The sequence below is a fragment of the Monodelphis domestica genome, chromosome 1, assembly GCF_027887165.1.
Source record: "Monodelphis domestica isolate mMonDom1 chromosome 1, mMonDom1.pri, whole genome shotgun sequence".
Lineage (NCBI taxonomy): Eukaryota > Metazoa > Chordata > Mammalia > Didelphimorphia > Didelphidae > Monodelphis > Monodelphis domestica.
In genome coordinates, this window is record NC_077227.1 from 388,735,445 (window position 1) to 388,874,641 (window position 139,197).

Here is a 139,197-nt window from a genome sequence, read left to right on the forward strand (position 1 = left end):
TACTGTGTACAGTGTTTTCCTGGTTCTGTTTATATCACTCTACATCAGTACATATAGGTCTTTTCAGCTCTTTCTGAAATCATCCTGTTCATCATTCCTTATAGCGCAATAATATTCCATCACCATCATATACCACAATTTGTCCAGGCATTCCCCAGTTGAGGGTATGATATCCCTTTAGATTCTAGTTCTCTGACACCACAAAAAGAGCTGCTTTAAATATTTTGTACAAGCAGATCTTTTCCCATCTGACTTTATTTTTTTTTAACCCTTACCTTCTGCCTTGGAATCAATACTTCGTATTGATTCCAAGGCAGAAGAGGGCAATGGGGTTAAGTGATTTTTCCAGGGTCCCACAGCTAAGGAATGTCTCCAGGGCTGGCTCTCTATCCATTGAACCACCTAGCTACCCTCTGACTCTGTTTTTCACTGTACTAATTGCTTTTCTGAATAGTCTGGACCTGGGTGTCTCCTCACTCTCATTCTGAGACTTGGAAATAGGGATGAAAAAGATGAAAAGAACCGTTTAAGGCCACCCAGATGGGGAAGATGAGAGGTAATTGGTTAGAACAGTCACTCTTATGTTGATCTGGGTAATTGCCTGTTGTTGGCTCCAAAGGTCTGGGTGTGGCAAATTGTTCACAGGGCTGGGACCTCTTGAAGACTGGAATATGAGTCCAGAAGGTCAGACATTAGAAAAAGATGGGAGATCAAGAACTATGGCATTCAACCTTTGCCATTCTTATCTCTGTTAGAGTGGAAAGGGGTTTCTTTACTTTGGAGCAGGTATTGATGGCGAGTAGGTTGAGAAAAACTTCCTGGAAAAGATGGCATTTGAAATGAACATTAAAGAAGAAAAGGGGATTCTAAGAGGAGGGTATTACATGAGCAAAGGCTTGGAGGGGGGACAGCTGGGTAGCTCAGTGGATTGAGAGCCAGGCCTAGAGATGGGAGGTCCTGGGTTCAAATCTGGCTTCAGACACTTCCCAGCTGTGTGACCCTGGGCACCCCATTGCCTAGCCCTTACCACTCTTCTGCCTTGGAGACAATACACAGTATTGGTTCCAAGACAGAAGGTAAGGGTTTAAAAAAAAGAAAAGGTTTGGAGGCAGGAAAATGTAGAGTATCTAGGGGAGAACAACAGTCTGTTTCATTTGTCTAGATTTATGATGGTAAACCTAAGGCACATGTGCTGGAGGGGGCTTCTTCCTTCCCTCTTTCCACCATACCTGAGGACATTTTTCCTATCGCCTACCCCTTGCCCAACAGCCCAATGGGAGTGCTTTCTCCCTCCCCTGTCTGGAATAAGGGGGTGACACATGCAATATGAGGGTTGAAGTTTGGGCATTGGTCTCTAAAAGGTTTGCCATCACTGGTATAGTCTGTAGGAAGGGAAGTATTGGGAAGTACAGTTGTAAGAAGTAGAGTGGGTTCAAATTATGGAGAGTGGACCAGTGGTAACCCAAGTCCCTTCCATACAAATGTATATTCGTATGACTCTATCAAGATGAGACAGAAGAGAGGAGATATATGTTCAGCCTTGCCTGCCTCCTCTTGTTTTCATTTGGAGTTTTCTTGGCAAAGATACTGGAGTGGTTTGCTATTTCCTTCTCCAGCTCATTTTACAGATGAGGAAACTGAGGGAAATAGGGTTAAGTGTCTTGCCCAGGACCACATTGCTAGTACGTATCTGAGACTAATTTTTAAATCTGGAAGATGAGTCTTTCTGATTCTAGACCTGGCACTCTATCCACTCTATCACCTAGCTGCCCCAATATGTTTGCTAGCTATCCCTTATTGGTCTTTGTTTAACAAGCGTTTGGTGGGAAAGTGCTAAACTGACTATCAGCTTGCAAATATTTAATGTATAGAAGATAAATATAATTCAAGAGGTAACTAGGGGTACAGTGGGTTGAGTGCCAGGTCTGGAGACAGGAAGACTCATCTCCCTTAATACAAATCTGGCCTCGGGTACCTGGAGTCAAGAAAACTTGAGTTCATGTCTGGCCTTAGATATTTACTTTCTCTGTGACCCTGGGCAAATCTCCTGACCCCTTAACCAACTTAATCTACTGGAGAAGGAAATGGCTGCCCACTCTAGTAACTTTGCCAAGAAAACTTCATGGACAGTATTGGTGTGTTTTGGTCTATAGCAGTGATGGTGAACCTTTTAGAGATGGAGTGCTAGGTCCTGCCCCCCTATCTCCAGTCTGTGTGCTGGGTATGCCCCCCCCCACTCCACCCAGCACCTTACCCCATAGAGGGGAGGGAGGAAGCTCTTCCATTGGGCAGAGGGTGGGTGAAGTGAGGAATGTTCTCAGCAAGTGTAGAGAGGGAGAGGGGAACAGCTCTGCCCTGAGTCCCTCTGGTTTTCTAGTATCGAACTCTGGAGGGCAATTGCAGACATGCCCACAGAGAGGGCTCTATGTGCCCTTTTGGGCACATGTTCCATAGGTTTGCCATCATTGGTCTATAGGGCCATGAAGAATAGGGCACAAATGAAAACACAGCAATGTGCCAAGAACTGAGATAAGCATTTCACAAATATTATCTCAATTGATGTTTACCACAACCATTTGAGGTAGGGGCTATAACCACCCAATTTTACAAATGAGGAAACTGAGGTAGCCATAGCCATAGCTCAGGGTCACCCAATTAGGAAGCATTTCTGACCATATTTGAACTTGGGTTTTTTTGACTGTAGGCACAATGCTCTGATCTAACTGCCTCTAAGGGCTGAAAGGGATGTCACTGATTTTCTATAGGTTTGGATACAAGTTTTTCTTGTACCCATTGTGTGTGTGTGTGTGTGTGTGTCTAGACCTATGATTTTGTTGATACAGAGAATTCCCAGTGTGTGAGCTTCTTCTCTTGGTGCAGATTGGCAACACAATCTGTGACATCAAGATGTGACATCACAAGATGTGACATCAAGCCTTAGAGAGTTTCTTGAAGCACTGAGATGTTAAGCCACTATGATCATATAACTAATATATGTCAGATGTAAAACATGAACTGAGATCTTCCTGTCCACAAGGCCAATCCTCTATTTGCCATGTTTTTTCTCTTTCCTTACAGTGTCTTTTATTAAGATCAGGATTTTACATTTTGAAGTCTTATAGTCCCGAGGACAGCTAGGCGGTTGTAGTAGATACAGTGCTGGGACTGGAGTAAGGAAGACATGAATTCAAATCTAGTATCAGTCACCTACCAGGGTCACACAGCTAGGAAGTATCTGAGGCTAGATTTGAACTCAGGACTTCCTGTCCCTAAGACTTGGTTTTCAATCCACTGTCATCTAGCTATATCCCTCCTAAGCCCCTTTAACTCTAATGCCTTTCTTCTGTTGCTTATTTCTTATTAATCCTGTATATTACTGGTTTGTACTTAGTTGTCTGCTTGTTCTCACCCCATTAGACTGTGACCTCTTAAAAGCAGGAACTATTCTTTACTTTTCTTTGTAATCCCAATATTTAGCACAATGCCTGGTACAATATAGCTGCTTGATAGTCTTTTTTTTTTTAACCTCTTACCTTCGGTCTTGGATTAATACTGTGTGTTGGTTCCAAGGCAGAAGAGTGGTAAGGGCTAGGCAATGGGGATTAAGTGACTTGCCCAGGGTCACACAGCTGGGAAGTGTCAAATGCCACATTTGAACCCAGGACTTCCAGTCTCTAGGCCTGGCTCTCAATCCACTGAGCTACCCAGCTGCCCCCTTGATAGTCTTTTAAATCTCTCCTGATACCAAGCCAGTCAGTCAAGAGCCTCTGATCCAAGGCTTATATATCAAAAGATTATTCATTCCCAGGAGCCTCAGAAGTTCCTGCCAAAGCCCCTGGGTCTATTGTTAATTCTTTTTCTGCCTAAGTTTATGCCATCTTTTTTTTTTTAAGCCACTCCAAGACCTCATTTTCCAAATGAGGGTCGCATTGTCTACTTTGCCCATGTCATCTGGGAGACCGTCAAATGAGATATTTGGAGTATTAGTGCTTCTTCCTCCTCTATAATCTCCCTTTCCTCCTCCTCCTCCTCTCTTTCTATCTCTCCTGTTCCTCTTCTCCCCTGTTTCCCAGTGTGATGCAATGGATAGAGTGCTGACCCTGGAGTCAGGAATACCTATCTGCCTGAGTTCAAATCTGACGTCAGACACTCACATATTAACTGTGTGGCCATGGGCAAGTCATTTAACCTTGTTTGTTCCTCATCTATAAAATGAGATGGAGAAGGAAATAGCAACCTCACCAGTAATTATTCCAAGAAAACCCAAATGGAGTCATAAAGAGGCAGACATGACTGAAATGACTCAATAACAACAAGAGGGCTTCCGTCCTGCCCTACACTCTTAGGGTTACTCAGGTTCCTCTCTGCTGACCAGTAGCATACAGGATTGGCCAGAAAGTGAAAGGTAATTTGGAGTGGCCATCACAGCTCCCAGCTCTGATCCTCCAGCTTCCTAGGGCCTCCCAGAGCCAGCCCTGAATGTCAGGGGTCAGAGGCAGAGATGTGTCCCCAGTGGACCTGGAGATTAGGGGATGTGGAAAGAGTCCTTGTCCAGACACTGGATTTTACTCCAGTTTGTGCCATTTACAAGTGATGCAGCCTTGGCCAGGCCACTTCTTCTGTTTGATCTCTAGTTTCTTCTTCTGTAAAATGGGAACTTGTGGCTCATCTCCCACCTCAGAATCTTTACTAACAACGTGTCCCTGGTACCCTCCTTCTTCCCTACAACCTTTAGAAATATTCTCCCCCTGGAGAGGCTACAGATTGGACAGAAAGGGCCTGGATTTGAAGTCAGAGGACCTGGGTTTGAATCAATTGTGTGATTTTGGACAGTTCATTTAACCTATCTGGGCCTCAGTTTTTTCATCTGTAAAATGACCTTAGATGAGCACTGTATCTATGAGTCTATGTTGTAGAGTTCTTAGACCACAGGACATTTTCAAGGGCCTTCATCAGGGGAAGACTTTTTGCCTCATCCCCAAAGGCAGTTTAAATTAGCATATAATTTGCATATAATTTGCACATGCCCTTGGAGGGACTGCCATATGTATCCCATTACATTCTCTCTGCCCTGCAATGAAGGGGTGGAAAGAGTCCAGGGCTGGGGGTCAGGAAATTTGAATTCTTGTCTCATCTCTCTAAGTTGTGAGATGACCTTGGGCAAGTGACTTTCCCAGTTCCTCATCTGTGAACTGAGGATGATAACAATAACATTGTTCTACCTTTAGATACATACAACTATAGAATATTAACGATGGAAGGGACCTGCAAAGGCATCTAGTCCAACTTCTTCATCTTATTTTTTCAATCCAATTGCATTTATTAAGTTCCTGCTATGTGTCAGATTTTGTGTAAACCAAAAAAGGAAGAAAAAAGAAAGAAAGAAAGAAAAAAGGGATAAAAAGAAAGGAAGAAATGAAGGAAGAAAGAAAAAGATAAATGAAATTGACCTTGAACAGTTTACAAGTATTTCTCTTTTTGTTCCCCAAAGCTAACTCATTTCTCAGCAATTCCCTCATTTTTCAGAGGAGGAAGTTGAATCTGAGGGAGGTTCAAAGTGACTTGCTAAAAGTTACACAGGAAGTAAACAGAATTCGAACCCAAATCCTTTGACTCAAAAGCTAGGGCTCTTCTCTTAATAGTTGTTTGGGCTGAATTAGACTAGTCTTAATTTCACAGACAGGGAAACTGAAGACAGAGAGGGAGAAGTCTTTAGTCCAAAGTAATGGAAAATTGGTGGTAGATGAAGAACTGGAACACTTTTTCCCTTCATATGTTGCCTCCCCACCCCTCCTTGCTGCTGACCCTCCCTCCAAGGACAGAGGAGTGAAATGCCCAGGCCAGAGCCTGGGGCCCATGCACCCTTCTCTGGCCCTCAGCCTCCTCTCAGACCCTCAGCCTGCCTGCTTCCGCCTGGGTGCCCTCTGCACAATGTCCAGTTTGTCTACAATTGGCTCAGAAGGGCTGGGCCCCACACTCACATTTCTAAGCGTTGGAGGACTCTGCCAGGATGGGGCCTAGGCAGGGGGAAGAGACTGGATCCTCTATTTACCCCCCCATAGTTGACCACAGAAACAACTAAGGTAAGCCCCCTTTTCGGTTCTCCCACACCCCACCTTGATCCTCTTTTTCTTTCTTAATTCCTTATTCTATTTCCTGGGAAAAAATGTACCCCAAACAAGTATTTATGCATTGCAGATGCTGAAAAAAAAAAGATTGTTGAATGAAAGAATTGAAAGGAGGACCTGGGGTCCCAATGACCTTTTATTGTTTTGTTGTTGTTCGGCCCTGTCTGACTCTTCATGACCCCAGGAACCATAGCCATTCCTGGGGTTTTCTTGGTAAGGATATTCGCGTTTTGCCATTTCCTTCTCCAGGGGATTCTTTTGTCAATCAATCAGAGGTCAAGTGACTTGCCCAAAGTCACACAGCTAGGAAGTGTATGAGACTGGTTTTGATTCCAGGCCTGGTGCTCTAGCTACTGGGCCAGAGCTGCCCCTCTTGATGACCTAGCTGCCTTGAATCTGCAGAACCAGAGCTGGAAGGGAACTCGGGATACAGAGTCTACATGAACTGGACTGGAACACATTTTAGAGATCCAGGGAACCCTACCTTTTTTTTGTGCATTGGACCCCTTTGGCAGTCTGGTGATGTCTAACACGATTATGGTTTGTTGCCCACATTCATCATTGAACAGAATGTTACATTTCATTTAAAGGTTAATGAAAATAAAGAGGTCATTTTTTCCTCAACCAAGTTTATGGACCTTCAATTAAAAACCCTTGATTTAGTCCAAGCTCTTCATTTTATTTTATTTTATTTATTTTACTTAAAAAACCAAACAAACAAAACCCTACCTTCCATCTTGGAGTGAATACTGTATATTGGCTCCAAGGCAGAAGAGTGGTAAGGGCTAGGCAATGGGGGTCAAGTGACTTGCCCAGGGTCACACAGCTGGGAAGTGTCTGAGACCAGATTTGAACCCAGGACCTTTCATCTCTAGGCCTGGCTCTCAATCCACTCCAACCAGCTGCTCCCCAAGCTCTTCATTTTAAACAGGAGGAAAGCTGAGGCCCAGAAAGGATAACAGGATCACAGATTAAGAACTGCAAGAGATCTCAGAGAACATTTAGCCCAGCCCCTTTCTTGAACAGATGAAGAAATGGGTTTAGAGAGGTTAAATGACTTGTTAGGGATCACACAGCTGGAAAGATCAAAGGCAGGACTTGAACTCAAGTCTTCCTGGTTCTAGGCCTATACCTTGCTTCCTCACCAGAAATAGCCTGCCCAAAGGCCATACAGGTAACATCAATGCCAGGCCTGGAGCCTAGGTCTTTTGATTCTAAGTCCAGAGTTTTCCCTATCTCTTACTCCCCGTCAGGTCATTAAGAGGGAGAAACCACGTCATTCTGGCTTCATTAGTCATTCTCCTTCCTCCTTTCTCCTTCTTGGCTTTAGCAATGGATCTGTTGGCCCACTGGGACCCTGCCTATGGTCAGTCAGAGACAGGCCTGTGGTCTGGGATTTGGGGGGGGGGGTTAAGTTCTGGCTTTTCAGCTGAGAGTATGGGATAAGGGCAGGTTTGGAGGCAGCCACTCTTCTAGATGCTCCCCCTTCTGGAGGTACTCGAACCCAGGGCAGGGAGAAAAGCATGGGTAGGGCTAGCTCTGGGAGCCCTGGGCGGCAAGGCCCCCCATAGTCTTGGGGCCTTTTTCTGAGGTCTTTACCCTTCCATTGGAGGCCATTTCTTGTTGGGCCTCTCCTCTCAACTTTAGCAAATAATCCTTCCCTTTCCCAGAGACCCTTTTCTCTAGGGCCAGCCGTCCGTCCCCTGGTGGTCTGAGAAAAGGCCCTGAGCCTCTCCTGGAAAGCCTTCCTCGCTTCTGAGAACACGGGCAGAAGGCTGAGGAGGGCCAGGCAGGAGGAAGGGCCACTGGCACCGTTAATGATTACCAAGCAGAGGACTAGAGACAAGAAGCCAAAGTCTGTCTGTACAGCTCAGAGTGCCGCGGTTCAAGTCAGGACCAACATCCACCAGAGCAGGGCCTGTGCTGCAGGTATGGGTGTGGACACACAGGGGGGCTGACGTCCAGCTTCTCGCCTGGCCAACGGGGCCGCAGGCCAGTACCCAGAAACTGGCTCCCGGAGGCCCGGGCTTTTAGGGAGCATCTGGGCAGAGATGGGAGGAGTGTGCTGGCTGGGGCAGGAGGAGCTGTGGGCGATATCTGGATAGAGACGGATTCTGGCTTTAGACCCGCAGGCGAGGCATAGGGCCATGGGAAAAACGGGTTCCCAGTTATTCTTGGGTTTAGGAGGCAGGACCCTTCATGGTGAACTTTGCTCATCCCTCCGGTGCCCTGTGCTTCTGCTCTTCCTCTGTGATTCCTTCTCATTACCTTCCTTCATCATGGGGAAACTCTGGGGAGCATGAAAACCAAGATGGAGCGATGGCAATGATCATGGATATGAAGTTAGTGAACTGGGCCATCACTGGTACCTGGGTGACTGAGCAAATTGCTTTATTTTCCTTTCAGCTATTTTCCGATCATGTTCACATCTTCCTGACCCTATTTAGGTTTTTTATTTTTTTGACAAAAATACTGGAGTGGTTTGCCATTTCTTTCTCTAGCTCATTTTATACACGAGGAAATTGAGGTAAACAGGGTTAAGGGACTTGCCTAAGATCACACAGTCTGAAGCTATATTGGAACTCAAGTTCTCTGACTCCAAGAGTACACTCTATCCACTGTGCCACGTAGACCTCAGTTTACTTATCTGTAAAATGAAATTATTAGTGACCCTGGTTAAGTCCGTTGATTACTGCTCTTCTACCTTAGAACCAATACATAGTATTGATTCTAAGATGGAAGGTTAGGTTTTGTTTTGTTTTTTAATGAAGGAACTAGATCAGTGGTTCTCAAAATGTGGTCTGGGGATTCCTGGGAGTTCCTGAGTCCCTTTCAGGGGGTCTACTGAGTTAAAATTTTTCATTGAATGATATTAAAACATTTTAATTTCAAATATGGTAAAAAATGTAAAAACCTTTACCTTCCATCTTAGAATTAATATTATAATAAATATAATAAATGCTAGTTGACTGACTGATTAACAGACAGCTGGGCAGGTATGGTCTTCTTGAGCTGATGGTAATCTAGAACTGTGTGGGCTAGGTCTCCCTGGGCCCCTCATTTTTCCAGGGGGTTTCTGGACTTTAGTGGTGGAGGGTTTGGGCAGTTTAAATGGTCAGAAGCACCTGGGGGAGGGCAGAGGAGGGGCAGCCTCTGGCAGCTTTTATTTCCTTTTGCAGCTGCTGTCAGTTTATTGCACCGAGGGCCATAAATTACTGACACCACCCTAATCAAAGAAGAAAAACAGTATGATTCAGGGTGACTTGACAGTGATGAATCTGGGTTATGAACTAGAAGAATGGTGGCATTTCTAATTTATCTTGTATGTGGTTTGTCCGCCCGTCATTCTTGTGCTTTGTGTCCCCCCTGGACCGAGAATGGCTTGATAGCAGGGACTGGCTTCTGCTTCTCTTTGAGTCCTCAGAGATGAACATAGTGCCCAGCAAAGAAGAGGTACTTAATAAACGTTCATTGACTGCCTGCCTGCCTGCCACTCATGTTAAGGAGGCTAGGAGGTAAATAATGATCTCCCAAAGGAGCCTGAGGAGAAATAGATAGGCATGATGAGAACCAGGAGATAAGTGATATAGAAACCTAGGAAGAAAAGGCATCCAGGAGGAGGAAGGTCCTGGTTAATAATGTCCCAAACTGCAGAGCAATTAAGTAAAAGGAAAACTGGGAAGGGGACAGTACGGGTTAAGAAGAGCAAAAGATCATAGATCTGGAGCTGGAAGGGACTTCTTCATTTTACAGAGGAGGAAAATGATGCCCTTAGAGAGTAAGTATCTTGCCCAAAGGAAGAGAGTGAAGGTAGCAAACATTTATTGAGTACTTATTGTGTATCAGGCACTGTGCTTTGGAAATATTATTTCATTTGATCCTCTGGACAACCGTGAGAATTAGGCACTCTAATGACCCTCATTTTACAGTTGAGGAAACTGAAGCATGTAAAGGTTAAGTGACTTGCCCAGAGTCATGTAGCTACTAAGTATCTAAGGTTAGATTTGAACTCAGGTCTTCACAATTACACACCCAGCGCCATATCCATTGCATCACTTATCAAAGTCCCACAGGTTTTAGAGACAAGACTTGAACGTAGGTCCAGAGTCAGTACTCTTTCAACTGTGCCATGATGGTTGATAATGTTGGAGAGAATGATTTTAGTAAAGTGGTGGTATTAGAAGTTAAATTGCAATATCATTTTTTTCCAAGACCATAACTATTATCACCATCATCGCCATCCCCACTATCACTACCAAGAACACCATCAGCTTCAGCAGCACCAGCACTAGCACCGTCCTATCCATATTATCCTCATTCCCACCACCATCAGTACCATCACCATTATCACCACCATTACTAAAGCCATCATTATCATTAGCATCTCCAGCTCTGTTAGCAACACCACCATCCCCACAGCCACCAACACTACAGATGATGCTTTTAAGAAGCTTACATTGTGAGGGGGAAACAATATGTAAACAATTTGGTAGATACAAGATATATGCAGACCAGATTCACCTGTGAGAGAAAGAAGACATTGGGGGAGTGGGAATAAATGGCCTTTGGGAGGAAGTAGAATTTGAATTCAAGTCTTGAAGGAAGTGTGGGAAGCTAAGAGGTAGAAGCGAGGTAACAGAGCTTTCTAGTTGCGGGGGACAGCTGGTTCAAAGATGAAGAAAAGGGAGACAAAGTATCCTGTTTGAGGAAACATAAGTAGGTCAGTGTTTCTGAGACACTAGAAGAGAGTAAATAAAGTATAAGAAGCCTGGAAAGGGTTAAAGAGACTGGAAATGGTAAATATGGGACTTTATATATGATTCTGGAGGTGATAGGGAGCCACTGGAGCTCAATGAGTGTGTGTGTGTGTGTGTGTGTGTGTGTGTGTGTGTGTGTGTGAGAGAGAGAGAGAGAGAGAGAGAGAGAGAGAGAGAGAGAGAGAGAGAGAGAGAGAGAGAGAGAGAGAGAGAGGCAGGGAGGGGGGAGGGAGAGAGAAAGAAGACCTAGACTTTTGAAAAATTACTTTGGCACCTGAGTGTAACATGGATTGGAGTGGAGAGAGATTTAAGGCAAGGAGGATAATTTGAAGGCTATCTCAATAGTCTAGATGAGAAGTGATAAAAGTAGGGTTATGGCTGTGTGAGTGGAGATAAGAGGAAATAAAAAGAGGTGTTTTGAAGGTAGAAATAGCAAAATTTAGTGATGGATTGGATATGCAAGGTGAATGAGAGTTAGAAGTGAAGGATAATATCGAGGTGGCAAGCCCGAGTGACTGGAAAAGTGACACTTGACAGAAATAGGAAAGTTGGGAAGAGGAGATGAGTTTCAGGGGAAAGGGAATGAGTTCTATTTTGGACATGTTGAATTTGAGATGTCTATGCGATATGTAATTTGAGATGTCCAAAAGGCAGCTGGTAATGTGGAACTAGAATTCAAGAGAGACAATAAAGCTGAATATACAGATTTCTATAACGATGATAATTGAACCCATGGGAGATGATGAGGTCAACAATTGACACAGTATCGTGAAATAAAAGGACAGGCTCTGAGATAGTTGTGGAGGACACCCATAGCTACTTGGAGAGACCTGAATGAAGAATCATCGAAGGAGACTGAGAAGGATTAGTTTACAGGCTGGGGCAGAACCAAGATAGACAAATGGCATGCATGTGTTCGCACATGCACACACACACACACACACACACACACACACACACACCCCAATGAAGAGAAGGAAGGAAAAGATGAGCAACAGGGTAAAATGTGCTGCAGGAGGACCAAGAAGAATGAAGAGAGAAATTATTGATTTAGCAATCAAGGGATCTTTGGAAAGAGAAACAAAAGATCTAGAATATCAAAGGAAATAATAAAAAAGATAAGAATGAAGAGCCAACAGCACTTTCAAACTTCAAATTAGAGAGCAGTAGTCATTAAAATCATCTCTATTATTTTTTAAAGTAGAGCAATAGATCAATATAAGAGACAAAGGAGAATCAGAATCAATGGAAGTCAATAAACTCATTTTATGAATCAGAAAACATAAATTACTTAGGAAAAAATTGTTATTTGATAAAAACTACTGAGAAAATTGGAACAGAATCTAGCAGAAATTAGGCTTAGATCAAGATCTTACTTATACTATATTGCACAACACATTCTAACTGGATGTGACTTTACTATTAAAGATCACACTGCCTGTTAAAGGTGTGGATAGGAGATGTATCCTTAACCAAACAATGGATGAAGGAATATACAAAAGATAGAAAAGAGAACTTTGATTACTTTAAATAAATAACATTTGATTCTGCAAAAAAAGCAAAATTAACGTACCTAGGATGAAGGGAAGCAGTCAAATGGGAGAAAAACGCAACAGCTTTGTATCAAATTTCCAAGTCAAGGGTTTGGCAACTAAGATGTGTGTGTGCATGCATGCATGCTTTTTGGTTTTATATACATATATGTTCATATATAACCAATTATATTTGTCTTTCTGTGTAACCTCAGCACTTAGCATATTGCCTGATAAAAAGTAAGTGTTTGTTGACTTGATTTGACACGATATTCGAGAAATAAACTTCCACACAACTCTTTGGTTTATAAACGAAGGGTGTCCTGAAAATCTTAGGTACTCCGTATGTAGAACAAAAACCCCCAACTATTTTTGAATAAATAGGTGGCCCAAAGGATATGGACAAATAGTTTTCAAAAGAACAAAGGAATTGCAAAATATTGAAAACCATATTAAAAAATGTTCCAAGTCACTAAGAATAAGAGAATTACAAATCAAAAAAGCCCAGAGATTTCATTGCATACCCTGAAAATGGGCAAAGATGACAAGGGAAGTGAATAACCAATGTAGGAGAGGTTATGGGGAGACAGGCGCACTAATTCATTTTGGTAGAGCTGTGAATCAATACAGTTATTGTAAAAATAGCTTAGAAAAATGCAAATAAAATGACTAAAATGTCTATGCCTTTTCAGAGAACACAATAGGTTCATGCTTCAAGTTGGTAACTGATAAGGGGAAAAACCCAATATGTACCAAAATACTTACAGCAGCATTTTTGTGATCACAAAAAATAGGAAACAAAATAGATGCCCACTGATTGGGAAATAGCTAAAAAATTGTGATATAGGAATGAAATGGAATATTACTGTGCTGTAAAAAATTATGAATATAACGAATACAGAGAAGCATGGATTTATAAGATCTAATGCAGAGTGAAGTGAGCAGGGTCAAGAAAACAATACACAGAATTACAACAATATAAATGTAAAGAATAATTATAAAACAAATAAAAGTGAAAGTTGGAAAATTACAAAAAATAAGTGTGACTCCAAAGAAGAGACAGGAGAAAACAATTCCCCCATGCCTTTTCTCTTCTTACTTTTTTTCCCCTCTAAAAACATTATGCATATTATAAGATGGTTCTGGGAGGGGAAAGGGAAGAAATACTGGGAGAAATTTTGGTGGTATAAAAAACCTCCAAAAGATATCAGTAAAATTTCTTGAAAACAAACAGAGATCTTTCGTAACTTTGGGAAGGGAAGGTTCAGTGAATGAGAGGGTTAGAGGCCACATTACAGAAGGTTTCGAAGTCAAGGAGTTTAGCTATGAAGGGGAGGAGTGATAGATTACAGATAGCTAGGATGGTAGGAACAAGTGATTTTTTTTTTTAAAGAATGGAGACATATAGGAGTACTTAAAGGCACCGGGGGGAAAAGCCAGTACTTACGGGGGAAACTGAAGATAAAAGAGAGTGCTGTGATAGTGGAGGTGATTTTCTGGAGAAGTTGGGATGGGATGGATCAAGGGTGTTTTTAAAGGTGTTGACGTTAACCAGGAGAAGGCTTACCTTGTCTGTCATCTGAGGCTACAGTCAAGTACAAAATGTTGTGTGAAAATGTCTGAATGATGTGAGACAAAGAAGAACAGAGAAGAGGGAGCTCTCAGAGAATTACCTTGGTTTTTCCAGTGAAGTTTTAAGCAAGGTTCTGGGCTAAGTGGTTGGGAAGAATGAATGCCAAAGGAGGCTTGAGGAGAGATGAGAAGGTATAGAAAAGCTGCTGTGGTGAATGGGAAAACTGAGTTGTTTTTATCTTCTCATTCTTTCAGTATATACAATGAACAAAATACATTTTATTTTTTAAATTCTTACCTTCCATCTTAGAATTAATACTGTGTATTGGTTCTAAGGCAGAAAAGCAGTCAGGGCTAGGCAACTGGGGTGGTGGTGGTAAGTGACTTGCCCAGGGTCACACAGCTAGGAAGAGTCTGAAGTCAAATTTGAACTCAGGACCTCCCATCGAGCCCTGACTCTTAATCCCCTGAGCCATCTAGCTGTTGCCACACACACAAAAATATTTTGAAGTGCACATAATCTTTTTGTTAAAATGCTTATCCTGCTATATGGTGAGGACCTAGCATGTAAATTTGCAGTGGATGCAGTCAGCAAGTTTTGCAATTTTATTCAGCTTTATTCAGTAAACACTTACATAGGAGCAAATGAGGTAGATGGTATGAATAATCATGAGGCAGGTTGGGCAAAATGTGATCAGCAAGAGAATAAAAGGATAAGGCCTTTAAGAGTGCAGGACAGTATCATCGAGCTGGTTCATTAAGGGGCTGAGAGAGAGAGAAAGGAAAGAGAATATAGGCTATGCAGGAATGAAGGACTGGAAAAGAACAGAGAAGCAGAGGGAATGGAGGCCAAAATGAGGACAAAGAATAGGTTAGAAAAGATATAATGATACAAGATTATGTTTGAAGGACAGTAGATAGAACCCTAGGTCTGGAATACGGAGGGCCTAGGTTCAAATCTGACCTCACCATGTCCAGCTGTGTGACCCTGGGCAAGTCACCTAACCCTGTTGGCATAGCCCCTTGCCCTTCTGTTTTAAAGTTGTTACTAAGACAGAAAGTAAGGATTAAAAAAACAGGATTATGATATAAAGGAATTTCAGAGCTCATGAATAAGGGAGTAGAACACTTCATGAGTGATGACAAGATCAAGGACAAGAATATAACTATTTCTGGGTATAGCTGAGATGGAGTGGAGAGGGAAGAAAGGAGCATTGAGGGGATTAAGTATTTGAAGGAGTATCCAGTATGTATTTTGAAGTCCCCTTACTGTTAGAGATTTAGACCATTTAAAAAATATAGTTGTGAATAGTTTGCTTTTTGTCTGATAAATAGTCATTCGTACCATTTGGTCATTTAGCTATCGAGGAATAACTTTTGTTTTTATATATTGTAATCCATTCCCTGTATATCTGGAATATTGACTTTTCTCAGTGAAACTTATTGCAAAGGTTTTGTTCCTTCTAATTAATTCCCCTATATTTTAAAATTACACTGATTTTGTTTACAAAAAGGCTTTTCAATTTTATATATAATCAGAATTGTTCATTTTGTCTTCTGAAATCCTCTGAATTCATTGTCTGGCTAAGAAGTCTTCTCTTATCTGTAATTGTGAAAGGTATTGCAAATTGTCTATCCATATGGAACTTGTTGTAGAATACAGTATTAAAGATTAGTCTTGTGCTACTTTGTCTTGTACTCATAGTTATATGAAAGTAGACTGCTTTCCAGTTTTCCCTTAAGTTTTTCACTTAGTGTTTGGGGTCTTTGAGTTTTTCAAACACAACAATACTCTGCTTTATTATCCCTGGGTCCTGTGTTGCTAGTCTGTCCCATTGACTAGCTTTTCTATTTATTTAAACATGCTTGAAATAGTTGTGATGATTTTCACACTGTAGTGTGTCAAGTCAAATCAACGAGCTTTTATTAAGTACCTACTATGTTCTAGGAGCTATTCTAAGTGTCTGGTATACAAATAAAGGCAAAACCAGGCCAACAACTTAATGGGGAAGACGACATATAACTATGTACTTCCAAGATACATACAGCATAAATGGGAGATAATCTTAGAGGGGGCAAATACTAGTATTAAGGAGAATTAGGAAAGGACTCTTGTAGAAGTAAGGATTTGAGCTGAGACTTGAAGGAAAGCAGGAAAACCAGGAAGCAAAGGCAAGAAGACAGAGCGTTACAGGCATAATTATTAGCTGGGACTCTAGTTCCTGGAACAGCAAAGAGGTCAATGTCATTGAATCATAAAGTATAAGCAAGGGAGAAAGGTGTAAGAAGACTGGAAAACTAGAAAGCAGACAGGTTATGAAGGGACTTAAAAGCCAAATAGAATATTTCATATCTGATTCCAGAGAACCACTGAAATTTACTGAATCGGTGTGTATGTGTGAGAGAGAGACAGAGACAGAGAGACATGTCTAAAAAGTTCACTTTGATAGTTGAGTGGAGGATGGATTGGAGTAAGGAGAGACTTGAGCCATGGAGACCAACTAGAAAGTTATTTCAGAAGTCCAGCTGTCAGCTCATGAGTGATTGAGCTGGTTGGGGTCAGGGATAAAGGAAAGGAGACATATATGAGAAATCATTTCCATAGCATATAATGTTGGTGCTTGGTTTTAGATAGACACTACTAATCATATTAAAGAAAAGTCTAGATATTCTTAGGCTTTTTAATGTTTTATTAAGATAGAAATATATTCTGTCAAAAGCTTTTTCTACATCTATTGATATGATTATGTTACTCCTTTTGCTAATAATATGGAATATTCTTATTATAGTTTTCTTTATTTTAAGTATTTCTTTCTTTATAGTTTCTTTATATTATTCTTTATTTCTTTTATTTTCTTTATTTATAGTTATTCTTTATTTTATCTATATTTCTTTATATTATAGTATTTCTTTATTTTCTTTATTTATATTTTTGATATAAGTGCAATTTGGTAATAATGTATAATTAAAATATATTGTTGTAGCCTCTTTGTTAATATTTCATTCACTATTTTAGTGTTAATATTCATTAGGGATATTGAACTATAATTTTCTTTGTCTGCTTAGCCCTTCCCTGGTTTGGTAAATATCAAGACCATATTTGTATCAGAGAAGGAATTTGGTAGGGCTGATTCTTTTTCTCTTTTAAAAAGAATTTATATGGGGGCAGCTGGGTGCCTCAGTGGATTGAGAGCCAGACCTAGAGATGGGAGGACCTAGGTTCAAATCTGGCCTCAGCCACTGTGATCACTTGACCCCCATTGCCTAGCCCTTACCACTCTTCTGCCTTGGAACCAATACTCAGTATTGTTCCAAGACAGAAGGTAAGGGTTTTAAAAAATAATAATAATTTATGTGATATTATACTTGTTTAATTATAATGGTCTAACAACATTCATTTAAACTTGATCTGGTTCATTTTGTTTTTTGAGAGTTCACTTGTTCCTCATTCAATTTCTTTTTCTGTGATTAAGTTACTTAAGTTATTTTCCTTGATCTGTTATTCTGGGAATTTTATATTTTTCAAATATTCACTAATTTCATTTAAGTCCTAATTTTTGTTGACATATGGTTGGCCAAAATAGTTTCTAATAATGGTCTTTTTCTTAATATGTTGTGAATTCTCTTTCATTTTTGATATTGTTAATATGATTCCCCCCTTTAAAAAAAAATTTTTTTTAAATAAAACCCTTACCTTCCATCTTGGAGTCAATACTATGTATTGGCTCCAAGGCAGAAGAGTGGTAAGGGCTAGGCAATGGTGGTCGTGACTTGCCCAGGGTCACACAGCTGTGAAGTGTCTGAGGCCAGATTTGAACCTAGGACCTCCCATCTCTAGGACTGACTCTCAATCCACTGAGCTACCCAGCTGCTCCCCTCCCCCCATTCCCCTTTTTTAATTAGGTAATCAAATGGTGTTTCCATTTTATCAGTTTGAAAAGAAACCCTAACTCCTATTTTTTACTTACCAGTTCATTTTTTTACTTTCAGTTTTGTTAATTTTTTTATTTTCAGAATTTCTGTTTTTATGTCTCATTCAGATGGCAGAAAAAAGGCAAAGAATTACTCCCAAATTCCCCTCCAAACAACATTAAAATAATGCCTCAAAATGAATTCTGGAGTATCAGAAGCAAAAAAAAGCATTGGTTAGAAAAATTTTCTATTCCAAGACAACTTAGAAAGTTAGCAAGAAAGGTCTGTCTCACTGGAGTGAGAATGGAAGCATAGTCCAGCATGGGCTGAACCCCAGAAAACGAGTTTGGCAGCAAACTGGTTTTGGCAGAGGCTGAATTGCAGCTCTCAGCCCAAAGATTTCATAGGGGTTTAAAAACTTGTCCAAGTTTACAAACAACTTAGTCACTTTTGTCATAAAAAGGGATTAAAGCCAAACATCCAAATAAATAAAATTGCAGATTGTTTTCCAGAATGATTAAATCAATACATAGTCCCATCTATATATACTGTTTTAATTTTCCTGTCTCCCTATAATTCTTCTAATATCAATCCCACCTTTTGTTATCTTTACCAGTTTGCAGGGTGTGAGTTAAAACTTCAGAGTTAATATAATTTGCTTTTTTCTTATTGTTAATTTGGATCATATTTTAGAATGACCATGATAGTTTAGAATTCTTCTTCTGGAATTTTTTTTTTTACATCTCTCTTGACTATTTATCTGTTAAGAACGACTTTGTTCTACATTGTTCCAAAATCTATATATTTTGAACATCAGACATTTGATGTGAAGATTTTTCCCAATTGTCCATTTCTCTTATTAAAAACCAAAACAAAATCCCTTACCTTCCATCTTAAAATCAATATTGGTTCCAAGGCAGAAGAGCAGTAAGGGCTAGGCAATGGGGGTTAAGTGACTTGCTCCAAGTTATACAGCTCTGAAGTATCTGAGGTTAGATTTGAACCTAGGACCTCCCCTCTCTGGACCTAGATTTCTATCCACTGAGCCCCTTTGAAATGTTTTTTTTTTTTAAGTGCAAAAATCTCTTTCATTTTATATAATTCAAATTGTCCTTTTTAAGAATTATTTCCATCCATTGTTAAAAATTCTCTTCTTACTGACTATTGTGAAAGGTACTTCCATTTTTCTTTAATTTTTTTTAAATTATGAGACCTTTTATATTTAAGTTGAGCATGTATATTTGGAATTTATTGTGGCATATCATTTAAGATGCTTATTTATACTTTTTTTCCCCAAACTGCTTTTTAGTTTTTCCTCCATTTCTTGCCAACTTTCCACCTCCAAATATATTATCTTCTTGGGTTTATCAAATGTGTAAACTATTGAGTATGATTCTCTCTGATTATGGTTTATCTAGTCTGTTCCATAGATCTATTTTTTCCTTTTCTAAGCAGTACTAAAATATTTTAATAATTACAGTTTTAAATATAGTTTGAAGTCTAGAAGTGCTATTCCATTTTCATTCCTACATATACATACATACATATATATATATATATATTTAGTTTCTCTAGAAATATTAAGAAACAATATTTTTTCCTATATCCTAAAATCCTTAGAAAAGCCCCTTGAAAAGGAGCTCCAGATAGAACAGAAAATATTTTCTTAGGAAAATGGATTATATATCCAAATTGAGCTATTGCCTTGGTCTTATTTACATTTTAACTTCCTTATTCCTGAAGTAATTTGGTAATTGACCCATCTAAGGGTAATTTCCTTTTTCCCACTCACCGGAAGTGACTGATGGATTTTCTCTTCTCTACTGAGAAAGGATTAAGGTAGGATTAGAAGATTTTGTTTAACTCCAAGAAGTGAGGAGAGATGTCTAGAAGGAATGGGATTGTGATTTCATTGTTCAATTGTTGTTGAGTTGTGTCTGTTCTTCATGACTCCATTTGGGGTTTTCTTGGCAAAGATAGTCGAGTTGTTTGCCATTTCCTTCTCCAGCTCATTTTACAGATGGGGAAATTGAGGTAAATAGGGTCAAATGACTTGCATATAATTAGTGAAATGTCTGAGGATGTATTTGAATTCAGGAAGATGAGCCTTTCTGATTCCAAGCCCTAAATTGGATTCCAAGCTCTAAATCATCTAGCTACCTCTTTGCTCATTTGTGGGATATTAAACTTGAATGCATGTTAGGATAGCTTTTCTTTGTTCAAAATTCCTAAAAATATTATTTGAAATTGTCTTGTGTAAGAGATATAGATTAATGGAAAATTAAGTAAAACAGTTTCTTGCAAATTGGTTTTGATATAACTTCCCCACCATGATTTCTCTTGAGATTCTAGATCTTTTGTTATTCCAAATAAGCTTTGTTATTTTGCTAATTCTATGAAGTAATATCTTGGTAGTTTGAATAGTAAATACACTAAATCTTTATATTAATTTTGATGGTGACCCCACTTGGAGTTTTCTTGGCAAAAATACCAGAGTGGTTTGCCATTTCCTTCTCCAGTTCATTTTGCAGATAAGGAAAATGAGGCAAATAGGATTAAATGACCTACCCAGGGCCACACAGTTAAGAAGTGACTGAAATCAAATTTGAACTCAGATCTTCCCAACTCTATCCACTGAGTCACCTACCTGCTTCTTCTTTTTTTTTTAAACCCTTACCTTCCGTCTTGGAGTCAATACTGTGTATTGGCTCCAAGGCAGAAGAGTGGTAAGGGCTAGGCAATGGGGGTCAAGTGACTTACCCAGGGTCACACAGCTGGGAAGTGTCTGAGGCCAGATTTGAACCTAGGACCTCCCATCTCTAGGCCTGACTCTCAATCCACTGAGCCACCCAGCTGCCCCCCCTGCTTATTTCTATAAAGGTTTTCAATCTCAACTCAGCCCTCCTTGCTGCTTGGCAATCCTATTATACCCCCCTTATCAATTCACTATTCCATTCTCCTCAGTGGCTTTTCCAAACATTTTCATCTCTCCTCAAACCTCTTGTGGCTCCCCATCCCCCCATTCTCTCAGCTGAGAATATTGTCTCATATTTTATGAAAAAGATGAAGGCCAGTTACTGAGAATTCCTTCTTCTCCCTTCTTAATAATAATGATGAGCTGATATTATATAGTACTATGTACCAGGCACTGTGCTAAGGGTTTACAAATAGTCTCTCATTTGATTCTCATGATAACACTGGGAGAGAGATGAATTATTATTATCTCCATTTTGCAGACAAGAAAACTAAGGCAAAAAGAAGTGAAACATTCTACCCAGGGTCACAGAGGTAGAAGTATGAGGCCAAATTTGAATTCAACTCTTTCTGACTCCAGGTCTGGCTTTCTATTCACTATACCATCTAGAGCATTTCACTTCCACCTCATCTCTTATCACACAGATGCCTTGCCACTGTTTTCTCTTTTATACCTATTTCATATGATAAAATGGCCTTATTTTTACCAAAACTAATTTCTCTACTTGTTCAAGTGATTCCATTCCAATCCATTTCCTCCAACAGATTGCCTCCTCCTCTGTCATTCCCACTCTCCCAGAGTCTCTGTCTCTCTGTCTTTCTGTCTCTGTCTGTCTGTCTGTCTGTCCTCATTTCCTACTGCCTACATCTTTCCTATTCTGAAAAAAGCCTCATTTGATCCTCCTATTACCACTAATAAACACCTACCCTTTGTAACTAAACTCTAAAAGGTCAACAACAAATGCCTCCACTTTCTCTCCTCCCACTCTTTTAAAATCTTATTATTCCATTGAAATTCTCTCTACAAAGTTACTAAGTGACCTCTTAGTTACCAAATCCAATAACCTTTTCTCCATCCTCATTCTCCTTGACCTCTCTGCAGCCTTTGACACTGCTGATCACTCTTTCCTCTAGGTTTTCAGGCGGCCACTTTCCTGGTTCTCCTCCTACCTCTCTGATTTCTCTTTCTTTATCTTCTTTGCTGGAGCCTCCCCCAGATCAAGCCCTCTAACAGTACCTTCAGGGTTCTCTCCTGAGCCTTCTATTCTTCTTCTATCCCACTTTACTTGGTGATCTCATCAGCTGCCATGGATATAATTTACATCTCTCTGCTAATGATTCTTATCCTCCTCCAAACACTGTGTTGACCTCCAGTTTTTCATCCCTGACGGCCTTTCAGAAATTTCAAACTAAATGTCCCAGTAGACATCTTAAATTCAGCATGTCCCAAACCAAACTCATTATCTCTCCCACTAAACCCCCTCCTACTTTATTTATTTCTCTGATTTCTATCACTAACATTTCTAAAATAAATCATGGTGAAGAGAGGCATCTTTGCTTTCCTATTTAACTCTTCAGGATTTTAGCAATGAAGGGAAAGGGGAGCGCCTAGGAAAAATTTTTGTGGGGAGGATTAGGGAGATCTGACCATATCTATAAGCAGAAGGAAAGAAAAGGAACCTATAGAGAAGGAGAAATTAAAGATGTAATAGGGAGATGGATGGTGAATGAATTGAGATTCAGATAAAAATAAGAGGGTAGAGAATCTAAGAACATAATTGGAAGGATTAGCTTCAGTTCAAGGGAGAAGAGAGTTCTCTTATCATTTGACACTGAAAAAAAGGGCTAGTGATACCTTTTATAAAAGAGAGAGAAAGTCTGGAAGACATTAGGGTTTTGGAATGAATTGTGTTTTATAATTTTAGACACCTGAGAATGTATTAACTTCATGACTTAATTCATCTTTCTTGTTTGTCTGTGGTAATCCTTTTGCTCAAGTGATCTCTTTTTATTCTCTTTTGTTGGATCACCATTTGTCTCCTGCCTCTTTATCAAGAGTCTCCCATGCTCTAGCCTGGTCCTTTCCCCCTATCTATATATATTCTCTTTCTCAGGGGGAGAGGCATTGTGATGTTATAAATTTGGTGTTGGCTTTGGAGTGTGGAAGACCTGAGTTCAAATTCCATCTGATATTTTCTCCTCTGAATCTTTGTTCATCAGTAAAGTGGATATAATAATACCTGTAGTATTTATTATTTCATTACTATCTCATTGGATTTTTACTAGGATTAAATAAGATAAGACAAGTCTTTTGAAAACTTGAGAGCACCATAAAAACTTCAGTCTCTGATGGACTTTTTTGGGGGGTTTGCCTTTGCATCCATAGTGCCTAAAAGAGTACACAATAGGTACTTCATAGTAAGCATTTATTAAATGCCCACTATGATGAGCTCTGTGCTAAATCCCTGGAATATAAAGAGAATTAAAAGACAAACCCTGTTCTCAAAGAGGTGGCAATATAATGGGAGAGATGAGAAGCAAACAAATATGTATAACCAAGCAGGATGAATAGGAATTAATTATCAGAGAGAAGGAACTAGAATTAAGAAGGTTTAGGAAAGGCTTCCTGTTGAGGGTGAGATTTTATTTGCAACTTGAAGGAAGCCAGGGAAACTAGGCATTAGAGATGAGGAGGGAGAGCATTCCAGGCATGGGGGACAGCCTGAGAAATGTCTGTAGCTGAGGGCTGGAGTAGCTTACCTGTGGAGAAGCCAAGAGGCCAGTGTCTCTAGATCTAAAAGTGCATAGAGGAGTGTTAGGGGGTAAGAAGACTGGGAAAGTGTGTGTATTGGGAGAGATAGGTTGTGAAGGGCTTTGAATAGTAAACAGATAGTTTTGTATTTGATTCTAGAGGTGATAGGGAGCCACTGGGGTTTATTGAGCATAAGAGTGATGTGTTTGGACATGCATTTTAGGAAAATCACTTTGAAGACTGAATTAGAGAATGAACTAGAGTGGGAAGGGACTTGTGGCCCGCATGCCAACTAGTAGATTATGCAATAGACCAGGTGTGAAATGATGAGGTCATGTACTAGGGTAGTGGCAACTTCAGAGGAGAAAAAAGGATATAATCAAGAAATGTTGCAAAGGTCAAATGAACAGGCCTTGGCAAAAGATTAGATGTGAGGGAGGAGAGACAGTGAGTTGGCGGGGAGCTAGGGGATTAGAGGGATGGTGGTGTCCTTGACAGTAACAGTGATTTCAAGGGAGGAGGATTTAGGGGAAAAGATAATAAGTTTTGATTGGGATACATAGAGGTTAATATGTCTTCTGAATATACAATTTGAGATCTCTGAAAGACAGTTGGAGATGTAAGATTAGAGGTCAGCAAGGAGGTTAATAAGTGCTTGTTGAATGAATGAATGAATGAATGAATTTGCTTCCATGAGCAATTATCTGTCATGGATTCTAATCTCTCTTCTGAGTTTCACTTTTGAATCTTGCTCTTTTGGACATCTCCACTTTGATGTTTTATCTCAGCATGTCCATAATGTAACCCATTATCTTCCCCTTTAAATTTGTCTTTCCCAAACTTCCCTACTTCTATCCCGAGTGCCATTGTCCTTTTAGTCATTATGGGCCTAACCTCAACGTCTCCTTTGATTCTTCTCTCTCCCTTATTCAATTGTTTTTAATGTCCTGTAGATTTGTTCTCCATAATAACATCTTGAATATCTTCTTTCCACTCACAGAATATTATCTTAGTTCAAAGCCTCATTACCTATCACTGGGTCTTATGGGCCAGGCCCAATTCAAATTTGTCGAGTAACCCAAGTTTGGTATTAGAACAAAATGAAACACCGTTAGGCTGTAAATAGTAAACAAAGCATTTTTTTGTATTATGAACTAGTAAAGTATCCGTGAACATCCATACTTCCATATACAAAGGCCAGAACACTAGAATACTTTCAAATCGTGACTCTATAACATATAGATTTTATTTAAAATATAATTAAATATATTTAATAATGTACATTACATTTAATATATATTAAAGGTAGCATGGAATAATGAGTGGATAGAGAGCTGGCCTATGAACCAAGAAGACCTGGGTTCAAATCATCTCTGACACACAGTGGCTCTGTGATCCAAGGCCAAGCATTTAAACCTCTCCATTCTATAGAACTCTTTTTTTTTTTAAACCCTTACCTTTCATCTTGGAATCAATACTGTGTATTGGTTCCAAGGCAGAAGAGTGGTAAGGGCTAGGCAATGGGGGTTAAGTGACTTGCCCAGGGTCACACAGCTGGGAAGTGTCTGAGGCCAAATTTGAACCCAGGATCTCCCAACTCTAGGCCTGGCTCTCAATCCACTGAGCAACCCATCTGCCTCCTCTCTAGAACTCTTGAAGACAATAAGCTACAAAAAAGGTGCTACCCTGAATTGGTAGAGGGAGTTTCTTCAGCTGAGAGTTCCCTCTACCAATGAAATCTCACGTTCAGATCCCATCCCTAACACTTTGTTAAATTTAATATGATGGTGTCAATATTGTCCTCCTTGCCTACCTCCTAGTATTCTTTTTGTTCTGGGTATATGAAAAATTATTCTTCCTCTTCCTCCTCTTACTGTTTTTCCTCCTCTCTCCCCAGCAAAAGACCTTCCTTATAACAAAAGCATAGTCAAGTAAAACACATTTATATTGCACTGGCCACACCACACAGCCCAGCCCCTTTCCACCAAGAGGTGCAGCATCAGTCTTCTGGAGTAAGGATTTGTTCTTGCACTGATGCGAGTTCTTAGTCTTCCACAGATTTCCTTTATAATGTTATGGGCGTGACATGCATTGTTCTAGTTCGGCTTCCTTCACTTTGCATCATTTCCTCTAAGCAGTCCCAGGTTTCTCTGAATGGATCTCTCGTACCATTTCGGAAATCCTAATCATGCAGTAGAACTTGTTTGCCCATTCCCTAACTGAGGAAAACCCACTCTGTTTTCAGTTCTTGCTTCAACAGAAAGTGCTGCTAGACGTGTTTCGCGTGCCTCTAGCTCCATCCTGTCTTGCTTTGAGTTCTTTGACTGTATACGCCCAACAATAATACTAGCTAGCATTTCTACAGCACTTGCAAGTTTACCTAGCAATATCCGAAGAAAGGATGTTTGGCAAGGATACGCTCTCCTTTCAGTTGCTTCCAGATCCCCTCCCTCTATAAGGAAGTCGTGAGGGTGTGCGGACTCACAGGGCAGTGTCCAGTGTCCAGCAAGGCTAAATGAGCTGGGTTTTTAATAGTTCAGACGGCTAGATAGCCACATCCATGGTTTAAGCCTTACTTTCCTAAAGCAATTAAATCTTCATGATGATTGCATTGCCTTTTAGGGGAAAAAACTATTCTAACTATGTGATAAGGACCTTAGTCAATGTTGTGAAATGAACAGAGCCTGTATTGAGTATACTGTTTCCACCACATTGGGACTATTACAATAGCTTCAGAACTGGTTTCTTTGTCGCTATTCTTTTCCCTTCTTTAGTCTATCCTCTTACACTGTTGCCAAAATACTCTTTCCTCAGCCTCAAATTTGATTGTGCAACTCCTCTGCTTGTTCCTGCATTAGCAGGATAAAATACCAACTTCTTAGCTTGGCATTCAAGGTCCTCCCCGACTTGTTCCCTATCTCCTCTCTAAGACTTATTTCACATTGCTCATTCTAGTAGACCAAACGGGTCTAGGGATTGTTTCCCAGGATCTACCTCTTGACTCCATGGGCTCAAACATATTGTTGCTCATCCCTGGAATGCTCAAGGTTTAGATTCCTAAAGAAATCTCTTCAAGGCTCAGCTCTAGCACCAGTTCTCTCTGTTGCATTGTATTATATGTATCCGTCTACATATTTCACCCATACATGAAAATATGTAGGTGTGGACTAGAACAAGATGAGATATCCTTGGATCATATAATTTTGAAATAATTTTTGAACTTTAAAATAATAAATAATATATGCACATATATTTCTATGTATATATTATATGCATATGCAACACACTTGGCACACACATATACCTATACATACCTACATATATATTTATTTAAAGGAAAATAAAAAAGCATTTTTAAGCACCTATTATGTTGGTGATGAAGTGGCTAGAGTACTGGGCCTGGAGTCAGGAAGACCTGAGTTCAAAATTGACCTTAAACACTTACTGGCTGTGTGATCCTGGGCAAGTCACTAAACCATGTTTGCTTCAGTTTCCTCAGAAAATGGCAAACCACTCCAATCTCTTTGTCAAGAAAACCGGAAATAGAGTTATAAAGAGTTGGATGCAATTGAAATGACTGAACAACAACATGTTCTAGGAACTTTGCTAAATGCTTTATAACTATTAGCTCATTTAATTCTCACAACTACAAGAGGTAGGTGCTATTTTGATCTCCAGTTCACAGTTAGAGAAATGGAGGCAAACAGAGGTTAAGTGACCTGCCCAGGGTCACACAGCTAGTGAGATTTTGAAACTAGATTCTAAATTTGAATTCATCTTCCTGATTCTAGGTTCAGTATTCTAACCACTATGCCACCAAACTCCTCCTGGAGGACAGAGATCATTTTCATTTTTCATGTTTCATTTTTTTGTCTTTGTATTCCTAGTCCTGGCAGGGTACTTGGCAATAAGAGATACTAGTTAAAATTTTTTTTTTTCATTTACAAACTATCTCCCTCCACCCACACCCTACTATACCCATTGAGATGGTAAGAAATATGATGTTCATTCTACCTATGAAGTTACACAAAACCTATTTCTGTATCCTCTAGGTTCCAAAAATGAACAAGTAAATCAAATGAGAAAAATCAAGAAAAAAATTGGTTGCAATCTGCATTCTAAGTTCTCTGTCTGGTGGTGGATAGCATTTTTCATCATGAATCTTTGGAGTTCTGGTGGTTCATTATAATGATCAGAGTTATTAAGGGTTTCACAACTGTTTATCTTTGCAATATTGCCATTATTATGTAGATTGTTCTTCTAGTTCTGCTCACTTCACTTTGTATCAGTTCACATGTCATCGTTTCTTACAGCACAAGAGTATACCACCACATTCACACATTATACCATATTCAGCCATTTCCCAGTTGATGGGCATCCCCTCAATTTCCAATTCTTTGCCATCACAAAAAGAGTTGCTATGCATATTTTTATATGTATGGATTCTTTTTCTTTTTCTTTGATCTCCTTGGGGTATGCATTAAGTGGCAGTATTGCTGGGTCAAAGTTATGCAGTTTTATGGTCCTTTGGGTATAGTTCCAAATTATTCTCCAGAATGGTTGGATTATTTCACAGCGCCACCAACAGGGCAGTAGTAGTGTGCCTATTTTTCTACATCCCCCTCCATTACTCAACATTTTCCTTTTCTGTTATCTTAATAAATCTGATGAGTATGAGAATACTCCAGAGTTGTTGTAATTTGCATTTCTCTAATTATTAGTGATCTAGAACATTTCTTTTATAGGTCTATTGATAGCTTTAATTTCTTCCTTTGAAAACTTTCTATTCATATCCTTTGGTCATTTATCAATTGGGGAATATCTCTTATTTTTATAAATTTGTCTCATTTCTCTCTATATGAGAAAAATGGAATCTTTATCAGAGAAATGCTGTAAAATTCTCCCTCTTCCCTCCTCCTGTTTCCTATTTTTAATTTTTACTGCATTGGTTTTGTTTGTGCAGTTTTTTAAGCCTCCCATAAACCTTTCTGATGAATTCTGCCCTTATTTATGGATCTGCTTGCTCTTTAAAATTCTAAATATGTAGATACTATGCTTGCTAGTATTTTTTTAAAACAGGAATGGGTATTGAATTTTGAAAAAAGCATTTTTATGCATCTATTGATATGATCACATGATTTTTGTTGTTTTTGTTACTGATATGGTCAATTTTGCTTATAGTTTTCCTAATATTGAAGCAGACCTGTATTCCTGGTACAAATTCTACCTTGTTATATCTTTGTGATTGTTGCTATAATCTCCTTGTTTGTATTTTTTGTGAAATGTTTGCATCAATATTCATTAGGAAAGTTTTTTTGGTTCTCCCTTATTTAGGTATTGAAACTATATTTGTGCTAAAGAAGGAATTTGACAGGACTCCCTTCTTAACTATTTTCTCACAATTTATATAGGGTTGGAATGAATTCATCTTTAAATGTTTGGTAGAATTCTCTTGTAAATCCATTTTGTCTTGGATTTTCTTTTTTAAATTTAGGAAGCTCATTTATGGCTTGTTCAGTTTCTTTTTTTTAAGATGGAGTTATTTATGTGTTCCATTTTCTGTTTTTTAATCTGTGCAATTTATATTTTATAAATATTCATCTGTTTAATATAGATTCTCAGTTTTATTAGAATGTAGTTGGTCAAAATAGTTCCTAACAATTAGTTTAGTTTTTTTTTCATTGGTGGTACAGTCATCTTTTTTCATTTTTTATAGTGATATTTTGGTTTTCTATTTTTTAAGTTTAATTTCTTTCTTTCTCATAAAACTAGCTTCTACTTTTATATATTTGTTCAATTTTCTTAAACTTTTTATTAATATCTCCTTTGGTGTTCAAAATTTATATTTTGGTATTTAATTGAGTAACTTTAAATGTGTTTTAATTTTTTAAATTGCATTTCTTTCTGATCTTTCTATCTTTTGTTAGTATAAGCATTTAGAGATATAATTTATCTCCAAGTATTGCTTTGGCTGCATCTCACAAATTTGACATCTTGTCTTATTGATTATTTCTGTGATTTGTTCTTTGGCCCACTCATTCTTTAAGATTAAGCTATTTAGTTTATAATTAACTTTTAATTTATGTTTCAAAGACTCTTTGATATATGTCATTTTGATTGTAATATGTTCCAAAAAGAATACATTTTTGCCTTTTCACTTTTGTTTGTGAGGTTTTGATGCCCTGATACATGGTTGGTTTTTGTGAAGAGGCCATGCTCAGCTTAGAAATAGGCATGTTCTTTTTTATTCCCATTTAATATTCTTCAGAGATCTATGATAACTAACATTTCTAAAGTTCTATTCCTCTCTTAAATTTCTTTCTTGTTTATTTTATGGTTAGATTTATCTAGGGCAGAAAAGAATTAATTGAGGTCTACCACTAATATAGTTTTAGTCTATTCTTGTAAGTCATTTAAGATTTCCTTCAAGAATTTGCGTGTTATGCCATTTCGGGTATATATGTGCGGTATCAATATTAATTTATTATTATGGTACCTTTTAGCAAAATATAGTTTCTCTGACTATCTCTTTTAATTAGAGCTATTTTGCTTTTACTTTGTCTGAGGTTATGATTGTTATCCCTGTCTTTTTCACTTCAGCTGAAGCATAATAGATTTAGCTCTAGCCCCCTTATTATAACTCTGAGTGTCTTTCTGTTCCAAATGTGTCTCTTGTAAACAACATATTGTTTGATTCTGGTTTCTAATTCATTCTACTATCTTCTTTTGTTTTATGGGTGAGTTCGTCTCATTCATATTCATAGTTATGGTTGCTAACTGTATATTTCTTACCATCTTATTCTTTTATTTAGCTTTCTCTTTTTTCACCCTGTTACTTTCTCAAAATTCTATTGTGTTTTTAGTTACTAACCTTCCTTAATCTATCCCCTTTGCCTTACATCCCTCTTCCTTTCTCTTGGGCTTTTCTCCTCTTACTTTCCCTTTTGGTAATATGAATTTCTATACCTTACTCTGTTGATCCATGTGTGAATACTATATATGTACATGTATATACATATATATTTATATACACACATACTTCCTTCCTTGAACCAGTTCAGATATCAGATGAGAGTGAGGTTCAAGCACTGTCTGCTTTCCCCTTTCTCCTCTATTATAAAAATTCTTCCTTATGTACCTTTTATGCAAGATTATTTCCCCCCTTTTCCTCTTCTTTCCTCTTTTCCCAGTGCATTTCTCTTTCTCTTCCTTATATTCTTTTTTTGAGGAAAACATAATAGACCATTCTATCCCAGTATATTAGACTTATTACCCACACCCTCTGTCTAAATAGGCTCCTTCTAACTCTTCTAATGACAATGTTCTTAGTAGTTACATGTATCATTTTCCAATAGAGGAATGTATACAGTTTAACCTTACTAAGTCTTTTATGATTTCTTTACCCTCCCCCCAGCATAGCATCTTTTATTAATATGGGCACTTGATAAAATAAAGGATAAGTCAATCATGAGTGGCTCTGTATGGAAATAACTCTTTATGACTTATTACTCATATTTATCTCTTTATGCTTCTCTTGAGTTATATTTTCTATTCAGTTCTGGTCTTTTCATGAGGAATACATGAAAGTCATCTTATGTTTCATTAAATAGCCATTCCCTGCACCATATAGGCTTATGCTTAGTTTTGCTGGGTAGGTTATTAGTGATAAGTGCTAAATCATATGTGATCCTGAGTGTGGTTCCATGGCATTTAAATTGTATTTCTGACTAGTTGTAGTATATTCTCTTTGCCCTGAGAGCTCTGAATTTTAGCCATGATATTCTTGGGAATTTTCATTTTGAGATTTCTTTCAGGAGGTGACTGGTGGAGTCTTTCAATTTCTACTTTGCCCTATGGTTCTAAGCTATATGTATGGATAGTTTTCTTTCATAATTCCTTGAAATATGATGTCTAGGTTTTTTGTTGATCATGGTTTTTTTGGTAGTACAATAATTCTTAAATTAGCTCTTCCTGATCTATTTTCTAGGCCAGTTGTTTTTCTGATGAGATAATTCACATTTTCTTCTATTTTTTTGCTCCTTTGATTTTGCTTTATTGTTTCTTATTGTCTCATGGAGTCATTAGCTTCCACTTGACTTATTCTAATTTTTAAGAAGTTATTTTCTTCAATATTTTTGTGCCTCTTTTACCAATCCATTATTTTTTTGTGATTTTCTTGTACAGCTAATTTCTTTCCCCAATTTTCTTCTACCATTTTATTTGATTTTAAAAATCCTTTTATTCTCTTTTAAAAATCTCTAATTTGATGTTTAATTGAATGGAAGGGATAAACAAGGACTTCCTCTGGAATTTTCGGTGGAATTTATTTAACAAAAGAAACTTACTTAAAAATATCTTGGAGAAGATACAGCAAATATACAGTGTTATTTCAATAAGGCACAGATTTGCATAAGTATACAAAATTCACAATATAACTGTAGTCAAAATTGAATGAATGTGTCTTTGAGGGATGGGATGAGTATACCAGGCTTAGGACATCTTGCTCTCAGTGGCACAGTTGGGATCAGGAGAAGGAATTATGCACGGGTGACTTTATGGAAGACTTTTCTTTTCAACAGGTTCCCCCAGGACAGGATGGCCTGGAGCCTGTTGGTCCTTCTGTCCTGTCTCATGGTCTCTGGTAGGAATTTCCCTCTGGTTCCCTTTTTCTACATCATCCTCTTGGGCTGGTGACATAGTGATGCCTGGAGAACCTTTCTCATATTGGTCTTCCCCTCTGTAGTCCAGTGGAATCCCTGAAAATCAATGGCCAGACTAGGAAAGTTTACCCGAGAAGTCCATAATTACTAAACCATCTAAGGGCTTTCTGGGAGTGGCACTGTCATTAGTCTTGAGATTCCCCATTGACCTTGGGTTTTGTCCTAGATCCTCCACTGTCAAATAGTTGCTATAGGTCTAGTCTTGTGCTTAGACTGAAGAGTATATAGGAGAGGGTGGTGTTCATGCTCACGGGAAGGGAGTGTGCCAAAGCTGGGGCTGAGAGAATTGTGATTAGGATCTGGGACTTGGGCAGTTGTGGGCTAGGGGAAGATAGAATTCAAGTGGGGGTTAGGATGAGCTGGAGATAGGATTTGTGCTGTCAGGAGCAAAAGAACCTGGGATTCAGGGAGCAAGGCTAGTGAGAGGGTCAGGATTAGGATCAGGACTGAAAGATGGGATTTGTGGAGGCTGGGGATGGCCATAGCCTAGAGTTTATCAGGATAAGGGACAGGGTAGGGGACTGGGACATGGGCATTCGGAAGCTTAGGTTAGAGCTCAGTACTCAGGATTGAAGGGTGGAATTTGGGGAGAGAGAGGCTCAGTGCTAAAGACTCAGTGCTGAAGATTTGATGAAGGTTAAGCTGGGCTTAGAGTCTGATGCTTTGGGATAAGTACTCTGGGTTGGAGACTGGGTCTTGGGGAACAGTCTCAGGTCACAGGTCTCAGGGCTCAATGCTCAGAACTCAATACTCAGTGCTTAGGACTCAGTATTGCTTTTGCAGTGCATGGGAACTCAGCTCCAAGTTTCACCAATAACATGACCGTAGTTACACTGCCTGAGGACATGCCTGAGGGTAAGTACCTGTTGTGTCAAGGTGGGTGGCCCTGGGCACAGACCTATAGCAAGGGATTGAAATTATCCTGGAAGAGAAGGGATAGTGGTTCAGGCCTATTTCAATTTGTGCTTGAGCTATTGACTCAAAATCATCCCTTCTCTTTAAATACTAAACAGTAGACTTTTATGTCTGAAGAGACCTTAAAATTATCTGTCCAGCTCAACTCTCAATTTACAGATTAGGAGACTGAGGCCCAGAGAAGGAAAGGACTTGACCAAGATCCTGGATTTGAGGATGTGTCCTCTGACCACCCAAGTCTTCAACTGCTTGTTGTACTGCCATGCATTTATTTTGTTATTTTTTATTTGAGGATTTCTAAAGATCATTTCTAAATTTGTCCCTCCAGGTACCTGTCTCAGAAACCTCTTCATGAGGGGATTCTCATGAAAGGTCACAATTAGGGGCTTGAGTGAATTGAGAGTTTTACTGTTGACCTCTGCTCTGATCCTCTTTTTGCCCAAAAGGGAGGCAGGATTGGGGAGTGGAAAGAGCAACAGAATAAAGAGCAAATGACTCATGTTCAAGTCTTTCTATATACCATTGTCCCAAAGTATCACCTGGAGCAAGTTGCCTTCCTTCTCTGGGCCTCCCTTATATAATTAGGAGTTAGATTCAAATCTAGGGCACTAGATGATGCCTAAAGCATTTTCCACCTCTGATATTCTGTATTCCAGAGTCCCTTCTGTCTCTACCAGCCCATTATTTATTCTAATAACACATCAAACCATCAAACAATACACACTTAGTAAGTGCCTATTCTCAAGCTGTACTTAGCTTTGACATCCTAGAATATGTTGACTTCCAAGGTCCTTTCTAACCCTAATAATCCTTGAATGTATGTCTGCAAATCCCAGACATTCCCAGAAGCTCTTCTAGGACCATGCTCTGCCTCTCACTCAGGCCAGGTGTCAACTCTGAGGGAAGCTCTGTGTGTGTGTGCCTGTGTCTCTGTGTGTTCTTCCTCCGTATGCAGGTACTGTGGCTTTTTGGATTACAGCCACCGACCCAGATAACGACTCTCTGACCTACGACATGAGTGGCCGTTATTCCTATTTCTTTGTTGTCAATAAGGACACGGGGGCAGTGACCCTGAACACTCCTTTGGACTATGAGGTAAAAGTATGGGAACAAGATGGGAAGAGGTTATCACTGGCTGAAACTGGATGGAGGAGGAAAGGGAATCTTCTAGAAAGAGCGTACAGGACATTAAGGTCTAGGGACTATGTTGACTCAGAGCAAGGCACTATATCATAAGTTGTAGCATTACTCGGAGTCAGGAAGACCTAAATTTAAACATCATCCTAGATACTTTAAAAATTATTATTTATCTTTTTAAAAATTGTGTTCTGAATTCTCTCCTCCCTCTCCCTTATCCATTGAGAAAGTAAGAAATCTGATATAAGTTATACATATGAAATCATGCAAAACATATTTCCATATTAGCCATGTTGCAAAAACAAAAAAGCAAGAAAAATAGAGAAAAAAGTGCTTCAATCTAGTTTCAGATTCCATCAGTTCTTTCTCTGGAGTTAGATTTTTTTTTTTATCATAAGTCCTTCAGAACTGTCTTAGATCACTGTATTGCTGAGAATGGCTGTCATTCTCAGATGAACATTGTATAATATTGCTGTTACTCTGTATAATGTTCTCCTAGTGTGCTCATTTCACTTTGCTTCAGTTTATATGTCTCCCCAGGTTTTTTTGAAACAATTCTGCTCCTCATTTCTTATATCACACTAGTATTCCATCATAACCTTCTACCACAATTTGTTTGTCCATTCCCCAATTGATGGACATCCTCTCAATTTCTAATTCTTTGCCACAAAAAGAGCTGCTATAAATATTTTTGTATAAGTAGGTCCTATTTGTTTTATTTGTGCTCTTTGGGATATGAACCCAGCAGTAGTATTTCTAGGTCAAAATTTAAGAATGATTTTATAGCCCTTTGAGCATAGTTCCAAAGTGTTCTCCAGAATGGTTAGATCAGTTCACAACTCCATTGATTGTGCTCTAGTATCCCAAATTTTTCACATCCCTTCCAATATTTGTAATTTTCCTTTTCTGTCCTACTAGTCAATTTGATATATGTAAGGTGTTACCTCAGAACTGTTTAAATTTGCATTTTCTAATTAATAATGAATTAGAGCATTTTTCCACATGACCATAGAAAACTTTGATTTCTTCTTCTGAAAATTGCCTGTTTATATCTTTTGACCATTTATCAACTGGGGAACAACTCATGTCCTTATACATTTGACTTTATATATTGGAGTTCTCTCTATATTGGAGAAATTAGGCCTTTATCTGAGAAACTTGCCATTAAAACACTCCAGACAATTGTTAGATGTATAACCCTGGTCAAGTTATTTAATTTAATTGAGATCTCTACACTTTAATTTCCTCACTTTTAAGATGATGGATGAAACTGGACTAGATGATCTCTAGGATCTCTTCTAGCTATAAATCTATAGTCCTAAAACAAGAAAAGTCTACACTGAAAACCAGTGTGGCAGGTAGAAAGATGACAAATTCAGACACATAGTTCAACTATAAATCTGGGTAGAGGATGATTTGAGCAGAGGATATAGGTTCTTGGGACATGACATAGACCGGGAGAGATGAGTGAGAGGGCACAGAATGGGGATTAAGGGAGAAATCATAGGAGTAGGAATAGATCTGGGAAGGAATGGGCCACATTTGGGAACTTGAGGAGTTCAGGTTAGAGCAAGGAACTTAGGATCCAACATGGTTAGGAGTGCGGGCACTGGATAGGCAATCCTTCACAGGCCCACCTTCTGAAATCTGGTTCATGCTCAAGGGATCCACACTGGGTCAGCTTTGCATCATCCTTCCTTTCCTTCTTTTCCACAGACATTGCTAATTTTTTCTGTCACCATTTCTGTTTGGGACCATACGAATCCAGAGGTATGTCAGAGAATACCTATCGTTTAGAAAGTTGGGATGGAGGTTAGGAGCTCCAGAGGGCTAATTTAGGAATAGGCAACTCCTGGGTCCATAGTATCCTATTTTCCCATAGGTGTGATCAACAGGTTAGGCAAACCTCAGGATGAAGAAAGGAGAATCTCCAACTGGGGCAGAAAAGGCTCATATTTGGGAGGTGAGCAAGAATAAAACAAGAGCCAGACTGGGTTGGTACCAGGATGTCTGAGGATCACTGAAATACACCTGGGATCTGAGATAGGAGGAAATATGAGTTACTTAATATGAGACTAAGGACGGGAAGTCATTTAACATCCATATAGATTGCCAAAGTCAAACTGTAAGGATTGTCAGATCATTTGTCTTGCTTGACCTGTTTCCTAAAGCTTCAGGCTTTTTATGACAGTAATTGGCATTTTCTGCTTCTCTTCTTACCGCCCAGATCCAGGATGGTAAGGAATGGGCTCACCAATGTGCTTTCCTTACTCAGCTAGACCTATCAGACTGTGTACTCGTGCATAGGAAGCCTGGCTGTTCGGAACCTCAGGAAGATTCTATGCCATGGTTAGGCAGCTCTGAGAATTAAACAAATTCAATTCAGTCAATATTTATTAAGAATTTGCTATATCCAAGGCCTCATATTCACTGTTGGGGATACAGATATGAAAATAAAATATATATTTTTTTACCTCTACAAATCATACAGTCTAACTCGGGCTTCTTCTCTCATAAAGGTGCAGAGGGAGATACAAATCGTCGTGCTTGACATAAATGACAATCATCCAGTTTTCCAGGATACACCCTATTCTACTAGTATCAATGAGGTAGCATGTGTTATGAACTCAGGCATCTTGGATGGGCGGCAGTGGGATTAAAAATACCAAACAAATCCTTTTCTTCTGTTTTAGAATCAATACTAAATAACAGTTCCAATGTAGAAGAGCAGTAAGGTCTGGGCAATTGGAGTTAAGTGACTTTTCCTGGGTCACATAGCTAGGAAATGCCTGTAGTCAGATTTGAACCCAGGAGCTCCCATCTTCAGACCTGACGCAGTGGGATATTTGTAGTGTGAAGGTCAAGACCAAGGAGGTTGGGATTTGAAGTTAGAACCAAGCAGAGAGAACTAGGATTTCGACCACATAGGTCAGTGATGGCTAAACTTTTAAAGACACCTTCCCAGTGAGTGCCTGGCAGTCCTTAACGCCCCTCATCCCTTACCTCACACAGGGAAGGAAGCGCTCCCATTGGGTTGCTAGGTGGAGGGGCAGGTGAAGTGAGGAATGTCCTCAGTGAGTGTAGAGAGGGGGGAGGGAATAGCCTGAGCACTCTGCTCCCCTCAAATTCTGCCCTTGTGAGTCGCCCACCTTACCCCTTGTGCACTCCCATTGGCTGCTGGGCAGAAGGGCAGAGGTATGTGAAAAAAATGTTGCTCAAATCCCTCTGCCTTTCTAGTAACTAATTGGGGCCAAGGGAAGGGTGTCCATGTGCCCACAGAGGATGCCCTGCATGCCATCTTTGGCACCAGTGCCACAGGTTCACTATCACTGACATAGGTCCTAAATCTGGATCAGGCAGAGTGAGAGCCAGGATCTGAAATCAGGACTAAGGTGAGCAAAGGACCACATTGGGTCTTTGCAATTTGCAGACTTAATGTTGAGACAGAGAAGAATGAGAAATTATTCTTGCCATCCTGGAGTTTATATTCAGTTCCTTCTTTGGGGTATCATATGTAGGATAATAACTTAAAATTGGCAAAGTTCCTTGTGAGAGATCGATAAGTATTATTATTTCCATTTTCCAGATGAGAAAAACAAGTTAGAAAGATGAAGTGACTTGCCCATAGTCATATGATTTATCAGTGGCAGAGTCTAGACTCCAAGTTAGGTCTCTTGATATCACATTTAGCAAAAGACTAAAAGGAGAATTACCAGCCAGGAGACTATTGCAGTAGCCTAGGTGAACAGTGATAAGAACATGAATTAAGCTCATGAGGTGGGCATTACAGGAGAAAGGAAAGTTTACCCGACCAAAATTTGGGTGTAGGTTTTAGTCCCTGCCACTAATTCATTATAACCTTGGACAAGCCAATTTGTGGGCCTCAGTTTTTCCATCTGTAAAATATGACGATTGGATTCATTGTCCTCGGATGTTCCTAATTCTACTATTGTTATACAGTCATTTTCAGTCCAACTCTATGATCTCATTTGGGGCTTTCTTGGCAAAGATGCTGGAGTGCTTTGCCATTTCCTTCTCCAGCTCATTTGACAGATGAGGAAACTGAGGTAAACAGGGTTAAGTGACTTGCTCAGTGTCACACAGCTAAGAAGTATCTCAGACCAGATTTGAACTCAGGAGGATGAGTCCTTGTGACACCGGGTCCAGTACTCTGTGCATCATAGCTCCACCTAGCTGCCCTCCAGCTATACTAGTATGAGACAATGAGCCTGAAGGGAAGATGGGATGAAGGAAAGTTACTGCAGTTAGAGCCTACAAAACTCAGAGACCTATTAGATATATGGAATAAAGGGAAGAAAAAGACCGTTCCTTCCCACTGATGAGGATGGTGGAAACAGAAATAAGGAAGTCAGGAAGGAGGGCAGATTTTGAGGGGATGATGATGTGGTCAGTTTTGAACATACTGACATCCAAGCTCAGATATTGAGCAGGCAGTTGGAGATAGAAGACTGATCTTCAGACAAATGTCAGGGTTAGAGAGATTGTGTGCTTAGTTATCAACACATAAGTGAACATTGAAGTTATGAACATAGATGAAATGATCAAGAAATGAAGTAAGATGAGAATTTGATTAAACACTGGCACTTTGGAACAGCCTGTTCTAAGGATGTAGGAGGAGGAAGTGTTAGTTTCAGAGGCAGAGGTGGAACCATAGGAGAGGTAGGAGGAGAACCAGGGGAAAGCAATATTATAAAAGACAAGGGAAGAGAGCATCCAGGAGGGGGTGGTTGGGAATCAGATGCTTTGAAGAGGAGGATGTGGACTAAGAGGACATATCTCTGGCCTCTAAGAGGATTGGATTTGATGACCAAGGGGTCCTTGGTCACATTGGAGAGAAAAATTTTAGTTACCTGGTAAGAACAAAGGAGGAGCAAGCTAGATGACTCAGTGGATAGAGAGCCAGGCCTGGAGTTGGGAGGACCTGGGTTCAAATTTGACCTTAAACACTTCCTGTGGGACCCTAAGCAAGCCATTTAGCCCCATTTGCCTAGCCCTTACCACTCTTCTGCCCTGGAACTGATATTTGTGTCAATTCTAAGACAGAAGGTAAAAGTTTTTTAAAAAAAGGATAAAAGCTAGATTCAGATGGTGGGTAGAGAGTGAGACAGGGTGCAAAGACCATACTTTCTAAGAAACTACCAATGATAGGGAGGAGAGAGGTGGTTCAGTAGCTTAAGAAGGTTGTAGGGTACCGAAGTTTTTCTTTTTTTTAGGATTAAAGTTGCTGGGATTTGTCTGTGGACTGAAGGGAAGGAGCCAGATGAGGAGAGTTTGAAGAAGCAGGAGAAAGAGGGCATGATTGACAGATTAAGGTTCTGGAGGAAGTAGGAGGGAATGTAATTAAGGGCACAGGAAGAGAGGTTAGTGAAGAGGGGTGACACCTTTGAGACTTGAAGGAAGGAGAGGATCAGTGAACTTGTTTGTAGATGGAGGAGATGGAGATCTAATTGTAATGAATTTACTTTTAGTGAAGTAAGAAGTGAGATCTACTAGGAGTAAAGGAATGAGAAGGAAAAGTGAGGGAGGCTTGAGAGCTTGAGGAAGAGAGAAGGAGGTTTGAAATAACTCATGTGGAGTAGAAAAGAAGGATTTCTGAGTAGCAATGAAGAAATATTTTTCCAATCCTTTCATGAATTTGGTCCCCAAAGACCTATTGGTACTAGGCCAGCCCTAGAGACCTGGATGGAGGATCTCAGGCCTGAAATTTCTGGATTTGGTCACTGAGCATCAGGATGCTTTACTGAGAAGTCTTCCAGGTCTTGGAAACTAAGGAAGCCTGAGCCCTTATCCTTTCCTGTCCCCATGCCTGGAAGGTGACCCAGGTTCCCAGGAGTGGGGCTTTGAGCTGATAGAGGAGTGGGGAGTAGAGTGTCCAGCCCCTAAAGTTCCTGATCCTTCTCTTCTCTATGTTATAGACCCTGCCTGTGGGCTCCCAGGTTTACACAGTAAGAGCAGAAGACCCCGACACGGGGTTTGGTGGTGTGGTGAACTACACCATTCTTGAGGTAAGTGAGGCAGGGAGCAAAGTCACTTTGGTGTTCTGAGATCCCCTAGGATGGAGAGTCATTGGTGGGCTATGGATCCCTGGGACAACAGCAATCTTCCGACCCCCTCCATGATCCAGACGTTAGGATCTGTCCTAGGAACCTGGAAGCGGAATTGCTCCTTATATGGCCACGAGAGGGCAGTGTCTCCCCACACAACTAGGTGGGACCAATCCTGGGGTGTGGAAGGGGAAGAGGCACTGGGAAATGTCCCTTCTCTCTTCATTGGACAGCTTCGGGGCTATGAGTGAGCTGGGAAGAAGGAGAGGTATCTGGTGGGAGAAACAGAACAGCTCAGGAGAAATGGAGTCGGGCTCTCACACCCCCTCTGCCACTCACTCCCAGGGATGAATCAAGCTGACTCCTGAGCTTCCCTTTCTCCATCTGTATAATGAAGGAGTTGGATTAAATGGTCTCTAAGGCCCATCCCCAGCCTGACATTTTAAATGTTATGTTCTATGGATGCTTACACAATCTCCTATGCTAATTCTATCTTTACTCTCTGACTCTGAGGAGATCTCTCAAAAAGTCACAAACGCAGGACCTTGGAGAAGTAGCTAATCTAATTAAGTGACTTGTCCAAACTTGAACACAGGGCAGAGGATTTAGAGCTAAAAAGGACCGTAGAGACCCTTGGACCTCTTTATTCTATAGATAAAGAAATTGAGGCACAGGGAGGGGAAGGGGCTGGCCAGTCACATGGCAAGTCATTGGCAGAACTTGGCCTCTTGCTCAAACCTGCCCAGGGTCAGAGGAGAGGGACTAAAGTGGGTACAAGGACCAGAGCCATAGGAATCATTATGTGTGGATTAAATGCAGCAGTAGAGAATGGGGGGCTGGGGCTGGGGCAGAGGACAATTCAACTTCAGATTCATTCATGCCAGGAGGTAGATATCATGTCTCCTTGCTCTTACCATGCTTATGGAGATAGGTTCCAGGAAAGTGGTCTTACTGAAACTGGACTGGGACAGTTGCACTCCAAGGCAGTTTAGACAAACAGAGGTGCCAAGGTGAAATTTGGGGAAAGGATAAATGCTGGGGGAAAATCCCCCACTGTTGTTCCCCAGGTCCAAGAACCAGTTAGGTTAGTTGGTTAGATATGATTGTAATCAGGATGGTGAGTTCTTATCTTTGTTCTAGCTGGAGAGTGTGTGGGACATTTCCAATTGGGTCTCTAATAGCTTGGGTTCAGTGGGGGTAGTGAGAGTGGTTAACAGTTGGAGGAGGAGGAATTGACTCTGGTTCCCTGCTTAGCTTCAGAGATTCCTAAGACCTGATAGAAGAGATGGAGGGGAATGTGTTGAGCGGGAGTAGAACCAGAGATGATGAGTTTCTGGAGGAAGAAGGAAAGAAAGGCCAGGATCTTTGAGAAGTCTCAGAGCTGATTCCACTGGATCCAGGCCATCTGTCTTTTAGGACCCAGAACAATGGTCTGTCCTTGCCCTGTGGTGATTGGGCTCCCCTCCCTTGCTCTATCTCTATCCCCACCCTGTGTCAGGTTATTCCCAACACTCCAGAAAATCAGAAGCTCTTCTCCATCCAGTCCAATGGCACCATCTTCCTTGGAGGTCCACTCAGCTACAACAACAAAAGCATGTTCTATCAACTGAAACTGCAGTCTTGTGTGAGAGCAGACTCTGGTCTGGAGAAAGGGAAACTTCTTGGGGGTGGAGTGAGGACTTAATGGGGGTGAGGGGGGAAGGGCCTTTCTAGGAAGAGGGGGGATTTCCTGTTGGGGAAGGAGAACGGGCCTTCCCAGGGCTTGATTAGAAAGTTCTGGTTGGGGAGCTAGGGAGAGAGAAGGAAGGGGAGAGGATGGAATTAAGGAAATCTGTCTCACACACAAAAACCTGCGGTGCCATTTTCTGTAGGACCAAGACAAGAACAACCCACTGTGTTCTCAAACAGTCTTCCTGACTATTACAGTGATTGACCTTCCAGATCTGGACCCACAGTTTCTCCAGGAGCCTTATACAGCTTCAATAGGGGAAGATGCCCCCATGGTGAGGCAGGGGGTGGGAGGTGGGGAGAGGGGACCTGGGAGGGGTTAAGGTATGTATGGTGGTCTAGGTCTTCCTCTGATCAGGCTGGTGTCCTCTCCTTCTAGGGCACCTCAGTGTTGACCTTAAAGACTATGGATGGAGACAAAGGCATCAACGATCTGGTCAAATTCTCTATCTCTAGTGAGAAGGCGGTGGGCCTGCTGGGTCTTCCTTTTCTTTCCTCTTCTTACCTTTATATCTACTCCTTTGTCTGTTTCTTCCTCCTCTCCTACCTTCTCCTCATCCTTTCTTCCTCCATGGGCTAGAGCTGGAGGGGGTGTGATGTAAAAGGGGGAGCACTGAAGACTTCTGAGGGTCATAGAGTTAAGACCATTGAGATTTAGAGAAGAGAAATGACTAACCTGAAGTCACAGAACTAGTTAACAGCAGAGTATCTTCCCAATATCCCCAGAATCCTAAACTTGGCTTCAGGAGCCATGCCTTTGGTCCCTCTCTCTTGGGGAGTTTCCTTGGTTTGGGGATAGAGGTACAGCCTTCAGCCTGCCAATCTCCCCAGCCCCTCATCTCGATTTTCTTACTCAGACTCTACAAGACCTTGGTTTGACATCAATGAGCAGACTGGGGTCATCACTGTGAGCCATTCTTTGGATCGAGAACTACTGCTAGATGAGGATGAAGAGGTGCACTTGGAAGTCACGGTGAGCTCATAGATGAAGAAGGGATACAGATCTCACCCAGTTCTAACTGGAGTTCTGGCTCCTGGAAACCTTTTCTCTTTTCTTCTCTTCCTTTCCCTCCTTTTCCTTCTCCCTCCACATCTCTCTGTATCTGTGAAGAAGTGGGCACTATCTATGGGTATGTATGATTATAGATGGAAGCACCTAGCTGATGAAGTGAGTAATCAAGTGCCCACACTGGAGGCAGAAAGACTCATCTTTCTGAGTTCAAATGAGGTCTCAAACATTTACTAGTTGTGTGATCTTGGGCAAATCACTTCCCCTTGTTTGCCTCTATTTCCTCATCTGTTAAATGAACTGGAGAAGGACATGACAAATCACTCCAGTATCTTTGCAAAGAAATCCTCAAATGGGGTCATGAAGAACCAGACCTGGAGATGGGAAGTCTTGGGTTCAAATTTGACCTCATACACTTCCTAACTGTGTGACCTTGGGCAAGTCACTTAACCCCAATTGCCTAGCCCTTACAGCTCTTGGAACCAACACTTAGTATCAATCCTAAGACAGAAGATAAAGGTTTAATAAAATAAAAATAAATGCTCTATGTATTTGCCTCCTTATCTACAACTGAAAAAAAGACTCAACAACAACGTAAGGACTCTATGGCTAGGCAATTGGGGTTAAGTGACTTGCCCAGGGTCACACAGCCAGGAAGTGTCTGAGGTCAGATTTGAACTCAGGACCTCCCATCTCCAGGTCTGACTATCTACGGTGCTAACTAGTTACTTGAGAATATTTCTCTGGGGGTGGGATTTGAACTATGCATTTCTTAGGTAGTGACAGACTTGCAAACATGGAAGACTGGCCCACAGCACACAGGTTGGGGCAGTGCCCTTCTACCCTGTTTCCTTCTTTGGAGGGGAAGAAGAACCTTCGAGCTGGGAGTGGTGATGCTAAAGGGCAATGCTACACAGTCAGGCCAGGCTCAGCACAGGTTGGATGAAGACAGGTGTCTTCAACCCAAGAATGTAGGCTGGTCAAATTGAGGAATCCTGGGATAAAGTCCCAGGGCTGTGTGATTCAACACTTCTATGGTCTCTAGAGTTTCTGTGGTATGAGCCCCATTTGCAAAGTCCACCCTTTGAATCTGGGTGACTAAGCAGAATGAACTACTAGAAAAATGGATTCCTGGCAAGCTGGAAACAGATACTTCCATTCATTCATTCAACATTTATTAAGAGTATATTTCCTTCATGATGAAAATGCTATCCACAACCATAGAAGGAGATGTTGGAATCTGAATGCAGACTGAAGCATGCCATTTTTCATTTTATTTCCTTCATGAATATTTCTTGGTATGTGCAATATATGTCTTCTTTCACAACACAGGGAACATGGAAATATGTACTGCCTGACAACACGGGTACAATCTATATCAGATTATTTACTATTTCATGGAGGAGGAAGGGGAAGGAGAGAGGGAGAGAGTTTAGATCACAAAATATCAGAAAACAATTGTGGGAAATTTTTTCTACCTGTAATTGGAAAAAAAAGGGAAAGACCTATCTTTTAAAAAGCGTGTGTCCTCAGAAGGATAGTTTAAAAAATCTCAACAACATTCTCCCCAGACATACAACAATTCAAATAAGTAAACATTCATTAAGTGATTACTTTGTGTGGATCCCTATGTTGGGGACTGAGAATGATTTAGATGAGATGTGGTCCCAGTTCTTTTTTTAAATTATTTTTTTCCCAATGAGCAAAAGTCTACTTTCTCTCTCTCCCATCTTCTCCTCTTCCTCTTGGAAAAAGAGAAGAGGGGAAAAAAGTCCTTGTGCAAATATTCATAGTTAAGCAAAACAAATTGCCACATCAGCCATGTCCAGAAAAAATATATATATTTCAGTCTGCACTCTGAGTTCATCATCTTTCTGTCAGGAAGAGCATAGCAAGTTTCATCACTGGTCCTCTGGAATGGTGATTGGTCATCATTCTGAATTAAGTCTTTCCAAGTTGTTCATATTTACAATGTGGTTATTGTCTGAACTGTTCTCCTGGTTCTGATCTCTTCATTCTATATCAATTATACAAGTCTTTTCAGATTTCACAGGAATCAGCCCTTTTATCATTTAAATAATATTTCATTATGTTTATTTACCATAATTTGTTCATCTATTTTTCAATTGATGTTCATCCAATTCCCCTTAGTTTCCAGTTCATTGCCACTATGAAAAGAGGGACTATGATATTTTTGTGTATTTAGATCCTTTACCTTTTTCTTTGTTCTCTTTGGGGTATAGGCCTAGTAGTAGCAATGTGGGTCAAAGGCTATGCATGGTTTACTAACTTTCTGGGCAAATTACTTTCCAGAATGACTGGATTAATTTACTACTCTACCAAAAGTGCATTGAAGCAAGCATCTGTTTCTTTGAAGCCCTTATTCCATTTGTCATTTTCCTTTTTTTTGGTCAACTTTGCCAGACTTATAGAGGAGGTGGAAACTCCTATCTGTTTTAATTTGTATTTAAGAAATTATTAGTGACATGGAACATTTTTTACATAAATAGCTTGAATTTCTTCCTTAGAAAACTGCCTTTGACCATTTATCAACTGAGAAATAACCCTTCTTATAAATTTGAATCAGTTTATTATACATCTTGGAAATGAGACTATTATTGGAGGAATCTGCTACAAAGATCCTGGCCAGTTACTTGTTTACCTTCTAATTTTGGTTGTAATTGTTTTGTGTGTGCAAAACATTTTCAATTTTACATAATCAAACTAGTCTATTTTATCTTCTTTAACCCTTTCCATCTATGTTTGGGGTCCCTGTCCTCTTGAAGCAGGGAGAAAGAACATAAATAGATAACTGTAATATAGAATATCACATGTTAAATGCATTAGAATTCAATAGCTGAAGAAGGAAGGCAGAGGAATCCCAGGCACAGAGAATAGCATGAAAAAAGTATGCAGTTGGGAAGAAACAATGGATGCTTATAAATTTAGAGCTGGGAGCAATATTGAATGCCACCTAGTCCAAAATTTTCATTTTTATGGTTGAAGAAAACAAGCCTTAAAGAGGATGCATGAGTTAGTTGTCCAGTGTTAGACAAATAAATGGCAGAGCTTCCTTTAAATCTGGGTCCTTTGACAACAGATCCAGAGCTCTTTTCACATTGAATCATAAAAGTTTTAGAACACACAGTGTAACCTAAAGGCAGAGAGTTGTTTAGTTTACTGAAGAAACCCATTGGCCTTCTTGTTCTACCTTGAACAAGATCTCCATCTCCAGACTTTGAGCATTTTCACTGGTTGTCCTCATATGCCTGGAATTCTCTCTGTCCTTATTTCCATCTCCTGGAAACTCTGTTTTCTTTCCAGTCTTAGCTATACTCTTCCCTTCTTCATGAAGCCTTTCTTGATGCCTATTAATGCAAGTACCATCCTCCTCCATGCCTTTGTTGATGAACTTTCATTGTAACTGTCATTGTTCAGTTGTTTGCCTTGGCTGCCATCAAGTTGCTCTTATCTTCCATTAATTTTGTCAATATCTTGTTTGCACGTAGTTGTTTGCATGCTGTCTACCCCATTTGATTTGGAGCTCCTTGAGAGTAGGGACTATTCTTTCTGCCTCTGTTTGTACCCCCAGGGCTTAGCAGAGTGCTTGACACACCATAGGCACTTAATAAAAATGCATTAACTTACTGACTGTAGGATATAGTTCATGGTGGGGAGTAATAAGAGATAAAGCTACAGGTAGGATGGTATAGTTTGTGGAATACCTTTAATGCCAGGCTGAGGAATTAGAACTTTATCCCCAAAGAATTTGGGGGTCAATGATAATTTTAGAAGAAATGAGTGTTGGGATGAGATTAGCAGTGCAGAAGAATACCAAAGAAAACAGGAGAAAGCCTAGGCAGGCTTCCATCTCTGAATTTACGATCCATGATTCCACTAGTATGGGAACTTTATTGCATTGACACAAATGAGTTACCTGTCCACAATCATTCATTACTTGGCCACTTTGTGGTCAACTTTCACTACCTCCTGTTTTCTGCCTTCCCTAAGCCTCTCCATTTTTTTTGTCTGCAGGCCACAGAAATCCATCTCAACATTTATGGGCAAGAGGCTAAGGCCAGCACGTGGGTGACCATACGGGTGACAGATGTTAATGATCACTCCCCCAAATTCTACAACTGCATCTTGCCTGACTGTGATTTCTCCGACGATAAGGTGGTAACCACTTTTAGTGGCTATGTGGCTGAGCACGCCTCCACCAGGGTACCAGTTAGCAACCTGTCCATCGTGGCTTATGATCCAGACAAGGTACGCACTGTCTCGTGCTGCCAGCCCAACTGTGCACATGCTCCCTTCTCTTTCCACCTTGAGTCCTTCTTCTGCCTGCTAACCACTCCCTTCATGTGAAGCCAGGCAGCAAGTTAGGGGAGGGGTGAGATCCTTGGGAACCAGCTGAAGACTCCTTGTTGAGGTAGATAGTGGCGGTTGGAAACAGATGGAAGTTTTATGGAGGTACATGAGAATGGATAAACATTGATAAGAGTAAATGGTGTTGGGTGGGAGTTGGATGGGATGGATGTAGACATGGGTAAATGGTAGTGGTTTGGATATTGGGGTGAATGGCAATTGGGGTGAATGGCTGCTTAATTGAATTATAGTCAGATGCATTACTCTCATCATTAAATAAGGAAAAACTGGCTTCTGGAAGGGAGCCGTAGCTAACAGAGCCTATATCTTTCTTGTTTCTAGGGCCTCAATGGCACTTTCTTGCTCTCCCTGGCTGGCCCTGACCGCATGGCTTTTGTTGTATCCCCTGAAAAGGTGGTGAACACAGGAGAGGTACAAGTGTTGGTCTGGCAGTCCAACCTTGTGGACTTTGAGAAAAAGCAAACAATGGAGGTAGAGGTGAGAGATGGTGGGATTACTTAGTGGGCAGAGGGCAGCTAGCACTATAGACTCATGGATTTTGGAACTGAAACAGACCTTAGAGACTATTTGATACTCCCCTACCCTCATTCTACAAAAAGGGGACCGTCAATGCCAAGAAAGGGGGAGTGAGCCTCCCAAGGTCACACTGCTAAGTAAGTAGCAGAGTTGGTTTTAGAATTTGGGTCTTGCTGTCTACAAGTGTGGTGCCCTTTCCAAATCCTTCACTGCGCTGCCTCCTTAATACTTGTCTCTTCTGAAATAGGTCATAGCCAGTGACTCTGTAAGCTACATGGGCTCCACTGCCACCGTAACCATCCATGTGGAGGATATTAATGACCATGCGCCCGAGTTCAATAAGACCCAGTACACGCTATATGTATATGAGCACTGCCCGAATGGCACGGTGGTTACCAAGGACATCCAGGTGAGGGATGGGAAAGAAGAACAGGGGCTCCCTGGGGTGGGGGAGAGATGGGGGAAAGGACTTTCTCAATTCCTGGGGCTGACCTGGGCTAGTATTTTGAGTTATGGGGGAAAAAAATCAGTGTTTCTGAGTGTCTATGTATGAGAAGCATGGAGCACTGTATGGGAGAGAGAAAGCAAAAGCCAGGAGAAAGAATGTGCAGGTGTAGGTGTGTATGTCTGTCTATCTGTCTTTGCATGTCTGAGTGAATGAGAGTGACAGATGGAAAGGAAGCAGGGAGACACAGAGAGAAAAAGATAGATGAATAGACGAATAGACTCAGAAAGGAACACAGGTAGAATCCGATTCAGAATTGCTGAGTATCAGATCTGAAGGGGCCCCAGAGGATGTGTAGACGAAGTCCTCCCTGAGCAGAAATCCCCTCTATGATATCTCTAATAAGTGGTCGTCCAGTCATCACTTGAAAGCCTCCAGTGATAGGTAAATCGCTCCCTCTTGAAGCAGTTGATTCTACTTTGGGACAGCTCTACTTGTTAGGAAATATTGTTTCTCAGAAAGAGAAATCTAGCTCTGGTCTCTGGTGCCAAGCAAAATGAGAGTAGACTTTCAGATATTTTTTTACCCTTACCTTCTGCCTTAGACTCAATACTAAGTATTGGTTCTAAGGCAAAAGAGTGGTAAGGGCTAGGCAATGGGGGTCAAGTGACTTGCCCAGGGTCACACAGCTGGGCAGTGTCTGAGTCCAGATTTGAACCCAGGACCTCCCGTCTCTAGGCCTGATTCTCAATCCACTGAACTACCCAGCTGCCCCCTGACTTTCAGATATTTGAAGAGTACAAACAGGTCCTTCTTGCTTCAAGTCTACTTCTTAGTTCCATCAGTTGACCAACATAGGACATGATTTCCAATTTTTCAGTATCCTGATCACCCTTTTCTGGGCATATTCTAGGTCCCCAGGAATAGAAGTTGAGAATCATTGGGCAATAAGGCGAGGGAGTTTTGGCTAATCGATAATAGTCTGGGATATGTTCGTCTAGGCCACAGACCCTGACACTGACTTCCGAGGACACATCACGTACCATCTCCTCTCAGGGAACAGGTATGTACATGCCCATCCCCACAGTTAGCAGGCTCAGGGCTCTAGGGTGGAGGCTGGCCCCTCAAGCCAATAGCAGTCTCATGGGATGAGCACGGGTAGGTCTACCTTGTTCCCAGGAGTCTTTCTCTTTCCCCTCTAACCTGGCCGCCATAGTGCGGATATCTTTCAGGTGGACCCCAACACTGGAGAGGTGACAGTGAAGGATGGTAACCAGCTAGACCGGGAGCTGCAATCTGTCTACCACCTCACGCTGCAGGCTACAGATGGAGGTAACCTGACTGGCTCCACCATCCTGCAGATCATCCTGCTGGACATCAATGACAATGCCCCTGTGGTTAGTGGTTCCTATAACGTCTTTGTCAAGGAGGTGGAGGACAACGTCACAGTGAACATCCAGGTGAGGGCTGGGAGTAGAGAACTGGGTTGGGATCAGCAGTGGATACTGGGACAGAAAAAGATCTGCTGTTGCTAAAAGAAGGAATTGAGCCCCAGAGACTGGGCTTTAAACACACTGAGAAGAATTTAGATTCGATATTTGAAGGAGTCATGGAATTCTGAGAATCTCTCAAGTTCCTTACAGAAGGATAAATTGAGGCTATGCAGCTTGGTGGTCCAGTAGATAGAGCATTAGATCTTGAATTGGAAGACCTGAATTCAAAACTATCCTCTAACACTTTCTGGCTATGTGACCCTAGGCAAGTCACTTAACTGCCTGCCTCAGTTTCCTCATCTATAACATGAAGGTAATAATACCTCACAGGGTTGTTGTGAGGATCAAATAAGATAATATTTATAAAGCACTATGTAGACTTTTAAGTGCCATAAGTATAAAGTATTAAATTGAGCCATGGTGAGTCCAGAAAACTTGTCCATTACCACTTGACTGCTAAGCTAGGACTCTAACCACTGCCCAAGGTTTGCACTATTGCTGGACCAGGTAGGGAACACAGAAATGATTATGGCTGGTGACCTTTCCTTTCTTCCTTTCTTCTTTCCACACCCTGAAGGCCTATGACAACGATGAACCCAATACTAACAACAGTGAGATCCGTTTTGAACTCCTGCCTGGGCCATATAGTAACAACTTCACCTTGGACCCAGTCACTGGGTTACTGAAGAACCAGGGACCCCTGGACCGGGAGGCCATCGATCCACTCCTGTTAGGAAAGATCGTGCTGACAGTGCTAGTGTATGACCTGGGAGAGCCCTCTCTCAACACCACAGTCAATGTCACCATCAACGTAGAGGTAATGGCGCCAGGGAAGAATCAGCACTTCTCCCACCAACTTTAAGCTGCCTCTCTCTTCTTTAGGCTCAGCACCTTTTATTCTCTACCCATAATATAGACATTCCTGGGAGGGAGTGGGAAAGAGATCTTATTGCTTTGGCCTTACAATGTCCTAGAGGTAGAAGGTCTTGTTTTTAGAGGCTGTGAGTTCTGGGTCAGGAGATGACGTCTTGGGTCAGCTCAGCTCTTGCCCATTCTCAGTTTCTTCTGAAACCCGAGTCCCTGAACCCATCGAGCTCCTGCCAACTCTGCCACAACCTTCACGAAGGGTATTCATGTCTGCCAATGAGGAAAGAATCTCATACCAATGGACTTTGGGACTGGGGTTATACTTCCATTTAATTAAACAACAAATCAGTAAATTCAGCCCATTTATTAACTTTATTTATTAATTGCTTATCATATTACAATATCCTGTGCTAGACAGTAGGGCTGCAGCAACCACGACCTAGCCATACCTTGTTCTCAAGGGGCTTGCATTTGCAAAATACACGCTGATAACTGTACATGGTGAAACAAGGTAATTTTACAAGCAAGAAAACACTGACAGCTGGGTGAGTGGGAAGGCGTCAGGGAAGGCTTTGCAGAAAAAGTGGCACCTCAGCTGAGCCTCTAAGGAAGGTCTAAGATTCTGAAGGGCAGAGATAAGATGCTGACATGGAGTGAACATTAGAGCCTGTAGGAATGTATGTAGATAGGAGGTCTGAGGTCAGGTTTGGGGAACAATTAGCATTTCAATTTGGACAGAACATGCATAGAGGGGAGTAATGTGCAATAAGGCTAGAAAGGAGGCTCTATCCAGATTGTAGATGCCTTTAAATGCCCGGCAAAGGGGTTTTTATTGTATTCTGGAGGGAAATAGGGAGTCACTTGAAGACTTTTGAGCAAGGAAGTGGCAGGGTCAGAATGGCCCTTTAGGAAGATTATTTTGGCTATTAGATAGAGACACTGGAGGCTGGGGAACAGGAGGCTAATATAACAGGCAGTATAATGAAGGCCTGAAAGAATTTTGGTGTCCATGTGAGAGAGAAGGGGATATAAGATGGATCAAAGAAGCAACTAGGAGGTGCAGTGAGTGAGAGCTTTGGACTTGGAGCAAGGAAGACCTGAATTCAAATTCCAATTCAGACAGTTATTAGTTGTGTGAGAAGGGGTAAGTTATTTTTGTTTTTTTAAACCCGTACCTTCCATCTTGGAGTCAATACTGTGTATTGGCTCCAAGGCAGAAGAGTGGTAAGGGCTAGGCAATGGGGGTCAAGTGACTTGCCCAGGGTCACACAGCTGGGACGTGTCTGAGGCCAGATTGGAACCTAGGACCTCCCATCTCTAGGCCTGACTCTCAACCCACTGAGCTACCCAGCTGCCCCCTATTTAATTCATCTCTCAGCCTCTGTTTCCTCTTCTATAAAACAGAGGTAATAGCACCTTCCTCACAGAGTTGTTAATGAAAATCCAACAAGATAACATTTGTACAGTAATTTACAGACCAGGAAGTGCTTTATAAAAGGTAGTTGTTATTATATTTGGATTAATGGGAAGATAATTGATATTCTCTATAGAAACTGGGAAGTTAGGAAGAGAGATGGGTTTTGAGAGAAGACAACCAATTCCATTTTGGACTTATCAAGTCTGAGATATTTATGAGATATCCAAGAAAAGATATCTAGCAGACAGTTGATGATGTGACATGGGTGTTTAAGAGGGATTATGGTTGAAGATATAGATTTGGAAATCATCTGAAGAAATGAGTAGTGAACACATGGGAACAGATGAGATCATCGAAGAAAATAGAGAATGAGAAGAGGACCCACAGTAGAGCCTTGGGGGACATCCATACTTGGGAGGCAGAAGGTGGATGTTGTAACAGCCAAAGAAACTGAAAAGGATGATTATGTAGGTAGGAGGAGAGCCAGGAGGGAGCAGTATCTCAGAAGAATGTTCCAAAGGAGGAACCCCAGGACTGATGAGACCAGTAAATATTTCAGTGCCCGTTGTGTGCAGATAATACCTAGTCCCTGCCCTCACAGAGCACATGGGATAGATTTGGGGTAAGATACAAACACAATCAACTATAACATACTTATATACATAAGCATATATATAATATATATATATATATATATATATTTAACATGCTTATAGACAAGACATTCAACTTTTCTAGACCTATAAAATGAAGGCTTGGACTGGATTTTAAAGGTCTCTTCTAGCCCTGCCTCTCTATTTTCTAACTTACTCTACTAAGAGCTATAATAAATGCATTACAGACATCTGAGGGGGAAGGTTGGGGAATAAAAAAGTGGCCACTGAGTTCCGAGTTTCATTCTTGTGTGTGTGTGTGTGTGTGTGTGTGTGTGTGTGTGTGTGTGTGTATGTTTTTGCTAAAAGAATTTTTTGGTTGTTTTGAATTCTGAGCTGTCTCCCTCCTTTCCTCCCAACCCTGTACTCAAGAAGGCTAATACTTAGCACAGCTATATCTATATCTACATCTAGATATTTGTGGAGTCATACTATCTGTGCTTCTGTATGTCAGTGTTTTCTGTGGAGGTCTTTAGTACCTTCCTTCCTAGGCTGTTTATAGTTGATTTGAATGTTCATATTACTCAGAAGAGCTTAGTCATTCACAGTTATTCTACGAACAATATTGCTGTTACTGTATACAGCATTCTTTTGGTTCTGCTCATTTCCCTTTTCTTTATTTCATGCAAGACTTTTCATGTTTTTCTAAAATCCTCCTGCTGGTCATTTCTTATAGAACAATAGTATTCCATCATAATCATATACCACAATTTATTCAGCCATTCCCCAACTGATGGGCATCCTCCAGTTTCCAGTTCTTTGCCACCACAAAGAGAGCTGCCATAAATATTTTAGAACATCCAAGTTCTTTTCCTTTTCCCCTGGTCACCCTAGGAAAAAAAAACCCAATAGGAGTATTTCTGGGTCAAAAGACACAATTTTATAACACTTTGGGCCCAAGTCCAGATTGTTCTCCATCTGAAATCCATTCTAATCTTCCTACCTCTGTTCCTGATTCCTTTATGGTTTTCCTAGAAGAGCAGAATCTATGCAGTTGGTGGGGATTTTAGCCCATTGGCTGACAGCCAAGGGGAAAGGGCTTGTTGGAAATGGGGGAGGTTGTCAATGTCATCTCGCATTCAGTACACACCCCACATTTGGTCTACAACCTCTTATATGCTTATACTTTGCCAAACTTAACTTTACTCTATCTGCAGGACATCAATGACAACAAACCTGTGTTCGGTCGTGCCACTTATGAATTCCATGTAAAGGAAAGACTGATGGGTGAGTATTACCCGTTCCCCCTAACTGGAATGAAGGGCATGTAGGTGTGTGGGTAGGGGAGGGAGTGTCCTTGAACTTTGGATCCAGAGGATTTGCCCAAAGTCTCAGAGGCAGGCCTGGGTTCGAGCACCACTTCTGCTATTTATTAGCTGTACGATCTTCAGGAAATTACTCTTCTTTGGACCTAGGTTTTCTTATCTGTGTAAAGATTGCATGATCTGTCTTGGTCTTCATAAACCATAAATGCCTCCAGACATGAGAGACATAATAACATGCATTAATATGTATTACTAAAAAATTAATTACAAAATAAAATATATTATTAATATATAATGATTAACAGTAATATTGTTAACTAATATTATATTTATACTATATTACATATAATACATAATAATTATATGTCATATAATAATAGAGACTGTGGGTTCATGGCTAAGGAACAAGTCTAGAAGTCAGGGAGCTCTGGATTCAAGTCCTGCCTCTGATACATTCTGCTTTTTTTTTTTTTAAACCTTTATCTTCCATCTTAGAATTAATAGTGTGTATTGGTTCCAAGGCAGAAGAGTGGTAAGGACTAGGCAATGAGGGTTAAGTGACTTGCCCAGGGTCACACAGCTGGGAAGTATCTGAGGTCAAATTTGAACCCAGAACCTCCCTTCTCTGGGCCTGGCTTTCAATCCACTGAGCCATCCAGCTTCCTCATCTGATACATTATGACTGATCTGGGACAAATCACTTAATCTTTCTGTGCTCTAGGTAACTGTTGCAGTAGAGGGACTGAAGCTTCCTTTCCTTATACCATTGAAGTCACAGGTCCAGCCCCCGCCGCTTTCCAACCATAATAAATAAGAACACTAAGTCCCAGGTTTCTAGGTCACTGGGAACTCACCTCCAGGTTCAGCACATCAGATTCCAGGATGGGGGGAAGGAGGACCCAGTTCTAGGTCAGGGTTCATCTTCCAATGCCTTTGACTCAGGCCCAAGGAGTACCTCTGAGCAGCTCCCAGTGAAATGTATCCTAAGGCACCAGATTCTGAATCAAGGGGTGTATCTTGAAGACTAGCCTGGGCAGTTGAAGGTCTTGGATCTTTTTATTTTTATTTTTTTAAAGCCTTACTTTCTGACTTAGAATCATACTGTGTATTGAGCGGTAAAGGCTAGGCCATGGGGGTTAAGTGATTTGCCCAGGGTCACACAGTTAATAAATGTCTAAGGTCAGATTCGAACCCAGGACCTCCAGTCTCTAGGTAGCTGACGGTCTTGGGAGAAAGACAGAGACTCTGTTTCCTTTTTGGGCCTGTAGGTGCATACTTGGGCTTCGTGGAGGCCTGGGATGCTGACCAGACGGATGTCAACAACCGCGTCACCTTCAGCTTAACTGGGGATGGAGCCAGTAACTTTCAGATCCGCTCCACGTTCCTGGGCTCAGGGAAGAATCGGGGGAACATGTCCCTGGTTTCAGATGTGAGCCTAGACTATGAGAGGCCTCCCAGCAACTTCACATTGACGGTGCTGGCACAGAACGCCGCTGAGTCTAATGAGATAGGATCTGCCACAGTGCTAGTGATCACAGAAGACGTGAATGATGAAGCCCCGAGCATTCTGGCATCCTCTTTGAAGGACATCAGAGTGTTTGAGCACCAAGGCTATGAGGATGAACTCGTGGCCCAGGTGGAGGCCCAGGACCCCGACACGAATGCCTCATTGGAAATCCGGCTTCAGGAAATAGGCTGCTTCAAGAGCGGGACTAACGTGGGTCTCGTGTGCCAGGACTGGTTCCAGCTGGTCCCCAACGGTAGTGTCTACATCAATGATAGCTTGGCCATAGACTATGAGATCTGTGACCTCGTCAGTCTGCTCCTCCAGGCCTGGGATCTCCACACCGCTGAGGGTTTCCCGGCCAACAGTCCTAATGGTGAGGGCTCTGCTCAGGCGGGAACAGGGAGAATAGTGAATGGGGGAAACTGAGGGTGAAATAATGCCAGGGTGGAGAGAGAGGAGAAAATAGGGGGCCTTGGAGACATCAGTTTTAGCCTCTTTCTAGAGGACTGAGTTCCTCTCTTCTGCTTTTGCAGAGACTCTACCCATCACCATCTTGGATGTGAATGACCATCCACCTGAATTCCTGCCTTTGAATGAGACATTTGGTGAGGAATAACCCCTTTCCTTTCTCTGTTCCTCGGACCTCTCTATATCTGGATCTCTTCTATTTCGAGGAGTGACCTCAACTGCATTAGTCCAAGACCAGAGAACTCAGATGAGGAGCCAAATTTGAAATCCTTCCCTATCCCCCTGCCTGTGCCCCCCCCCCCAATCTTGTAAGTCAGGAAGATCTGTGTGCAAGTTCTTCCTCCAACATATACTCCAACAACTATGTGACTCTGGAGAAGACACTTAAGAAGACACATTTTTTCCCCAAGTTCTATGAGATTTTAAAGGGCAGAGTAGGTATGGACCTACATTGATAGAGGGAATCTCCTCTGTATTAATGAAATCACAAGTCTGGTTCCTAGCCATACCACTATCTTCCCATCCCCATTCCTTTGCTCTCCTAATGCCGCTTGCATCTTGTTCTTGAGATCTGGCATCTGCTGATTTTACTCATCCTGTCTCTTCCCTCTAGTGATTGTACCAGAAGCCCTTTCTCCAAATCAGCAGGTGGCTTTGTTTAAGGTAAGAGGCCTCCTCTTAGGACCTGTGAGTTCAACCATTAGACATGTTATCTAGAAGGTTAAATGATGAGTTAGAAAGAATTTCCACCTAGGAGTCAAAAGACCTGAGTTCCAGTTCCCCTCTTCCATTGATTTCCTATATAATTTCAGTAAGTCATTTCCCTTTTTCATATTAAAAATTAATAATTTAATGACCTTTAGATTCTCTTTCAGGTCTGGGGGAATCATGAAACTGATTATCTGGCCACTGTCCTCCCCATACTCACCAGAATTTCTAGGGCTTGGACTAACAAGCCCCATTCTAGGCTACTATCTCAGACTCCTTTTCACAGGCCACAGATAAGGATGATGGGGTCAATGCAGTCCTTTCCTTTTCCATTGATGGGATAGAATTCATCAACAATGATAACTCCAGAGTCCCTCTTGACGGCCTGTTCCGGATCAAGGATTCACATGAGGGCAACATATACACAGGCATCATAGAGTAACCTGGGGCAGAGGGTCTCGAAGTTGGGAATCGAAGAGAAGCTGAGTGGCCTTGTTTTAGGGCAGGAATAATCAGCTTTCCAACTGTGGAATGGTGGGGTGGTTATTGGTCATGGAGGACTGGAGGTCTTCCAGTGAAGGCTGAATGGTCACTTTCAGGGGAATATTTTAGAGATATGAGTTGGCCTAGATGATTTCTATGGTCTCTTCCAAATCTGACCTGTGGTTTGGGGTTACTTTGGTAGGTAGTGAGGGTCCTGCAAATATCCAAGCAGAAGCTAGGGTATCTATTGAGGAGGCCATAAAATTTTCCTTCATTGGGTAGGGTACCAGACCCAGTCACTTCTGAGGTCCTTTCTAGCTTTAAAAGTCTATGATTCTTGGGGGAAAAAGGACAGAGCAGGAAGGGAAGATGTGAAGGGGGGGTTTTCTGAGTATGATGGAGGGGAGTCTTTAGCCCTAATCCTGACTTTCTCTAGGGTCGTGACTTCCCTTGACAGTTCCCGCCAGGGAACCTACCAGCTAAGAATCAGAGCCCAAGATAACCCTAGTAAGGACCCTCCTCTGTCAGCCAACACCTCCCTGAATGTGAGTATATGAGCCCTCAGGCCCTTTTGCCTTCTTCTCATTTGACCTGCTAGCTTTCTAATACCTCCCCAGCTGCCATCTTTTCAAGTGCTCAGCCTCCACTACTCTTCAGGGTCACAATCTTCTCTTTCCTAATCTTTTATAGATCTTCACTGTGGACCAGAGATATCGCCTACGGCTTCAGTTTTCATCAGAAGCGGCAGAAGTGGGAAAAAATGTTGATAGTATCAGAATGTATGATCTGGGGCCAGTCTTCAATCTCAGGGATTCTTGGGAGAAGGCCCCAAGGAGGGAAACAGGGTCCTGCCTCTGTGTGCCCAACCATGAGTAGCCCTTGATATACCCATGTCTCAAAGCCAGTCCCTGTCCTTATCCTTGCCCTTACTTCTGTGGCTCTCTCCCAACCCCTATCTCTGTTCTTAACCCTGCTTCAGACATGCCCTTGTTTCCGTGTCCATCCCTAGTTTTGGCCCTTTTTGGCTCTGTGCCTACCCCTGAGCCTGGTACTGCTAGAATTGGGAAGTGGTTCAGACCACTCAGGGTCTAGTGACTAGACTCTAGTCAAAGTGGCTCTCAGCCTGTGAGCTGGGACCAGGGCTAGACCTGGAGAGATAAAGGGGATATTGGCCCCTTTTATCTCTCCTGGTCTCTGCTTGATTTGTAGTGCCCTGATGGAAGCAACAAGGACTACAGTCTACATTGTGAGCATCAAGGACATTGATGACTCAACCTCCAGGTGAGGGCTTAGAACATAGAATAGGGGATGGTGTATAGGAAGGACAGGTGGTGGAAGGGGAACGGAGATGGGATTGGGGGAGATGGTGATCCTCATCCTAAGACTAGGATATTCATTAAACATCAATCACTGCTTCTTTCAGGCCTCTACCCATGGAAAAGTTTGGCCCTTCCCACCTTAAAATCATTCATTTTGGGGCAGGATTCATTCCTTATAAGTTGGGTTCCAGTTTGCTTCCAAGGTGGCCATTGTAGTCCAAACTAGTCTCTTCAGCATTAACTTCAGGAACTTTTCTGAGAGCCCTTTTCTCTAGACATAGGGAATGCATCATCACAGAATATCAGAGGTAGAGGAACTTCAGAAGTGCCAGAAGCATACACAGTCTATCTAACCTGGACTTAAGCAAGACTTCTCCCCAACATCCCAGAAAAGTGATCAGTAATCCTTTGCTTAAAGACATCCAGGGATGGGAATTCACCATTTTCTTCTTCTAATCCTCCTCCTCCTCCTCCTCCTCTTCCTCCTCCTCCTCCTCTTCTTTCTTATTGCTTGTTCTTCTTGTTGTTCTTTTTCCTCTTTCTCCTCCTTTTTCTCCTCTTCCTCCTTCTCCTCCTGCTTCTCTTCTTTTGCCTTACCTTCCATCTCAGAACACAATATTTATGTATTATTTGGAAAGCAGAAGAGCAATAAAGGCTAGGCAATGGGGGTTAAGTGACTTGCCCAGAGTCACACAGGAAATGTCCACAGTCACATTTGAACCCAGGATCTCCCATCTCTAGGATTGGCTCTCAATCCACTAAGCCACTTAGCTGCTCCCAGAACTCACTACCTCCTGAAGGCACCCATTCCACTTTGGGATAGTTTTGATTGCTTGAAAGTTCTTTTGTAAATTGAACCCTAAATATCTCTCTTTATAATTTCCATCATGTAAGAACATGTAAGTTCTGGAGTCAAACTATCTAAATACAAATCATAGCTCTACTACATAATACTTGTGTGTTCCTTGGTTAAATTACTTTATCTCACTCAGTCTCCATTTTTTACCTATAAAATGAGAGAACTGGACTGGAATTGTGGGATCATAGATTTGAAGCTAGTCTTCAAGCTCCCTTCTAACTCTAAATCCTATGAATAACTATAATAACAAGAACTAACACTTATATAGCACTTACTAGGTGCCAGGACCTGTGCTAAGAACTTTACAATCACAAAAATAATTCTTTTCTCATTTGACCCCCACAAAAACTCTGTAAGGTGGGTGCTATTATTATCCATATTTTACAATCGAGGAAACTGAGGCAAACGGAGATTAAGTGTTTTGCCCAGGATCACACAGCCAGTGAGTATGAGAGGTCAGTTTTGAACACAGGTCTTCTTGACTCTATGTCAGGTATGTGATCCATTGTGGGACTAGTAGTCCTGTGGCCTTTATTTTATCTTTCTTTAAAATTTTTAAAATTTTTTTAAAATTTGGTCAATTTTGAACATTATTCCCTGGTTACAAAAATCATTTTCTATTCCACCCTCTCCTCTCCCCTCCCCTCCCATAGCCGATGCACAATTCCACTGGGTATTACATGTGTCTTTGATCAGAATCCATTTCCATATTGTTGGTATTTGTATTAGGATGTTCATTTAGAGTCTATAACCCCAATTGTATTCCCCTCAACCCATGCAATCAAGCAGTTGTTTTTTCTTTGGTGTTTTTACTTCCACAGTTCTTCCTCTGAATGTGGATAGTGTTCTTTCTCCTGTATCCCTCTGGGTTGTTCATGATCACTGAATTGCCACTAACGGAGAAGTCCATTACATTCGATTGTACCACAGTGTATCAGTCTCTGTGTATAATGTTCTTCTAATGTTCTCATGCTGTGGCCTTTATTTTAAAGTGTCATAGAACCTTAGAACTATGAGTCTATTTAGTCCAACCCATGCCTTGAAAGAAATCCTCTTTGCATTATTAACTGGAAATCTTCTTTTTGAAGATCTCCATGGAAGGGAAATGGTTAATTCCAGAGCTCATCTGTTCTTGTCTGAGACTGTTCTAATTACATAGGCAGCATAGTGGATAGAGTACCAGGCCTGGAGTTGAGAAGTCCTGGGTTCAAATATGATCAGATGTTTCCTAGCTGTGTGATTTTGGGCAAGTCACTTAACCCCAATTGCCTAGCCCTTATTGCTCTTCTGTCTTAGAATTAATTCTTCATATCTATTCTAAGGCAGAAAGAAAAGGGTTTTTAAAAAAGTATCCTAAAATTCATTCATTCAGCACATATTTGTTGAACAAACCACTAACTGAATGAGCTCCAGAGACTGACATTCCACTAGACAGGATAGATCATGGTCAAAAATGAATACACTAGGGGGCAGCTGGGTAGCTCAGTGGATTGAGAGCCAGGCTTAGAGACAGGAGGTCTTAGGTTCAAATCTGGCCTCAGATGCTCAAGTCACTTGACCCCCATTGCCTAGCCTTTACCACTCTTCTGCCTTGGAGCCAATACACAGTGAATACACTAGAAGGCAAGGTGTGGTAGTGAAGAAACCAAGGAAGGAAACAAGCATTTGTTAAGCAAATACTATGTGCTAGGCACTGTGCTAAGTACTTTATAAATATTCTGTCATTTGCTCCTCACAACAATCCTGAGAAGCACTTTTTTTGATTCCCATTTTGCAGATGGCTAAAAAGAGGCAGACAGAGATTAAGTGACTAGTCCAGTGTCAAACAGCTAGTAAGTGTCAGAAGTTTGATTTGACTAAGGTCTGTCCTTTCTCCATATGCAGTGCTCTCTTTTTTGCACCACCTACCTGCTTTTAGAAGGCAAAGGTGAGATCCAGACACAATCCTCTAGGGAAACTTTAATGGAGGGTTTCTTGGCTACCACTGAACTTAGAATCCACTAAAATCCTGAATTTCTCTTCCCATGAACCATGGACTAGCCAAATCTCTCCTTGCAGCATCAGCTTCACTGGCTTACCCAAAAGCCATGGATGTTATAAAACTCTGCTTCAAGGGTTTCCCAAAGATGTCTCCAATGAATAATGTTTGGAAATGACCAAATAAAATAATGTTAAAAAAAGTTTCCCACAAGAGACAAGATGCCTTTGAAAGCCCAATTCCTTCACTTGAAGGAAAGAGGCCTCTAACCTTACATGTTGCCTCCTGGAGTCTCTCTTAGTTGTGAGTCCTTGAGATATTCTATTACCTACAAGGCACTTAATTTACTGGCCTGCTCCCTGAAGACCCTCAGGGGTCTTTAGATGCCTCCATAGTTCCTAATCTAGCTCTGGGGACAAGAGTCTCTTCCTTAGAGGAATGTTTGCCAATATTGTCAAATAGTCCTTGCCCTCAGGATGCTCATAGTCCCACCATGGACATAAAGCATCAGCATCAATAACCAATATAAGGCAGAATAAAGAAGCATGGTTTGGTAACCATCTATATGAAAAAAGCCTGGTTGGGAGGAGAATCTTCTTTGATGGATTTCAAGGTCCCAGTATAGTGTGACATGTGAAAGGGAAAACAAATAAATTCCATCTTCAGATAGATTAATAGAGGCAACCTGACCAGAAAGAGAGAGGCTATTGTCCTGATGTCTTCTGCCCTGGCTAGAACCCATCTGGATTGTCTTCAATTCTGGGATTTATATTTTAGGAAAGACCTTGACAAATTGGAACATGTATAGAAGAGGGCAATCAGAATGGTGAGAGGAATAGAGACCATTCAAGCATTAGTTGAAGGAACTGGGGAAGTTAAACTTGAAGATGACTGGCATGAAGGATTGGGGTATGAGAGCTGTCACAATGTGTTTGAAGGGCCTCAGTGAGGTAAAGGGATTCAATCTGGCCCCTTAGGCCAGAGCTAGGAACCATGGGTAAAAGAGAGGTAGCTTAAAACTAGAAAGAAGGAAGATTTCCTAACAAATAAGACAGGCATTGGCTGGCTGCCTTGGAAGGTAGTGAGCTTTCCTACACCAGACTTTTTCTAGCAGAGCCCTTCCCATATTTAGGTTCTAGAATCCTTTGACTCCTTCCTCATATTCTCACCTTCTGTCTACAGATCTCTCAGAGCTAAGGGCTTGTCTTATATGGATGCTTACTTTGTGTTCAGCAATGGAACAGCCCTGACCCTCAGTGATCTCAACATGTGAGTGGCACGGGTGACTGAGTGGAATGGGTGGCTGTGTATTTGTGGAGAAGAGGGGAAACAGGTTTTTCTGGCCTCTAGGATGGGATGCCCAAGGGACTAGGGGATTCTCCAGTCCTGAGCAGGAGTCTAACAGGTCTTCTCTTGGCTAGATGTATCCAGAGTGACCAGGAGGTGTTAGCCACATTGCTACGGCTTGGATTGGTGGTGATTGTGAGTACTTTTAGACAGGGAGAGAGAAGAGGGGTGTGGGTGGAAGCTATAAAGGGGCAGAAAAGGGGAGATAAGAGCTGGGGGAGAGCAAAGGAGTAGGTGATGGGAACTGAGGAGTAGAGGAGGGTTGTGGGGGATTGGAATTAGTGGGAGAGGAGAAGATATAGTGGATAGGATGAGAGTGGGAGGAAGATGGGGAATGGGGAATGGGCATGAATGGCAAGGTGCTTCTAATCTTCCAGGGCTCTGGGGAGGAGACAAAGCAAGACAAGGAGAAGGAGCTGCTCAGCATCATTGTGGGCCTAGGGATTGCCTTAATCATTCTTATCATCATCATGACTACAGCGCTGGTCTGTACTAGGAAGAGGTACCTTGGGACCTGCAGCCTTGAGAATACTGGGTTCTAATTGTTCCCTGTCTCTGCAAATAGAGACCCTCTGCCCCACTTTTCTGCCACCACACCTCCACCAGCTGCTTGTGACCCAGCTCCTTTCTCTCCTGTTCCCCAGCTACAAGAGGAAGCTTAGAGCTGTGAAGGCTGCTAAAGAGGCCAAGAAGGCAAGAGCTGGACTCAACCTGCAGGGCCCTGTGATCCCTGGGACAAACCTCTTTAATTCTGAGAAGTGAGCAGCAGTCCTGGATTAACTGGGTGATGGTAGAGATAGGGTTCAGGGTGGGGGGTGAGAATTGTTTAAAGTGTTTCCTCTCCTGGCCCTAAAGTAGATAGAAGAAAGGTTAATAAGGATTGTTGACTAGGTGACTCAGTGGATAAAATGATGGACTTGGAGTCAGAAAGACCCAAGTTCCCAAGCACTTATTTAGCTATTTGGTCCTGGATAGTTACAACCTCCTCAGTCTCAGTTTCCTCATCTATAAAATGGGGATAATAATGATAATAGCATATCTCACTGTCTCTGCCTGTCTGTCTGTCTCTGTCTCTGTCTCTCTCTTCCTTCTCCCTCTCCCCACCAATTTCTCTCAATTATAGTGAGAATCAAAGGAAATAACATGTAAAGTGCTTAAAAAAACATCAAATTGCTATATAAATGCTAGCTATTCTTATTCTTAGCATTAAGAAGAGGCGAAGAGAAATCATTCAGTTCTGGAAGCTATATTCTGAGGCATAATAATAACAGATATTTTTATGGTGCTATGATTGCAAAGTGCTTTATAAACATTTTTTTAGATTCTCACTACAAACTTGGGAGGTAGGTACTATTATTACCCTCATTTTATAGATGAAGAAACTAAAGTTCAGAGAAGTCAAATGACTTACCTACTGTCACACATCTAGTAAGTCAGAGGTAGTAGGATTCAAATCCAGCTCTTCCTCACTCAGTCCAAATCCAGCATGCAACATGGTGGAAAGATCCCCTAATTTTGAATTGGAGAACCTGAATTTTAGTCCTGACTCCAAGTGGAATAATAAAATCAAAGCATTTAGAGCTAAATTTGCTTTATAGAAGAGATTGATACAGAGAGACTTGAAACACACACACCCCCTTTAAATATTTTTAAACTGATTTCTCTACAACCCTTTGAAGTAGGTAGTGCAGGTATTATTATCCCCACTTTGTATATTAAAAAAAACAACTAAGGGCTAAGTATGAGAATTATCCTTATTTTACAAATGAGCACCTGGGGTTCTAAAAGATTAAATGAATTCCCCTAAGAGTCTCTGGGAGCAAACCCTAGAACCAGGGTTTATACCAAGGTCTTGAATGCCTCCATATCAGAGGCTTGGGCTGCTATATCATGTCTGTGTGATTTAGGGCTAGTCCTTTCCTTTTCTTGGAACTCCTTATTTATGGAAAGAAGGTGATGGATCAGATGATATTGAAAGTCCCTTCCAGCTCTAAAATGTTCTAGGTTTTAAACTAGAGCTCCCATAGAGGAAGATGACCAAGAATGGGACAGGACTAGAGATCTCGCTGTAAGAGAGTCTATTTAAAGAACTGGGGATGTTTAGCTTGGAAAAGAGATTTATAGCTGCCTTCAAATATTCAAGGGGTGATCATGGGGAAGAAGGTTAAGATTTGTTCTATGGAGAGGCAGATTTTGACTCTATACAAGGGAGGAATTCCACTAAGTGGAACTGAAACACCTTGGCATAGTACAAAGAGCATTGAATGGATAACCAGGAAATCTGGATTCAAGTCATAGCCCTGCCACTTACTGCCATGGTGACTTTGGGTAAATCAGTATCTCTGGTTCCTATCAAATGTCCAAGGGATGACAGAAAACCTTCCACCATTTTGGGTGGATCTTTTAGAGGAAGATGACAGAATCATGGATCTAGAGTTGGAAGGGAAATCACAGAGCTATGGAAGCCAATTTCTTCATTTTATAGATGAAGAAACTGAGGCTTGAGGAAGCCAAGTAACCTATTCAAGGTCAGGCAGGCAATAAGCTTCTGAGTCAAGGTTTGAACGTGGGTCCTCTGACTTGAGTCTAGTGTTCTTTTCACAAATGCATACTGTGAATAGTCATGGAAAAGGCAGGGGTGAAGTGCATTAGTTTCCTTCCAGACCTAACTTTCAATTGTTCTATTACCATTATCATGTGAAGAATTCATTCACAAGATAGTAGATTGCTTGTCACTGTAGATGCTCAAGCAGAGAAGCTGGAAAGCTATCTAACAAGGAGATTCTTACATTTGGGGAGGCTTCAGTAAGATCATAGATTTAATACTGGAAAGGAGCTTAGAGGTAGTTAACCCAGACGTCTTTCCAAGCTCTCACCTTTTCTGATTCCTCCAGAGCCAACCCCATGCTCAATTTGTCTTCAATGGATCTGGACTTTGAATCTTTTACCCCCCATAATGAAGATGATGTTGCCAGGTGAGCACCCCTCCTCCGGTCCTTCTTGCCTGAACAAATCACCTTATCCCTGACTTATTCCTCCTGAGGAGCTTTCAAGTGGGCTCTAGAGCTTACCTGGCCTTGTCAAGGACTGGGCTTGAGGAGATACCATCTCTGGGAGAAATCCTGGGGTCCTTTGGGTCAAGGGGATCCCATCACTGCTTCTTACCCCAGGCTAGGGGTCTTGTTTGCCTCCCCTGGAGCTCAGTCTTCTCTTCTAGCGTCAACTCCCTGGATGAGAACAAGGTGAATGCAGATGAGCACATGACCATGGATATGGAAACAGACCTCCAGAAGAATCACAAGGTGAGAAGAGTAGGGAGGTGAGAACATCCCTACTCTGTATGACTCCATGTAGGGTTGGTCTATTGGGAACTCAGGGAGGAAAGATGCAAAGGTTTTCTTCACTCAGAACTGGCCCAGTGACTAATTCCTCAGGGATCCAGCAGGCACTTTTGCAGTCAGTCATTAAAACTCTCATGATCGAAATCTTCCCCATCATCATCCCCCTCAATGATCGCCATCACCATCATTATTCAATTCAATTAAACAAACAGTTATTTAATGTCTACTATGAGAAAGACCTTGGCTTTTCCCTGGGGAAAATACAAAGGGAGAAATGGCTCACAGTTCTTTCTATGAGAGATCTATTGTTCTAGTAGAGGGTTAAGCCCCCATTCACAAATAACAGCAATGCAAGATGGTGCCTCAGTTTCCTCATCTGTCAAATAGAGGATTTGAACTAGATGAACTCTGAGGTCCTCTGAGTTATATGCTCCATTTAGATCTCCCTAAAACTGATATTCTATATTTTATTTTATTTTTATTTTTAAAACTATTTTATAGTCAATTTAGAACATTATTCCTTGGTTACAAGACTCATATTATTTCCCTCCCTCCCCTTCCCCTACCCTTCCCATAGGTGACATGCAATTTCATTAGATATTACATATGTCCTTGATAAAAACCTATTTCCATGTTGTTGGTGTTTGCATTAGGATGTTCATTTACAGTCTACATCCCCAACCGTATCCATTTGATCCATGTATTCACGCAGTTGTTTTCCTTCTGTGTTTCTACTCCCACAGTTTTTCCTCTGAATGTGGATAGTGTTCTTTCTCATAGATCCTTCCAAGTTGTTCAGGATCACTGCACTGACACTAGTAGAGAAGTCCATTACATTCGATTGTACCACAGTGTACCAGTTTCTGTATACATTGTTCTCCTGGTTCTACTCCTTTTGCTCTGCATCAATTCCTGGAGGTTGTTCCAGTCCCCATGGAATTCTTCCACTTTATTATTCCTTTGAGCACAATAGTATTCCATCACCAACAGATACCACAATTTGTTCAGCCAATACCAAATTGAAGGGCATCCCCTCATTTTTCAATTTTTTGCCACCACAAAGAGCACAGCTATGAATATTCTTGTACAAGTCTTTTTCCTTATGATCTCTTTGGGGTACAAGCCCAGCAGTGTTATGGCTGGATCAAAGGGCAGACAGTCTTTTAGTGCCCTTTGGGCATAGCTCCAAATTGCCCTTCAGAATGGTTGGATCAATTCACAACTCCACCAGCAGTGCATTAATGTCCCAACATTCATTACTGTCTTTTGCTGTCATGTTAGCCAATCTGCAAGGTGTGAGGTGATACCTCAGAGTTGTTTTGATTTGCATGTCTCTGATTATAAGAGATTTAGAACATTTTTTCATGTGTTTATTAATAGTTTTGATTTTCTGTATTTTCTTGAAAACCCTTCTATCTGTGACAATCAGTTCTAAGGTTTTCCTAATTCACCTTTTATATTCTAAAGGTTCTTCAAGTTCTTGGTATTCAGGGTGAACCTGTTAGAGGTCCAAGTTCTCAGTCCTACACAATAACATCCAAGTTCTCAGTCCTACACAATAACACCATCATTCCTTTTGTATTCTCAGCTACACTCTACTCATCAACAAAGAGATTAGATCCTCTACACTTCTGTCTTCCTACCCATTTGGCCCAAATGCAGACAGATCTTTTCCTACAATTATCATACTAAATAACTCACATTTATGTAGAACTTTAGTATTTGCAAAGAACATGCCCCACAGAAGTCCTAAGAAATGTAGTTAGAACAAAATTAAAAGTCAGTATTCCCCTACCCATTTTACAAATAGGGAAATGGATTAGATCCAAGTATTTTAACTCCAGGTCCTTTAGAGTAGCTGAGACAAGGGTAATATTTTTTTAAACCCTTACCTTCCATCTTAGAGTCAATACTGTGTATTGGCTCCAAGGCAGAAGAGTGGTAAGGGCTAGGCAATGGGGGTCTCAAGTGACTTGCCCAGAGTCACACAGCTGGGAAGTGTCTGAGGCCAGATTTGAACCCAGGACCTCACATCTCTAGGCCTGACTCTCAATCCACTGAGCCACCCAGCTGCCCCCTTGGGGTAGTATTTTTTAAAATCCTAGGAAACAAAGAAAGGAAAAAACCCAAACAATTTTAGATGTATTTCTATAGTCCAAGATTCTACTTTCAGGTGGGCTTGGCCTGGGCAATGGATTTCCTAGCTTCAATTCTCAGGCTTAATATCCTGAATTTTAAATCAAAGGAATTGAAGTCATATCCTGGCTTACTGTTTAGCCTGGCTGTATGGCTTGTAACAAATCATCAGTCCTCTCTTGGACTCAGTTTCCTGATCTATAAAACAACAGAGGAGTTTTCTCAAGGTCTCCTGCTCTAAATTTTATGACTGCTATGAAAGCTCTACTCCCAAGCCATTGTACTTTCCACTGCACTCCACCAGACTCCCCAGCATCTCCCTATGGACCTTTCTCTTCAGGCCCAGAGCTGCTCTTCTAGGGAACCTCCAGGGAGGGACCCCTCAGGATCTCTGTGGCACTAGAGGTGGAGAATCCCTTGAGCAAGTTTCTTATATGTTCTGGGCCTCAGTTTACTTCTCTGTTTAATGATGGTTTTGGGTTAGATGGTCTCTGAGGTTCCCTCTAGCTCTGACAATCTATGTTTGGGATGGGGAGGATTGCAACTGGGGAGAAGCCAAGGGAATTCTGTGCAAGGTTTTAGTCTTTGGGCTCCTCATGGGGCCTTCGAATGTTCCACTGTTTATCAGGGAATGGAAAAGTCTCAGTCAGGAAAGAGTCCAGCAATAGTCGGGGGAGAAAGAGAGGGAGAAAGAGGGGGTGGAAAGATAGGGGAGGAAGAGAGAAACAGAGGGAGGGAAGGAGAGAAAAGGAAAGAGAGTATGAACGTGTGGGTGTGGGTGATATGATTATATAATGAGTAAGAAAGACAAGGGTCCTGGCATGTATTTGTCTGCTCTATATCTCAAAACCCAGCATGGTACATAATAAATGGTTTTTCATTCTTTCGTATATTAGTGTGTGTGATCTCTTCTGTGAGTGTGTGAAAGAATTAGAGAAGTGGAGTTTATAGTCATAGAATCATAGACTCAAAACTAGAAGGGACCTTAGAGATCCTTTTCTATCTGTTCCTTTTATAGATGATGAAATAAACCCAGAAAAGTGAAGTGACTTAAGGTCACACAGCTAGTAAATAGCAGTCAGGATTCAAACCTAGCTTGTGCCTGGATGAAATGGCTGTTTGAAATATATGGGGAAGAGGAGACTTATGGTGCATTTATTAATGTCTTATTGTGAATGAGGTGGTGCGTGTGTGTGATAGAGAGAGGGGGGAGAGGGAGAGGGAGAGAAGGGGGATACATGAGGACATGTTTGTATGCTATGATGTATTGTGTATATGATAATGTGGGTGTATGTAGTTATACCTGTGGGATGAATATGATGTCTGATGAGTGTGTGTGAGAGGGTAGTCTGTGTGTGTGTGTGTGTGTGTGTGTGTGTATAAGGTGTCTCTCCTAGAAGGCCAGGGGCCCTGAGATATAGAAAAATTCCAGAAGGGTTGAATCACTTTGATGTTGAACCCAAGCAGGATGGCAGTACTTCAGGTCAACTCCAACCACCTCAAGGATAGTCCTGAAATTTTCAGATCAGAAAACCATGGACACATACAAGCCTCATGTTGAGAATATTTTTATTCTTAAAACATAGAATTGATAAAACAGATTTTTATTTTTCAGAAGAGCTCACTGCAGTCCTCCTTTTAGTAGCAAGCTCTCCTTGTACATTTCAAATGGGCTTGGAGTTACAAACACTCGATTCCCATAAATAAAGATCATATTTTTTGCTTAGAGGAAGGTAAGCCTGCATATGTTCTTCTTCTTCCCTTCCTGCCTTTGCTCTAGGCTTATAATGACCCATTTAGGTCAGCTGAAATCTTTCCCCTTTCATCTTTCCAGGTTCAGCTTAAATTCTTGCTCCCTCAGTAAGCCTTGGCTGATAGCCCTGCCCACCCCTGCCCTTCTGTTTACACTTCTTTATACATTTAGTCTTTCCACCCTTGTACTGTAGCTTCTTGAACTCTGAGGCATATCCCTTCACCTAGCCTGTGAGTTCTCTAAGGGCAGACATCATTCTCTTCTTTATCACTATCTTCATCCCCCATGTCAACCCCCATCCCCTGTTGGCTCCTTCTTAGCCTGGAGCCCAGAGTCTTGTGTTTAATCTGATGAAGGAATCATTGATGGACTGAGTTCCTGACTGAGCACCTTGGGCTGGGGTGTTGGAGTGACGTCAGAAGGGCACAGAAATGATGGAAAGAAAAGCCATTCTCACCAGCCTTGGTCCTTGGGGTGGGCCAAGGTGTGGCAGTTCACGGGGACCCATTTCTTGGTTCCTAGGAGGTCCCCTCTCCCTTTCTATGCACCCTATTCTTAGGTATCACTGGAATCCTCAGGTCTGTCCTTCTAGTTTCTAAGGCATTGCCTTCGTAGGGGACTAGGTTTTGTGGGTCTGAATATCCTGCCTCCCACCTTCCCAATCCTGCTACCACCATGGATATTCTAGCCTATTCTTCAGTGGGCAGGTCAGGGGAATGGGAATCCTTCCTCACTCTTCATCCGCAACTGGCCTCTGCCTTCCTAGGAGAAACAAGTTGCAGAGCCGCTGACCGTGGTGCTGGAATCAGGAAAAGGCAAAAATCAAGGAAAGGATAAGATGGTGCTGAAATTCGGTGAAGTCAATGCAGCTCTGGATACCACTGACCTCTGATCCTGTCTACACTGTACACCCCGCTCCCACTCTCTCTTCTGAGGTCACCCCCTCTTCCATTCGTCCTCCCCCAGAACACATATCATAAGCCCTGACGTGTTGGCGACCCACATGACAATCTGTAAGTCCTGACCAGTGTACCTTTGTGATGTAGAGTAATGGAGACTCAGTGTTTCATTGCTATGGCTCTTCTCTCCCACTTATGACACCTGCATATGCCTCAGGCCAGGTGGATGGCCCCAGCCAGTTTCTATCGATAAATAAATCAATTCTCTTGTAGGCATAGTATGCTTTCTCTTCCTCCCTCTTCCCCTTCACCACCACCTCCAATTCAATCAATCAGGCCTCAGGTTTGGGGAAATATTTTATTACCAATGTACAGGTTGACAAATTGTACCCCGAAACAATGGGCAGGGGGAGTTGGGGTAGGACAGTTGTCAGGCACTGGAATGAGGAGTTACGGTTTGGTCACTACAAATGGTAGGGTGAGCTCACACCACACCCAGGAGACAGGAGATGACAAGCAGAAGAAAGGAGAGAAGCAGGAGAACCCAGGGCAGGGAGCAGTTTTGTCGAGGGGGTATAGGATGCCTTTAAAGGGATAGCTGCCTTGGCTCAGGGCTTAGGGATTTTATCTGTAATCTCCCTCAGCCTGTCAGGATTTGAACCCTCACCAGTGTATTCCATAACCAATTTGTCATCTCACACTGTGAGCTTTGAACAGTCTGTCGCTCCCTGATCCATGAACCCTTTCCTGCCTGTGAGCCCCAATCTATTTGTAGCTCCAGACTGTTGAAAAGCTCATAATTGATCTATGATGCTTTATAAGCCTGTAACATGTCTGTGTTCACTGTCTGTGACCTCCTACACAGTTTATAAGCCCTGGCACCCATCTGTGAACCCCTGACTATCTAGGAGCCCTGACATGGTCTGGGGGACTCCTCAGGTGCCTTAGGCACAGCAATTGTTTGGGGGGAGGACTGGGCTGTCTTAATAGCAGCTCCCTTTAGATGCCCTAGGCATTTGGGAATAAATTATGATTGGGGGAATCAGGAAAAGGCTTGGGGTGTTTCTCTGTCTCTCTAATCAGGAAGTGATGAAGGTCAGAAGAAACATCTGGTGACCCCAGCCCAACCTTTGTGGCATAGACCAAGAAGAGGTAAGGGGCCATTCCAGGCCCTTACTTGCTCCTTCAGGGGGCCTGCCATCAGCGTCTACACCCCTTCCCTTGAATAAGCCACAGCTGGCCTGGCTGCTGAGAGGTTCAGGAATGGGGACCCTCTGGCCATTTGAGAAATACTGGTAGCTTTAAGGCAGTGCACTTGGGGTCTTACACATGCAGAGAGCCTCACACACATGAGAACTTCCATTCTCACTTAAGGTCTTACAGCAGGGCCCCACATGCATACAGACCTTGCTACCAAATGGTCCCTATTTCTCATGCATCACCCTATCTAGGGCCCTGTAGGAGAGGCAGTGTGGCACTGGGTTTAGAATCAGGGGAGACCTGCATTCATATCCTGCCTCTGACGCTTCCTACCTAAGAGACTGAGGGCAAGTTACTTAGCTCTCTGAGCCTGTTTCCTCATGTGTAAAATGGAATTGATAATACCTGCCGTCTCCCCTACCTCACAGAGCCATTGTGAGGACCAAGAGAGACAACAGATGTAAAACACTTTGCCAACTTTAGAGTACACGGGAATAAAGTCCACTATGATCAGGGTTTTATGGTCCCTTCTCCCCTCCCTACCTCAGGGGCTCAGTCAAGGAGGTGTGGGGAGGGGGCAGCCCAGGATCCAGAAGACCACTCTCTACCTCTGGGGCCTGAGGTTGGGGGGAGATGGGGAGAGGAGAACCTTGGCATCAGAGACACAACCGGGTGCAGGTGCTGGGGCTTGCGCCTTCAAAAGGGCAGTGGGGAGGACACCTGGGGCCCAGGCTGGGAGTCGGGCTGAGCAGATTCCCAGTGGCCCCTGGCCCATGTTTAGTTCCTTGGTGAACCCATTCCTCCAGGACTGAAGGCATGGGGGAGGAAGGGGGAAGCCAGGCACAGTGGGCAGGGGTGACTACAGGCTGGCCAGAGGACCTCCCCTGGGTGCTTTGGGATCAGACTGCCTCTGACCCCCAGCATGGTTCTGTAAAAGAGAGTGATTCACTCTTCAGAGGCTTCGGCAGGAGGCGAGAGTGGGGGACCGGGGTGTGGGAGGTGAGGTGTTGCCTGAGAAACCACAAGACACTGGTGTAGATTTATAAAAAGGAGTGGGGAGGACCCAGGGCCAGGGTAGGGTGAAGGGTGGCTCACTCGGCTGTGGGGCCAGCCCGGGAACAGCACCGGGGCCTCCGCATACTCTGCAACAGGGCCCTGAACAAGCTGGGGGGACGCTTAGCTTCACCAGGGCGGGGGCCACCTCTGAGAGAGCCAGCCCGGGTGTTAGGGAGCTGTGGCCCAGATGGCCCGCCTTGTCGCCCATGCTCTTCGATCTGCTTTTCCAAATGCTTCTGGATGGCCATGCCTAGCACCTCTACCTCCATGGAAGCCCCATACACCTCCCATGTCATGCCCTTTTCATCCCAGCTGACCTCCCGCACAGGCTCAGGAGCTTCCTCAGCTGCTCGCACCTGCACTTCTGGGTAGGAGGCTTGGGGAGACATGGTCACTGGGGTCATGGGGCCAGTGGCTACCGACCGGGTCTCCACACCCATGGACACCTGCATTTCCACATCCTTCTTAGATAGCAGTGGGCCGGGACTCCGGGAAGCTGGAACATTCCGGGCAGTGGGCTGGAAACTGAAGGTCATGGGGCCTGAGCCATCCTGGGGAGTCATGGGGCTCACTGCCACGGACACACAGACAGCACGTGTATCTGCCTGGGTGCCAGCGTCCTGCTGTGGAGTGCTCACATCCCAGGATGGTACCTTGGTGAAATTATCCCTAGTCCTGACTTCCCTGGCTGGGGTTGGGCCCACTCCTTTCTGTGGGGCTTCAGGAAGCTCCTGGATCTCCTCTCGGGTCAGTGAGATTTCCTCTGCTCTGGCCGTGGCTGGCTCAGCTGAGCTCATCTTCTGCAGGGCTGATTTTGGAGAGTGCCCTGATGGCCATCCCTGACTTGGGGACACAGACACAGTTTTTTGAGATTTCTCTGTGGTTGCTTGCGTCTCAGGGACCTTCACTGAGGGGGTCTCAGCCCCAGTGGTGAGAACTGCTGTTGCCTTATGGCTGAAGTCAGGCTGGGTGTCCTGGGGTCCTCCACAAATAGCCGTTTCTTTGTTCAACTGCTGGGAGTCAGAGGAAGGCATTGCCTTGGGTTTAGGGTAAGCTGGACTCCAATTGGAATTTTCTGGGAGAAGTTCTCTTGAGGCTGGAGACTTCTTAGAGGATATGGGATCTGTTTTTCCCAAAGACATAGCATCCAGATCCACCATAGACATGGGATTTACCTTCTCCAAAGAGCTGGGATCTATCTTCTTCAAGGACAGAGGATCCATTTTCTCTGAAGACATAGAGTCTCCCTTCCTTGAGGATGTTCTTTCTTCCTTCTCCAAGGGTATAGGAATTATCTTTTCCAAGACCCTAGAATCTGTTTTCCCTGAAGATACTGGGTCTTTCTTCTCCAAGGACATGGGATCTATCTTGTCTGAGGGAACAAGATTCACTTCTCCTAAGGAGCCAGAATTTGTCTTCCCCAAGGACATGGGTTCCACCTTGTCTAAGGGAATATGATCCACCTTCCCCAAGGGGACAGAATCTGCTTTCCCTAAAAACATGGGATCTTCCTTTCTCAAGGACATGGGATCTGTCTTTCCCAAAGGTGTGGAATCTGTCTTCCCTGAGAGCACAGGTTCTACCTTTCCTGAGGGAATAGGTTTTATTTTCTGTGAGAAAGCAGGATCTGCTTTTCCCGAGGAGATGGGGTCCACATTTCTCAAAGGTCCAGAATCCACTTTCTCTGGAGAAATGGAAGCTGCCTTTCCCAAGGACACTAGATCAACCTTTTCTAAGGATGTGAGATCCACCTCCCCAGAGGACATAGGATCTGCCTTGTCTAAAGACATAGGCTCCACTTTTCCCAGAGATGTGGAATCTGCCTTCCCTAAAGACATAGGGTGGATCTTCCCTGCAGGCATGGGATCTGCCTTTTCTGAGGCAATGATATTTTCCTTCTCCAAAGGCCCAGGGTCCTCTTTCACCATGGTTGTGGAGTTTGTCTTCCCTGAGACCACGGAATCTACTTTCCCTGAAGACAAAGAATCTGTCTTTCCTAAAGCAGTGGCATCTTCCTTCCCCAAGGGCAGAGAATCTACTTTCCCTAGTAAGGGGGTATCTGTTTTCCCAGAAGTTATGGAGTTTGCCTTCTCTGAGCATGAAGGATTTGCTTTCCCTAAAGAAATGAGATCCATCCTTCCTATGGCATTAGGATTTGCTTTCTCTTGGGTTAAGAGATCCACTTTCCCTGAGGATACAGGATCTCCTTTCTGCAATGACACAGGACCATCCTTCAAGGATGCAGGGTCTGATCTTTCTGAGGACAAGGAATCCTTTATCCCCATAGAAATGGAATCTTTTTTCCCCGAGGATGTGGGGTCCATGTTCTTCATAGTCACAGAATCTATTTTCCCCAAGGATGAGGGATCCTTTTTCTCACAGGACACAGGATCTGGCTTCCCTGAGATTGAAGCTGACAGCAGACTTGAAGTCTCTGTTTTAGCCTCTTCTTGGGAGGACCCTGCTGGTGGTCCTGATGTGGCCTCTTTCCCTGGCTCCTCCTTTTCCCTGGTGGCCCAGGAAGGATTGGAACTGGAGCACTTGGAATCAGAGGAGCAAACCAAGGAGCTTCCACTAGGATCCAGTTCTTTTGGATTCAGTGGTAATTGTTTCTCTGGTCCAGATGTCAATTCTGCAGGATCAATGGAGGAGCTAGGTCCCAGACTCACCTCTGAGGGCTCGTTCTTGGGCTGACTTCGGAGCTCAGAGCTAGCTGCTTCACTGGGGAGGCCCAATTCACTCACACAGCAGTTCCTCATGGCCAGGTCCACAGTTTGGCAGCTCCTAGCCTGATCACAGAGAGGGGCAGACTGAGCTACCTGTGGCAGATGGGGCCCAGGTTCTTGATGCAACAACTGCAGGCTGGCTGTTTCTTTAGTGCTGCCCATTTTCCCATAAGCTCTTGGCCATAGTCTATCCAACAGCTGTCCAGTGGTTCTGAAACAGGGCAGAGGAGGCTATTCAGACATAGTACTCTCAGTAGTAAAAGAATCATTCAAATCCTACCTTCCTCTTCAAGGTCTACCTCCTCCTTAAAGCCTTCCCATCCTCTCTGGCCCACATGAATCTATTCCTTTTCTGACCTCCCATCTAACTCAATCCCCTATCATTTAATTTGTCTCTTCAATATAAAATAATGGCAATTAGAGTGCTAGACCCAGAGTCAGGAAGACCTGAATTCAAATCCAGCTTCAGACATTTATTGGCTATGTGACCTTGGGCAAGTCACTTAACCTTGTTTGCCTCTGTTTTTTGAGCTGTTAAATGGGCATAATAATTCTCAGGGTTGTTGTGGAGATCAAATAAGATAATATTTGTAAAGAGCTTAGCCCAGTGCCTGGCATACAATAGATGCTGGCTATTGACTTAAATCTGGCCTGCTATATTAGCTATAGTAACTAGTCACATCTCTTTAAAAAAAAAAACCCTTACCTTTCAACTTAGAATCAATACTGTATATTGGTTCCAAGGCAGAAGAGAGGGAACACCTAGGCAATGGTGGTTAAGAACCTTTTGTCTCTAGGCCTGGCTCTCAATCCACTGAGCCACCTAGCAGCCCCCAAGGTTACACTTCTACAATACTTTCTAAATATTATCTCATTGACCCTCTTATGAATTCTCTGAGGAAGGTAGATTTTTTTCCTCACCCTTACCTTCCATCTTGGAGTGAATACTGTGTATTGGCTCCAAGGCAGAAGAGTGGTAAGGGCTAGGCAATGGGGGTCAAGTGACTTGCCCAGGGTCACACAACTAGGAAGTGTCTGAGGCCAGATTTGAACCCAGGACCTCCCATCTTTGGGCCTGGCTCTCAATCTACTAAGCTACCCAGCTGCCCAGGAAGGTAGTTTAAAAGTATGTTTTTGTTCCAGTTGTTCTGACCCTTTGTGACTCCATTTGGAGTTTTTTGGGCAAAGATAATGGAGTGGTTTTTCCATTTCCTTCTCCAACTCATTTTACAGATGAGGAAACTGAGGCAAACATGCTAGGAAGAGTCTGAGGCCAGATTTGATCTCAGGAAGCCAGGCTCATGCTCTGTCCACTATGCCCCCCCCTGGCTACCCATAAAAAGTATTGTGACTCCCATTCTATAAATCTATAATCTATAAATTGTAGAACCACAGGACTTTGAATGGCAAAGAATCTCAGCGATTGCCTAGAGCAGGAGTTCTTAACTTGGGGTCCATGAACTTGAATCAACATGTTGAGAGCTACACTTGTATGTTTGAAAACATGACTCCAGCCTTCTCAATGAACGAGTGCCAAAAAGAAGGGAGAGGCGGTGTCCGAGATCCCACGAGCAGTCCGTTGTGGGCCCCCTGAGGTCAGCGTTCTGTCCCTTGCTTAGTGGCTATGGACGTGGAACAGATGTGGATTTCATTAGGATAGGACACTTCCACATGAAACCCTTCCCAGCAACCTGCGGTCTTCAGTTTTCTAGAGAGCCCTGAGAGCTCCAGTGACTTTCCAGGGGCACACAGCCTGTATGCTTCAGAAGAATGACTCCAACACGGGTCTTCCCGGCTCCAAGGCCCGCTTTCTAGCCACGTACAGTAAGGCTGCCTCCTTGTATCCTATATAGATACTATAGATACAGAGTTCAAATCCAGCCTCAGACACTTCCCAGCTGTGTGACCCTGGGCAAGTCACTTGACCCCCATTGCCTAGTCCGTACCACTCTTCTGCCTTACAACCAATACTCAATATTGATTCTAAGATGGAAGGTAAGGGTTTAAAAAAATGAGGGGGCCGCTGGGTGGCTCAGGGGATTGAGAGTCAGGCCCAGAGATGGGAGGTCCTGGGTTCAAATTTGGCCTCAGACACTTCCCAGCTGTGTGACCCTGGGCAAGTCACTTGACCCCCATTGCCTCACCCTTACTGCTCTTCTGCTTTGGAACCAATACACAGTATGGATTCTAAGATGGAAGGTAAGGGTTTAAAAAAATGAGGGGGCAGCTGGGTGGCTCAGGGGATTGAAAGCCAGACTGAGGGACAGGAAGTCCTGGGTTCAAATTTGACTTCAGATACTTCCTAACTGTGTTACTCGGGCAAGTCACTTAAATCACATTGCCTAGCTCTTAGCACTCTTCTGTCCTGGAACCAATACACAGTATTGTAAGGTGAAAAAAACAAAAGAAGAATTCCAAATGCAGCCTCAGACATTTCCTAGCTGTGTGACCCTGGGCAAGTCACTTAACCCCCATTGCTTAGCCCTTACTACAATTCTGTCTTGGACCCAGTATACAGTATTGATTCCAAGACAGAAGGTAAGAATTTTAAAGAAAAAAAAAAGAGAAGACTGGACTAGTTGAAGCCCTAATAAACAATTCTAGTAACTTGGGGGCAAGGTGTGAGAAAGTTGCTTTCGTGTAAACTTAGAAAAAAAAATAGCCCTCACCTTCTGACCTATCAATTCTAAGGCAGAAGAGTGGTAAAGTTAGGCAATGGGGGTTAAGTGACTTACCCAGGGTCACACAGCTAAGAAGTGTCTGAGGCTACATTAGAACTCAGGTCCTCTCGATTCCAAGACTGATGCTCTATCCGCTGTGCTACCTAGCTGCTGCTCTTCATATAAACTTTTAAGTCCAATTAATTTGTGGGGAAAGAGGAAGAAAGAGAACTCATGCTTCAGGGCATTAGGCTCTGTGGGGATGGGGTGGGGGGACAGACAGCTGAGGTCAGCCATGGCTGGGTGAGAAGGCAAGAGGAGGGGGCAGGACGAGGGCCTGGGGAAGCAAGCACTATCTGTCAGCTTCCTATTTTAATTATTATTTTTAACTAGGTTCTAAGCTCGGTTATTTCTCCCTTTGAAGCTGGGAGGGTTGTCAGCACCCACTAAATGTTGGTGCCCTGGCACAAAGCCCTTCTCAAAGCTATACTTACTGTCTTGGGACTAGATGATCCCTCCCTACATCCTATAATCCTAAACGTTTCCTGAAGGCAACACATGCCTCGGAAGGATCAGATGGAGCACAAGAGGCGATGCAGAGCTGTAAGGGATGGGGTGTCCCAAGCATGAGCCACGCATGACCTTCTCTTGCTCAGATATTTTGAGCCGACACGCTGTGAGTTGCGAGGGGATGAATCTTGTCTCTGTCATCAGTCTATGAGCTCTAATGCGGTTAATGAAGCAGTAAGTGATCACATCCTCTGCTAAATGATCCCTTGTGTCGTATCACTTGGCAGGGCTGACTGTCACTCCTCTATTCAATAAACTTCAATGGCTCCCTATTGCTTCTGTGATCAAATATAAACTCCTCTGTTTGGCCTTTAAAGACCTTCACAACTTGGCTCACCCAATCTTTCCAGCTTCTTTAAACATGATCCCTCTCCCAACATTGTAAGGTTCAGAGAAATTGGCCTTCTGGTTTGTCCAAGATGACACTCCATCTCTTGTCTAACCAGTCTTTGCATTGTTTAATCCCCAATTCAACACCTTCCCTCCTTCACCTTCAGCTCTAAAATCTTTCACTTTCTTTGAAACTCAGGGGGCAGCCAGCTGGCTCATTGCATTGAGAGTCAGGCCTAGAGATGTGAGGTCCTGGGTTCAAATCTAGCCTCCACAGATACTTCCTAGCTGTGTGACCCTGGGCAAGTCACTAAACCCCCATCATCTAACCTTTATTACTCTTCTGCCTTGGAACCTATAAACAGTATTATTTAAAAGATAGAAGGTAATGGTTTAAAAAAAAACAAGAAAAAAAAGAAAAAACCCTCTCAAGTTCCTCCCCACCCACTCCCATGAAGCCTCCTTTGCTGCTCCTAGATGTTACTGCCCTTTACCATATTATTCATTATACATGTTTATTAATGCACATTTTCCTTTTACAACAGAATACAAGATCCTGGAAGACAGGACACAGAGTAGACCCTTCCTTAGCAAATGCTCATTGATTAAGTGATTGATTTTTTTAAGCCTTTACTTTCCACCTTAGAATAAATATTGTGTATTGGGTCTAAGGCAGAAGAGTGGTAAGGGGTAGGCAATGGGGGTTAAGTGACTTGTCCAGGGTCACACAGCTAGGAAGTGTCTGAGGCCACATTTGAACCTTTTCCTCCCAATTCCAGATCTGTATGCCCCAGATTGAGGTTTGTTTTTTTTAATCTTAGGTTCCATTTTAGAATCAATACTGGGTATTGGTTCCAAGGAAGAAGAGTGGTAAGGACTAGGCAATGGGGGTTAAGTAACTTGCCCAGGGTCACACAGCTGGGAAGTGTCTGAGGTCAGATTTGAACCCAGGACCTCCTGTCTCTAGGTCTGGCTCCCAATCCACTGAACTACCCAGCTGCCCCCCACAGTATTGATTCTAAGATGGAAACACTCTTCTGCTTTGGAATTGATATTTAGTATTGATTCTAAGATGGAAAGTAAGGATTTGAATAAAAAGAAGCTTTGTTTCTTTTAATTTTATTTTTTAATTTATTCTTGCTCCAATAATAATTTGTCTCCCTGCCTCCAGTCTTTCCCTTCTTCAATCTGGTCCCCTACTACAGTCAATTGATATTCCTAAAGCATTGATTTCTATCCTCAAAAATCTTCAGCAGTTCTTATTTCCTCTGTCAAATTCTAATCCTAGCATTTTATAGCACTCCCCCAACCAAAGTGTGATTTTCACCCACCTGTCCCATTTTATTTCATATTATTCCCCTTCACACACTTTCTGTTCCAGTCAAACTAGCTTGCTTGCTGTTCTCCAGACATGACCTACAATCTCCCTCCTCTGTTCCCTGGACCACATGATCCTCCAAATCTGCACCCCTTCACCTCTGCCTGGCAGAATTCCTAGTTTTTTACAAAGCCTGGCTCAGCCACCACTTTCTACATCCTTCACACATTTCCTGATCCTCCCCATTTCTTAGTACTCTCTCTCTGTGTGTCTCTCTGTCTCTGTCACTGTCTCTATTTTGCTTTCCCGCCTTGCTTCTCTTTCTCTACCCCCTTTACTTTGTATTACTGTGTATATTCATTGTATTTTTTTACTTGTGAACATTTTCTGTTCCCCAAATAGAATGTAAGTTTCTCAAGGACAGGTACAGCTCATTTTCGTTTTCATATCTTCAGTTTCTAGTACTTTGAGTCTCCTACTGGCACCTGGTAACTTATAATAAATATTCTACTCTTGAAAATAATTGATATTTCACAAATTATTATTGACCCAATCTGAATAACAAGTCCACTGTCTATAGTCCTTTACAGTTTACAAAGCACTTTCCTCGCTAGTGGTGAATGAAGTAGGTAGTGTAAATATTATATTCCAATTCTACAGGTGAGAAAACTGAGGCTCAGAAATCAAGTGGCCTGACCAGGGTCACATGGCTAGTAATTGTCAGAAGTGGAACTGGAGCGTACAGTGCAGTTTAATACTCCTTCTATGACACCTCCTTCTGCCTTTATGAATAACTTCAAAAACCTACAATGCCTTTGATGTGGCCATTCCTTTCACCGATACATATTGTATCTCCTGCATGCCTGAGGAGATGCTTACATGAGTTGTTGTGGCCAAAAATAATTCATCCCCTTTGTGGATGAGCACATCCATGATTAGCTAAGATGGTCCTCAGATGACCAACACATAGCTGCTCAAAAAATACCTATAAATAAAATCCCTCCCAAGACACACAAGGACTCATGAGCTCATATTTTATGTCTGTATGCATGCAAGTGTGTATGTGTATGTGTAAGTGTGTGTGTGTGTGTGTGTGTGTGTGGTGTGTGTGTAAGAGAGACAGAGAGCTCCAGAGAGAGAGAGAGAGAGAGAGAGCTCCAGAGAGAGAGCTCCAGAGAGAGCTCCAGAGAGAGGGAGAGAGAGAGAGATGGACACCTCTCTCAGGGATTGGGTGGTGCTCATTGCTCAAAGAAAGGGTGAAAAATTTTTAGGGTATTAAAAATGGCTGGATCCAGGAAATGAAATGAATCCAGTCATATAGAAATGGACATATGACCCAGCAGGTTCTGTAATTGTTGTTGACAGGCTTTGGAACAGACAGGATGTCTATCTCCGGCCATAAAAAGGCAGAGGGAATCTTGAGGAATTCTCCCTGTTCATCAATGGCTTGTGAATTAGAATTACAGAATAATGGAGTTGAGAGAGAACTGAAAACATGGAATATCAGAGTTGGAAGGAGTCTTGGACTCTAGACACAGAATTTCACGGTTGGGAAGAACCTTAGAATTTAGATTAAAGAATGCCAGGTTTGGAAGGAATGTTAAAAACATGAAATGTTTTACTGTTTCCTTTCTATCTTTTATGTCTAACATATTGCCTTCACATAGTGCTTAATAGTACTGAATGACTGATCATGTGGTTATCTCCATTTATTTCCTACCAGGTAACTTCTGTCCCCTCTCTGGGGACATCTTTGAAGGGGGATTGGGGGAGAGCAAATCAGAGAGAAGGACCTTAGAAAATAGAATAGAGGGTGACTGAGCTGAATGGACCTTAGGACACAATTCTAGAGCTGGAAGAGAGCTTTGAACATAAAATGTCAGACCTAGAAGGAAGATAGCACATTATTATAGCTTATATTATAATAATCCACATATATAGTGCTTTAAAGTTTGCAAACATATCAACCTTTCAAGGACTTGTGGTATTTCCTTCCCAATATAGATTGTAACCTCCTCATGGCTTTGATGGTTTTTCAGAGTCACTGTGACAAAAAAAAATCACCATGCAGATAAACTGATGATAGCCCATTTCGAACTAAACTAGGTTAGTCTTTAGACAACGGACGTACTATTAGTGCTGACGTCTTTCCATCTTGGTGGGGCCTGTCAGAATTTGTGCTCCACTTGGCCTTTAAGAATCAATGGTTATGGTGGCTCAGTGGATTGAGAGCCAGACTAGTTGCCCCTCTATAAGGAAGGGTACAAGTATTATTATCCCCATTTTACAGAGGAGGAAACTGAGCATCAGTGGTTCAATGACTTGTCCAGGTTTACACAGCTAGTTTTGAAGCCAAAATTTCTTATGTCAAGAACTTTGATTTCATTTTATTATAATACAGAGGTTTATGAAATCAGAGTTGGAAAAGACTTTAGGGATTATGGAGTTTGCTCCTCCCCCCCCACTTCAAAGATGGGGCCCAGAGAGGGGAAGAAACTTTTCTAAAGTTACCTGGTAAGAAATAAATGGAAATTACCACAAGACCATAGCACAGGTCATAACACTCAATCTAGAACTTGACCCTGCATGTCAGAGTTGGTATTTGAACACAGGTCTTCCTGACTCCAAGAATATCTCTTTCTATCCTTGACCACATTGGTTTACTGTCTAGAGATTATTCAGTGAGGGCTATGTGATTCAACCAATGAAGTTTTAGAAGCCTGACCATCCATGGACAAAAAAGAATCCAATTCTTCTCCAGTGTCCTGACTTCCCTTTTTCTTTCTACTCCAAAAGAATCACTTGAATTCTTCAGCTCCCAAGGAATATATTTCAAAGGATGGAGCCCAGCCTAAAGGCTGTAATAGTTGCAAAAGAAAGGGATTAAATGAGATGATCTCTATAATCCATTTCAATTCTAACCTTCTAGGAAATTCTGTCTGGATCTTTGCTCCAAATTTGACCATAGCCAATGAGATGATTTGGGGCAAGTCCCTATGCTTCTGTGTCCAGATCATCCTGGACCTCTTTGATCCCAGCTCTACACTAAGTCTATGGAAGGATGAGGTTCTCTAGGAAGAGCCTTCCTATCCTATATGCTTCACACCCATCTGAATTCAGCACTGGTCAGCAGCCCATTGTACTTACTGAAGAAGGGATATCACAAAATTATAAAATTTAGACTTAAACCTCAGAAATAATCTCATTTAGCCCCTAAATAATCTCATTTAGCCCCTTACTTTTATAAATGAGGAAACTGGTACTTGAAGAGGTGAAGAAGTGTTTGGTTGTAAAAGAAGTATGGTATAATAGAAAGAACATCAGTCTCACATTCAGAGAACCTAAGTTTGAAACCTAGTCCAGTTACTTAGTTCTTGTGTGACTCCCAGGAAGTCACCTCATTGCTCTGAATTGGTTTTTCCCTCATCAATAAAATAGGAACAATAATCTCTGCCTTGCACTGCTCACAGGCCTAAGGTATAATAATGATTTATATAACAATATAAGTTTTACGAAGAATTTTCCTCACAAAAATTTTTGAAGTAGGCAATGCAAAATTCTCATTTTATGGATGAGAAAACTGAGGCCCAGAAAAGGGGAAGTGATTGGCTCAGGGTTACAAAGCTAGGAAATGATGACAATCAAATGAGGTAATGGGTTCAATCAGCTTTGTAAATTTCAAAGTGCTATTATAATGATGGTGGCTATTGTTACTTCTATTCAATATGATCAATCATTGAGCCCATTTAGTGATATATCTACTCTTGCTTCTCACACTAGACAAGTATAGCATTTCTATCATTGGGAGATACCAATGAACCAGAGTAGAACATGATAGGAGGCTGGTTCTGAAAAAGATCTGGGGAGGGGTGAGGTCTGAGTGGACTGAAAGCTCAATATATCAATAGTATGACATGGTGGTCAAAAAAGTTACTATAGTTTTTAAGTTGCATTAACAGAAGCCTAATATCCAGAACAAGGGAAATGATAGTCCCCATTTTATTAAGGAGGAGAGGAGGGTGATCAGAATGGTGAGAGTCTTAAATCCATGACACTAAAAATCAGCTGAATGAACTAGGTATGATCAGCTTGGACACAAGAAGATTTTGAAGGGAATAGCTGTCTACAAATATTTGAAGAGCTCCATGGGAAATAAGGATTTGATATGCTCTGCTTAGCTCCAGAGGACCGAACCAGAAGCAACGTCTGGAGGTTGCAGATAGGCAAATTTAGGTTTGACATAAGGACAAAAATCCCAAGTTACTGCCTTGGAAGGGAGTGAGTTCCTCATCATTAGAGATCTAGATGACCACCCATTAAGGTTATTGTGCCTTAAATAACTTTATGCCTCCCCCAATGTCTAGCATAGGAGTTTTACATATTGTAGTGTTTATTAAATGGTCACTGAACTGAAGAAAACAAAATGATATGAACAAATATAGCCAAACAAGATTTTTGGAGTTCAAATATAATTTCATCTGTCTTTAGCACAAATCTATCCTGTTTTTCTCCTCTGTGTTTCTACTCTTTCTTTCTTTCTTTCTTTCTTTCTTTCTTTCTTTCTTTCTTTCTTTCTTTCTTTCTTTCTTTCTTTCTTTCTTTCTTTCTTTCTTTCTTTCTTTCTTTCTTTCTTTCTTTCTTTCTTTCTTTCTTTCTTTCTTTCTTTCTTTCTTTCTTTCTTTCTTTCTTTCTTCAGTCCCTAGTACCAAATATCCTCTCAATGATAGTTCCCATACAACTGGGGTTTATTCCAGGGATGACAAGCAGTAAGCTGAGAAACCTGTGGTGTGATAAGACTTATCATGTAAGAGAATGGTTGAAGGAAATGAAGATTTTAAGTCTCCTGATGATTTTCTAATTTATTTTTGTCCAAGTCATGATTTAGATAGAATAATAGATTTAGAGTGGGATGGATCCTATTGTTTTTGTTGTTGCTGTTGCTGTCCAGCCATTTCTCAGTGGACTCTCGCTTTTCATGACCCCATTTGGGTTTTTCTTGGCAAAGATACTGGAGTAGTTTGGCATTTCCTTTTTCGGTTCATTTTCCAGATAAGGAAACTGAGACCAACAAGATTAAGTGCCTTGCCCAGGGTCACACAACTAGTAAGTGTCTGAATCTATATTTGAACTCAGGAAAATGAGTCTTCCTGACCCTAGGCCTGATTCTCTCCATTCCCTGTACTATTTAGTTGGCTCTTAGTGCTCATCTAGGTCCAACCTCCTTATTTGATGGATGAGATCCAAAATTGGGGAAGGGATTTTCCAAAGGTCACACAGCAATTGTAATGAGATTCAAAAACCGTATCTTCTGACTGCAATTTTAGCCTTCTTTCCATTGTTCCACAACTGCCTTCTCTCTGAAAGGCTCTCATGCAGAAAAAGAATAAGACTTATTCTGCCCAGCTCCAGAGGGGGAGATGAAAGAAACACAGTGAAGAGAGGCAGAGTTTGACTTGATGTGAGGGAAAAAATCCCAAACAATTAGAGCTTTCTCAAAATAATGGGTTTTCTCTCAAAGTAGAGGGCCACCTCCAAAATTATAGACCCTTAAGGGGAGGCTGGATGACCACTTGTCTGAGTCATGGTAGAGGTATGTGTTGGGGGCAGCTAGTCTGGCTCAGGAGATAGAGAGCCAGACCTGAATTCAGGAGGACCAGGGCTCAAATCTGGGCTCAGACACTTCTTGTATATGACCCCAAGCAAATCACTAAACCTCCATTGCTTAGCCCTTATTGCTCTTCTGCCTTAGAACCAAACTTAGCATCAATTCTAAGAAAAAAATGTAGGGATAAAAAAAAAAAGGTATGTGTGAGACCTCTGTGTTCTTTGAAATCCTTTCCAGATCTAAGATCTTATAAATCTATAATCCTACTATTCCCATCCCTTCTACCACTCTTCCATTCTCAGTAGCTCAACAGGTTGTTAGTTCTGCTTCTTTATAATTATATAGTACCTATCTCTGTCCATCCTGTGCTGTTAAAGTAGTGTTTGACATCAAGATGCTGTAAGAGAAGTCTTTGGGATCTATTTACTAAAAGGTTTGCTGACCCACTAGCCTCCAGGAAGCTTTGGGCTTTCTTTGTTCCTCAGCTGGGTGACCTTTAGCTAATCACTATCTTCAGGGACCCTCAGCTTTAAATGTGTTTAACACTGCTACTTCTGACCTCTCTGAGGCACCACAGAAGAAACATCCTAGAAATCTTAAAGTATTATAGAAATGTAAACTCTTACAATTACAGTTATCCTTTGCCTCTAATATTTTATACACCCCCCCTTCTCTACCTCACTCTCTAAAGAGGAAGATTTAGCTGGATTCCCAGTCACATCAGTCATAGGAGCCCCACAACCTACCCTCTCTTGGGCGTCTAATTCTGTTGGTGACAAAGGTCCAAGTGTAGGGCTCTGGAGTTTTTCTTGGCTCCCCAGTAGGTGGGAGATGAGGGATGGTGCCTAGGGATCCTTTAGGACTGGCTCAGAGCAAAGGTCAGAAGCCTCTTTCAGAAAGCTCGGTGGCCTCCCATATGTAAAGTCTAGAGAACTCTAGCAAGTGTGCAGCAGACAGTATATCTGGTGGACATGAGGGGAAGCTTAATGTGTGTGTGTATGTGTGTGTGTGTGTGTGTGTGTGTGTGTGTGTACCTGTTATGGTTTGTGTAACTTTTGTGCCTCCCAAGGAGTAGACGAATGCATGTGAAAGCACATGTCTGCCTGGGTACTTGTGCCAGGAATATACTGTAAAAGTGTTTGTGGATAGTATGTGTGCATGTAATATTGCATTTAACCATCTATGAGGAGGTAGATGGGTTTCTGTGATAGGCTGTTTGATGGGTATCTTTAGCCTTCTGTGAATACCAAATCGAGAGGAGGCAGAGATAGGCTGTGTGATAGTGTGTGACAGCATGAAGGGTGGAAACACATGTGTGACTGTGTGTGTGTGTGTGATGGTGTAACTAAGAACACCAAAATGAGGATCAGAAGCATGAACAGGAAAGGATGTATGGATGTGTGTGACTGTATGACCACTATGTGAGGGGTAGAAACATGTCTGAAAATGAGTGGTATTGCCACAATGTTTGTAATTGTGAGTGTGAGTGACAGCATGAGAGGGGTGGAAGTCATGTTTCATGTGTGCATGTGGATACATGTATCTGTGGATACATGCATGTGTGTATAACCCTGCGTGTCAGTGCTAAGACTGGAAACATCTTCATTGAGAGTTTGTTTATGGGGTTTGTGAATGTTGTGTTTTTTTTTTTAAATAATTGTGTGCTTGTGCTTGTATTTAGGAGAATGTGAGCCTCCAACTGTGGGCATACGGATGTAAAAAGCACCTGCTTAGAGAGATATGTAAGAGTTAGTGTGAGTGTGAGTGTAGCTGAGAATGTGTGTACCATAGCATGCAGCTATGTGTGCATGTGTGTAAACCTATGAGAACTGTGGAAATGTGTATGAGTGTAAGTATTGGAAAGCGAGAGCTGGTGTGTGTGTACAGATGAATCCCCACCCCCAACCGTCGTCGATGGAGTGAGAAGGGGCAGATTTCCCTCCCCTCTCCACCCCCTATGGTTCTGACAAGCTGGGACCAGCCCCCTGCCCTCCTTTCCTACGCACCCCTTCCCCAGAGATAAGTGCATGGAAAACAAAGAGGGAGGGAGGAGGGGGTAGTTGTCACACATGTGTGCGCCATCCCTGGTACTGGATTGGGGTGGGTGTGGGGGGAGACAAAGAGAGCTGCGATGCTCTGGGCTCTGGGGCGGAAGCAGCCCCGGTTTAGGGTAGAGGTTTGGGAAGAAGCTTGGGAAGGCTGCATCCACAAAGATTGCCCCCTCCCAGGCCTTGGAATCCCTCCTTTTCCGCAGCTCTCGAGTTTACACACGTGCGCACATGTGTAAAACGCATAAAGCTAAGTCCAACAACACAAGCACATATACGTGCCTGCACACGAGCACGCACATGGCACAGATCTCTAGCCGAGGGCCCTAGCTCCAGCTCCACACATCAAGAGTGGGGAGGGGGAAGAAGGGGAGGAGAAGAAATGGGTTCTCTACCCCCACCTTCAGTATATCATCCGAAGACAGGCAGCTGGTGCTGAACCAAGGGCCCTCCCAACTTTCAATGTGGAGCGGGGGGAGACTGAGACTGTCAGGGGGAGGGGGCACCGAAGATTCAACCCGGACACATGCCTTCCCACCCTTCCCTAATTAGCAGGCGAGTTAGCGGGCCACCGGATCTGGGGACTAGGGAAGACCGGACTCTGAGGGAAATAGCCTGAGACTACGGCCATGAGAGAGAGGGGCTGAATGTGACGGGGGTGGGGGTGGGGGTAGAGACTGAGCTGGGGAGAATTGAATCTGGGAGGGATACTGAGACTGGAGGCCTGGGTGGGTCAGAAGCAAAGCCCTCATCCCCCCTTTCTGGTTCGGCCCACCTGTCAAGCCTGTGAGGGGACCCGGATAGGGGAGGGGGCAAAGGGAGAAATGGGTTAGGGGGATGTTGCTGCAGAGTGAGTTAGGGCAGGGGCTGGGATAGGGTTACCTGTGCCCCCTTGGAGCAGCCCCTTCTCCTTCTCAGGCCGCCTCCACTGAGGTCCGGGAGCAGCGCCCGTCTCACCCGTGCCCAGTGCCCAGTGCCCTGCGCCCCGCTCCCGCGGTCGCCGCTGCGCTGCTTCCTCCGGTGCCCCGGCTGGCGCCGAGCGCAGCTGTCAGCCCGCGCCCTCCGATGGAGCATGCGCGGGGGGAGCCGCTGCCTCGGAGACGAGCAGGACAGACGGGGGAGACGCGGGAGAGACTGGTAGAGGGAGGGAGGAAAAAAAGGAGGGAGGGAAGCAGAAAGGGGGGGGTGGGAGAGAGAGAAATGGAAAGAACGAGAGGGAGAGAGAGAGAGAGAGAGAGAGAGAGAGAGAGAGAGAGAGAGAGAGAGAGAGAGAGAGAGAGAGAGAGAGAGAGAGAGAGAGAGTATGGAGAGGGAGAGAGAGGCGGACAGAAGGGAAAAGGGATGTATAGAGAGAACAGGAGAGAGGAGAGGGGGAAGAGTGAACACCAAGGAAAGGGAGGGAGCAGGAGAGGAGTATATCTGTGACTCTCTGAAGGAGGGCATTAAGTTCAGAGGAGAGAAAGGGAAGCAGCATTTTGGATCTGTACTGTATAGTTATACTACTTCCTTTTAAGACACCCCACCTCTACTTCCTACTACTAGGGATTTCTATGGGGGAAGAAGGCACTTTGTGATACTGAGTCTGGTGAGGGTAGGGAATGAGGGGGGAAGAGATGATATGAGCCTCATCCTGCTTCCTGAATATAAACTGCTTGACCTGGGCTTCACTAACCCCTCAACCTCATCCCAATCCCCAGCTACCTCCAAAGGAGATATTCAAAGGAGGGCCTGGAAGTTACCCATGGGATTTAGGAATAGTCTGTGACCAAGGTTAAGGATTAGCTGGTTGTAAACTGGTTGGATCAGAGTTCATTCTGAAACTTGGGTTAGGACTATCTATGACCAAAATTAGAATTAATCCCTTCACCATGACTCTACTCTCTGACCATTTCTATCCCACTGGAAATTTGGTGTTTACTACCTAGGTCTCCAGCTCTGATTGGTGTGCTTTGAATTTCTCTTGCTAATACCCAGGAAATTGTGACACTAGCAATCTCTTTACCATGTCCTGATGAAGTTGATCTCCTGTCTCCTCTTCCCCTACTTTCCCAGCAGTCCTTTATGTGTTATCCCCCCATTAGACTGTAAACTTCTTTTTTTTTTAATATATTTTATTTGATCATTTCCAAGCATTATTCGTTAAAGATCATTTTCTTTTCCTCCCCCACCCCCCACCCCCCATAGCCAACTCGTAAGTCCACTGGGCATTAGATGTTTTCTTGATTTGAACCCATTGCTTTGTTGATAGTATTTGCACTAGAGTGTTCATTTAGAGTCTGTCCTCTGTCATGTCCCCTCAACCTCTGTATTCAGGCAGTTGCTTTTTCTCGGTGTTTCCACTCCCATAGTTTATCCTTTGCTTATGAATGGTGTTTTTTTCTCCTGGATCCCTGCAAGTTGTTCAGGGACATTACACCGCCACTAATGGAGAATAGACTGTAAACTTCTTGAGGGCAAGTACTGCATTACTTATGTTGTATCCACAGCATTAAGCACATAGTAAGTGTTTAATAAATGATTTATTAATTTATATACCCATCTTTCTATTTAGAAGGTCTTGCCTATGACTGAAGTTAGGGCTCAGGCTGGATGAAGAGTGGGATTTTGCCTGGGGTGCAGCATTTGTGTGATAGTAACTTTTCCATGAAGATATGCAGCCTTCGGCCTTGGCCTTGTTAGGAAAGAGATCTGGCAGATAAGCTGAGGGGTCCAGATGGCTGTCATAGCTGTAGTCCCCTCCCCACCCCTGACAAAGGCAGGGATATTATCTTGACTGTGAATTCTCATTCTGCACCCTGTGTCAGAGGTGGGATGAGGCCATTGGTCTGGTGCTCTGTTGTCTAGTGAACAGAGGGGAAGTGGAGGGGGAAATTGTGAGTGTTTGAGGGGAGGTTCACTTTAGCATCCTAGAAAGTACTAGACGGTGCTGAGGATCCCTGTTGCCCCCTCGCCTTCCCCCACTCCAGTCCCCCTCAGAAGCAACCTGGACTAAGACAGGATCTAAATGGGATTTAGTGGGGGTCAGATGAGAACCACAACCCCTTTCCTAATACTTCCTCTAAGGAACAAGCTGAATAAGAATAGGCAGGATAAGGGCCAGAGTTTAGAAAGGGATGGGGACAGATTGGAGGATTAAGGAAGGAACAGAGAGGAAAAGGAATACAAACACGATTGGTAACAGGATGGAGATAGGGATTGGGGGTGGGGTGGGGACAAAGGGCGGAAGAACAACAGGAAAGAAGATGGGGAAGGACACAGGGAAAAAGACACTTGGAAGCTTGAGCAGAGTGAAAGTCTCTGTACATCTCTGGTGCTCAGGAAGTCAGTGGCAGTGATCAAAGACAGAAAACAGGCTCCAGAAACTCACACCTTTTCACTTCTCCCCAGGGCACCCTCTATATTCCTCAGACACTACCACCTTTCACATGTTGGCTCTTAGATCCCTTTATATTTCTCAAAGACACTCATCATACACATCCACTCTCCTTGGAGACACCTTTTTCAGACACTTTCTTTCCATCTTCTTTCTACCCTGGACCCATCTTCAGACACACAGCTTTCATAGACAGTCTTTACCCTTTACCCCATCTCTTAAAAACACTCCTCACATGCTAGATTTCATACACACATACCACAACCATACAAACATGATTTAAAACACTCATCATGCACAAACAAATGTACCTGTGATTCCAGGTTGGTATCCAGGGAAGGGGAAGGGGGAGTTTGGTAGTCTGTGTTGTTGGGGGTGGGGACTGGATAAACAGTCCTGGGTGCTTTCTAAGCATGGGAAATGTGAGGTGGTGGTGGAGATTGCATGGAGACAGGCTGTATTAGAGGAGGCTGAAGCAGACTGATCTCCCTCCCCTCTCTCGCTTCTCCTTCTCCCTGATTCCCACTAGTGTTCCTGGCTCTGGACTGTATGCAGGCACACACACACACACACACAGAAGCTTTCCTAGTCAGCCATCACATATAGCCCAAGTTGTTCGCTGGTCCCCTGCATTAAAGGCATCTCACACAGCTCACAAGTATTTCTTTGCTCAGCCTTATCATACAATTATTCTCCCTTCCTTACACTCACTCACTCACTCACTCACTCACTCACAAACTCCCTCCCTCCCTCTGTCTATCCTTCTCCCTCTCTCCCTCCCTCCCTCTCTCTTTTCCTTCCCCTTCTCCATATATATCCATGCACACAACCATACTTGTGATCTCTCTTTCTCATTCTCCTCTGTCTGTCTGACTGGCTCTCTCCTCTTTTTCTCTCACCCATACCCTCCTTCTTTGACCACAATAGATAGCACATATGAGAGGGGGACAGCCACTTAGTAGGTCAGGGCCCCCCATGGAGCCCATTCATTTGTTCTTCCTTAGAGTGAACAGGCAAAAGTCAACATTCATATACCTGACATAAGTGCACACAGATAACACACGTATGAATGATGCTCTCATGCACACACAGGCACATGCCCATACGGATACACACAGATATACCAATTCATAAAAATATACAGAGATACATGGACACATGGGCTATATATTTAGATTAACATGCATAGAAATACCTAGGTACATACAGCCCAATACACAGACACAGACTAATTTTCTCATGATATACATATACACAGAAACATGGGGCACATATGAGTGGATATATATACTCATGCACACTGATGCACAAACATACAAAACATGCATTCATATACATCTATAAACTGAGATATGCATGGAAGTAAATGAACATACAAAGACAGAAAAGCACATACATGATATGCACAGATCCAGAAAGAAACATAAACAAAGACAGGTACAGCTAAAGAGTTAATGGAAGTATGACTATCTTGTGCCATAGAAATCAGCACAAAGATAAGGCATATACAAATGCTGTCAGCTCTTAATTCCCTGGTGGCTATTCACTCACACAGGCAGACACACAGGCATAAGAAAGCCTAGCAGGCATCCCTAAACTGGCCCCTGGATGGAGTGAGATGGGGTGGGCCAGGCCTTGGGTGAGTGAGTTTAGGCTGTGACTCACACATGAATCATATCTCTGAGCAGTTGCTAATCTGGCCACCTTTGATTCTTCCAAAGAGTGGTTCCACCTCCTTCCAGCTGCTGGGGCAGAGGGTTGTCAAGAGTGAGGAGAACTTGGTGGGGGGAGGGCAAGAGAGCTATAAGCAAGGGAGAGGAAGATGGAAGGTTGGGAAAGGCTCCCTCAGGCTCAGGCTCTTCTGTAAAGAGGGAGGTTCAGGTGGAGAAGGGCTTTTTCCAATTCCTATCCACCCCCAATCAGCATGGCTCCTGATCAGATGCTCAGACAGCTCCCCACAGGGCAGTGGTGATGGGGGTGGGAGTGGTGGTGGTTTGACAGGCTGTTTATTTCATACTTAACCCAAAGGAAGAGCATGTGCATCTGTGCCCTTGTCTCTCTTTGTATGAACTTATTTATGCCCATGGGTCTCTGGAGTCTCTGTGTATTTGTGTATCTATATTAGCTTAAAAAAATTTTTTTTTTTACAGATGACATGACAAAGGTCCAGAGAAAGCACTTTCAATCCAATCCAATCCAATCCAGAAGGTATTTATTAAGGCCCTACTATACGTAAGACACTATGCTTTGCATTTGGGGAGACAAAAATAAATTAAAAGAAAAAAAACCCAACAGTCTCTGTTTCTCAAGGACATGATGACATTCGCCAACATTCTACATGCCACATAGTAGGTCAGTAAAGAATCACAACTTATCAAAGGCCTCCTGATTCCTAGCCTAGAGGATGAATTTTGGTTGTATCTAATTGAAGGATCTGATTTCATTTTACACATTTGGCATTAATCCCATGTAAATCAATACAGATTTATGCAAAGTGATGCCTCTGTGTGTATGTGTATATATGTGTGTGTGTGTATGTGTCTGTGTGTTAGAGAGAGAGAGAGAGAGAGAGAGAGAGAGAGAGAAGAGAAGGGGGGAGGGGGAATTTTAGTGTCCTAAGATAAGGGTTCTTATCTGATTTTGATTTTTGCTGAGGTGGATCTCTTTAGTTGGGGTCAATAGATAATGAAATTTATTCACAAGTACGGAGCTAGACTAATCATAGACCATTTCTTAACACTGGCCTTTAAATCCCTCTGGCCTCACACATAAACATAGACAGTAGAGCCCCACTGGGGAGTGCCACTCTCTTGGGGACAGAGTGGAAAAGACATATCTCCCCTGAATCGGAAACTAGGGTCCCAACTGGGAGCAATACTGGGAAGTTAAGGGCTGCTATCAGGCACTTTGGGGACAAGGTCTGAGGCTTTGCCATTAGGAAGAAAACTCATCATTGTGGTTGAGAAGCAGCTGGAGTCCAGATAATAATAGCCTCCACTTCTATAGCACCTTAAGTTTTTTTTAAACCCTTACCTTACATCTTGGAGTGAATACTGTGTATTGGCTCCAAGGCAGAAGAGTGGTAAGGGCTAGGCAATGGGGGTCAAGTGACTTGCCCAGGGTCACACAGCTGAGAAGTGTCTGAGGCCAGATTTGAACCTAGGACCTCCCGTCTCTAGGCCTGGCTCTCAATCCACTGAGCCACCCAGCTTCCCCCAGCACCTTAAGTTTTAAAAAGTTCATTCCTCGGGGGCAGCTGGGTAGCTCAGTGAATTGAGAGCTAGCCCTAGAGACGGGAGGTCCTAGGTTCAAATCTGGCCTCAGACACTTCCCAGCTGTGTGACCCTGGGCAAGTCACTTGACCCCCATTGCCTACCCTTACCACTCTTCTGCCTTGGAGCCAATACACAGTATTGACTCCAAGACGGAAGGTAAGGGTTTTTAAAAAAAAATAAAAAAAAAGTTCATTCCTCACAACACAGCAACCCTGTGAGGTTAAGGGTGCATATGTTATCATTTCTATTTATCAAATGGAGAAAATGAGGCTCCAAGAAATAAAGAAATTCGATTCAGCTCATAGATATATTACTGCATTGCACTTTGGTACTTTTGCAGGATTTATAAGGGAGGCCCTGAAAGCACTGGATTTGGAGTCAAAAGATCTGGATTCAAATCTCAGCTTTCTTACTTAATACCTTTTCAGTTATTTTACCTCTATTAGTCTGAGATTCCTTTATAATTTATGGAGTTGGCTTTAATGATATTTACAATCCCTTTTAGCTCTAAATCCTATGATTCTTGTCAGGCAGAGGTGCCATACCTGTGAAAGAGCATATGGTGTAGCCAATTTGCTTCCAGAAATTCAAGGGATAATAATCTTCTAGGTTCAGCACCTTGGACAGCCCCCCTCCCCCCCAGTGGATGTTCGGGAATTCTACCGTCTCAGAGATCAAGGAACCTTTAGAGGGTTCCAAAATTCTGTTCATTGCTCTTCCAACTGTATGCCCTACATTAAGCTTTTGCTTAGTAACCTTCATTGCTGGGGTGCTCAATAACTTATAAGGACAGCCATGTACTGTTTGGTCAACTGTAGTCAGAAACATTTTCCTTCTGTGGAGCAAAACTCTGCTTCCTTGAAATTTCCCCTAATTGCCCCTTTTTGCCTTTTGGGGTAAAATAACACAAGCTTAATCTATATTTCACACGAGAATCATTCAGATGTTTGAATATGGCAAATACAGCTAATGTCTTCCCAAAGCATTTTCTTTCCTTTGATCTTTAGTCTCTCCCATGGGTGGAGAAAAGAGATCTCTGCCATTACACTCCTAATCCCATAATGCCTTCTCTCCATAATGACTACACTTCTGGAATAAGATCTATTACCTAATAGGAGAAGCAGCATGGTACGGTACAAAGAATGTGGAATTGGAAGTCAGATTTCCTGGGTTCAAATCCTAGCTCTGCCATTTACCAAGTGAATTTCTCAATCTCTCTGCGTCCATTTCCTTTTCTCTGAAATGAGGCCAATAGATTTGATTATTTCTAAGATTCACTTCAGCTCTACATTTTGTGATTCATAAAGAGTAGTCCATTAAAGCCTTCAGGACTGTTTGCTGGAGGCAGTCTATTGCAGAGGAAAGAGTAATGGATTTGGAATTAGAAGACTTGGGTTCAAATATCTGTTCTGTGCCTTATTTGCCTGACAAAGGACAAGTCATTTCACTCTGATACTTCATTTTCTCATTTATAAAATTAAGATATTGAACTAAATGCCCCAAGGTCCTGTGCATCTCTAAAAATGTCATCCTATGAGTTTTTCCTCAAGATTGGGCACACAGTAGGGCAGGGAAGTGCCCTGGAATGGAAGTCAGGTGACCTAGATTTAGATTCTAATTCTTTCTCTGACTAACTTCATGACTTTTGTTCTTTTCCCCAGTTGGGTCTCAGGCTCCTCCCCACTTAAAAAGGAATAACAATCTTTGTCTTGATACCCTCCAAAGGTTTCGGTGGGGATCAAGTGAACATATCTGTGATTATTCTTCGTAGATCCGAAAGAGTCATTTTGGGAGGAGGAGGTGATTTGTAAATAATTAAATGCTGAATGGGAGAGTGAATGATTAGTCTCATTAGTTCCCTGACTAGCAGAGACAAAAGGTTGGGTGAATTTGCATTGCATAGAACTTTATGGACGTGACTGTAACACCAAAATGGGTCGTCTTGGATATACAAAATATGTGTCCAGTTTTCCTCATCCTTCAGTTTCATTTGCTGACGTGGAAGAGTGGAAAGAGCATTGTATTTGGAATGAGAAAACCTCAGTTCAAGTCTTAGCTCTGACACTATTAATATGACCTTGGTCATATCATTTCCCCTACCTTGAGCTTGAGTTTCTATCTTTGTGAAAAATTGAATTAGATGTTTCCTAAACTGCTTTTCCAATTTGTTGATTGGCATGAGATCTGATTGGTGTCAGCCTTATGTAGGTTCAGATATAATGAGTGCTTTAAGGCTTTATGAACACTTACTACACTCATTATTTTATTTGACCCTTTGACATAAGTGCTATTATTATCCCTGTTTTATCAAAGGAGCAAACTGAAACTCAGAGAGGTTAGATGATTTGATAATGATTTAACTAGTGTTAGAGTCAGAATTTGAACCTAGATCTCTAAGTTTCAAGTCCTGTCCTATTTCTCATTTTTAGGGTATTAGGGGCATATTTTGTTTTTACAATACTTTAATCTGGAAGCATCTCCCTCCATCACCATCTACATAGCAAGTTCTCTCTCATACAAAGATTGAAAAAGAATTAAAGAACTGTTTAGTCAACCCAACCAACACATTGACTGCATGTGGAAGCAAATGCAATAGTTTACAAACATTTTCTTTGGCCTTCAATGGAGGGTGGCAGGTACAATTTATTGTCTCTTTTCTGGGCCAAACTTGGTGGCTATAATTACACAGCTTTCAGTCTTATTTCATTGTTCTTTTCCATTTAACGTTGTGTTGTCACTGTGCATATTTTTTCCTGTTTCTGATTGTTCTTCTCTGAATCAGTATATACCTTCCTATCTCCCTAAATTCCTCATATTTACTGTTTTGTATAGTGTGGTAATAATATTCCTTTGCATTCAGGTACTACAGTTTATTTAGTCATTCTCCATTTGATAGATGCTTACTTGTTCCAAGTTCTTTGCTGTCACAAAAAGTGTTGCTACAGATATTTTGGTGTATATGGGACTTTTTTTCTGACTTTGACCCCACCTGGGGTATAGGCCAAGGAATGGGATCAAAGGACATGGATATTCTAGCCACTTAAAAAAAAGCATCATAACAAGTTCCAGAATGTTGTACCAATTTACATCATTGCCAACAGTATATTAGAGCCAAACTCCTTCCAGTACACCATACTTCCTGTTCTTTGGCTGTCAGCCCAGGCTTGTGTTTATTATTATTACCTGGAGAAAGCCCTGACTGAAGTAGCTGGGAGTCAGGGGCCTGGGGACATTGAGGTAGAGTCCCAAGGAGGTTGGATGAAGAGGAAGGAAAAGTCCTTCCTCCTATTTCCCTTGGTTCCAGGGTGTGTGAAAATGTACATGTGCATGGCGTTTGTACTTGATCTGGCACAGGCTCCCCCCCCCCCCTTCCCAGCCTCACTTGCCCAGCTCCCGTTCCTAAGCAACTGGGATGTAGGAGACGGTTTCTTTCTGCAAAGTTGGGGAGGGGAAGGAGCTATAAATAGGGAGGGAGAAAACAAAAATAAAGTCATGGTTACAGATCAGCTGCAGCTGGTCGCTGGGCTAGCCTTCAGCTCTTCTGGGGTTGGTGACTCAGGGCAGCTTGACTGGTGGGGGTGGGGGATTGGAGACTGAGAAGCCTCTCTTGTCCCTCACCCAACAAGCCCTAGGGAAGAGTTGAGAGGCAGTTGGTGTTGTGTACTAGTTTTCTAGTCAAAAGATGTGGGTTTGAATCCAATCTGCTACTTACTACCATTTATGAACTCAAGCAAGTCACTTCTCTGTTTTTTTTTAAACCTTTACTTTCTGTTTTAGAATTGATATCGTGTGTCCATTCCAAGGCAGAAGAGCAGGAAGGGCTAGGCAATGGGGGTTAAGTGACTTGCCCAGGGTCACACAACTACGAAGTAGCTGAGGTCATATTTGAACCCACTCCAGACCTAGCTCTTTATCCACTGAACTCAAGCTGATAACTGATCCAAAACACTTCTTTTGGGATCCCAGTTTCCTCCTCTGTAAAATGAGGTGATTGAAATAGTTGATCTTTAAAGTTCTTTCTAGATCTAAAGCCTATGGGTTCCTGTATCTGCTCCATGAGAACAAGCAAAGTTGAGAATGGAGGCTGTGGCAGTTGGGAGGATGAGGGTACCCACAGCATCCTTCCCAGGGCTGGACTAGCCTCTGCTCCTCCTCACCTGTAAACATTGGGAGGCCTTAATGATGAGCAGAAGCTTCTGAATGTATCACTTCTACCTTCCAAAATGGCCAACTCCTGGCTCCTAGATGTATCCTTCCTAGATCAGCTCCACTGGCTTCCAGTCACTACAGCAACCTCTTTACTATCTTAATGTTTATATCGTCACCACCACCCTACCCCAGGCACACACATAGTCCAGACATCCCAATAAGTGAGAATACAATGGAGCCAAAGGAGCTGCTATCAGATGTGTAGCTTCACACTAGTGAGAACCATACAAAGAAAAATGCTTTTCCAAATGAGCCCTAACTCTTAACCTTAAGCTGTCTCAGACGGATCCAAATTCCCAAACCTTTACATGTTATTGGGAGATCCAGATTTATTCATTCACTCCACTTATTCAACAAACATTTATTAAATGCCTACACCATGTCAGACACTGTGCAAGGCACTAGGAACGGGGAGACAAAAATGAAATATTCCTCACCTTCAAGGGAGGGACTTATATCCTTTTGGGGGGACCAATATGCACACATCGAAAAAAAATACATAATATATATCAAGTAATTGATGGGGATTCTGCTGAAAACATGGGTGGAAGAGGTGGTAGTGTTTTAGCTGAGTTGATTAAAGACATTAAGGGATTCTGAGAGGTAGAGGGAAGGAGAGAGGAAACTGCAGGTATGCATGGGGGACAGCCTCTACAATGGCACATCGATACAGGAAAGGGAATGTCATATAGTGGGAAGAACAAGTGGGTTAATATTGGCTGGAAAGTGCAGTACCTGTGAAGGAGTAAGTGTGTAATGAGTCTCGAAAGATAGTTTGAAGAGAGATTATAAAGGTATTTAACGGCAATGGGTAGTGCAGTGGATAGAATGCTGGCCTGGAGTCAGGAAGATCTGAGTTCAAATGTGACCTCTGATACTTATTATCTATGTGACTCTGGTCAAGTAATTTAACCTCTTTTTGTCTCAGTTTCCTCAACTGTAAAATGGAGATAATAATAGCAACTATCTTTTATGGTCATTGTGAGGATCAAATGAGATTATATTCATGCAAAGTACTTAATGTAGTGCCAGGCATATAGATTCCTTTCCCCAAAGAGAGGAGTCTATATTTTATTTTAGAGATAATCGAGAATCATTGTAATATCTTGAGTAGGGAATATGGTCAAAGCTTTACTTTAGGACTATCAATATTGGGAATTTGGGAATATATGAAGACTGAATTGGAGAGAGATGCCCTGGAGGCAAACAAGCCAATTACGAAGCTATTGTAATATTCTAGGTAAAGGAGCAACTAAGTGTCACAGTGGAAAGAGTGCTAGGCTTGGAGTTGAGAGGACCTTGGTTCAAATCTGTATTTAGACACTAGCTGTGTGACTCTGGGCAAGTCACTTAACCTCATTTGCCTGGTCCCTGCCTTTCTGTCTTAGAGTTGATATTAAGAAAGAAAGTAAAGATTTAAAAATAGTCTAGGCAAGAGGGGATGAGAGCTTGAATTCAGTGGTGGCTAGATAAGTGCAGAGAAGAGGAAACATTTGAAAGATGTTTTATACATAGAACAGAAGACTTGGCAACTGTTTGGATATGGAGGTTGAGGATTGAGGAAGAAAAGAGAGTCAAAGATAACTTAAGGTTTGGAATCTAGGTTACTGGAAAGATAATAATGCCTTTGAAAGAAAAAGAATTTAAGAAGAGTTGGGTTTTGAGGAAAAGAGAATGAATCCTGATTTTGATATGTTGAGTTTAAAATGCCTGAGACATGCAATTTGAAGTATGCAATAAGTAGTTGGTGATGTGATACTGGAACTCATGAGAAAAACTGACTCAATATATAAATCTGAGAGTCAGCTTAGAGATGATAATTAAGGCCATGGAGAGTGGATGACCTCACTGAAAGAGAGTATAATGAGAGAAGAGAGTCAGGAGAGAACCTTGGGGACGTCCATAGTTAGGAAGTGAAACATTGGTAAGAATCTAGCAAAAGAGGTTGAGTAGGAGTGGCCAGTTGGCTGAATGTGGTGGCACATGCTGTAATCTCTGTTACTGGGGAGGCTAAGGCTGGTGAATCACTTGAGCTTGGGAGTTCTGAGTTGCAGTAGGGATAAAACCCTTCCTTCCAAACTCCAAATCCTATGCCCTTAGAGATTTGGGCTCAAGTCTTAGTTCTGGCATTAAGTAACTATATGAACTTGGACAAATGAATTAATATCTATAAGCTTTGGTTTCCACTTTTAAAAATGGAATGATGTTGATAATAAATACTTATTGTGTTGGTATAATAAAGGTATTTTGGATTGAGTAAAATACTTTCTAACTGTGAATTGTTACTCTTTTTATTATCCAATAGTCCAGATAACAGACAGTTCTTGGTGACCTTGTGGGCACTATGTAAATGCTTATTTCTATCTGAAGGTAACAATCGTAGGGCAAATAGTTAAAGGAATAATGCATTGTGGTGTTATAGAAAGAGTACTAGAAGTCGACTAAAGTAGGTCCCTAGATTAATCAATTATCTTACATTTATTAAGCACCCGCTCTGTGCCAGGCAATGTGCTAAAGGGTGAACACCCAAAGACAAAAAATAAAGTCCCTGTCCACAAGGAGCTTCCCTGTGGCCTTGGGCAAGTTACTACCCTTTTGAGACTTAGTTTATTCATTTGGGAAATGAGATTATCTAGTTATGTCCAAGTCAGACCCCGAGTTTCCCCAACAGAGGCCCAGCTCCCATCAGCATATCCATACAGAAGCAACTCTTCTTGGACACTGAGCCTTTGGAATGGAGTATGGCAGGAAGCACCTGAAATTGTTTTGCCCTCCTCCCTCTTAGCCAAGGTCCTTAGTCTACTCTGGGATTATTGGTCTCAACGCCCCCATTAGCAACCAATTCTCTATGGTTGGGGGGAGCCTCTGGCCAAAAGGGTACAGTTCCTTCTCCTATTGTGTGTGAGTGCTCTGCTCCGGGTCCTTTCTTTTTTCTGCTCTGGGTCCTCTCGCAGAAGTCTCAAGGGATGAGGAGTCTGCTCCATTCTTCTGTTCCTTGCCCCATCCTTTTTGGGTCTCGAACAGATCAACTCAAAACCCAAGTCCAGCCAGTGTTCTCCAACATCGTTATTGTTGGTGTGCGTGCGTGTGTGAGTGAGTGTGTGTCTGTCTGTGTTCGCCTGGGAGCTTCAGAGAAGCTGGGGGGCCGGGCTCCCGCCCCCGCCCGTTTCGGTTACCAGGACAACCGCATCCGAGCAGGGCGGGGTTTCACTGCACCTTTGGACATAGCGTGAGTGTGGGGGCGGGGTGTGCGCTTTATGTCTGTGCCAGTGTTCGGCTTGTCTGGGTCTGCGTTCTTGTGTTCCCTAGGGATGTGTTCGTGTGCGCATGGAGGGGGTGGCTCTTGCATCTCTGTGTTTGAATGGGGGCAGGGGATGTATATATGAGCGAATGTCCGTCTGTGTGTGTTGGGGGAGTTGGGGTGGGGACAGGGACGTGCGAAGCCTCCATGCCCGAACTGCGTCGTGTGCCTGTGTGTTTGTGTGAATAGAGGGGGGCGCAAATCTGTTGTGTCGTGGGGGTGGAAGCGTACAGTGTGTTTTTGTGGAGAGCCTGTGAGTGTGTATGTGGGGGTGTGTGAGCGTGTGTGTGTGTGTGTGTGTGTGTGTGTGTGTGTGTGTGTGCTCGCAAGGGAATATGAGGGGGTTGTGGGTCTATGTGTGAATATGGGCCGGGGCCGGGGGGGGTGGGGGGGAGAGAAGGAGGGTGTCTGTGTTTCCTGGAGGCGGAGGTAGACTCTGCGTCTGTGTGCGCTTTCAAAGTAGCGGCCTCGCGTCAGCACCCCTCCCACTCCCCAAACTTCCTTGACCCTTCAAAGGGCTGCCTTGTTTCTTCGGGCGATCTCAACCTCTCCTGTTTTATTAGATCCGACCAGCGGAGGCGGAGAGAGACGATGTAGGACCTTGGACCCAGACGTTTGAATAAATGGCTCGGAGATCTGAAGAGGAGGGAAGGGACCGTTTGGGTTCCCCACCACCCAGCTGCGGCTCCCCGCAGGCCCTGATCGCCGCTCACCAGCAGGTGGCATCTGGAATCTTAGAACAGCGCATGCCTCCCCACCAAATCCCCTCCCACCATCGCAGTGCGTCGCCCTCCAGGGGGTCCCCCCATCCAGCTTTTTTCTTGGGGGGGGGGGCTACCACATAGAAAAACAGGTCATTTGCCTAATGCCCGAGTGGGGCAGGAGTGTCGTGATCTCTTAAAACCTTACTTTGACCAGACCACTGGAAATTAAGGCATGGAACTAGGGAATCCCAGGAATTATAGGAGCTACCTCTAGGAGGACACGATCACCAGCCCCGTGCGGCAGCAGGAAAAAGGGATTCCACTGTGTGTGGTTTTGTGTGTGTGTGTGTGTGTGTGTGTGTGTGTGTGTGTGTGTGTGTGTGTGTAAACAGGTCAACCCAGTTTGTGTCTTAGGGCTCCAGAGGAATTGAGTCTGTGTCCAGGGTCCAAGGAGCATGTACTGAGATGTGGAACAGGTTACCAAGCCAGAATCAGTCAGGGACAAGTGCTAGGACCAGGATTAAAGTTAGAACCCTGACCTACGTCCAGGGCCCAGGTCAGGAGCCAAGAACCCAGGCTTGACCAGAGTGGAGCTGTATATGTTCTTGAATGGGCTGTGGCCAGCACAGGGGTGGGTACAGACAATTGGCTTTATTCATGGACACACTGGGGAGTCCCAGGATGGGAGGCAGCCCCATGACACACACACAGGAGGGGAAGGGTGTCTCCATGCCACAGTCACAACACACCGCCCGGGCCGGGTCAGGTTGGGGGTGACTCCAGTGAAATTTTCAGAGGGAGGGCAAGGGACAGAGGAACTGGAGGTAGGGGATGGAAATACATGGCCTGGCTCCTGCTTTGGGTTAAAAACACAAGTTCTTAGGTCCTGGAGGGGATCCAGGTTACCCTGGGGAGCCCCAGGGGCTCAGTAGAAGGGAGGAAGTATGGTGGGATCCAAGCTCACCCAGGAACCCCCCAGCCAGGCAGGAAGTACCTCAGTCTCAGCCTAGGCCAGGAATGATTTTGCCTAACTTTGTTTAAAAACATATGGGCCATGCTGTATCCTACCCTGGGAGAGGGGGTGGCTGGGGGAGGAGAACTGGGGGATTCCCAGGCTCTCCACCCTGCCCGCTGCCCCCAGGATGGAGGGAGGGACAGACACCAAACACAGACTTCAGGGAAGGGGAAAGGAGTTTGGGTCAGGAAGGTCTTGTGTTGAAGGGTGTGGAAGTAGGGGTTAGCCCTGGCTCTGGGGGTTGGGGGACCAGTTATTGTGCTGCTGGTGGGAGGGCCGGAGCCTGGCCCATTATGCTTCTGGTTCATATTCCTGGTACTCCTCCTGTGGGGGGAGAAGGGGAGTTGGGGTGGGGAAGGAGATGGAAAGGAACCAAAATAGATTTTAGACCAGAGCCATAGCACTGGAAGACCCCCATCCTTTGCCTCCCATCTAGGACTTCTCTCTCCCAGAAAACACTCTCTCTCCTCCCTGTAGAGGAGCCACAAAAGCTGAGTTTTCATCTTAGCATTGCCACTAACTTTCCCTCGCCTAAGCCAACCCATCCTAGTGCTTTTATGTTCTCTTCTGTAAAAGAAGATCAGATCAGGGGTTCTTTCTTTGTGTCTTTGACAATCTGGTGAAGCCTAGCAACCCCTTCTCAAAATAAAGTTTTTAAATGTATAGAATAAAATATCTAGGATTGAAAAGGAAAACTAATACACCAATATGCAATTATCAACATTAAAAAAACAACAAGTTCACAAACGCAAGTTAAGAATTCTTGGACTAAAATCCCTTCTCACTCTAAAACCCTGGGTTCTGGATTCTTCAATCCCTTCCAGGTCTGCTTTTCTGAGGTTCTATGACCCTTCCCCATAAGAGAAAGCACAAAGAAGGGCTAACAGGGTTCTATATCCTCCATGCCCTTTCCTGGTAGAGGAGAAAGAAGCCTGGAGGTCTCAGCTCTGCCAGGAACTTCTTTCTCCTCTTGAGTTTGGGCTTCCAAGACTAGGCAAGAAAAGGAGGTCTGAGCCTGAGGGGCTTGGCTTTAAGAATCCAAGGGCTTGTTCTTCTCCCAAATTACTTCAGGACCTATTTACAGGCTAAGCTTACCTGGGGGGGCTCTTCATAACTCTCTCCTTCAGTATCCAGCAGGGGCTCAGCCATTGGCTCTTCCCCAACCTCTTGGCCCACTTCTTCTGGCTAGAAGAAGAAACAAAGGCACATTGAGGGAGAGGCTTGGACTGGGTCCTGGGTCATCATTACCCTCTCAAGGCAGATAGACTGACCCCAGGAAAGAGAAGAGGAAATTTAAGAAAAACAAGGACCAGATTGGGTATTTTTTCCACTTCCTCCCTTGTACAACACAACTGCCCTCCCTATCCTAACCCAAGGCCACAAGGAGGCAAAGAGAGATGGGTGTGGGGGTTGGGACATGCTCCTTCTAGAGACTATTCCTTCATCTGCCCTGCCATGAGCCCCCTGCTTTGCACTGCTCCCCCCCACCCCCACCCCCCTGTGGCCTGGTTCCTTCAGCTGCTGCTATTCTGGGATAAGCTGGGAGGCAGCCGATGAATGGTGAGATCCAAGACTCTCCCCCCTCCCCCTTCCCAGCTGCCACCCAGACCCAGGCAAATACCAACAGACAAGAGTGGGTCTGCTGACCACTGCTCCCCCACAGGGCACATATGTGGCTCAATTATATGAAGATGGACAGACACGAGTCCACAGATATCATGGGCTACATAATGCAACCTGATTGTCCTGGATTAAGTGCCTCCGGCACACAGGCATGTGTGTAGTCACATGTAGAGCAAGCACACCTGAGGGCTTTAATGTGCCTATGCTTTATGTTACCAATTGTAGAGCCACTGGACAAGTGAAATACATGTAGCTGACACTAACCTTAAGGATACCCACATACACCCAAGGGGGCACCTGTGGAATGCACAGAGGGGTACCCGAGGACTATGCACACTTGCAGCACCAATCTGGGCTGAATAATATTTTTCTCCAATTTTATGCAATTTGGACCCTTTTGACAGAGAGCATGAGAGACTCCCGGGATTGGACCTTGACTCCATTCATCTAACGCTGTATCTGTGCAAACACAAGCCGAACTGGCATGGCGATACATGCTGACAAAGAAGCATGCATCAAGCGGTTCACACGTGCCCTCGTTCAAAAGCAGAAGCCACTAGGTTGCTGCCAGGGTGTGTCTGAAATGGGCTGGGGCTGGGTGGGGCTGGGTGGGGCTGGGTGGGACGGAGTGCTTCCAAATCCCTTGCAGATCCTCGGCCCACCTGTAGGGGGCGCTCACCTTCAGATCGGTGGGAAACTCTTCTTTCTTCACCAGACCCGTGGCAGCGGCGATGTTCCCAGCCCCGGAGAACACCGCTCCTCCCAGCTGGGATGCTTGCTCCTTGGTCTTCTCTGCCACTGGAAGGTGGCCGACCGGGATCAGTGCATCGCCCCACTGTGGCCAGGGCCGTGAGCGGGGAACCCCCCCCCCCCTCCCCCTAGCTCAGACGGAGGACCCGGCCCATTCCCTCCCGCAGGATTGGACATTCATTGCCTCTCCCGCCTCCGGGATAACTTGCCCTTCTATGGCACACACATATTAGGCCACCACCTGGGGAAGGGGCAGGGGAAGGGAGGTAAGGACTGGTACCTGATGTGACGCCTTGTACCACCCCCTCCCGGGTCTTGTTTCCTGGAGAAAGAGAAAAGTCGGATGAGACACGTGGCCTCCTAATCCAATGGAATCAAGAGTATATAGGCTCTAGAGTCGGAAGACCTGAATTCAAGTCCAAGCCCTTACAGTCACTTCCTTTCTCTGGTCTCATTTTCTCCCTTTGTAACATAAAGGGGTTGGACCATTTCATTTCTTTCATTTCTTTTTTTTTTAAACCCTCACCTTCCATCTTGGAATCAAGACTGTGTATTGGTTCCAAGGCAGAAGAGTGGTAAGGGCTAGGCAACCGGGGTCAAGTGACTTGCCCAGGGTCACACAGCTGGGAAGTATCTGAGGCCACATTTAAACCTAGAACCTCCCATCTCTGGGTCTGACTCTCAATCCACTGAGTCACCCAGCTGCCCCCAAACCATTTCATTCCTAAGGTCCCTATGGCATCTTATTATAAGGGAAAGTTGGCAAAGAACTCAACCAGTAACTAACCCAGTCCTCCACCCATCAGACCCATTTGGTGCCAAACCAAAACCTGCCCAATCTCAGGAGACAGAGACAGAAAAAGACGGGGGGGGGGGGGGGGGGGGGGGGGGGGGGGGGGAGACAAAGAGAGCAGGAGGGAGGGAGAGGGAGAAAGAGAGAGAAAGGGGAAAGGAGAGAGGGAGGCAGGGAGGCAGGGAAGGAGGGAGAGGGAGAGAGAGAGAAAAAAAAAAACAGAGTAGTCTGGGGTTCTTGAATTGGATGGGGAAAACTTCCTCAAGGCCAGAGCAGACCCTGGATGCCAAAGCAATCCAGGTGGACCTCTCTCCAGGAGAGGGCAGCTGGACAGGCTGGGCGCAGGCAGCCACAGCCTCCTGTGCCAGGCTCTTAAGTGTCTCCTGATCAATCCTTGATAAGGCTAGTCTGGTTTTTGCTCTCTCTGCTGCTGTCACCTGGGGGCTCTCAGGCAGAGAAAGCAGGTCTCATGAGCCACTGATAACTCCCAAGGAGTCACATTTTACCCACTGATTCTATTCTATGGCAAAGATCCCCCTCCCACAAAAGAGGACCTGAGGCTTTGGACCTATCAGAGCATTATGTATTTTGGAGGCTTGGGGGTGGGAGGGCTTTTGTTAACATGAGCATGTATACCATTGCTCTTGAAAAGAAAATCTTATCAAAGGAGAAACCCAGGCTTTGGAGAAAGGGGGTCATTAAACCAAGAGAGATGGGCAGAGAGGACTTCAGGGAGAGTTAGAAAAAGATGAGTAGACAGAAACAAGCAAAAAATAAAGGTATGGACTATACAGAGACTGGAAAACTAGTCTTTAAAGAGGGTTTGAGAAAAAATCCATAATGAATAGACAAAAATTATGTGAGTTGGACCCCAGTTAGACAGAGAATCATGCATGAGAGACAGCAATTTCCACTAGACAACAAAAAGAGCAGGGAGTTGGGTACCAAGCTGGAAAAGATTCTGTACCTTCAGAGACAAAAAAAAGGTGGTTTTAGGCAATCCTAGGCCTTAGCCTAAGGGGTGGAAGAGAAATAATAAAGGGAACATTGCTCACACAGGCATGAAGCAACAAGCATTTATAAAATGCCTATTATGTGCCAGGTTCTGAAAGCAGCACTTTAGATGGACTGAGTTAAACTTATAAGGGACCTTAAAGATTATCTAATCCAGTTCCTTCTTCTTCTTTTTTTTTTAAACCCTTACCTTCTTTCTTGGAGTCAATACTGTGTATTGGCTCCAAGGCAGAAGAGTGGTAAGGGCTAGGCAATGGGGGTCAAATGACTTGCCCAGGGTCACACAGCTGGGAAGTGTCTGAGGCCAGATTTGAACCTAGGACCTCCCATCTCTAGACCTGGCTCTCAATCCACTGAGCTACCCAGCTGCCCCCCAGTTCCTTCATTTTACAGATCAGGAACAGAGAAGGAAAGTGACTTGCCCAAGGTCATACAGCTATAAAATGGAAGAACCAAGAGTTGAGCTTCAAACCCAGTTCCTCTAAGTCCAAACTTCCCAGACCCCAGTTCTCTTGGCTGATAAGACACTATATTTCCATCCTCCATCACCCATTAGGCATTCCTCTTAAATAGTTTCTCTTAAGTCTAAAAATCCAAGTGGCCTTTTTCAGAGCCTTAGATCTGGTACCAATACTACAATGACTAACAATAAACATGATGAGGGGGAGAAATGAGGAGATTCCAAAAAAACAGAGGCAGCATGAAGGGGCAGATGGAGAAGTGACCAGGAGATGGAGGAGACAAAAACACATAGTATCACCTACAGGGCCCCACTAATCCATCCTAATAATAATGATGAGGCACATTTTCTCAAAGGTTTACAAACACTTCCCCACAACAGCTTTGTGATATAGGCAATGTATATTATTATCATCATCCCCATTTTAAACAGAAGGAAAATGAGGCTCAGAGACAATTCCTGAAAATCCTAGAATGTACTCCACGGCTAAATTCTTGTCTCCATCTCCAGAGCTCATCCCACGATTCCATGCCACCACTGACTACTTTTAACCAACACTCTCCCCACCCCAACACTTGAACCATCATCTCCCCTGATCCCTCCCATAGTGATTCCTTCTGTTGACTCATTGCTCTGGTCTCTAACCACTGACCCACTGCCTCTTGCTCTGTCTTTGCTCCTGATCTCACTCCCTCTCAGCCCCTGTCACTGACCCCTCCTCCATTCATGACTTTCATATTCCATCTCCTGCTGCTCTATCTACTGAGATGGCTTCCTGGGTCATGCCTGGCTAGTCAGCCAGGTCTGCTTGGGGGCAAGGGGGCAGCTCTCACCAACATAGAGGACACCCTCCTTGGTCTTTTCTGCAGCTTCCGTGACCCCCTGTTTGGTCTTCTCTGCAGCAGCTACCACGCCCTCCTTGGCCATGGACAGGCCCTTCATGAACATGTCCATCTTGCTGGGATCTGTGGGGACAGGACACAGATGACCTGTTGACCCCAGAGTGAGGTATCCTGGGGGGAATCCCAAGAGTGGGAGAAGGGATTCCGTTCCCTTTTCCCATTACCTCCCTTCATCATCCCTCTTTCCTCTGTGGTCTCTACTCTCTTCAATCCAGTTCCCTGGGGAGGCCCCTATCCCTCCCCACTCTCAGTGGGCCAAAGTCCCGGTGTCCTTGAAGCCCAGGAAATTGGGAGGGGCCAAGGATTCCTTTATGGGCACTTTAGTGGAGTCAGAGCCACAAGCACCGGCGAGGGGCCACACACATTGACCCACAGACGTGCACTGACGCATGCTCAGTCACACAGGGACACACGAAGTCACACGCGCAGGCACACACGCACCCGTGCCATGGTGGGGGCTTAGAAAATCAGAGAGGAGAAAGGAGGCTGGGGGCTGCAGGTTTTGCTTCTAAGGAGATGCCTTTCAAGCTTCCCTTAGTCTCCACCTTTCCCCGAAGCCCCCTGTGCCATATGCTCCCTCTTCTCCATCTTCCCGAGGGAGCTCACTTCCACCCTCCAGATGTGGCCTGTGCCCCTTCTTCCATCACCTCCAGACCCCAGGCCTTGTCTCCTCCAATACATTTGACTCACCCCCGTTTTCTTTGCACCCCGCATATCTTGCTCTTATCCACACCTGCAGCCCGGAACCCTATGCCCCTCCTCCCCCAGTCCCAGGGTGACCTATGCTTCTGCCCCCCACAGCCCCAACACTCTGTCCTCCTTTTCCACCAAATCTCTTCCTTTTACAACACTCAGACTCCCCTCCCCCTTTCTCCACCCGCCCTCCCTCGGCCCCACCGCCCAGTGCTTTCCTTCCTCCCAAGCCCCAGGGCACCTTTTCTTCCCTTCACCCCATCCAGCTCCCCAAGCGCCCTGGCATATAAGCACCCCCGCCCCGTTCCTCCCGCAGCTTTTTTTCCTAGCCCTTCTCGGGGCGGATGGCTGCCTCACCTGGGCCCGGCCGACCGGGCTGGGGATGGATAGGTGGATTGATGGATGGATGGATGGAGAGGGAGAGGGAGGGATGCGGCGGTGGCTGGTGGATGGAGGGGCGGCGATGTCTCTGCCGGGAGGGCCGGAGCGGAGCGGGCGGTGGCACTCAGATCTTTCCGGAATGGCAGAAGGGCTGAGCCATGGAGCGGAGCGCGGTCCGATTTGGAGGTGACAGATTGTCCCCGGCCTTCCGTGCGCTCTCGCTGGCTGTTTGTCTCCCGATCGTCCCTCCCCAGTGTCTGCTCCCAGTTCCCAGCTCCTCACTCTGCCGCTGCCGCAGCTATGAGCTCTCGGCTCCCCCCTGGCGGCCCCAGCGAGCCCTGCTTGGAAGAGGAGAGGGGAGGGGGAGGCTGGAGGGGCGGGGCGCCGCGTTGCTCCTTCTTGACAGCTTGGCCAGGGCGGGGCCAGGTCAGAGGGCCCGTGCCCAGGCTTCAGAGTCAATATACGGGTGTCTCTATGGATTATTAGAGCTGGAAGGGAGGTTAGAGGGGAAAAAATAGGATTGTAGACCTAGACGTGGAAGGGATCTGAGGGAATAACCAACTTGCTAGTTTTTCAGAAGGAGGAAACTGAGGCCCATACAGGTTAAAGGACTTACTCAAGGTCATACAGCAGCAAAGCCATAGAACTCTCATTCAAAGTTTAGAGTGCACGACTTTCCCCTCTGATTTCAGACTGGAGAGCACAGGATTTATACCTAGCAGGAATCATGTATTTGAATTTCTTATTTTATAGATGAGGTGGCTGACAACCAGAGTAAGTCAAGAATCTTGCTATGGTCCTCCAGGTAATAAATAGCAGGGCCCAGATTTGAACTGAACCTTTGACACCCAACAGGGTACTCTTTATACCACTTAAACTGTTGCTCTGATCCCCAGCATGGCATCCCTAGTTTGTCCTAGTTTCCTGCCTGGGGTTGGATATGGTTTGGAATTAGAGATACCACAGTCTTCTCTCCTCTTTCTCAGGAACCATGGCAGAAGAGGGAAAACCCCTTATTCAGAGGCTCTGTCTTCTGATATTTTTTGGCTGTCCCCCATGCCTGAAATTCTATTGCTCCTCATCTCTGCCTTCTGACTTGCTTTAAGTTTCAGCTAAAATCCTACTTTCATAATACTGTTATTTTCCTCTGTTAATTATCTCCAGTTTATCTTGTGCAAATATCTTGTTTGTATAGTTGTTTGCATGTTGTCTCCCCATTTAGACCGAGAGCTCCTTGAAGGGAGGGATTGACTTTTGTCTTTCTTTTTTTCCCTTGAATTTAGCACAGGTGCCTGGCACATAGTAGGTGCTTAGTGAATGTTTGCTAACTTGACTGTGTAAACTTGTTTAATTCCCCTTATTTCTCTGAGTCTCAGTTTCCTTTTTGGTAATAATATCTCTACTGCTCATATTATAAGGGGGCTATCAATAAAATGAAATGGAAGCTATTCTTCTTGATTTAAAGTGAGAAAATGTGGATTCAAGTTATGACAGTAGTGTAACCTTTAGTACGTCACTTAATTTTTCTGAGCCTCAGTTTTCCTGTTTGAAATGATATAATATTAGACTTAAACTTAGAAGAGATTTTAGGTACCATCTAGTCTAATCTCCTCATTTTAGAAAAGAGAAAGGCCCAGAGAGGTTAAAGTGATTTATTCAGGGTTACATAGTTAAGCAAGTACAGAACAGAACTAGGATTTGAACTCAGGACTTCTGGCTCCAAATCCAAGATTCTTTCCATTGCAATTACACTGTCAGCTTACACTGTGTGATAGAGTAGTCATTGAGCCAGCCTTAGAGTCTGGATGGCTTGGGTTCAGGTGTCTGACACATACAATGTTATCAGGAGCAAGTTGTTTAATTTCTCAGTGCCCTAGGGAACTCTTTATATAGCTATGAATTGTAGAACAGTTGCTAAACTACATTTGTAGAGGGAGTTTCCTCCCAGGGGCTCTCCCCACCAAAACACATTATCCATATTACAAAGCTGATGTAAGGAAAACACTTTGTAAACCAATATTGTTCTAGGAGTCTTGGAAAGAAGAGAGAGGTTCAGTCTTCCTGGCTTTTCTTTCCTGTCCTCTTAGACTATTGGACTGGTGGACAGGGACAGAACTGACAGATATAGTAAGGGTGAAGAAGTCACTTAATTTTTCTATATTGTTAGAAATACTCTGATCTCTACACTCATAGAATCTTTGGTTGTAACGGTGCTTAAAAATCATCTTGTCCAACCCCAACATTTTAAGATTGAAGAGACCAAGACTGAAGAAGGACAAGTGGATTATCTAAAGGCACACAAACTAGTGGAAGAGTTTGGTCTAGAATCCAGTGTTCTGCTGTGCCAGTTAAGGGGTAAAGTTTAAGGTTAGGGTTAGGGTTTGCTCCTTCTCCATTACAGACATTCAGACATGCCAGTCATATCTCTTCATCTCATTACACAATTCAATCAACATTTTAGTGTCTATTATGTTCCAGATAGTGTTCTAGGCTGTGGGGAACATAGAGACAAAATGAGACTGTCCCTGCTCTCAAGGAGCTTACATTTTACTAGAAAGCAACACACCTGTTGGCTTATGCCTGGTTGGAGTTCCCGTAGACTTCTGCTTATCAGGAAAGCTCTGTAGATGCAGAATGACAGAGTTGTAGACTCCCCTTGGTCTGGTATTTCCTTCCCTGATAATTTCACAGTGGCATTCAGATGGAACTGGAAGCTAAAACTGAGATCCCATCCTATTCCTGCTCTCAGAATCACAACATTATTGGTTTCTTCTGAATTTACTCCTCTGAAGGTACACTACCCAGGGCCAGCAACTGTTCCTCCCCCTGGAATGTCACCCCTAAGTTCAGATCACTTCCTTGGTGCACTCTAGATCTATGAATTAGAACTGGGTAGTGAATGACAGCACTGCCAGTTGGCAAGTATTTCTACAACCTTGCACAAGATATGGGCTTCTCTGTGTAGACCTGGGACCTCTTCTTGCCCTGGTCCATATTATCAGTCCTCTTTCAATTCCTGTGTACTGGAATGCTCTGTAAGGTATGCTGGTGGCTAGACTTTCACCCTTTTTGCCCATCTTCCTGTACTGACTGAGTCAATTTTTTTTTTAATTTCCAATTAAAATTTAGTCTGCTGCCCTTTTTAGATCTTTGTTTAGAAGTTGTTTGGGGAAATTCAGATATGCTTCTTTCCACTTCTCTGCCATCTTGGATCTGTTCCCAAGTCTAAAGCTTTGGTATATTACAAAAATTAAAAATTAATATTCTAACAGTTGGTCTAATTTCCTGGGCATGCTTGATTAGAGGTCCTAATCAAAAGAAGAATTGTTCTTAATTCTCTGGGAAGGCAAAACTAGTAGCTAGATGGAGAAATTAAGAGCCTCTTAGTTTATCCTGGACTAAATCAGTAAACTTCTTTGTTCTTTGCTTATTGTTGACCCAACTAAGAGATATATCCTTTTATGGGAAAACCAGTCTTTGCCAAGGATAAGCTCATAATCTTCGATCAAAAACACAAAAACCCTAACTGAAAATCTGCAATAGAATTTCCTTATCTTTTTTTTTTTGGTCAAGATGACCATAAATGTAAATTGGAAATGGTTTAGTATGAATGAGAGATGACAATTTTTTTCTGATTAAAGGAGAAAGACTATTAATTAGAATTTCTCTTTATGAAATTGGCTTATACATTAATACAATGTGCACACAGCAGTTTGAATTAAATGATGTATATTGTCCCATTCTACTCCCCCCCCCCCCACACACACACTCAGTTACACTTGGCTTGATCAACAATAATCAATAAACAAAGGATACCTTCTCTATTGATTTAGTCACAGCTAAACTGAGAGAACTTCCCTCTCTTTGTTTAACATTCCCCATTTTGATGTGACCCTTAATTTATGAAGACTCAGGAAATTAGACCAAGAACCCTATTAGAATATGAATTCTTAGTTTTTTTTACACATATAGAGGACATAAGCTTCTACGATGGTTTCTAGACCCCTTACCATCCTAGATTAGTCTGATTAAATTGTATAAAGTACAGAGAAAATATTTGATGTCTTCATTCTCTCTGATGTATATTTTCAGATATCTTCTCTCAATTTTTGTTAAATCACTTAAAAAAATATGGCATGAATATGCTGTTTAAGAGGAAGTTTAGGTTTCTTTTCCAATTATAATCAATACTGTGATACCTTAAACAATTCAAGCAAGAAGTAGTAATCATTGTACCTTACTTTCATTTTGTAAAATTAGGTAGGGAGCAATAATATTCCTAATATATGTCCAAACATTATAATCTTAATGTTAGCTCACTAATATTCTGATGATCTGATAACACCATGTAGCTATCATATGAATAATGGAATTGCATTACTCCCTGGTCTTTAAAATACACTGTTTTGAGATATCTTAAAATGTTTATAAAACTGTCTTTATATACTTAAAAGAACTGAATTGCATTCTATTCTACCAAATTTTGTACATTTTTTTAAACCATTGTTTGCTGTCTTAATAATAACACTAAGACAGAAGGGCACAGACAAGGCAAACAGAGTTAAGTGACTTGTCCAGAATTACTGGACAACTGTGAGGTCAGATCTGAACCCAGGTCCTCCTGATTCTAGGCCTGGCATTCTATTCACTTGCCACCTAGCTGCCCTAAGGTTGCCCAGTTCTGAAAATATTTCAGTTTGTCATACATACCCAGATCCCCTGACTCCAAAGTCCTTCTGAAAATTGCAGGCCCAGCAGATAACACAATCCTTTGGATTTCTTCATCTGTAAAAAGAAGACATTCAATTATGTGCTTTCTAAGTGTTAATAATCCATGTTCTAGAATCTAAAGATTCATTCAATTGTGTTATACTCTGTTCTCTATTGCCCTTACCAGCTCTGACTTACCAGGGTCTATCTAGTCTTCTCTTGAAAGATGGATGGGTTGAAAACTAGCAAGTTAGGCCAAGGAGGAGAGAGAGTAAGGAGAGAGGGCTTCGTGCCAGGCCAAACAAGATAAGCTGGTTTTATCTGGATGTATCGAAATATCTGTCTTTTCAAAAAAGCCTCACCAGGCACAAGCTGGTGGTCTGAACAGAAACTATTGTTGACTCTAGCTGCAGGGACTCCACGTTCTTGGAATCAACTCTGTAGGACCCTGTAACAGGAGGTTATCTTAAAGCAAAGACTGGACCAAAAGTGCAATGGGATGGGGCCTGGAAATAGAAAATCCCTTTTAGTGGAAGTTAGAAGACTTGAGTTTTTTCTTAGGTCTATTCCAAAGTTACACAGTACTCATGCAAAGATTATAGAATAGAGTATCAGAATTGGCAAGGACCTTAGAAATGACCTAATCAAAGGGGATCACAGGATTTGGAGCTAGAAGGGATTAAGGGAACATCTAAATTCCTTATTTTACTGATAAGGAATATGTCCAAAGAGGTTGGATAGTTTGGAGACTTACTTTAAGTTATATAGGTAGTAGAGCCAGGATCTAAAACCAGGTCCCCCAACTCCAGATCCAGGCCTTTTTTCTTTATAGCATATGGCATTTTTTCATGAGAGGAGGAAGCTGGGACTCAGAAATGAGAAGTGATTTTCCAATGGGTCAATGGCGGAATGAAGACTGACAATCTAGGACTTTCCCCACTGCATCCCACTTTTGCTCTTATCTAACATTCAGAAGCAGATATTCTACAAATTTCTAAGTTAAGTTTTGAAAAGAACCTTGAATTTCTTTAATAAAAGCTGCTGCATGAATACTTAAAAAAAATTAGAATCCCTACTTCTGTTTTAGAATCACCCGAGCCACCCCCCCCCCATGAATACTTTTAAAGAAGAAAAAGAAATACATTTATTTGGGGACCACTGGGTAGGGAGGGAGCATCTCCTGGCTAGGTGTCCCAGATTCCCCTACGATTTAAAGGAGATGGAAACATCTCCAAACATGCTTTGGAGAGCCCAAGGGGATAACCCCAAACTCAACCTAGACATATTCTGAAGGAAATATCTTATGTGGGGCCCATTCCAAGCCAAAGGTATGGACAAAGGTAGGGACAAAAAGCAAGCCAAATGTCAGAAGGACTTTCTATGTGCTGAGCGCTGTTGTATGTAACAGGCCTGACACTTGAATAAGGCATTTTGCTGGAGTCAGAATTCTGGTCCAATTGGATAGCTGCCATCAGGGCAAGTATTGTTGCTGGGGTGATGGGCTATCCAATTGTTGACAATACTGAGATTGGGAAAAACAGTAATAGCTATCATTTCTTCAGTATTTTATATCTTGTGAAGTAATAATAATAATACCTACCATTTATTTAGTGTCTTAAGGTTTGCAAAGGGCTTTGCATGTCATAGTTTTACATTTTTCTCTGCTCCTAACAATGACCCCATGAAGTAGATGCTATTATTATCCCCATTAACAGATGAGGAAACCGAGGCTGAGAAAAGAAGAATGATTTGCTTAAGGTCACAGAACTAGCAAGTGTCTGAAGCTAGATTTGAATTCAGGTCATTCTGACTTCAGGTCCAGTGGTCTATCATTCAGCTATCGTGTCTGCCCTAAGTTTTTTCTTCTCTAGGCTTAATAAGCCCTAGCATTAAGGACGACCAGGAAGCTTCTGGCAGAAGGCAGGACTTGAGCTGAGACTTGAAGAAAGCCAGGGAAACCAGGAGATGGGGATAAAGAAGTGGCAGAGCTTAAAGGGCCCTTAGAAACCATCTAGTATAATCATTCTATTTTACAGAAGAGGTAATTGAGACCAAGAAGGGGGAAAGGAGTTATCCAATATCACCCAAAAGGCTGGTGGCACCCTAAAATAGAATCCAAGGTCACATGGCTCATAAATGGCAGAGCCCAGACTTGAACCTAGTCCGCAGTGGCAACATTGTTTGTTTTCATATACCATGATACTTCCCTTCTTATGGGAGGTGGGATGGGGGAGGTGGAGGAAGGGAAGCTGAATAGTTAAGTGATTCTTTTATAGCTCATCTGAAAAGATCAAGGAATTTTACTCTGGCTGACCATCTTTGGATATTTACTTTTCTTGCTGTGTTCCCCTTCTCGCAGGACCAGAGGTGTCCCCCAGTGGGGCAGGAATCCCAGGCTTACCTGTGTATTGCCCTGAAAAGTCCTGCCTTCCAGCAGAGGCCTCAAAGGCAGAAAAATATGAAGGATTTAATTCTTCCTTCTAATAATATGCAGATGTGACTCTGGGCAAATCACTTAACCTCTCAATGCCCCAGGCGACATTCTAAGGCCATATAGGCTGTAGAACAGGTGATGGTCTGTCTCTATTGATAGAGTTTACTCACCAGGAGATCCATAAAATACCAGAAATTACAGATGCAGTCCAAAAGAAATGAGTAAAGCCTTACAGGCCCATAATATCATCTAAGCTCCCTGATTGGCTGAGAATGAACCTGTGGTTAGAAGAATGAGCCAATGGGGTTTGTTTTGGAGAGCCCAAGGGGATAACCCCAAATTCAACCTAGATATATTCTGAAGGAAATATCTTATCTGGGGGCCCATTCCAAGCCAAAGAATAATCAAGGCTACTGGTTATATGGCAACATAGGAGGGGATTTTGTCATTCTGTGGGTCTAGGAGAATCTCAGAAGCCTCAGGAGACTGAGGGCCTCTTGGTTCAAAATTAAGTAGATTTTTTTCCCCAATATATTCTCCTAAAGGGATCTTTCCCCAGTGTTTTATTTCTGAATGTGTAGAATCTCTTTTCTCTTGTAAAGAAAATCTACAGACCTGGCTGCTATTGCTGTCTGTGGAGGCAACACTCACTGTGAGTTCTCTCACCTCATGCTCTTCTCCCCTGAAAGCTGTGAAATCAGCATCAGCTCAGTCCTTTGGGGTGGGGTAGAGCCTGTAGGTGGGGGCAGGGGGTGCTCCTGAAGCTGACAACAGGAGGCACCTCCAGGACTGGTTCTCCTCTGCTGCCCCAGACTCCTGATGGTATTTCAATGGAGAATGAAGTTGTTGCCCAGGCCCCAAGGCCTCCTCTATCACCTAATCTCCAGGAGCCCCCTTCCCTCTTCTCTTACACTGACCCCTCTCAGTTCTGGGGACAGAAGAGCGAGAAACCTGCTCCGGTCTGTCCTCTGTTATTCTACAACCTCCCCAGCTGCCATTATCTTTGATCTTCCCATCCCCTTCCCATGAAGCCACATGGGGTAGATAAGAGTCCTGGACTGTAAATCAAGAAAATCTGGGTTCAACTCCACCCTCAAATACTTATCAGCTGTATGATACTGGACGAGTCTCTCTACATCTATTTCCTCATCTAGAAAACAAGGGGTTAGATTCAATTATCTCAGGTCTCTTCCATCTCTAAGTTTCTGATTCTATGATCTCTTCCCCTTTCCCATCAGCCTACTGGTGCTCTGTCCCCCACTCCCCCAGTCTATACCAATGGTAGAATATTTCTGTGTCCTGTTCCCCTGGTTCTCATGATTTAGAGGCTCATTGGAAACCCCTTCCCACTACAAACGCTCCTCTTTCCTGCTGAGTCCTCCCCAGGCCCTATCTTTCTCTGTCCTTTTCTTTTACTGGGCCCCCTGGAAATCCCTTTATCATTAATAGGCTTCTCTTCATCTTAAAATGATTTTTCTCACTTCTTTTCCACTCACACTTTTTCTTGTGCTCAAGGAAACTTGGCTTTTTTCCAGACGATACCTCATTCCTTTGCATCTTTTCCAAGCTAATGGCTCTTTCTTCAAAGCACCTTTGCCTCCACAACCACCATCCTCCTGTTCAGTTAGGAGGGGCATCCATGTTCCCCACTGCCACTTCCAGACCTTTCCTCCACCCCCTTGAGATTCCCACCTTCCCCTCTTTCACCTTGCACTGAGCTGTGCTAGCTTCCAGATCACTCTCCCTCCTCTCTCTTTTAATTTCTCTCTCTCTCTCTCTCTCTCTGACTCTCTCTGTCTCTCTCCTTTCTCTGTCTCTGTCTCTCTGTCTCTGTCTCTCTGTCTCTGTCACTCTGTCTCTGTCTCTGTCTCTCTCCTTTCTCTGTCTCTGTCTCTGTCTCTCTCTGTCTCTGTCTCTGTCTCTCTCCTTTCTCTGTCTCTGTCTCTGTCTCTCTCTCTCTGTCTCTGTCTCTCTGTCTCTCTCCTTTCTCTGTCTCTGTCTCTCTCTCTGTCTCTCTCTGTCTCTCTGTCTCTGTCTCTCTCCTTTCTCTGTCTCTGTCTCTGTCTCTTTCTGTCTCTGTCTCTGTCTCTCTCCTTTCTCTGTCTCTGTCTCTCTCTCTCTCTCTGTCTCTGTCTCTGTCTCTCTCTCTGTCTCTCTCCTTTCTCTGTCTCTGTCTCTGTCTCTCTGTCTCTCTCCTTTCTCTGTCTCTGTCTCTGTCTCTCTCTCTCTCTCACACACACACACACACACACACACACTCTCTGTTTCTGTCTCTATCTCTCCTCCACTCTCCCTCCCTTCTTCTCTCCACTTCTCTCTCTCATACACTTTCTTTCTCTCACTCCCTCTATTTCTGCCCCCCCCCCTTCTTTGAAATGTATCATATCAGATTCCTAACTGTGTGACCCTGGGCAAGTTACTTAACCCCATTTGCCTATATCTTGCCCTTCTGTCTTAGAGTTGTGACTAAGACAGAAAGTAAAGATTTGAAAAAAATATTTTTTAATTAAAAAAAAAAAGAAGCAGTGGCAATGTGACATAATAGCAATGAACTTTGATGGCTCCCTATAGCCTTCAGGATCAAATACAAAAGTCTGTTTGGCCTTCAGATACCAACATAATCCAGCCCCTTCCTACCTTCTAGGTTCCTCATAGCTTACTCCCTTGCCAAGGATTCTTCAATCCAGTGCCCCTGGCCTCCCTACTCTTTCACGAACAAGGCACTCTATCGTTTTTAGTCATTTTCTCTGGCTGTCTCCCAGCCTTGGAATGCTCTCTCTCTGGGTCCTCAACTCTGCCAACTGGCTTCCTTGGCTTCCTTGAAATCGAGACTAAAATCCCATCTTCCCCAGGAGGCCTTTGCCAACCCTTCTTACGTCTAGTGCCTTCCCTCTGTTCATTATTTGCTCTCTATCACAGATAGCTAGGCCTCTCTCTCTAGCAGATATTTGTTTGCTTGTTGTCTTCCTCTTTAGATTATAAGGTTTGGGGGTGGGGGACACTATCTTTTGCCTCTTTTGTATCAACGGCACAATGCCTGGCATATAGTAGGTGCTTAAGAAATGTTTATTGGCTGACTAACAGATGGACAGAGAGAGTTGGCTCAGATTCAGGAAGACCTGGATTCATCTTCCATCTTTGACACATTTGGCTGAGTGACCCTGGGTAAGTGGCGAGTTAGTGTCTGATTCAAGGTTTGGAGCCAGCTCTTTCTCTCAGTGTCCCCCAAGGCAACACATTAGACTCTATCCTTCAATGGGAGAACTAGGTAGTACAGTGGGTAGGGTTCCAGGCCTGGAGTCATGAAGTCTCATTTTCCTGAATTCAAATTTCTCTTCGGATACTTACTAGCTATGTGACCCTTTTCAAGTTACTTAGTCCTGTTTAACCTCAGTTTCCTCATCTGTAAAATGAGCTGGTGAAGAAATGGAAAGCCACTCCAGTGTCTCTGCCAAGAAAACTCCATTTGGGGTCATGGAGAGTCAGATGAGACTGAACAAGGATAGCAATAATGAGAATAAGCTACTGACATGCATTGGAGGGAATTTCCTCACTGAGAACTCTTTCCATCTAAGAAATCACAATTCCATCTCTCCCTCCATAGACATTTTTGAGATACTAAACACTAGAAATTTGTTGTTGTTAGGTCATGTCTAGCCCCATGAACCATAGCTATCCACAAGGTTTTCTTGGCATGGATACTAGAGTGGTTTGCCAAAATTCCTCTCCAGTGGATCCTGTAGTCAGTCAGGGGTAAGTGATTTACCCAAGGTCATAAAGATAGAAAGTGGTGTCAGAGGCTAGATTTGAACTCGGGTCTTCCTGATTCCAGGCCCACTGCTCTTAATTAGCCACAGAGTCCCAGCTGCCTCTGTAAATAGGAGATACAAAGACAAAAATGAAAAACATTATTCTTCTCAAGGAGGTTATAGTCTACTAGGAAATAGAACATAAACAAGGAAGGCAATACAAGATAGTTTGAAAAAGAAGAGAACACTAATAGTTCAGGGAGGACTTCCTGGAGCAGGGAATTCCTCATCTGAGCCTTGAAGGAAGTCAAGGATTCCAAGAGGCCGGATTGTGGAGGGAGGCTCTGTCTCCCGTAGGGGATAGAGTAACTGATTTGAAGTGCAGTAAACAAAGCGAGGCAATTGGAAATGTCTGGAAATATAGACTAGAGCCCATCTATAAATATCCAGGGGAGGAGTATATAATTTATCCTAGAGGCAACAGGAAAACTTGACTCAAGGTTTTTGAGTAGTGATTGGTATGACCATACTTGTGTGAGAGGAACGTGATCTTCTTGTCTCTGTGGAGGGTCTATTGGAGGGGGGAGAGACTGGCAGTGGGGAAACTGATGCAAAGGCTACTGGGGGAGGGCAGGCAGCTCAGTGCTTCAGTGGAGAGAAAGTCAGGTCTGGAGATGGGAGTTCCTGGGTTCAAATCTAGTCTCAAACACTTCCCAGCTGTGTGATCCTGGGCAAGTCACTTGACCCCCATTGCCTAGCCCTTACCACTCTTCTGCCTTGGAACCAATACACAGTATTGACTCTAAGATGGAAGGTAAGGGTTTTAAATTAAAAAACAAACAAACAACCAAGTATGAACAAAAAGGTGGCTCAGGGGATCATGACTGTACATAGAATCACAAAGTCCTGAGTTTGAATCTTGCCCAAATGTTTACTTGCTGTGGGACCCTGAGCAAGTTCCTTACTTCTTTATTTTTTTAGTGTTTCATTTAAAATTAATTAATTAACTAATTAACTAATTATTTTAGAATACTTTTCCATGCTTCCATGATTTGTGTTCTTTCCCTCCCCCTCCCTTCCCCCCTCCTATAGCCAATGAGCAATTCCATTGGGTTTTACGTGTGTCATTGATCAAGACCCATTTCCATATTATTAATATTTGCACTGGGTTGATTGTTTAGAGTCTACATCCCCAGTCATATCCCCATCGACCCATGTGATCAAAGTCCCTTACTTCTTAGCCTCAATTCTCTCATTTGTAAAATGGAGATAAGAATAGCCTTTACGTCACAGAGCAGAGGTATAAAGACTGGACTGGAGGTTATGACACTCAGGAGTAATGCCAGAACCAGATTGAAGTGGAGTTGATAAATATTTAATAAAATAAGTAAAAATAGAATAGAAAACAGCTAATGTTGGGGGCAGCTGGGTGGCCCAGTGGATGGAGAGCCAGGTCCAGAGATGGAAGGTTTTGGGTTCAAATCTAGCCTCAGACACTTCCCAGTTGTGTGTCCCTGGACAAGTCACTTAACCCTCATTGCCTAGCTCTTACCACTCTTATGCCTTGGAACCAATACATAGTATTGCTTCTAAGATGGAAGGTCAGAGTATTAAAAAAGTAGGTAATGTTAACTATTCTATCCATGGGAATCCTTACCTATGGTTTAATGGCTTCCATTTCTAACTGAGTCTGAAACCACTTGTTGTGAGGATCCAGTAAGATAACATGTAAAGTACTTTGCAAACTTTAAAGCACTCTATGAATGGTAGCTAATAATAATAACCTTATGTTTGATGTTTGATTGATTGAGCAGCAGAATGCTGGTCATATAACCACTTAAAATGGGTCCACTGAAAATTCATAGGATTCAATATCAGCATTTCCTTGACTGTTCCATGGGGATCTTTTCATGCTTCCCCAAAAGACTTTTTATTACTCTAAGGCAGCTGTTTCAAACTTTCTGCTTTAAATCCACCCCCTTCTCTTCCGGCAGATGACCTCGATTCTTACTCTTCTAGGAGAATCAAGGCCAGCTGTTGGGAGCTCCAGCAACTCCCACCAATCTATACTGCAAACTCCCTCCACATCTCCGCCCATCCTCTGTTCCTTTGTTCTTCTTTTGGAGGAAGAAGCGACCCTTCTCTGAGCCAAGGCCAAGTCTTCTCCTGGGCCCTTCAGCCCATCTCCTCTCACTCCTTTTTATCTCATCTGTAATCTCTCCCAATCCATTGGCTCCTTCCCCACTGCCCAAGAACATGCTCAGGCCTAATGTAACACTCTTTGCAACAGCTTCCTGCCATGCAGCCAATACATGGTCTTCTGCACTCCCTGCACACTGAAGGTGCCAGAGAGATGGGAAGTGTGGGGCTATATGGCCTCAGGGAGTGACAGCGAACTTGAGTGCGAGGCAGCACAAAATGTACAGTGACGGAAGGACTTAAAAAAAAGGCAGAGGCAGTGCGCTGTGTTCCTCTCTGTCCCTGTCTATCAGATTGCTTCTTTCTCTGGCTTTCTGTCTCTCAAGCAGCTTGCTTGAATCGTGGCTAAGGTTCAGCTGATGGTCACTTTTTTGGCCCATCTGCCTATGACTCCAGAAGAAAGGAGAAGGCAGGGTGACTGACTCAGAGCACAAGTCACTCTTTGGCATTTTGAGCTCAATAACTGGACTTCCTGGAGGGGTAGCTAGAACACCTCGTGAGATGATGGTGCAAAGAAAAAGGCTGTTGGAGTTCCTTGGAGGCAACTGCCTAAGGTGTCTGGTGGCATCTCCCCCAGAAGACAGCTAGGATCTGAGGCAGATGCTAGGACAGCCCCTGGGAGTGAGATTATGCCTCTGATTTTGGGGGGGTATTTGAAAGCATTTCTCTATTAAAGTCTCCTTCCCCAAGCGAGCACCAAAAAATGCCCCCATTGCTTCAGAGTTCCTTTAGAAACAGCCTTTTGCTAACTTTGATTCTGCTTTAGTAAATATACTTGGTACGTGGGTGTGAGAGAGAAATCCTTTTTTGAGGCCACCCCAAGTCGAGAAAGATTAAGATCCTGTGAGAATAGGGGCTAGCAAGATTTGATAAGTTCTGATTCTTTTTCTGTCCCTTAATGGGTACAGAGAGCTCCAGGATGAGGAAGCACTCTCCACCAATGTAGATCTGCATCTCCTCTGACAATGACAGTCTTGGACAGCTGTGTGGGCCACTGACAGGTTAAAGGAATTGCTCCGGGTCACACAGGCACTAGCATCTGAAATCAGGTCTTCCTGGCTGAGTCTGACCCTCCATTCACTAAGACAAACAGAATTATTGGTGGGAATTAATCATACTCTCAGAAGAGATAGAAATTTAGGATTGTTCTATTCAACCTGACCATGAAGGGGGGCCCTACCTGGAGGGAAATTCATTAGCCCGTGCTTTCTATTAGTGGGTTCATGGTAGGCATAGGAGTTCCTATGAGAAATATGATGTCTGGCTGCTATCAAATTAAGTCCTAGCCTCAGCATCTGGTTTATGTTTTCAGGAAGAGGACCACAAAGGGATCCCGGTTGGATCAGGGCCAACAAGCCTGGTTCTTTAGATGAGGAGAAAGATCACACTGGCAGCAAGTGGAGAATAATGTATTAGTGACTCAATGGATAGAGCCAGAAGTCAAGAAGACTTGAGTTCAAATTCAGCCATTGACACTAGCTTGTGACCCTAGGGAAGTCACTTAACCCCGTTTGCCTCAGTTCCTCATCTGTCAAATGAGCTGGAGAAGGAAATGACAAACCAGCTACTCCAATATTTTTGCCAAGAAAATTCCAAACAAGGGATGTCCGGTCAAGATGGCGGCTTAAAGAAAGCTAAAGTCCAGATCTCCTGAAACCCTTCCTTACCAATCTCAAACCGAATGCTCCTAGGGCACCGAAATTCAAAACGATCAACAACATAGACCCCGGGAGTCCTCCTCCTGGACCTGGACCTGAATCAAAAGGTACGCCCCCCCCCCAAAAGCCAGAACCCGAGACCACTCGGACCTAAGGGGTAGGCAGAAGGAAGGTCCTAGGACCCATCCCCCCCAACCCAGAGCGCCGAGTCTGAGTCTGAGGCAGCAGAGGCAACCTCAGAGCCCCACGGCCTGCTATTCTGAAGGCCGCTTCCTGAAAACAACCTGACCCAGTCGAGGGGGCACCTAGACAGCAGGGAAACAGAGAGGGACGGGGGAGCTCTGAACCCCCTGGGAGGAGCCCTCAGAGGTCTGGGAAGCTGCGGCCCCTCCCCCTCAGAGAGCAGGGTCATCTGGAACAACAGCAACCCTCAGGGCTGGCAAAAGGGCCTCAGGAGCCGGCTATTCTGAAGGCCACATCCTGAAAACAACCTGACCCAGACAACACCCAGACAGCACCCAGACAGCAGGGAAACAGAGAGAGAGAGGGGGGAGCTTGTAACCCCCTGGCTGGATCCTTCCATTGGAGTCTCACGAAAAAAGCCCCTGCCTCAAGGCATACTAAATTCAACCCAGGGAAAGCTAATCTCATTAGGATCCCTCTGAGCTCCAGGAAGCCGCGGCCCCTCCCCCCGCAGAGTGCTGCAGCTGACCAGCTAAGGCACAGGAACAAGGGCCAAGCTAGGCTTAGAGTGTGGAAGTAAGGCAACAGAGAAGCATCAGGAGGGTGCTGAGGAGAGGAGGGCAGTAACAGGGACACACCAGCAATTCCTGGCTCCCCGGGAAGACAGAATAACAACTGCATAGAACAGACAATCTGCCTAGGGCTAAAACCTCTGAACACCAGACAGATAAGAAAAGCTAATCCTCCCCACTCAGATAGAGATGGCAAACTACACAGAAGCATAAAAGCCCCAAAATTCCAAAAGAAACAAGAAGAAGGGGGCGACTTTGGACACATTTTATGGAGCAAAAATACAAAACACAGAGGAGATAGAAGACAAAACACAAGCAAATGCTCCGAAACCTTCCAAAGGAAATGGAAACTCTCCACAAACCCACAAAGAATTAGAATCTGAAATGAGCAAAAAGATGGAAGCCTTCTGGGAGGAAAAGTGGGAAATAATGCAAAAGAAATTCACACATCTACAAAACCAGTTTGACCAAACTGTGAAAACCAGACTTTAAAGCAAGAACTAATAAAGCAAAGCCAAAAGACCAAGAAATTAGAAGAGAACATAAAATATCTCAATGACAAAGTGACAGATTTGGAAAATAGAGGGAGAAGAGATAATTTAAGAATAATTGGACTTCCAGAAAAGCCAGAAATAAACACCAAACTTGACATCATAATACAAGAGATAATCAAAGAAAATTGCCCAGAGATTCTAGAACAAGGGGGCAATACAACCACTGACAGAGCTCACAGAACACCCTCTACACTAAACCCCCAAAAGACAACTCCCAGGAATGTAATTGCCAAATTCCAAAACTCTCAAACAAAAGAAAAAATCCTACAAGAAGCCAGAAAAAGACAATTTAGATATAAAGGAATGCCAATCAGGGTCACACAAGACCTTGCAAGTTCTACACTAAATGATCATAAGGCATGGAACATGATCTTCAGAAAGGCAAGAGAGCTGGGTCTTCAACCAAGAATCAGCTATCCAGCAAAACTGACTATATACTTCCAAGGGAAAGTATGGGCATTCAACAAAATAGAAGATTTCCAACTTTTTGCAATGAAAAGACCAGAGCTCTGTGGAAAGTTCGACACCGAAAAACAAAGAGCATGGAATACCTGAAAAGGTAAATATGAAGGAAAGGGAAAAGGAAAAAATGTTATCTTCTTTTACTCAAACTCTCTTCTATAAGGACTACATTTATATCAATCTATGTATACTAACACATGGGGAAAATGTAATGTGTAAGTAGGGGGAAAAGAAAGACCAAATAGAATAATCTTTCTCACACAAAGATTCACATGGGAAGGGGAGGGGAAGAAAACTCCTATAAGAAGGAGAGGAAGAGAATTTTTACTTAAACCTTACTCTCAGGGAAACCAACTCTGAGAGGGAAGAACATCCAGATCCATTGGGATCTTGAATTCTATCTTACCCAACAAGGGTAGGGAGAAGGGAAAACCAAGGGGGTGAGGGGGAGAGGGAAAACAAAAGGGGAGGGAAAGGGGGGGAGGGGAGGGAACCAAAAGGGAGGGACTAAAAAGGGAAGCATATCAAGGGAGGGGACAAGGGGGACCAATTTAAAGTAAATCACTGGACTAAAAGGAAGAGCCGAAGAAGAAAAGGTTAGAACTAGGGTAGGATATCAAAATGCCAGGGAGTCTACAAATGACAGTCATAACTTTGAACGTGAATGGGATGAACTCACCCATAAAACCTAGATGAATAGCAGAATGGATTAGAATCCAAAACCCTACCATATGTTGTCTTCAAGAAACACACATGAGGTGGGTTGACACCCACAAGGTCAGAATTAAAGGATGGAGTAAGACCTTCTGGGCCTCAACTGACAGAAAGAAGGCAGGAGTGGTAATCATGATATCTGATAAAGCCAAAGCAAAAATAGACCTGATCAAAAAGGATAGGGAAGGTAATTATATTTTGTTAAAAGGGACTTTAGATAATGAGGAAATATCACTAATCAACATGTATGCACCAAATAATATAGCACCCAAATTTCTAATGGAGAAACTAGGAGAATTGAAGGGAGAAATAGACAGTAAAACCATATTAGTGGGAGACTTAAACCAACCATTATCAAATTTAGATAAATCAAACCAAAAAATAAATAAGAAAGAGGTAAAAGAAGTGAATGAAATCTTAGAAAAATTAGAATTAATAGACATATGGAGAAAAATAAATAGGGATAAAAAAGAATACACCTTCTTCTCAGCACCACATGGCACATTCACAAAAATTGACCATACATTAGGTCACAGAAACATAGCACACAAATGCAGAAAAGCAGAAATAATAAATGCAGCCTTCTCAGATCACAAGGCAATAAAAATAATGATCAGTAAAAGTACATGGAAAACCAAATCAAAAACTAATTGGAAATTAAACAATATGATATTCCAAAATCATTTAGTTAGAGAAGAAATCATAGAAACAATAATTTCATCGAGGAAAATGACAATGGCGAGACATCCTTTCAAACCTTTTGGGATGCAGCCAAAGCAGTAATCAGAGGTAAATTCATATCCCTGAGTGCATGTATCAACAAACTAGGGAGAGCAGAGATCAATCAATTGGAAATGCAAATAAAAAAACTCAAAAGCAATCAAATAAAAAACCCCCAGCAGAAAACCAAACCAGAAATCCTAAAAATTAAGGGAGAAGTTAATAAAATCGAAAGTGATAGAACTATTGATTTAATAAATAAGACAAGAAGCTGGTACTTTGAAAAAACAAACAAAACAGACAAAGTACTGGTCAATCTAATTAAAAAAAGGAAGGAAGAAAAGCAAATTAACAGCATCAAAGATGAAAAGGGGGACAGCACCTCCGATGAAGAGGAAATTAAGGCAATCATTAGAAATTACTTTGCCCAATTATATGGCAATAAATACACCAACTTAGGTGATATGGATGAATATATACAAAAATACAAACTGCCTAGACTAACAGAAGAGGAAATAGAATTCTTAAATAATCCCATATCAGAAAATGAAATCCAACAAGCCATCAAAGAACTTCCTAAGAAAAAATCCCCAGGGCCTGATGGATTCACCAGTGAATTCTATCAAACATTCAGAGAACAGTTAATCCCAATACTATACAAATTATTTGACAGAATAAGCAAAGAGGGAGTTCTACCAAACTCCTTTTATGACACAAACATGGTACTGATTCCAAAACCAGGCAGGTCAAAAACAGGGAAAGAAAACTATAGACCAATCTCCCTAATGAATATAGATGCAAAAATCTTAAATAGGATACTAGCAAAAAGACTCCAGCAAGTGATCAGAAGGGTCATCCATCATGATCAAGTAGGATTTATACCAGGGATGCAGGGCTGGTTCAATATTAGGAAAACCATCCACATAATTGACCACATCAACAAACAAACCAGCAAGAACCACATGATTATCTCAATAGACGCAGGAAAAGCCTTTGATAAAATACAACACCCATTCCTATTAAAAACACTAGAAAGCATAGGAATAGAAGGGTCTTTCCTAAAAATAATAAACAGTATATATCTAAAACCATCAGCTAATATCATCTGCAATGGGGATAAACTCGATGCATTCCCAATAAGATCAGGAGTGAAACAAGGATGCCCATTATCACCTCTATTATTTGACATTGTACTAGAAACACTAGCAGTAGCAATTAGAGAAGAAAAAGAAATTGAAGGCATCAAAATAGGCAAGGAGGAGACCAAGTTATCACTCTTTGCAGATGACATGATGGTCTACTTAAAGAATCCTAGAGATTCAACCAAAAAGCTAATTGAAATAATCAACAACTTTAGCAAAGTTGCAGGATACAAAATAAACTCACATAAGTCATCAGCTTTTCTATATATCTCCAACACAGCTCAGCAGCAAGAACTAGAAAGAGAAATCCCATTCAAAATGGCCTTAGACAAAATAAAATACCTAGGAATCTATCTCCCGAGACAAACACAGGAACTATATGAACACAACTACAAAACACTCTCCACACAACTAAAACTAGACTTGAGAAATTGGAAAAACATTAACTGCTCATGGATAGGACGAGCCAATATAATAAAAATGAACATCCTACCCAAACTTATTTATCTATTTAGTGCCATACCCATTGAACTCCCAAAATATTTCTTTACTGATTTAGAAAAAAAAAACATAACAAAATTCATTTGGAATAACAAAAGATCAAGGATATCCAGGGAAATAATGGAAAAAAACACATATGATGGGGGCCTTGCAGTCCCAGACCTTAAACTATATTACAAAGCAGCAGTCATCAAAACAATTTGGTACTGGCTAAGAGACAGAAAGGAAGATCAGTGGAATAGACTGGGGGCAAGCAACCTCAGCAAGACAGTATACAATAAACCCAAAGATCCCAGCTTTTGGGACAAAAATCCACTATTTGATAAAAACTGCTGGGAAAATTGGAAGACAGTGTGGGAGAGATTAGGTTTGGATCAACACCTCACACCCTACACCAAGATAAATTCAAAATGGGTGAATGACTTAAACATAAAGAAGGAAACCATAAGTAAATTGGGTAAACACAGAATAGTATACATGTCAGACCTTTGGGAGGAGAAAGACTTTAAAACCAAGCAAGACATAGAAAGAATCACAAAATGTAAAATAAATAATTTTGACTACATCAAATTAAAAAGCTTTTGTACAAACAAAACCAATGTAACTAAAATCAGAAGGGAAACAACAAATTGGGAAAAAATCTTCATAGAAACCTCTGACAAAGGTTTAATTACTCAAATTTATAAAGAGCTAAATCAATTGTACAAAAAATCAAGCCATTCTCCAATTGATAAATGGGCAAGGGACATGGATAGGCAGTTCTCAGATAAAGAAATCAAAACTATTAATAAGCACATGAAGAAGTGTTCTAAATCTCTTATAATCAGAGAGATGCAAATAAAAACAACTCTGAGGTATCACTTCACACCAAGCAGACTGGATAGCATGGTAGCAAAGGAAAGTAATGAATGCTGGAGGGGATGTGGCAACGTTGGGACATTAATTCATTGCTGGTGGAGTTGTGAACTGATCCAACCATTCTGGAGGGCAATTTGGAACTATGCCCAAAGGGAGATAAAAGACTGTCTGCCCTTTGATCCAGCCATAGCACTGCTGGGTTTGTACCCCAAAGAGATAATAAGGAAAAAGACTTGTACAAGAATATTCATAGCTGCATTCTTTGTGGTGGCCAAAAATTGGAAAACGAGGGGATGCCCTTCAATTGGAGAATGGCTGAGCAAATTGTGGTATATGTTGGTGATGGAATACTATTGTGCAAAACGGAATAATAAAGTGGAGGAATTCCATGGAGACTGGAACGACCTCCAGGAAGTGATGCAGAGCGAGAGGAGCAGAACCAGGAGAACATTGTACACAGAGACTGATACACTGTGGTATAATCGAACGTAATGGACTTCTCCATTAGTGATGGTGTAATGGCCCGGAACAATCTGCAGGGATCTAGGAGAAAAAACACTATTCATAAGCAAAGGATAAACTATGGGAATAGAAACACGGAGGAAAAGCAACTGCCTGACTACAGCGGTTGAGGGGACATGACAGAGGAGAGAACTGTAAACGAAACTCGAATGCAAATATTAACAACACGGCAATGGGTTCGAATCAAGAACACATGTGATACCCAGTGGAATCACGCGTCAGTTATGGGGGGTGGGGGAGAGGAAAAGAAAATGATCTTTGTCTTTAATGAATAATGCTTGGAAATGATCAAATAAAATATTATTTAAAAAAAAGAAAGAAAAAAAAAGAAAATTCCAAATAGGGTTACAAAGAGTCAGGTATGACTGAAAATGCCTGAACAATATCACATTTTAATATGGCACATAGAGTTCAGAGGCAGAAGATGCCATTAAAGCTCAGGGTAGAGGGTAGGAGAGGGAGGCAGACAGCTGGGGAAATAGACAAGAGTAGGAAAATAGTAGAAAGAGTCACTTATAAAACTTTTGGATCAGAGTTGAGCAAGCCTGATTGGGTCTCGTCCAAAGAGTTGATTGATGGCTCAGACTGATTCCGTGGGAAGGATACAAGCTTTATTATTAGAGAATATAGTACGAGTGTGGCTATAGATCAAGAAGTAAGTAGGTAAGGAAGGGGGTGGTACGCAAAGTGGGCAGGGGTTCTCAGGGATGCTTTTTATCTTGATGAATGACAAAGAAAAGGGTCATTTGCTTGGGTTGCCCTGCTGTTTCCAAGGAAATGATGTCACTTTACCCACAGCCCACTTTGGTCTGCATGGCTTTACCCATGATTCACTCTGTTTGAACACAAAGAGTAAACCACAATGCAAATGGAATGTTATTGATATGTTAAACATCCCAGTGCAATTTCTGATCAAATTTTTCTCTTTTCTGTACAGACTCTCTCTTTTTTTAAACCCTTACCTTCTGTCTTAGAGTCACTACTGTGTATTGGTTCCAAAGTAGAAGAGTGGTAAGGGCTAGGCAATGGGGGTCAAGTGACTTGCCCAGGGTCACACAGCTAGGAAGTATCTGAGGGTAAATCAATACTAAGTATAGGCTCCAAGGCAGAAGAGTGGTAAGGGCTAGGCAACGGGGATCAAGTGACTTGCCTAGGGTCACACAGCTGGGAAGGGTCTGAGACTAGATTTGAACCCAGGACCTCCCATCTCTAGGCCTGGCTCTCAATCTTCAGTGCCACCCGGCTGCCCCCTCCATGTTCTTCTGATTGCGTACTTGGCAAAGTGTTTGTGGGACCTTTTAGCCCACATCAAAGGGACTCAAAGCATCTGGAGTAGTGCTTGGCAGGTAGGGTTTTAGAGTCTTATTCTTACAGGGTTCTAGTGGGGGGAAATTCTCATTTGCACCACCTTAGGTCTGTCTAATGAACTTTTCTAGTTTTACTAAGCATGTCTGGTGCTTATCTGTAGCCCACAGACCTAGGCCCATTTTACTGGGGCCTAGCTGGCGTCTCTTAATTTAGCACATAGTCTCTGGATGTGGCCTTCATTAATTCAGAAGGTAGCTCTAGCAAGTGGTGTCTGTGCTCCGCCTTCCACTTTTAGTTCCATTTTCCCATTTATTGTTAATACTGGTAGGGTGGGTGTGCGGACCATAACAAGATGCCATTTCTGAAAAGGGTAAACCTTGGGAGATGCACAGACCAAGCAGGCCCACCCGTGTCTGTTGAGATGGAGTGAGCAGATGGCAGAAAACCGGAATCTATAGTATGCTCAGTCCTGTGCAATGATGGTGGGCCAGAAGACAAGCGCGTGAGATTGAATTGCCACCTGGTGGCTGGCCTAGGCATTACGCTCGGAGAAGTTGCCCTGCCGTTTCCCTTTCCATTTTTACCAAAATAAAGCACTTGTTCCTTTATGTGTGTCTATAGGCCTTTATACTAAAAATAATCTTCATTTGATTCCCTTAAGCTAATGCTCTATATTTCCCCTCGCTTTCCCTGCCAGACTCCAAAAGTGTTTTCTTTCCATCTATTCACTTTGCAACCCCTTGTAGTATGGCTTTGATTCTAGCTCTCTTTTTTTCCCCACAGAGATTTTGAGGAATAAAGCTTCTTACAATCTCTGGGCTGGATCTGCTAGAGTGGGGCTCCTTTTATAAACAAGGCAGATGAACTGTTCTTGCTTTACAAATATACAACCCAATTTCACAAGCACTAAGAAAATATAGAGCTACCACAGAGCATGTGCCACCCCTAAAATCTCCTCCCTGCAGTTAGGACCTCCAGATTTCGCTTCTTCCTCCCATCCTCTCCAAATTGGAAAGAACAAACAGTGTTTGTAGGGGAGTCCGTTATTAGGCTTCATCTGGGGCATATCTATGACCTTCAAAGCCAAAGACGGAGCCCAGGAATGTCCAAGAGGGGGATTACCTCAGAGATCAGGAAAGCTTAGTAGGGGGCAAGTTGGAAGAGCCTGGATCCAGGTCCCTACATCTCACTCTTTTTTTTTTTAAACCCTTTTCTTCTGTCAGTATCAATTCTAAGACTGAAGAGCTACAAGGGCTGGGCAATTGCTGTTAACTCTTCAGGGTCATATAACTAAGAAGTGTCCAAGGCTAGATTTGAAACCAGGTTCTCCCTCTCTCTCTTTCTCCCTCTTTCTCTCTCTCTTCCCCCCCTCTCCCTCTCCCTCTCTTCCCCCCTCTCCCTCTCTCTCTTCTCTCTCTCCCTCTCTCTCTTCTCTCTCCCTCTCTCTCTCTCTCTCTCTCTCTCTCTCTCTCTCTCTCTCTCTCTCTCTCTCTCTCTCTCTCTCTCTCTCTCTCTCTCTCTCTCTCTCTCTCTCTCCTCCCCATTCCATCTCACCCTAAGAATGGAAGCCAGGATGAATAGTCTGGAAGATCTGGTTTCAAGTTCTAGTGCCTGTGGGACACTCCAGACCAGTAAAATCTAATGTCCAAGATTGAATTGTTCCATCTTCCATCTTCCATCACAGAGGCCAGATATGGGAGGCTAACAGGGAATACCATTGTATAAGCTTTGGTTAAGCCAGAACTGAGATCCAGATCCTTTTAAATCTCAGTTCAGTATTCTCCCTATAGGGGCTAGAGGAACCACAATAGCTCTCTGAAGAAGCTGAAACTTGTCCTTAGGGGCATAAATAAAGAGCTGGGAGGATCTTAGACATCATCTATTCCAGCCCTGCTATTACATTTTTTTCTCCAACTATCATGCAGTTTGTTCCCTCTCCTCTACTTACTTGCATAAGCTTACTGAGAAAACAAATATTTGTAATCGAGCGCCGTTCTACTAGTTTTAATAGATAAGACATTGAGGTCCAGAGGTCAAATGACCTCTCCCAGGTCAAGCAGAATGAATGAGTGAATAAGTGAATGCAAGTTTTTATGAGATACTTACTATATGGCAGACCCTACACTAAGCAACAAGGATACAAATATAAAAAGAGACAGTCTTGAGGGAAGCCTCAAGAAATTTATATTCCAATAGGGGAAGAAAGCACCTGTGGAAGAGTTGGGGCCAGGGAAGGGAATTGTAATCGGGTATCACAGAGATGGTGAGTTGACATATAGAGTAGTCCACTGGAATGCTCTTTACAGAGATAATAATACTATTAACTTGACAACCAATAATAAGCGGTAGAGACAGGATCCTAAGTCCCCATAATAACTAATTGGTTATAAATGGGCCAACTTCTGGGTCTCAGAAATGAGTATCACATGCATTCTACATTGGATGGCAATTTATAGGATCATGCTGAGCTCATGCGGTTGAAACTCCTCATTTTACAAATGAAGAAACTGAGGTTATATGACTTGTCCAAGGTAAAATGGCTAATAATTGGCAGGTCTGGGATTTAAACCTAAAATCAGGGCTCTTTTGATCATACCACACCACTCTTTTTCCCTTGGTTCATTTGCCTGCTCCATTCAGAGTGTGGAAGGAAATAGGTAGGCAGGGGAAGGTACAGCGTCTCTTCTCCAGGGCTCTGGGTCTAGTGGGAGGACAAGACACAGGTAATACCCATACTCAATATTACATGAGATGCACATTAGAGGCATACAGTAGAAGGCTCCATGTCATAGGGCCACAGATCTAGAGTAGGAAAGGGCTTTACAGGCCACTGAATCAGAGGAAATTGAGGCCCAGGGAAGTTAGATGATTTGTCCAAGGTCACACAGGTAGTAAGGTGTAGAGTCAGGATTTGAACCCAACTCCTGGAACTCTAAATCCATCATTCCTATGACTCATATTCCTATGAAATCTACGTGGCACAGTGGATAGAGAGTATACCTAGAACAAAGAAGACTTGGGTTCAAATACTGTCTCTGACATATACTGGCTGTGTACATTGGGCAAGTCACAACCTCAGTGTGGTAATCAGCTTTCTTAAGACTATAAAGCAGTTGAGAATCAGTCAGTTAATCAATGAACATTTTATTAAGCATCTAATATATGCCAGATACTGTGCTAAGCGCTAGAGATCCAAAGAAAGAAATAGTCCTGCCCCTTGCAGAGCTCATAATTTAATGGGAAATAAAACAACCCCCCCCCCTTAAAGTACAATTATCCCTTCCACATGGCAGTTATTGCAGTTTTGATATATCGAGGGTTGGCATAAGAAATTAAAGGAGAAATTTTGGAATTTTGCAGAAGCCATAGATGACAAGTAAAGCCCAGCAGACAACAAAGAAAAAGTTTAGAAACTTAGAAATGTATACTTAGCCCAAAATTTATAATAAGATACTATAAACTCCTCATAACAGAAAAAGAAAAACATTCAGACTTCTTTGGTATGAAGGAAGGACCAAAAAAACTTTATGTGGATTTTCCAGATCATGGGGGCTCTGGGGTCCTAACTCTGGAGATATGGAAGCAATAACTATACAAACAACAGAAAGTAGGGACAACTAGGTGGCATAGTAGATAGAACACTGAAATTGGGAGGACCAGGGTTCATATCTGAGATACTTCCTGGCTACATGACCTTGGGCAGGTCCCTTAACTCCATTTGCTTAACCCCTTACCCTTCTGTCTTAAAGTCATTACTAGGAGAGAAAGTAAGGATTTAAATAAATAAAAATTAAAACAAGAAAGAAAGATGTTAACTTGTATTGCTAGAGGGAGTTACCCTCTCTGGGAGCTCCCTGTCCCTATTCTAATGTGATGCCTGAAAGGGTAAATCTTTCCAAGAGGGTGCAGGACATCAGAGAAGGCTTCTTAAAAGTTATGGCTTGCTTGACTACAGGGGTGGAGGGGATATGATGGAGGAAAGACTCTAAATGAACAACCTAATGCAAAAACCAATAATATGGAAATGAGTTCGGATCGAGGACACATGTGATACCCAGAGGAATCACGCTTCGCCAAGGGGAGGGGTGGGGGTGGGGGAGGAAAAGAAAATGATCTTTGTTTCTAATGAATAATGTTTGAAAATGACCAAATAAAATAATGTTTAAAAAAAAAAGTTCTGGCTTTACATAATCATCAAAATGGTATGGTTCTGTCTAAGAAAGAAAGTGGTAGAGCAATAGAATAGATACATAATCTACAGGGTAAATGACCTCAGCAACTCAGTGTTTGATAAAGCCAAAGACCCTGGCTTTCAGGATAAGAACTCGCTGTTTGACAAAAACTGTTGGGAAAACTGGAAAACAGCAGGGCTGAAACTAGATATAGACCAATATCTCACACCCTATACCCATGGTGGCGAACCTATGGTACGGGTGTCAGAGGGGGCATTCAGAGCCCTCTCTGTGGGCATGCACACCATTGCACTAACACAGAATTTGACATAATTCATTACTAGAAAACAAGAGGGACCTCAGGTTGGACCAGCTGCTCTACTCCCCCTCTCCGTGGGCACCTGAGGACATTTCTCACATTACCCACCCCTCTGAAAGGTTTGCCCTCACTGCCCTATACCAAGATAAGGTCAAAATGGGTATATGATTTAAATATAAAGAGTGATGCCATAAGTAAATTAGAGGAACATAGAATGGTTTACCTGGCAGATCTATGGGGAAGTAGAGAAGAATTTATGACCAAACAAGAGATAGGGAACATTATAAGATGTAAAATGAATAATTTTGATTATATTACATTAAAAGGCTTTTCTATAAATCAAGACAATGTAACCAAGATTAGAAGGGAAACAACAAATGGGGGGGAACTTATAGCAAATTTCTCTGATAAAGGTGTAATTTCTCAAATTTTTATAGGATAATGTCAAATTCATAAGAATACAAGTCATTCTCCAATTGACAAATGGTCAAAGGATATGAACAAGTAATTTTCAGATGAAGAAATCAAAGTTATGAATAAGCACATTAAAACTATTCTAAATTCCTCTTAGAGAAATGTGAATTAAAAAAACTCTGAGGTACCATCTCACACCTATCAGATTGACCAATAGGACAGTAAAGGAAAGTGATAAATCTTTTTTTTTATTATAATTTATTTATTTAGAACATTTTTTCATGGTTACATGATTCATGATTTTTCCCATCCCTCTTCTCTCCCCCTCCCAGAACTGACAAGAAATTCCACTAGGTTCTACATGTATTATTGTTCAAAACCGATTTACATATCATTCATATTTACAATAGAATGATTATTTAAAGTCAAAACCCCAATCATATCCTCATAGAACCACATGATTGGTCATAATGTTTTTCTTCTGTATTTCTGTTCCCACAGTTTGGAAAGTGATAAATCTTAGAGGGGATGTGGCAAAATTGGGACACTAATGAATGTTGGTAGAATTGTAAACTGATCCAACTGTTCTGGAGGGCAATCTGGAACTATGTCAACAGGGCTATAAAACTGCATACCCGTTGATTCAGTAATACCACTACTATGGGTTTGTATGCAAAGAGATCTTATAAAAGGGGAAAGAAACTTCTTGTACAAAAATATTTATAGCAGCTCTTTTTGTGGTGACAAAGGATTGGAAACTGAGGAAATGGCCATCATTTGGGGAATGGATGAATTGTGGTATATGATAGTGATAGATTGCTATTGTGCTATAAGGAATGATGATAAGGATGATTTCAGAAAAAGCTGGAAAGACCTACATGAACTGATGCAGAGTGAAATAAGCAGAACCTGGACAACATTGTACACAGTAACTGAAATATTGTGGGATGATCATCTGTGAAAGACTTGGCTATTCTCAGAAATACAACAATCTGGGACAATTCTGAAGGATTTAGGAAAAAGAATGCTACCCACCTTCAGGGAAAGGACTCTTGGAGTTGGATATAGATCATAGTATACTGTTTTTTACATTTGTTTATGGTTTTATTTTGGAGTTTTGGTTTTATTTGAGTATTCTCTCACAGCCAATGACAAATATGGAAGTGTGTTTTGCAT

General features: G+C 42.8%; 3 protein-coding genes across 5 annotated transcripts; 1 reads left to right on the forward strand and 2 right to left on the reverse strand.

Annotated features, from left to right (window-relative positions):
* The first annotated feature begins 7,959 nt into the window (after positions 1-7,959).
* On the forward strand, positions 7,960-71,096 carry CDHR2 (cadherin related family member 2). Of its 3 annotated transcripts, none has more exons than XM_007474114.2 (32): positions 7,960-8,057; positions 31,987-32,048; positions 32,911-32,982; positions 33,998-34,137; positions 35,896-35,949; positions 36,699-36,788; positions 40,116-40,205; positions 41,743-41,868; positions 42,116-42,247; positions 42,352-42,427; positions 42,830-42,945; positions 47,017-47,250; positions 47,692-47,847; positions 48,134-48,295; positions 49,333-49,394; positions 49,548-49,791; positions 50,402-50,641; positions 53,919-53,988; positions 55,295-55,906; positions 56,067-56,138; positions 56,615-56,664; positions 56,996-57,147; positions 57,629-57,737; positions 57,883-57,971; positions 58,402-58,473; positions 62,531-62,617; positions 62,770-62,830; positions 63,073-63,197; positions 63,340-63,453; positions 65,590-65,670; positions 65,913-65,997; positions 70,692-71,096. In XM_007474114.2, the coding sequence occupies exons 2-32, from the start codon at positions 32,003-32,005 to the stop codon at positions 70,815-70,817; spliced, it is 3,945 nt and encodes a 1,314-aa protein (XP_007474176.1). In that variant the 5' UTR covers positions 7,960-8,057; positions 31,987-32,002; the 3' UTR covers positions 70,818-71,096. The 3 variants fall into 3 exon arrangements, with proteins under 3 accessions (XP_007474176.1, XP_056667621.1, XP_056667622.1); XM_056811643.1 differs by lacking the exon at positions 7,960-8,057 and adding an exon at positions 13,554-13,905; XM_056811644.1 differs by lacking the exons at positions 7,960-8,057; positions 31,987-32,048; positions 32,911-32,982; ... (1 more) ...; positions 35,896-35,949; positions 36,699-36,788 and adding an exon at positions 38,409-39,053.
* A 72-nt stretch (positions 71,097-71,168) lies between these two features.
* GPRIN1 (G protein regulated inducer of neurite outgrowth 1) lies at positions 71,169-89,548 on the reverse strand. The gene is made up of 2 exons (XM_056811645.1): positions 89,220-89,548; positions 71,169-76,017 (listed from the first exon to the last, which is right to left on the reverse strand). The coding sequence occupies exon 2, from the start codon at positions 75,966-75,968 to the stop codon at positions 73,116-73,118; it is 2,853 nt and encodes a 950-aa protein (XP_056667623.1). The 5' UTR covers positions 75,969-76,017; positions 89,220-89,548; the 3' UTR covers positions 71,169-73,115.
* A 14,283-nt stretch (positions 89,549-103,831) lies between these two features.
* On the reverse strand, positions 103,832-115,615 carry SNCB (synuclein beta). Its single transcript, XM_056811646.1, has 8 exons — positions 115,541-115,615; positions 113,397-113,451; positions 110,807-111,168; positions 109,688-109,819; positions 106,868-106,909; positions 106,517-106,635; positions 105,310-105,399; positions 103,832-104,538 (listed from the first exon to the last, which is right to left on the reverse strand). Exons 4-8 carry the CDS (start codon positions 109,806-109,808, stop codon positions 104,506-104,508), a joined length of 405 nt encoding a protein of 134 aa, XP_056667624.1. The 5' UTR covers positions 109,809-109,819; positions 110,807-111,168; positions 113,397-113,451; positions 115,541-115,615; the 3' UTR covers positions 103,832-104,505.
* Positions 115,616-139,197: the final 23,582 nt, after the last annotated feature.

What these genes read in the sequence shown, in the direction of transcription:
- CDHR2 (XM_007474114.2), top strand. Translation starts at nt 32,003, where the DNA reads ATGGCCTGGAGCCTGTTGGTCCTTCTGTCCTGTCTCATGGTCTCTG. An exon ending in TGAACTACACCATTCTTGAG is followed by an intron (nt 40,206 to 41,742) that starts GTAAGTGAGGCA and finishes ACCCTGTGTCAG; the next exon opens with GTTATTCCCAACACTCCAGA. An exon ending in CAGCCAACACCTCCCTGAAT is followed by an intron (nt 57,738 to 57,882) that starts GTGAGTATATGA and finishes AATCTTTTATAG; the next exon opens with ATCTTCACTGTGGACCAGAG.
- GPRIN1 (XM_056811645.1), bottom strand. Translation starts at nt 75,968, where the DNA reads ATGGGCAGCACTAAAGAAACAGCCAGCCTGCAGTTGTTGCATCAAGAA.
- SNCB (XM_056811646.1), bottom strand. Translation starts at nt 109,808, where the DNA reads ATGGACATGTTCATGAAGGGCCTGTCCATGGCCAAGGAGGGCGTGGTA. An exon ending in GGAGGGTGTCCTCTATGTTG is followed by an intron (nt 106,910 to 109,687) that starts GTGAGAGCTGCC and finishes CTCTTTCTCCAG; the next exon opens with GAAACAAGACCCGGGAGGGG. An exon ending in GGTACAAGGCGTCACATCAG is followed by an intron (nt 106,636 to 106,867) that starts GTACCAGTCCTT and finishes GCCACCTTCCAG; the next exon opens with TGGCAGAGAAGACCAAGGAG.